Here is a 144,179-nt window from a genome sequence, read left to right as displayed (position 1 = left end):
ATTCGTCGCTAATCTGTCCCTCAATAGTTCATAGCTAACATAATTTTTTTAAAATCAATCTCTAATACATCGTTAAATAGGATAAGCAAATAATTTTATCTTTTTTAGCTATAGTTGTCTGTCGTTAATTTTTTTTTATCTGCTTATTAACTTAAAATCTTGGATCTCACCTTTTCTCTAACATGAATGTGTTTTTACAGAGATGGGATCGATGCAAATTGCAGAGGCAAGAACTTGCTAGTCCCCGAGTCGCCTATACAAGGGGGAATGTTTGAGCGAGAACTGCCTCGTCGTCTGTGAGACAGAAGGATTTACCGATGGCGACTGTCGTGGACTCCACCAACATTTGCATCTGCACTAAGCCATGTTAATTAAGAGTATTATTATTCATATATGTAAAAAAGAAGTTTCTGAGAAACTCTTGAATAAGATGGTTCAAAGTTTGTGCTAGTTTTTTTTCTAAAGTTAGTCGTGATCTTTGATTGTATGCAATTATGGTGCAATAGACTCGTAATTCATGTGGTGTATTTCTTGTTTCTGCAACATTATGGATATTTTTTCTGTCCTCTAATTTGTGTGTACTGTCAAATGTATGTGCATGGGGGGTGCGGTGGTCTTGATTCTTGTTTTGTTAAATAAAACAGTTGAAGTAAATATATTATTTTTAAGACCAAGAAAGTGATTAATCGAAAGGGAGGGGGTGGGGGTACTAACCTCTGGAAGTTTTTGAAATTGAATTATCATGTATGTAATATTTTACATACTTTAGTAGGTGTTTTCTTCAAAAATCTTTTGAAAAAGAGCTCAACATGTTAGAATATGAGCTGGTTGCTTGAATAGTAATTCAATTTTATTTTTAACTTAATAAATTTGAGTTAAGATAGTATTTGAGTAGAAGCAAATGTGTTCAGACGGATAGGGTTATGGGTTACAATTTGCGCATTGGTTTGCCCAAATGAATTGGATCCTTTAAATTAATATCAAGCTCTGGACGTGTCTATTTTAAGGTTGACAAGATTCTTTAACGGATGACAGACACCTTTGGACAAAAGTATAGTACTAGAAGTATTTATATTCGAATAGTGAAAATGAGAGTAGAAATTAACGATACTTTTGGGGAGGGGGAGATGGGGGGATAAATATGATCCTTTTCCTAATAATGTTTAGGAGTAGGAGTAAAGCAGTTTTGTCCAAAATGAAATCTGAACAGCAAAATTAGATTTTTCTTCTCTACTTTTGAACTAGTTCTCAAGGGTTTCTTCACGATTGTGCCACATCAATACCTTTTTTGATTTAAACAAGTGTTCTATTTTTGAAAATAATTTGACCATGAGATTATATAAAATGGAAAAAGAATTTCTGTTGTCTGTTAATAACTTATGAAACAATTAATGATTTGTAGCTTCTTGCTTATGGGGTTGTTAAAGCTTATAAATTAAAAGGCATGCAATGCATTTTTTGTTGTAAATATTTTCTTTCATTGAAACTATTTCAAGATAAACATTGAAATGAATTGTGATGTAAGAGTTCATATTTAAAATAGACTATCGTTAAATATATCCGAATAAGTTTAGCGGGTTTATACCGCGAGATGAATGCATAAGACCAAATCAATACCACTAAACAAGCTCATGTTTTTTTAATTGATTCAATTTGTAGTAAAGGCAAATTATAGTATAATTATTACCACCACTTTTGTTCCACCTTTAAACTCGTGAAGTGAGTGAAGTTTAGTTTAGTTTGTTTTTGTAACGATATCCACAATATGTTATTTTCACTTCATTATATGTCATCCTTTCACTTATCTAATGACATTATAATCAAAATTGTTTCTGCATGAACGAACTGATGATCCTATATACTTCTTCCGCTTAATCATTTGATGTCCAGAATTTATTATCTCAGAGTGGAGCCATAATTTGTAACTTCATGGGATCTAAGTTTTAGGAAGGCAATGCAGATGGTTGTAACTGTCGGTTTAACATTTAATTAATATTTTAATACAAAATTTTGACTAAACTTATTGGGTTTAGTTGAGTCCAGACTAACTTTCTTGCTCCGCCACTATACATTAATCATGCCGTAGAAAATATATCTTTTTTTCGTGCGGATTTCTCTTCTTTTGGGCTAGTCTTTAATTTTTGTTCTTCGCCTAATACCCCGAGGTTCTGGGTTCGAATGTTAGCTCAGTAAAAATAAAATAAAATTGCAAGACAGATGTTTGAATACAAAACTCTACCTTAAGGTAGAGTAAGGAAAAAAATAAATCCTGCCTTAAGGCATAGTTTGAAACTCTACTTGAAGCAGACAAAACTCTACCTTTGCATGCAAAACTCTGCCTTGTGATTTTTTTTAATTTTTTACTGAGCGGGGGTTCGAACCCGAAACCAAGGGATTTTTAGCGAAGGTAAAAAAATTAAAGACCACCAATTTGAGGGATAAAAATTAAAGACCACCCCAGTGAAGGACAATCTTGCAAATTGCCCAAAATCTATTATGGGCCGATTGTTTGTCTGACCTTTCTCTTTTCTGGCCCAAATCTTATTAAACAGGGCCCAACCCCCTCATCAATGTAGCGGTCTAGTGGATTACCGTAATCTTCATGTATTTACTTTCATCTCATCAAAATTTATTTTATGATCTTAGTGAAATTGGAAGTATATGTAAAATGGAAAAAAGGAGTAATTATTTAGGTTCCTTATATTAGTTGATTCTCTGTATATGATATTTTTATTTTATTTCCGTTTAGTTATGACTTATGGTTTCCTACTTTAAGCTAATCACCGTATCTATTTATTGATTCCAATTGGAGAAGGAATATACAAACCAAAATTATTTTTTGGATATCATTATTTGACTTTCTCATTTATATCAAAATTGTTTCTGTCTCAAATATTTGGCTGTGAAATGGCACACTCCATGCGTTACTTTGCTACTGTGGTACTTCTAGCAATGCTTGTCATGGCTACTGGTTTGACTTCTTCTTCCTTATCAATACTTTAATTTAAGCATTCTATATTTGAAATTAATTAGCCCGATTCTTTCGATATCACGTTGATAAAGGTTATTCAGGGATAAAACACTTCCTACCAAGAGATTCATCATCCAAATGGCCTAAATCTGAGACCTTTGTTAAAGAGTATTGATAGAAAAGATTTTGACCATTTCACTATATTGGGGGCTCCGTGTTAAAGCAGTCACTATTGTCATATCATAATATATTTTTTTAGCAGGGGCGCATATCTAAATACTCCCTCCGTTTCATTTTTGTGTCTTTGATTGGATTCAACATTTAAGAATGTAAGGAAAATTTTTGAATCTTGGAAATTTTAATTAATTAAAATGTGTGTAATATAGTAAAAATACCGTTTGAAAACTTATATTGTTACACATGTTATGTCTAATTAAGAAGTGGTTTTGTTAAGGGTAATGGGAGAATGTTGAAATTATGAACCAACAAAATATAATATTGGTATTCTTCCCCAAACAAACTAAAAATAAGAGGAAGACACATAAATTGCAATGGAGGAAGTAAACATTTATACTTTGTGAGATATTAATGTACACTATACATTTGGCATCCACTACTTTAAAATAAAAACATGAATAGCTAATTTATTAGCCGCTAATTAGTTTGTCATTAAATAGCTCATAACTAACATAATTTTGAGAATCAATCTCTAATAATCGTTAAACAGGATTAGCAAACAAATTTTTTGTTATTTAGCTATAAAAGTTGTCTGTCGTTAATATTTTTTTTTTACCGATGTATTAACTTAAAATCTTGAATCTCACTTTTTCTCTAACATGAATGTGTTTTTATAGAGATGGGATCGATGCAAATTGCAGAGGCAAGAGCTTGCCAGTCCCCGAGCCGCCATTTCAAGGGGGAATGTTTGAGCGAGAACTGCCTCGACGTCTGTGAGGCAGAAGGATTTACCGATGGCGAATGTCTTGGACCCCACTTCCGTTGCATATGCTCTAAGCCATGTTAATTAAAAGTATTATTATTCACATATGTAAAAAAGATGTTTGTGAGAAATTCTTGGATAAGATGGTTCAAAGTTTGTGCTATTTCTTGTTTCTGCAACATTATGGATAATTTGTTTTCTGTCCTCTAATTTGTGTGTAGTGTCTAGTGTATGTGTATGTGTATGTGGGGTGGGGAGGTCTTGATTCTTGTTTTGTTAAATAAAAGAAGGAAAGTAAAAACATTATTTTTATTAGCAAGAAAGTAATTATTCGAAAGGGGGTGCGTGGGGGGTGGGGATTAGGTGTTTTCTTCAAAAATCCTTTGAAAAAGAGCTCAACATGTCAGAATATGAGCTGGTTGCTTGAATGGTCATTCAATTTTATTAATTTTTAACTTAATAAATTTGAGTTAAGATAGTATTTGAGTAGAGGCAAATGTGTTTAGATGAGTCGGTTTATGGGTCGCAGTTTGCGCATTGGTTTGCTTAAATAAATTGGATCCTCTATATTAATCTCACGCTCTCGACATGTCTATTTTAAGGTTTGGCACAAGATCCTTTAACGGATGACAAGCATATTTGCGCAAAAGTATAACACGAGAGGTATTTATATTTGAATAGTGAAAAGGAGGTAGAAATGAATGATATTGTGGGGTGGGGGGTGGGTGGTGTTTAAATATGATCTTTTCTGAATGATGTTTTGGAGTAAAGCAATTTCGGACCCTCGAATAAAAAATTTAATTAGTATATGACTTGCGCATTGCGCTGATAGTGTTCGAGAAAGCATCGTTTTATGCTGCTCCCTCCATTCCATATTAAGTGATCTTTTAGGCTTTTTATTTTATTTCAAAATAAGTGACACTTTAGGATTTCAAGAAGAAATTAATCCTATTCTTCCAAACTTACCCTTATTTATAATCAAGAATCATTAAATAACTTTTCTTTTTCTAAGCATTAATTAGGGGTAAGTTATTAAAAATACTCACAATTTTCTAGAAGTAATTTTTTAAAGGGTGTGCATGAGCTAAAAGAGTCACTTATTATGGAATGAAGGCAGTAAAAGGGAACTTCCCACAAAATGGCTCCTAAGAATCTGCCTCAATTTCATTGAGGGAACATTTAATGACTGAGGAGTCATTTAGTTATGAATAAATTTGAATATTATTTTAAATAAGTACTCCTTCAGTCTCAAATTATTTGTTCTTTTTTTGTCTTACATGCCCCTTAAGAAATATTAATTAGCATGAGTATTTGACCTACTTTATCCTTATTTATGTCTATATTATAATCTCTCTCCATTAAATGTTTATTTTATTTATATATCATCCCCATTAATGAAAAAATTCTACTAAGGGTAAAATGGTGAAAAAATAATTACTTATGCCTTGAACTTTTAAAACGACAAATAATTTGAGATAACTATTTTTAATAACCATGAAAAATAATTTGAGACGGAGAGAGTACTTCTTTATCATTTTTTTTTAAAAGTTTCAATAAAGTCCTGTGCAAGCTGGCTTACATGAATTAATTAGGTAGTAAAAGATTTAACGACTAATGTAATTAATTGGTTCTAGCAAAGTACCTAATATAATTCTATAGAAAAATTGTTAATCTACGTAACAAATTTACCGATAAAAAAATATTATTATGCGAGATGAAAAAAGTGAAAATTGATACTCCAATTGAGTAGATAAGTTGACGACTTTCTATAATGAAATAATTGAGCTTTATAGATATATTTAATTCACATACTGCAAAAAAATAATTAATAAAATTTAGGTATTTTATAACAAATTCGTAAGGATTCTCTCTTTATATTATAAATAAATTTAAATTGTAATTTAGAAAATATTTCATTAATGACAATTATAACAAAAGAATGTTTTGTCAATATAATTAACAAAATGAATATTGTCCGAGACTCTTGAGGTCCCTTTCAAGTGTCAAAACACAATTTTTCAATAATCACAATATTTACCCGCTTTGTTTTTTTTCTTTTTACTTCTTTAAAATCATGATATATATTTTTAATATATGTAGTAAATTTACCTATAGAAAAATATATATTAGTTCTAGTGGTAAATGTATCTTCGATAAGGTATACCTTATAGAACGTAATTAATTTATATTGTATTTTGGTACTGACATTATTATATAGAACGACATTAACAGTTATTCACACCAAAAGAATTGTATTTTGACACTTGAAAGGGACCTCAAACCCTTGGAGAATATTCATTCCGTTATTTATATTGACAAAATATCTTTTTGCTTATTTATATTGACAAAACATCTTTTTGCTATAATTGTCATTAATGGAAAATTTTCTAAATTATAATTTTTTTTATATATAATATAAATAGAAAAATCTTGTAGGAATTTGTTGTAAAATACCTAAATAAATCTTGTAGCGGTATTTGACATACTTTATCCTTAATAGAATTTTGTCATTAATAGAGATGACACATAAATAAAGTAAATATTTAATGGAGAGAGATTATAACTTAGACATAAACAAGGATAAAGTGGGTCAAATACCCATGCTAATTAACATTTCTTTAGAGGCATGTAAAAACAAAAGGGACAAATAATTTGAGACAGAGAGAGTACTTATCTAAAATACTATTCAAATTTTATTCATAACTAAATGACTCCTCAGTGCTAATAAATGTTCCCTAAATAAATTTTATCTAAATAAATGTTCCCTCAATGAAATTGAGGCAGACTCTTAGGAGACATTTTGTTGGAAGTGTTATAAAATAAAAACTATAAAGTAAATACATGGAAGAAATATGTAGAGAGATATAAGATTGTATTGCTCCTCTTTCAATTCTACATATGGCCACTATTTATAAGGAAAAATATATGCTTAATGGCTAAGCCATTTAAGATGACAACTAAGGGGTCATGTACTCTTGGTGGCTAAGTAACTTAATGGACAAGCATACTCATAACACTCCCCCTTGGATGTCCATTAATTAGATGATGTGCCTCGTTAAAACCTTATTAGAAAAAACCCTATGGGAAAAAGCCTCAATGAAGGAAAAAGAGTACACATATCTAGTAATACGCTTTGAGAGCTGCCTCATTAAAAACCTTACCAAGAAAACCCAATGGGACAAAACTTGGTTAAGGAAAAAAAAGTACAACGTGTATTTCACTCCCCCTGACGAAGACCAAGATTCAAATGTCGGAGCCTTCACATTCCAATCTTGAATATCATCTTCTCAAGAGTTGAAGTTGGCAAAGATTTGGTGAACAAATCTGCAGGATTGTCACTTGAACGGATTTGTTGCACATCAATATCACCATTCTTCTGGAGATCATGTGTGAAAAATAACTTTGGTGAAATGTGCTTCGTTCTATCTCCTTTTATGAAACCTCCTTTCAATTGAGCTATGCATGCAGCATTATCTTCATATAATACTGTGGGTATTTTTGTATCACACTTCAAGCCACATCTTTCTCTGATGAAATGTATCACTGATCTCAACCACACACATTCTCTACTTGCTTCATGAATAGCGATTATCTCAGCATGATTTGAAGAAGTAGCAACAATGGACTGCTTTGTCGATCGCCATGATATAACAGTACCTCCGCATGTAAACACATAGCCCGTTTGAGATCGAGCTTTATGTGGATCAGATAAATAACCTGCATCGGCATAACCAACTAGATCTGTACTACTATTGTTAGCATAAAACAGACCCATATCGCTAGTTCCTTTCAGATATCGCAATATATGCTTAATCTCGTTCCAATGCCTCTGTGTAGGAGAAGAGCTATATCTTGCTAGCAAATTAACAGAAAATGCTATGTCAGGTCTTGTAGCATTAGCAAGATAAATAAGTGCACCTATTGCATTAAGATATGGTACTTCAGGACCAAGTAGCTCTTCGTTTTCTTCCTGAGGTCGGAACGGATCTTTGCTCACTTCAAGTGAGCGAACGACCATAGGAGTACTTAAAGGATGCGCATTGTCCATGTAAAACCGTTTTAAAACTTTTTCAGTATAGGCAGATTGATGGATAAAGATCCCTTTTGTGAAATGTTCAATTTGCAGACCAAGACAGAGTTTTGTCTTTCCGAGATCTTTCATCTCAAATTGTTCCTTCAAATATTCAATCGCCTTTTGGAGCTCTTCTGGAGTTCCAATGAGATTTATGTCATTAACATAAACAGCAAGTATAATGAACCCTGATTTTGTTTTCTTAATAAAAACACATGGACAAATGGCATCATTTATATATCCTTCATTTATCAAGTACTCACTTAGGCGATTATACTACATGCGCCCTGATTGTTTTAAACCATATAATGATCTTTGTAATCTGATTGAATACATTTCCCGAGACTTTAAACCAAATGCTTTAGGCATTTTATATCCTTCAGGAATTTTCATATAAATTTCATTATCAAGTGAGCCATAAAGATAAGCTGTAACCACATCCATCAAATGTATTTCAAGGGTTTCATAGACAGCTAAACCGATGAGGTATCGAAATGTTATATCATCCATAACTGGTGAATACGTTTCTTCATAGTCGACGCCGGGTCTTTGAGAAAATCCTTGTGCAACAAGGCGTGCTTTGTATCGCACAATTTCATTTCTCTCATTTCTTTTCCGTATAAAGACCCATTTGTGGCCAACTGGTTTTACACCATTAGGCGTTTGGACTACAGGTCCAAAAACCTCACGTTTAGCAAGTGAATTCAATTCTGATTGAATTGCTTCTTGCCATTTTGGCCAATCATATCTTCGTCGGTATTCTTCGACAGATTAAGGCTCCTGATCCTCACTACCTTTCATAATATTTAGTGCAACATTATATGCAAAAACACTATTCACCACAATTTTCGAACGATTCAAGTTGCCCTCATCACCAGTAAAACTTAATGATAGTTCTTTACTCACTGGAGTCTCGGGTTTGCTGATTTCTTCAGGAATATCAGGATTAATCAGATCTTGAATCTCTTCATGAGATCCTTTCATAGTGTCATTCTGATCATTGTTTGTATTTCTTTTTCTAGGATTTTTATCCTTGGAGCCCAATGGCCTACCACGCTTCAGGCGTGGATGAGATTCAGAGGACACTAGTAGATTGTCCATTTGGAACATCAATTCGAATAGGCACATTCTCTGCAGGGATATGCGACTTAGTTATTCTTTTCAAATCAGTAAATCTGTCTGGCATTTGATTTGCTATTTTTTGCAAGTGGATGATATTCTGGATCTCCTGCTCACATATAGGGGCACGTGGATCAAAATGAGATAGTGATGGAACTCTCCACGCAATTTCTCTTTTGATTTATTTTCTCTCTCCCTCTAATTGTGGAAAATTTGTTTCATCAAATCGACAATCTGCAAATCGGGCAGTGAATAAATCTCCCGTCAATGGCTCAAGATAGCGAATAATGGAGGGTGATTCAAACCCAACATATATTCCTAAACTTCTTTGGGGGCCCATCTTAGTGCGCTGTGGTGGTGCTACAGGCACATATACAGCACAACCAAAGATTCGGAGATGAGCAATATTTGGTTCATGACCAAATACTAATTGTGACGGGGAGTATTTATTATAATGAGTCGGTCTGAGACGAATAAGAGATGCTGCATGTAAGATATCATGACCCCAGACGGTTGTAGGCAACCGTGTTTTCATAAGTAATGGTCTTGCGATCAATTGCACACGCTTAATAAATGACTCAACAAGGCCATTTTGGGTATGAACATGTGTTACAGGATGTTCAACCTTTATCCCAACTGATAAACAATAATCATCAAAAGCTTGGGATGTAAATTCTGCATCATTATCAAGACATATAGCTTTTATAGGATAATCTGGGAACTGTGCCCATAAGCGTATTATTTGTGCCAATAATTTCGCAAACGCCAGGTTGCGAGACGATATGAGGCACACATGAGACCATCTCGAAGACGCATCTATTAGAATCATAAAATATCTGAATGACCCACAAGATGGGTGAATAGGTCCACATATATCCCCATGTATACGCTCTAGAAAAATAAAAGATTCAACGTCAACTGTCATTGGTGATGGCCTGGTTATCAATTTGCCCTGATGACAAGCGACACATGAAAATTCACTACTTTCAAGAATCTTCAGGTTCTTAAGTGGATGCCCATTTGAATTTTCAATAATTCGTCTCATTATTATTGATCCAGGATGACCCATTCGGTCATGCCAAAGCACAAAAGTTCCTGAATCGTTAAACTTCTGGTTTACGATTGAGTGCGCTTCAATTGTACTAATTTCTGCATAGTACAGGCCAGAAGACAAAGTTGGTAATTTCTCCAAAACACATTTCTGGCCGGAGACATTCTTTGTAATAATAAGATATTCATCATTTGTTTCATTTAATGTCTCGACGTGATATCCATTACGGCGGATATCTTTGAAACTCAACAAGTTTCTTGGGGATCTAGAAGAGAATAACACATCTTCTATAACAAGTTTCGTCCCCTTAAGTAGAAATATAGTAGCTCTTCCGGAGCCTTCAATTAATTTCGAATTTCTAGAAATTGTATTAATATTTTCCCTTTTTCTACGCAAGTGAGAAAAGTATTTCTCATCTTTGAATATAGCATGCGTTGTTCCACTATCAATCGCACAAATATCTTCATGATTGGTCATTGATCCAAATAATATTTGAGGATTTTCCATATATTTTTCAAAACGAAAGAATAGACAAAATAAACATCGAAGTAGATACTATGATTAGACAAAGTATTACACACACTTTATTACATATATTACTATTAAACAAAGCATTACACACACTTTATTTACATAACTATGGAAACATAACCACATTAGCTAATACAAACGACATGTATGAAATATCTAAGTTATTACAGATCCATCACCGATCAGATGATCTATTTTCCCTTCAGGGAGTTCAAAGAAATCTGTCACATCTAGATGCATGGGCTCAACATTATCTTCAGAAATAAAATTTGCTTCGGCATCCTTTTCTGCCTTTTTGAGTGAGGCTTGATACAACTCAACTAGGTGCTTTGGCGTACGACAGGTACGTGACCAGTGCCCTTTTCCTCCACATCGGAAGCATTTATTTTCTGAATTTTTCTTTTGCACAACTTCATGCTTTTCATCCTTCCTTTTACACTGCTGGTGGTGAAGGGTATTATTTGGTGCAAGACGAGAATCATGATTAAAATTCCTTCCTCGACCACGACTGGGGCCACGACCTCTTCCATGCCTAGAATGGCGAAAATTTGCCTCATTCACTTCAGGGAATGGGGCAGTACCAGTGGGTCGGCTTTCATGATTTTTCATTAATAATTCATTATGTTGTTCAGCCACTAGAAGATGTGAGATTAGATCAGAATATTTCTTGAACTTCATCTCTCGGTATTGCTGCTGCAGGAGCATACTCAAGGCAGGAAAAGTGGAGAATGGTTTCTCCAGCATATCATGATCAGTGATATTTTCAACACATAATTTCAACTGAGAAATAATTTTAAACATTTCATAATTATATGCCTTAACAGATTTAAAATCTTGTAGCCTTAAATGGAGTCAATCAAAACGTGCTTGTGGAAGTATGACCATCTTCAGGTGATCATATCTATCTCTCAGATCATTCCACAGCGTAAGAGGATCTTTAACCGTGAGATATTCCATTTTCAAATTCTCATCAAGATGATGGCGGAGGAATATCATTGCCTTGGCACGGTCTTGGTTTGATGCCTCATTTTTATCTTTGATGGTGTCTGCCAAACCCATCGCATTAAGGTGAATCTCGACATCAAGAATCCAAGACATATAGCTATTGCCGGATATATCTAAGGCAACAAATTCACGTTTAGAAAGATTTGCCATTAGTAAAGGAAAAAAAGAAATCAATACCTTCGAGGCTTTTAAAGTATTTGCTCGAGATAACAAAGTCTCGTGCTGATAACGTGTTATAAAATAAAAACTATAAAGTAAATACACTGAAGAAATATGTAGAGAGATATAAGATTGTATTGCTCCTCTTTCAATTCTACATATGACCACTATTTATAAGGAAAAATATATGCTTAATGGCTAAGCTATTTAAGATGACAACTAAGGGGTCATGTACTCTTGGTGGCTAGGTAACTTAATGGACAAGCATGCTCATAATAGGAAGATCCCTTTTTGCATAATATAGTGCTTTGTTGGTGTGTAACGAAGTTAAATCTTTAACGCATAAAATTTATGCGTTAAAGGTCAAATACAGTTTTTTTTTTCATGCATTACTTTGGTCTATTTGGTTTTTTTCGGGGTCATTTAGGTTCCGGACTCGAGGGGGATGAGGGGTGGGAGTTTGGGGGGGGGGGGGGTTGTTGGGGGTCGGGGGTGGGAACAGTTGCGGATCCAGAATTTTCATACAGGGTGTTCGGAAACTGCTGAGCTAGCCTTTTTCATATTGTTGAGGGTGTTCAAAACATATATATCTACATAAACTCAAAAAATTTACCCTATATATACAGTGAAATGTTTTACCGAGGGTGTTCGGGTGAACACCCTGGCCGACCTTTAAATCCGCCCTTGGGTGGGAAGTCAATCAACATAGAATGTCACTTATGGACTTGTTTTGCTTCACTTTTACTAGAGAAGTTATTTTCATGATCTTAAGGTACTTATTTTTGGATAAAATATTTTTTATAACATTGACCAATCAAACATGAAAAAAGAAGTAAAAATATTTTTTGGAGGAAAATATTTTCTTTCCATTTCAAACACCCCCAGTCTAATGGCATTAAAATTGCTTTTGCATGAACTAACACAAACTTTGTACTTTGTTAATCAATCGATATCCCTACCTACAACCCACTAATTTGGGTCGGAAAAGGGTCAAATATACCCCTATACTATTAGAAAAGGGTTAAATATATCCCTCGTTATACTTTGGGTCCAAATATACCCTTCTCGTTATACTTTGAGTCCAAATATACTTCTCTGTTATACTTTGAGTTCAAATATACCCCTCCTCCGTTAAAATTGTCCAAGGTGGACATGAGATCTGACACATGGCGCTGACAACTCGGCGAGGTGGATACTACATGGCATGACACCTCGCCACCCTAACCCATTTATCCCTCTCTTCCCCTTCTTCTTCCATCACTACCATCTCCTCCCCCTTCAGAAAAAACAAAAAACATCAAAATATGATTCCTACCTCATAAACACAAATTAGTGGGTTCAAATTAGTCATTTGAATTTGCAGAAATTTGATTATCACTTCGTAAACACAAACTAATGGGTTCAAATTAGTCTTTCAGATTAACAGAAATATGATTCTTACTTAATAAACACAAATTAGCAGGTGCACATTAGTCATTTAGATTTGGATAAATCTGATTACTTCATAACCAAAAATTAATGGGCTCAAATTAGTCATTTAAATTAGCATAAAATTGATACTTTCTTCTTATTCACAAATTAGTAGATCAGCTTTCAATTTTACAACTTATATACAAGCACTCATTGATTAACATTCACAGGTATTCGTTGGGACATAGTGCAAAAAGATAGTGCAAAAAGAACAACATGTTAAAATGATAACAAGCAAATATACCAAAGTTGAGATTGTACTGATTTGATAATAACACGCATTATAATGGGTTCGTATTGGTCATTTAGATTTTTAGAAAATTGATTCTTACATCATAAAAACAAATTAATGGGTTCAAAATTACTCTGCCTTGCAAAATTACTTTTTGTTTTAATTGAGCTGGAGTTCAATCCAAGAACCTCGGGGTATTTTTAGGCGACGGAAAAAAAAAAATCAAAAACCCAGGAATTTGAGGAACAAAAATTAAAGACCAGTGCCTTTGAAAGACAATCCGGGCAAAAAAAATGATTAAACTCAGGACCCCAAATCTCAAGGCCCAATCCCTCAGTAGTATAGTGGATTATCCTAAGCTGGTCGAGTTAATTGAGTTGGGCTTTTGAGATCTAAAATTCGCCTCAGATGCAGGACCTGATGCTTAATTCATTCATCTCACTAACAAAAATTCCTTTAGAAGATACTAAAAAGATGGAACGTTTGAATAAAGTTTTTTTCTCCTTGTGTTGTTTTTCATGGGCAATGCAGGTACAATTTCTTTCCTACTAGACTATCCAAAATAATAAAAAATTGAAAAGAGAAAAAAAAAATCTTTTGTTAAAAAATGTCACAAGTTCAAATTCAGTGAGCTTCTACACACTAGGTTCTATTAGGTTTATAATTTTATATCTCAATCAGTAATCAACTAGTTAAAAAATGTCACAAGTTCAAATGCAGTGAGCTTCTACACACTATGTTCATTTAGGTTTATAATTTTATTTTTCAATCAGTAATCAACTATGTATCGATTCAGAACTAGTTGAGATGGGTTATGAATCTTCAATATCCATTCTGGTCTTGTCGATTCCATGCACTACTTAGATAATTCTTCGTATTTACCTAATCGTCAATTTACTTCTACTTCCTTTTTTTATCCGTATTTTTTCTAGCTATATGAATTTCACATTAAACGAACCTTTAAAGTGTATTTCCTTCTTTCTGCTTTATTCACTTTATCTTATTGTAGTTTTATTTTTTATAACAGAGGCAGATCAAGAATGTTATGAAAGGAGCAAAACATCCATGCAAAAATGAAGGTTTCACCAAGGGAAGGTGCACAGTAATTAACGGAACCACAGGTTGCTTCTGCACAAAGCCATGTCATTTCAATGATCATCTCCCATAGTCAATATTTTCATTTCTTATTTTAAAAAAAATTATGTTTGTATGAGCTTAAGTAAAAAGACCTAGTTAATTAGTCTCTAAGCCAATGTATCTTTTGATGATGTGTTATGAAGTACCCACATTGGAGCTTTGATACTACATTCTACCTCTTTATGTCTTGGATAATCTTTGTTTAAAAGAAGTAATGATGTCATTGCCGGCCTCAATCCTTCAATTTTTGAATTTGAATAATGAGTTCTATGTTCGTGTCGGAACATTACCTGGTGACAATTTATTCAAGATTTTAGCTTTATAAGAACTTGTTCGAAAACTAATATGAGGCACCTTAGGCAACTGAATGGAGTCATGGCAGGGGCGGAGCTAGGTAGGCTCCAAGGGGTTCATCCGAACTCTCTCGATGAAAAATTACAGTGTATATATAAGATTAAAATTATTTTCTTATGTATACATAGTAGATGTTGAACCCCCTTGACTTCTTCGTGTATTTACTTCTTCATATTATTGAACCCCCTAGGTGAAAATCCTGGCTCCGCCACTGAGTCATGGTACCGACCTTCCCTCGATTCCTCTGCTTGCGTCCTTCATAATGAAATGGACATATTGGATGATCCCCTTTTTGCGACCAATAAGATCTGGACGAGGAGCACTGTGTGTACAAAAAATATCTACTAGTACTACAGTAGCAAGTCATACACAATAACACCGAATAATATCACATAAAAGGGGACCATTTCACTCATGTTAGTTAAGTTACTCAAGAGATCATGACAAGGTAACAAATTCAACTCAAGCCCATTTGACCGTTAAATCTACCTAGATTTTAATGGTTGGAGAAGATATATTAATGATGCGCTAAATTTAGGTTCAATCCAACTAAACCCGTTTATTTTTAGTAGCCCAAATCAGCTCGTAGTTTTCGTCCAAAATGAAATCTGAACAGCCAAATTAGATTTTTCTTCTCTACTTTAATTTGAACTAGTTCTCAACCGTTTCTTCACGATTGTGACGCATCCAAACCTTTTTGTGATTTAAACAAGTGTTCTATTTTTGAAAATAATTTGACCAAGAGATTATATAAAATGGAAAAAGAATATCTATTGTATGTTAATAAGTTATGAAATAATTAATGATTTGTTGCTTCTTGCTTCTGGGGTTGTTAAAGCTTATGGATTAGAAGACATGCAATCCATTTTTTATTGTAAATATTTTCTTTCATTGAAACTATTTCAAGATAAATATTGAAATGAATTGTGATGTAACAATTCATATTTAAAATCGACTATCATTAAAAATGTATCCGAATAAGTTTAACGGCTTTATACCGATGAATGCATAAGACCAAATCAATACAACTAAACAAGCTCATGTTTTTTTAATTGATTCAATTTGTCGTAAAGGCAAATTATAGTATAATTGTTACCACCACTTTTGTTCAACCTTTAAACTCGCAGTGAGTGAAGTTTTGTTTAGTTTATTTTTGTAATGATATCCACAATCTTGTTATTTTCACTTCATTATTATATGTCATCCTTTCACTTATCTAATTGACATTATAATCAAAATTGTTTCTGCATGAACGAACTGATCCTATATACAGGGGCGGGTAAACAAATATGGTGGCCTCAAGCTAAACTGCATTATGAGGCCTTAATTTATTTTGTGTCATTTATTCCAATGACAAATGTAGATGACTCAAAAAGATCTATATTCAGAGGTAATGTGAAGATCTAAATGAGTTTTGTTTTTCAACAAATCAATCATAATTTCCAAAAAATAAAAATAAAAATTTATACTCGTTCCATCCCAACATACTTTTCATATTCCGTTTTTAAAGAGTCAAATCATATACATTTTGATCAACATTTTAAAGATAATTTTTCATTATATTGATATGAGAAAAATTGCAACTTACGTACTTTTCGTGTAGTTTTTGAATATCTAACTTTTAACATATTGAATTAATCAAATCTAATTTAGCTTCGAATATTAATCAAATTGTCCCTCGAGAAGTAAAAGATACTAATTATTTTGGAATGGAGGGAGTAAATATTTCATAGTTTCTACACTATATTTTTAATAATTTTTTTTAAAAAAATAACAAATACACATACTATAATTAGAAAATGGGGTCCCCAAAATTTGGGGGCCTAAGGCAATGGCCTTAGAGGCCTTACCCTCTAGCCGGCCCCGCCTATATAGTTTTTCCACCTAATCATTTGATGTTCAGAATTTATTATCTCAGAGTGGAGTCAGAATTTGTAATTTTATTGAATTTTAGGATAGCAATACAGATGTTTATCACTGTCGATTTTCAATTTAATTTATGTACATATTTAATTACTCCATTCAGTTCAAAATAAGTGAATTTCAGGGTGTGGCAAATCTCCTAAGAAAGTTAAAACAATATTATTCATTTGCCTTCCTCAAAATTGTCTTAAATGTAGAAATGGTTAGCGTTGCAATTTGAAAAATAGTTGAAATTAGAGAGAAGAATAACTTTGGAAAAAATTAATTAATACTTCTTTAGACTTTGAACAATTAATTTGTTTTGGACTAAACAAAAGTGGCAGAAATTTACTTACTTTGGACTAGAAGGAGTAATTTCTTAATACAAATACCTAGTTTTGACTAAGAGTTAGTTTGGATGGGCTTATAAGTTATGAATTATAATCATAAATTATGACTTTTGGCTTACTTTTGTTATTTTGGCTTAAAAAAAAGTGCTTGACAACATTTTTATTTTATTTTATCCAAACACTATAAAAGTGCTTAAAAACTATTTTAGCTTAAAAATACCTAAAATAAGTCAATCCAAACAGGCTCTAAAGCTATGGGTCATTGGCACTTTTGTCCATATTTTATGCTGGTCTTTAATTTTTTCCCCCTTATAACAAACAACTTTTTCGCTTGCATAAGTTTATATTTTCGAATTATAATATTTTACAAGTTATGTCTTGCGTCCTTAAAGAACTTATGTCCCTCTAAACATAAGTTCGATTTTGAATGACAAAAAGAAAAAAAGACAAGCCCATTTAAAGCGCAAAAGTATAATTTTGAGTTTGGTTGAGTCCATGAGCTGATTGTTTGGTTGGCCTTTTTCTTTCTAGACCATATATATATATATATATATATATATAAAAGGAGAGTAATCTAGCTTAATATTAAGCCAAGTGGCGTAATATGAACAAGCCACTTGGCAACAAATTCTATTTGCATTAATTATTAAAGAAGTTATTAATTGTAGTTCAAAATATTACCTAATTTAATAATCTACTGTTACTAATAATCTATATATATATATATAAAAGGAGAGTAGTTTAGCTTAATATTAAGCCAAGTGGCGTAATATGAACAAGCCACTTGACAACAAATTCTATTTGCATTAATTATTAAAGAAGTTATTAATTGTAGTTCAAAATATTACCTAATTTAATAATCTACTACTACTATCTATATCTACCTATATATAATAGGAGAGACAAAAGCATGATAGGATGACGAGTGTCATCACCACAAAATTTCTATATTAAAATATTAAAAATGCAATTTTGTAAATAAATAATAATATAATAATAACAAGAAGAAAAATCCACGTTTGCAGTTTTTTTAAAGAAACAAATAATCTGGAAATAAGTAAATGAAAAAACTAAAAACTGCCACTGATACTAAAATTGTCAAGTAGAAACCACCAATTATACTCCCACTTCCCCAATTCTCTGAACTGCACTAGACACATCTTATATTCACGGATAAAGGACGTTTTTTGCATCTTAAGAACACAAACAATGAACCAGAAGTGGAAGCATTGTACAAGTTCTTTAAGAAGCATCTTACAAAATGATGGTTTGATATATAAGGTGGGTTGTTCTTTTTTTTTTTAATTTCTTCTTTTGTGCTTTGGTTATTATTGGTTTATTACTTAAATTAATAATCCCTCTGTCCCGATTGTTTTAATTTTATCTGTTTGTGGTATTGTTCTAAGTTGAGTATAGAATATTTGTGTAAAAGATGACAGGAAAAATTCATGTCACCATTGGGATGAATGTTATCAAGATGCAGTGAATACTCATACAGTAATTTTTTGCTTAAAATAGCGTTTACAGGATGAAAAGGTATGGTAAAGTTCTTCACGTATGTATGTGCATATTTATTATCTCTAACCTTTGTTTACTCATCTCTCCACTGACACATATAATTATCTATCACTCCAGGAACATATTTTTTCCATACTCATTAGATTGAAATATGTCAAGCCATGTTTTGATGTTTGTGATAAAGTTTATACTCCGATGCTTTTTTAATTTATATTCGGGATATTTTTTATCTTTGCATATGTTCTTTTTTCTACTTTGTTTAACCGAAGGATTATCAGTTATTGTGGGGATTAAAAGATTCATAATTTACTCTTACGTAGGTAAGAAAATATGAAGAGCATAAAACTTGAAGAGTGGTGCTACATTGATCTACTTTAATCTATTTACGTGTGATGTACATTTTTCAGTTAATAAAGAGAATTGTCTTTCCTAGAGGTTACAATTTTCAATCCTTTTGTGCTTAGAAGGATCTGTTTATATAAATATCCATGACTTGCATTGTTAATTCAAAGTTCTTAGTTTTGTTCATGCGATAGTTGTATCATCTCAGTATATTTTGACGAGACTCTGTTTAAGCATTAAAGGTGTGGGTGGTGTTAGATATCTCACAAGATTACATGCATGCTCTTAACATTTGATTCTTTTTGTAATATGAACATTTCATTGCTAATTGCTAATATAATTAAATTACACTTTATTTTTTTTATTGCTCGTAATATACAATAATAATTATTACAACTATCATAGCTTCTCTATTTATAACTTTGGATGAATTCAAAATTACAATTTAGCTTTAACTACGACATTTGGTTGATTATAGGTACAATGCTAATGTAAGAAAACGAATTATAATTTCACAGAAGAATATAACGTACAAAAATTGAGATAATGCTAAAGTGTTGATATTTACATTTTAAGTAATTTTAAAAATAATATAAAATAAATAAAAATATACAGAAGTATTATTCATAAATTTAAACAACTGAGGAATGTGAATAAAAAAATAAGATTCTAAAATTTTAAAAAAATATATATTTTAAGGTAAGAATTTTTTTTTTTAAAAAAAAATAGTAATTGACAAAGATATTATTCATAAATTTAGATAACTGAGGAATGTGAATAAAAGAATAAGATTCTAAATAAAAATAAAAAGTAATTCAAGGGTAAAAAATATATTGTAAAATGTGAGTTACTAACAAGGATATTAAACCAATTGACAAGCTAATAAAAATATTTTATGGTTCGTTTCTTATAATTTCATAAAAATTTTGGTATTGCATACATTGAAATGAGAAACAAATAACATTGTAATATATTTAAGAATGAAATTAAATATCCAAACGTTGCTACAGCATTAGCAAAAGTATCAAAATTTGTAGTAATGAATAACATACTTAACCCAATACTAATAGACACTTGCAAGTTAGTGTTGCTTGAAGTTGGTAATGCAGATATTAGCGCACATAGAATAAAGGAAATGAGGGTGGTTGCTGACAATTTAACAAACATGGCTGTTGCAATTTGAATCTTTTCGATAACTTCATATTATATTTTAATTCACCATCTTATATTCCATATCTTTTTCCAATGATTGTAAAGGTAATATATTTCCTATAAAGACCAAGCTATATAAAGAAGTACATTATTATAATTTTCAATTCTACTATATAAAAAAATACTAAAAAAAAAAAAAAAAAACGTCAGTTGATATCCCAACAAAGTAATATGAAACATGCTTAAACAATTGGATTTAATATCCTCCGCGCATCGCGCAGGTTCCGATACTAGTCTTATTAAACTCAAAGGCGAACCCCCTCACCAATGTAGCGGATTACTCTCTCTAATCTTCATGTATTTACTTTTATCTCATCTCTATTTACTTTATGATATAATGAAATAAACTGTATATGTAAAATGGAAAAAAGGAGTAATTATTGTACACATAAAAAGGCGAAATGGGATAAATTGCTTAATGTTGTGTATGTTGTGTCTTTTTCTTTTCTTTGTAATTGTCTTTTCCCAAAATATCTGATGAAGGGATAAAATCCTCATTAAATAATACGGATATATTAATCTATATAAGAGTGCCTTTTGCTTCCTTCATTCATCCATCTCATTATCAAAAATCCATTTAGAAGATTAACAAAAAAAAGATGGAACTCTCTTTGCATTTGTTTAAAGTTCTATTTCTCCTGGTGTTGTTTTTCATGGGCAATGCAGGTACAATTTCTTTTCCACTAGACTTCTCATAATAATCAAGATTGAAAAGAGAAAAAAAAAGATATTTTATTAAGAAATGTCACGAGTTCGAATTCAGTGACCTTCTAGACACTATGTTCATTTAGGTTTACAATTTTTTGGCTGAAGTGATGAAAACACCCCTAAACTTGGTAAAGTTTCATAGTTCAGTCCCTGAACTATTGCCACACTTAAAAACACCCCTGATCTTGACTAAATGGATTTTAATTCACCCCCGCGTAGACATGCCACGGCAAGTGGAATGCACTTGCCGTCCACTTAGCATTTTCGTCCTATGTGTCCTCCACATAGATAATTTTAAAAAAATAAATGTAAAGCTGATTCTTTTTTATTAAAAAATGGTAAAACAGATTTATTTTCTTTTTATAAAAAAAAATCTGGAACAATGGAATATTTATTTTAAATTTGGAAATATTTGATTTAAAAAAATGAAAAAATAGAGTTTTAATTAAAATATCTGTAAAAAATGATTTTTTAAAAAAAAATGAAAACTTGATATTTTTTTTAAAAGTGTCCTAAAAATCCAAAGTTTCATGATTCTTTTAAGACATTTCTTTAAAAAAAAAACTGAAAACAGTGGATTAAAACTGGACTTTTATACAAATATGGAAAAACAGATTTTTTAAAAAAATGTGGAAAACCTGTTTTTTTTTTTTTAAAATAATCCCGGAAAATTAGATTATTTTTTAAATCTAGATTTTAATCAAAAATCCAATTTTCTAGATTCTTGTTTAGAAAAATGGGTTTATTTAGTTTTCCAGGTTTTAAAAAACTCCAGGGTTTTAATAAAAAAAATCAACTTTCCAGATTTTTTTTTAAATAACGGGTTTCGTACATTTTTTTTTTTAAATTCAGTTTTCAATATAAAATTTCCAGATTTTTTAATAAAAATCCAGTCCAGATTTATTTTTAAAAAATGGGTTTTCCACATTTTTAAAAACATTAGTTTTTTCTGATTTTTAAAAAATATATTTTTTAATGGAGGAAGGGGATGATTTAGATGTTGGAATAGGATTTTTTTTTTAAAGAAATGTAAAAAAAATTGATTTAAAAAAAAAAACTGATATGGAGCCTCCCATGTGCCTGAAAGTGTGCTGTTCCGTGAGGCAACGCGGGGGTGAATTAAAATCTAGATAACCAAGATCAAGGGTGTTTTTAAGTGTAGCAATAGTTCAGGGACTGAACTACGAAATCGTGCCAAGTTTAGAGGTGTTTTCATCACTTCAGCCTAATTTTTTTCTCTCTTCAGTCGATCAACGAATCAACTACATCTCGATTCAAAAGCAGTTAATAGCAATTATGAGTCCTTTATATCTATTCTGCTCTAATCGGTTCCACGCGCTACTTAGATGATTCTTCATGCTACGACCTTATTTACCAAGCCATCAATTTATTGCTACTTCAATTCCTTTCTTTATTCGTATTTTTGTCAGCTAAATGAATTTCACGTATATTTGCCAGCTATATGAATTTCACATTAATCAAAGTCTTAAAAAGTAAAAGAAACTAAAGGAAGCATGTGTGTGTGTTTTTTTTTTTTTTTTTGCTTTGGTGTTATTTACTTTATTTTATTTTGTATAACAGAGTCAAAGGATTGTTCTAAATGGAGCAAAACATACAAGGGGCCATGTTTTGATGGGGAAAAGTGTGCTTGGGCATGCAAAAATGAGGGTTTCACAGACGGAAAATGTACTTTTATTAGAAGATATCGACGATGCGCTTGTAAAAAGCCATGTCCTTTATATAATCATCTCCCATAATCAATTTCTTAAAATTATGCGTTTAAGAGGCTTAACTAAAAAGACATATATAGTTAATCAGCCTCTAACTCAATGTATCCTTTGATGATATATTATGGAATATCATTTTGGATCTTTTGAAACCACATTCCACCTCTTTATATCTTGGATGATTTTTTTTTGTTTGTTAAAAGTGTATGTCAATGACTGCCTCAATCCTTCGATCTCCGAATTTGAATAAGGAGTTCCATGTCGTTTGTAGAAGAATATTACTCGGTAACAATTTATTTATGATTTTTGAAGTGTAAAACTTATTTAAATTAAAACCAAGGCAAGCAACCTTTGGTAATCAATTCGGATCATGGCACCAACCTTCCCACTATTCCCCTGCTCGCGTTCTTCATAACACAAAGGACATGTACTGGATGATACCTTTTGGAAACTAATAAGATCTGGATAAGGAGTAATGTATGTATACACGTATATACTAGTGCCAAAGTATCGAGTTATATACAATAACGCTGAATAATAATCACATAAGAAGAGGTAAAATTTCATACATGTTCGTTTGGTTACTTAAGAGATCATGCCAAGGTGTCAGACTAGGGGTGCCAAATTCTGCTTAAGCTCATTGAACATTAAATCAATCCAGGTTTTAATGGGTTGGACATGAAATACACTAGTGATGGGCTAAATTTGGATACAACCCAACTAAACCCTTTCATTTTCGGTAGTCCAAATCATCTCAAATTTTTCGCCCAAAATGACCTGTGAATAGCCAAATTAGATCTTCGTTCGCGACTTTTGAATGAGTTCTCAAGGGTTTCTTCATGACTGTGTCTCAATTGCTTCATAGGGTAAGAATTTTTTTTCCGTTCTATTTGAGCAATCCGAGTTGCCTCAAGCACATTTCCAGAACCTTACTAAGAATTCCAAGTGTGGCTGATTACATGGGAGGATAAAGTGGAGAAAGAGGAGCATCAAGGCCAAAAGAGTGAAGAGGATGGCTACGTGTACAAAGAGGGTCGATTACTTAAATGCAAAGCCATCATTTCACAAAGGAAGACCAACCAAACAAGTTCCTTATCTCATTAAGGGTATAATTGTAATCGCTAGGTGTCTTTCTTATTTTCCTAGTATAAGTAGTAGGCTAAACATTTCCTTAGACTTGGACTATTTTGATGAATGATATTTTGATACTCTTTTTGAGAGTTTTGAGAGTTTGAGGGCTTGTGGAAGCCATTGATTGAATCTTTTTGGTTGTTGAGAGGATTGGTTGCTTGGGAATAGATTTTCTTGAGGTCATCCTAAGAGATTAGATGCTTAGTAGTGTGTAATTAGGAGGTCTTAGCTATTTGAAGAGCTTTGGTTGCCTAATTGTGTCTACTTTTGTGTCAATCTATTTATCCCTTTACTTTTCTTCTTAATTTCTTGTTTCCGCATTTCCGTATCAATTCTCAAATCTCTACACTATAATGCTCTTTATAAATATCGGGAAGTTTTATGAAGTTACTTAAAAACCTTTTTGTGAATTGAACTGTTGGTGATAATACAATAAAAATAAAATTACAATTGAAAAATAATATGAAGAAAATAAACTATCTTCAGGCTGAGGCGCGGATATCTCGCTCTCTTTAAGGAGGTTCAAGTCCACTGCAGCAAATCTACCGGTCCAGCAGTAATCTTTCTGACTTGTCCCCTTCAGGATACAACAGCCCGATCACGTCGTATAACTCAACAAACTCTGGACAAGATGTTGAGTCCAAAGCTCCGCAAAAAAGAACACCTTCTTTCAACTAGAAAAACTCTCTTTTTAATTTCCTCACTTTTTCAAGAACTCTTCAATGTATTTTCTACCCCCCACAAGTAATGGATGAATAACTATTTATAGCTAAGAAAATTATCCTTGAATTGAATAGGAAATGAATGGGGTAGTAAAGTGAGTACATAATGGAGAATTATTCTTTGAAAGTTACAAGACTAAAGAGGAAGAATATAGGTGATTAATGAAAAGAGGTTGCAAAGAAAGTAATGGTCATTCCCATCCAAAGAGCACTAACGTATGAAGAGGAGATGGGCAATATAAATGACACATTAATATGATTAAAGAGATGGTGGCTGAATGAGTTTCAAAGGGAAACCAAATGGTCCCTATTCTGCCACCAAACGAAATGGTTATTGAGGCACTTTAATAAGACATATTTTGTTAATATTAAAATGCTTAGAATAACCATCATGAACAAGTATTCTATTTTTTTTGTAAATAATTTGACCAAGAGATTACATAAAATGGAGAAAGAATTTTCTATTGTATGTTAATAAGCTGTGAAATAATTAATGATCTGATGCTTCTTGCTTATACGCAGTTAAAGCTTATAAATTAAATTAAAAGGCATGCAATGCACTTTTCTTTGTAAAAAATTCATTTGAAGTTATTTCAAAATAAATACTGAAATGAATTACGACTTAACCGTTCATATTTAAAAGTGACTATTCCTAAATGTATCACAATAAGTGTAACCCTGTTTAAGCCGACGAATACATAAGACAAAATTAATACAACTAAACAAGCGTATGTCTTTCTTAATTGATCCAATTTGTAGTGAAGTGAGTTAAGTTTTGTTTATTTTATCTAAAATTGTATCCACAATCTTGTCACTTCCACTTTCATTGTTTGTCATCCTTCCACTTAGTCTAAAGGCATCATAATCAAACTTGTTTTTGCATGAACTAACTGACCCTTTATACTTTTTAAGCTTAATTATCTGATTTCTTATACAAATAAGATTTTGACTAAAGCTACTAGTTTTTTTTTTCTTTTTTCGGTCCATCTCATTATCATGATATCCCAATTGTAGATAACCAAAAAACAAAAAAATACTTGGAACACTCTTTTCCTTTGTTTAATGTTTTGTCTACTGGTGTTGTTTTACATAGGCTATGCAAGTACCATATCTTTTGTTAGAAACAGAGAAAGAGAAACACGAGAGAGTTCGGAGAATAAATGTTTCTAACCATTCCAAAATACAAGAGATCGACCGCATCCCTTGTAATGACCCGTTAGGTCGTTTTGATAATTTTACCCCTGTTGACCCTTTCCTTAGCTTCGTTTGAGTATGTTTGATTAGCGGGATTGGTCGGTACGGTTTCCTGAGGTAGTTGGAATACGTTTGGGTTGAGGAAATGAGATTTTTGAAAACTCTTAAGTGTTTGGTTGACTAAAGTCAACATCGGGGGTAAACGTGTCTTTTTGAGAATTCCGTGGATTCCATTAGCTCCGGAATGTCAATTTAGGCTGGTGGTGTATTCGGTTCGGTTCCCGAGGTTTTCGGGAGTGTTTTGGTCATTTGGTTAGAAAGTGAGTTTTTGGCCGTTCGGGGTTGACTTGTTCAATGAGACCTCGTTTGGGAATTCTGAGAGCACGAGTGAGTTCGTAGCGCATTTTTACATGTGTCTGCATATTTGGTTTGTCTCGGGGAGGTTCCGGGAGAGACTCGGGATTTCGGGTTGAGAGAGAGTCAAAATCAGTTTTTACCTGTTCGGGTGTACGCGCGGGTGCATATGGGATCTCGCCCCTGCGGATGCGCTCCGGCAGGTGGAGGCCCGCAGGTGGACTTGGTCCAGGCCCGCCCCTGCTAAGGACTTTCCGCAGGAGAGTGTGCGTAGTCACGAGCCAAGCTCCGCCGCTGCGAGGCTTTAGATATTTGTGAGAGTTTAGCTGGTGCGAAGCGTTTTCCGCCGATGCGGATGCGCATATGCAAGTGGTCTAAATACATATTTTGAGTGTCTTCTTCCACAAGTCATTCCAATTCTAAAACCCCAAGACTAAGGGCGATTGTGGAGCAAAAGTGAAGGGTTTCGAGAGGAAATCGGTGGGTAAGTTCTCTAATTCATGTTTTATGATTATTTCGTTGATTAGGATCATTAAGCCATGCTTAGAAAGTGGAATTTAAGAGGTTAAGTGAAGGGTTTTGAACCCAAATTGGAAAATAAGGAAATTGATAATTAAGCATGAATTTGTAGTTGTTTTTGGATGATTTTTGTACATGAGTAATGTTAAGCATGAGAAACATGATTCTAGGCCCAATTTACTGTTTTCCCCTTTTGGGTCTGGAAATCCTAATTTTGGGTTTTATTTCGAAATTGGATTTATATATAGCATTATGGGTATTAATAGACTCGTGTTCTAACGTATAACCCATATTTGATCAGTTTCAGACCGTTCGAATGATTTAAAGAAGGAAGGAGGCTGCAAGGAGATTGTTGAGCTTCGGGCTTCTACTTTTCAAGCATGTTGAGACGTTGTACTCTTTTTAGAATGTTGTGTTTAGTTAAAATGAATCTAATAAGAGGGATTTGGGTTAATTAAGAGGGGTTCCGATACTCGTGAGGTGAGAGCCCCAGTATTAGATACTGGTCATCATGTTATGGACATTTGTGCAATTTCAATTGTATAGTTGGTCTGAATGCCATGCTTTGGTCACTAGCTGATAGAATAGTACGATCCTTTGTATCTGTGATTGGGGTCTGATGCTCGTACTGTATGTCTCTCATTATTATTGCTTGTCTTGTCTGGTTGTATGCATATCACTCATATATCATCGTTAAAGTAAAAAGGTGAAGCCTTTATGATGTGGTAAACATGAGGATGGATTCCATGCTTATATGCTTGTTCTTGACTTGATGTATGTCATATTCATACGTTATATGTATTCATGCATACGATTTGAGAATATGATTGTGAGTCCGATGGGATCTTGTTCTGGACGAGGGATGATGCTTTAGCGCGTTCTATTGACAAATGGGTCCGATCAGCTAAGTGACAGGTACTTGAGACATGGTATGTGGAAACCGTGATCCGAGGTTGCTACCAGAGCGGTCCGTGATCCGATGATTTTTCGGAGCGGTGATATATGGGCCTCATGAGCCCCCCATGGGTTACGATTTGTTAATATTCGAACATGTGTATATTGGGAAGTGGAAACAAAGGCCTTGCCTTGCATTGCATTACATACATTATTCATTGTTTGATTTATGTTGATGACTGGTATTGATTGCTGATTTGAATGTTGTTGATTATTTACCTCTTATGATAATTTTCATGTTCATCACTTATACATGTATTTCATTATATATTTTTCGTGACATCGTGATATGGTTCCAATGGAAAGATTGATGAAAATTTGAGGTCTTTGCCGGATTTGTGATTATCTTGATGGTAAGATTAATGGAAAGATTGATGGAAATCCCAGGTCTTTGCCGGATTTGTGATTATCTTAATGGAAATATTAATGATAAAGACTGCGGACACGTATGATAAGGAAGTGAACGAAAGAAGTTAGCTCTGACTATGTGCGAAGTGGCTAATAATGCATATCATATCATACCATTGATTCTTTGATTGTGATTTACTTGAGTTTTTGTCTGATTTACGCTTAAGTGCAAATTTATGTTATATGACGGATTGACGAGCTATATGCTCATAGGCTAACTGAGGCACTTGTGGATTAGAAGCTCACACATAGACTTATAACTTGAGGTTAAGATGATTTATTCGATTCATATTACTGTGGACTAATGGTGGTTAAATGTGGTGATGGCAATTCATAGACTAGTCCTCGTCTCCGTTCTGGATCGGGTCGGTCGACGATGCATACTGAGTACCCGTTGATTTTGTACTCACGCTACACTTGCTGCACCTTTTTTGTGAGGTTCGGTATCCGTGCTAACGGCCTTTGAGGATGCTCAACCGGTCGAGGCGGAGACTGTTTCGGAGAGTCCACAGAAGCTGCACGCAGATCTGTAGCACCGAATTCTCTTCTATTTTTATTTCTGTCTTTTTTATTCGGACACTGTATTTTGTATTACTTTAGACTTGTATCAAAACTTAGAAGTTCTTGTACTAGTGACACCAGGTTTTGGGAATTATATTACTTAATTCACTTTTTTCATGATTATAAAGGCTTAAATTCATATAAATCGATTCGTATGCTTATTTCCACGCTGAATACTTATTTACATGCTTTAAATGGGGTTGTGGATGGCTTATTGACTCAGGGGAGTTAGTGCCTTCACGACTTGTAAATTGGGTCGTGACATCCCTATTCATTCAAAAGAAAGTAAGAAGCAAAAGGAAATAAAATACCTACAATTAGGGTAGATCCTCTAGAATATTCCGCAATTAATGTTTAAATATATTCTATCATATTTAGAATATATCTCTATAATATTTACTATATCTTAACACATCCCCTCAAACTCAAGATGATTTAGAAGAAACAGATTGAGTTTGGCCACCAGAACTTGGAAACGTCTAGGAAGATGAGGCTTGGTGAAAATGTTAGCTGGTTGATCTGAAGACCCAATAGAAGCCAATCGAATGGCACGAAGATCAATGTGTTGACGAGTAAAATGACAATTAATCTCAAATATGCTTCGTACGCTCATGAAATACATTATTATGAGCAATCTGCATGCCACTGCGCTTATCACAATAAAGAATAGCGACAGAAGATTGAGTAACATTCATGTCGTTCAATAACCAACGAAGTCATCTCAACAGTATTGTCAGCAAGTGATGATATTCTGATTCAGTGCCTATAAGCTATTAGGTTTGGTTGAGCCTCTAAGTAACTTTCTTGCTCCGCCCTTATACAGTAGGGATAAGGACACAAATAACCATCCGGGTGAAACTATTGACACCCGGTGGCCCAACAATCTTAGAGGTCATTTTTTAGCCTTTTCAAAATAATTTCATTTTCTAGCCATTTTTCAACTAATTCCAGCATATGTATATAGACTGTATCATTTTTGTATAGACTATGTATCACACGTATAGAAACTGTATCATTATTGTATAGAATATGGTATCACTGCTGTATATGTATAGAAAAATGCATCACACATATAGAAACTGTATCATAATCGTATAGAATATGTATACCAAAAGTATATGTATAGAAAATATATCATTGTTGTATAATAAATGTATAATCAACGTATAATTTCTGTTTGATAAATACATAATTAATGTATACTTACTAATTATACATATATTATACATTTTTCTATACATATACAGTAGTGATACACATTCTAGACAGCGATGATACAATTTTGACGACTCAATTTTTTTGTTGATCTTTAGTGAATAGTCCCTTTTTTTGGGAGCTAACCTTTTAATGACTAATTTTCGATCATTTGCGACGACAAAAAGTCCTTTTATTTTTGTAATGAATGGGTTGGGCGGCTACTGGGATTAGTTTGGGCCAAAGGGCCACCTCGCGGTATTAAGCCCAAATTGAGGCCTTTTTGGGCCTTTTTTTTTTTTTGGCTGGTGGCCTCTCAATATCCTTTTCCCTATACATTAATCACTCTGTAGAAAGTCTACTATGGGTTAATTGTTTGGCTGGCCTTTCTTTTTTCTGGCCCATATCTTATTAAACTTAAGGTCCCAATTCTTATGGCCGAACACCCTCACCAATACTGTGGATTACCCTAATCTTCATGTAGTTACTTTCATCTCATCTCTATTTAGAGCCTGTTTGGATGAGCTTATAAGCTGCTTTAAATAAGCTAAGTCAAATGGGCCCAATTATTTTTTTGAGTTTATTTTAAGCACAAAATGACTTTAAGCTGGCCAGCCAAACACTCAAAAAAGATGAAAATAACTTATAAGCAACTTATAAGCCAATCCAAACGGGCTCTTACTTTATGATCCAAATGAAATTGGCAGTATATGTAAAATAGAAAAAAGGAGTAATTGTTGTACACATAAAAAGGCAAAATGGAATAAATTGCTTAATGTTGTGTATTTTTTCTTTTCTTTTTTACTTTTTAATTGTCTTTTCCCAAACTATCAAATGAAGGGGATAAAATCTTCTTTAAATAATACTAGATATATTAGTATATATAAGAGAACTTGTTGATTCCTTCATTCATTTATCTCATTATCAAAAATCCCATCAGAAGATTAACAAAAAAAGATGATGGAACACTCTTTGCATTCGTTTAAAGTTCTTTTTCTCCTGGTGTTGTTTTCCATGGGCAATGCAGGTATAGTATTTTTCCTACTAAACTTCTCAGGATAATCAAAATTGAAAAGAGAAAAAAAACTTTTTGTTAAAAAATGTCATGACGAGTTCGAATTCAGTGACCTTCTACACACTATCTTCATTTAGTTTATAATTTCTTTGTCTCTCTCTAGTCGATCAATGAATCAACTACATCTCGATTCAAAAATAGTGGATAGCAATTATGAGCCCTCTATATCTATTCTGCTCTAATCGGTTCCATGCGCTACATAGATGATTCTTCATGCTAAGACCTTATTTACCGAGCCATCAATTTATTGCTACTATCTATCTTTATTCGTATCTTCGTCAGATATATGAATTTACGTATTTTTGTCAGCTATATGAATTTCACATTAAGCAAAGTTTTACAAAGAAAAAGAAATAAACGGAAGTATGTCTCATCTTTGTTTTGATGTTATTTACTTTATTTTATTTTTTATAACAGAGGCAAAGGATTGTTATGAATGGAGCAAAACATGCAAGGGGATGTGTATTTATGACGAAAAGTGTGCTTCGGCCTGCAAAAATGAGGGTTTCACAGACGGAAAGTGCACTTATACTCAACATTATCGACTATGCAAATGCTCAAAGCCATGTCCTTTCAATGATCATCTCCCATAATCAATATTTTTATTTCTTATTTTTCTTAAAAAAGTTATGTGTTTAAGAGGCTTAACTTAAAAAAATAGTTAATTAGTCATTACTCCTATGTATCCTTTGATAGAGTACTACATTCTACCTTTTTAATCTCTTGGATAATTTTTCTTTTAAGAAAAAAATGTATGTTAATGACGGCCTCAATCCTTCGATCTCCGGATTTGAATAAGGAGTTTCATGACGTTTATACAAGAATATTACTCGGTAACAATTTAGTCATGCTTTTAAAGTACGTTATAGAACTTATTTGAAAACTAAGGCGAGTCAACTTTGACAATCAATTCGGATCATGGTACCGACCTTCCCACTCTTCCATGCTCGCATTCTTCTCAACACCGAAGGACATATATATTGTATGATACCTTTTGGCAACCAATAATATCTGGATGAGGAGTAATAATGTGTGTATCCACGTGTATATTAGTGTAGAAAACAAATTTCGAGTCGAGAAAAATAATAATCAAGACAGGAAAATTGAGCAACAAAATGTAGTATTTGATTTCAAATATGTTGAGTGTTACAGTCTCTATATAATCCTCTGATTCTCCAACAATAATAAAAACTATATTGAACTTGAACTTGAACTTGATTTAGATTCAAGGGCCTTAGTAGCTTGATCTTGAATCTTTGTCATTGAATTTGAATTTCGATTATTTGCCACGAACAAGTAACTTGATCTTGAACGCCTTGAGATTTGTCTTCATTCTTAATCTTCAACTTGAACTTGAACTTGATTGCTTGAACTTGTAGCTTCTAGAGAAATATGTAGTATTTGATCCACGAGCCCTCTTCTTGCTTCTTGTTCTTAATTCCTGCTCCATTGTGAGTTATGAGGGCCCCTATTTATACTTTTAGGGACGGAGTAGCTCTGTGATTTGATTGGTCGGTTTGAACTGACCAATCACATTCATTCGGTGACAAGCTCCAATTTGATTGCCAGAGCATATCATCCGTACACTTGGGATGATTTCGTTGGCTCATTAATTTGACTTGAATTGCCACCTCATTTGAACTTTGCATGGGCCTGGATTTTGAGATGGATTTGGACTTTGGGCTATTAAAGTGGGCTCATTATTTAGAGCTCAATTAAATGGATTAGCCCAGTTGTTACACCCCTTTTTGGGCCCCGCGCGATAAACACACACAGGTTTTTATTGTTTAAAGGGTTTTTCCATTTGAAGTGACTGTTTTGAATAGAGATTATTTATTTACAGAGTCGCCACTTGGGATTGAGTTTTGGTGTTCCAAGTCACCTTATTGATTCCCTAATCAAAAGGAAATGACTCTTTATTTTTTGGTCTACGAAAACAAAAGACGGGGTAAGGAATTCTGTTGACCGGGGAGAAGGTGTTAGGCATTCTGCGAATCCCGTGGTTCTAGCACAGTCGCTTTTATCGGCTTATACTTGGTTATAATTAATTCTTGGATAAAACGTGTTTTAATTGTTTAAACTTTGGAGCGTGTATGCACATAAAGTCTTTCATTAATTATATTATTAGAGTGTCAAGGAGCGGGATGACCCACATGAATTTTCTTTAATTATATGCATTTAACCAAGGAACGGGCCTGTCTACATGGCCAACACAATTATTATTAGAGTGTCAAGGAACGAGATGACCCACGTGACATTTCTTTAATTATATGCGTTTAACCAAGGAACGAGTCTATCCACAGGGTCAACACAATTATTATTAGAGTGTCAAGGAACGGGATGACCCACATGACTTTTCTTTAATTATATGCGTCTAACCAAGGAACGGGTCTGTCCACAGGGTCAACACAGTTATTATTAGAGTGTCAAAGAACGGGATGACCCACATGACTTTTCTTTAATTATATGCGTTTAACCAAGGAACGGGTCTGTCCACAGGGTCAACACAATTATTATTAGAGTGTCAAGGAACGGGATGGCCCACATGACTTTTTTTTAATTATATGCATTTAACCAAGGAACGGGTCTGTTCACATGGTCAACACAATTATTATTAAATGAGCCTAAAGAGTCTACCGTTAGAAGATCATTTGTCTCTAAAATTCGAGACTTATTATTATCAGTTTTTAGTCATTTTTCACTCTTTGACAACGGGTTTTGAATAAATTCGCAACCCATCTTGCTCCCTTACAATTGGTTTTTCCGTTCTTTTCGTTTATACTTGACTACGGGGTTTGAAAAAGATTCACACCCCATCTCGCTCTTTCTCACACATTCAATTAATTAATTAAAAAGGCATTTAACGTTTGTCAGGCCCAAAACATTTTCGCACGTTATCAAGGCTTGTCAAAACTTCAATTCTAATTCCACGTTAACACATCCGAACAACATCCCATATATCTAAAAGATGAATTTAAAAGCAAACAATTTCACCTCAACTAATAAACATTAAAACATGGATCTAATTACACCAAAGATAACAGAATCTAGGTGGTCATAAATACCGAAAATCGAAAAATCGGACCGAATCGAATCGAACTTCAATGAACCGAACCGAACAGAACCGAACTAGTTTGGTTCGGTGTTTGGTGTCCACCTTCAAAAAACCGAAACCGAAATTGCCGAACCGAAATGTGATAAAACCGAATCGAAGAACCGAACGCCCACCGAAATTTAATACATTACCCAAAACAATTAAAATAGTCCAAGCCACTAAGTTTAAGCCCAAAAAAAATCAATTGTAACAAACCTTCTTTTGCTTTTGTATCCCTAATTTTCCACTTCAGTTGAGAAAATCAAATATCCTTAACAAAGAAAAGTGATTAGAATGTGTCTTTAGGATTAATGTATGTCCTTTATGTGGTTTCTTAATTATTCTTACGGTATGTATATAACACCTAGTAATCCTATATCATGGTTATGGTTTTTTATTCTTGTGTATCCTGTTTGTTTGATTTTGATTTCAATTTATCAGTTTTATGTTTTATTGCTTTTGAGAATATGAATTAGTGTAAATGAAATCGTTTCTAATATCATATCAAAAAAACCGAATTGAAAATACTGAAACCGAACCGAACTTCAAAAAACAGAAACTGAAAGAACTGAACTGAACTAGTTTGGTTCGGTGTTCGGTAGGGCTGGGCGTTCGGTATTCGGTTCGGTATTTTCAAAGTTCGGGTTCGGTAATTCGGTAATCGGTAATTCAAAGCATATACCAAATACCGAACTTTCAAACTTCGGTTCGGTAATTCGGGAATCGGTAAATTAAACTTCGGTTCGGTACGGTATTCGGTAATACCATATTGAAGTCGAAGTCCACTGTATTAGAATGTAAGTATACTATGCAGTAACAACAACAACATATTCTTAAAATAAATTGGGCAGAAATTGTATACCAAACTGGACAAAAGTTCCAGAATTGAAGACATTCTAATTAGATCTTTAAAAATCCTCAAGTTATTTCAATAACAAACGACAACCCCAAAAAGTAGCTACTTATAAATTCTTAGTCCAAGATCTCATAAGTCATAATACAGCAGCTTCCAATAACAAAAGACTAACAGTGATCAACAAGATTTAGAGAAAATACATTTCAAGAATAATTACACTTTCACATGATTTAGAGAAAACCCATTTCAAATTACACTTTTACGTGATTTAGAGAAAACCCATTTCAAAAAACTCAGACCCATATAAAAAAAATTGATTCTAACCGGAAATTAACAGAGACATTACAATATCAGATCAGGTTAATATTAATGAAGAGAACTAATAGAGCAGATTGAGAGAGAGGGATATAATGGTGAACCTGATTGTAATTGGAAGCTTAAGTAATTTGAATAGTAATGAAGAGAGTTAAGATGCCAATGGAGATACGGACTCTAATCTTTGGTCTATTTAAGGGCTTGTGATGTTGTTGAGAGCTTTGATCTATGTGAAGGTCACGAGGAATAATATTGGTCGTTGATGAGATTTGCGACGGTGGAGGCTGAGGTGATACCGTTTTTAGAGGCTGAGATGATAGATGTCGGTTAGGGATGAAGGTGAAGTGAAGTAGTGAAGTGTTAGGGATTTAGGTCCAAAGTTCACTGAACTGAGTGATGATCGATGAGACGATGAATTGAAGATGAAGTACTGAAGTGTTAGGGATTTAGGGTCTTAGGGATTTTTAATTTTTTATGGATTTGGGCATCTGTGACTATTGGATTCATTTTCGGATTTGGGCTGGTCCTTTGGACTTAAAATGTTTTAAAATGGGCCTTTAGCCCCTTACTCCCTTAAGGTGTACAGACTGTACAATACATTTAATTTCGGTATTCGGTATTTACTGAATTACCGAACGGTATAATTGTAAATACCGAAACCGAATTACCAAATTTTATCTTTCAGTACCGAATACCGAACCGAAAATCGAATTACCGAATACCGAAATACCGAAATAGCCGGTTCGGTTCGGTAATTCGGTTTTCGGTATTTTATGCCCAGCCCTAGTGTTCGGTGTCCACCTTCAAAAAACCGAAACCGAAATAGCCGAATCGAAGTTTGATAGAACCGAACTGAAGAACCGAACGCCCACCCCTAACCATCAATTAGATTCCACACACACTCAATTAACTTATCAAAATTAGTACCTCTGTTTATTAAACCCAACGTGAAATCAAACAGTTATTGAGAGGGATCAAAATACTATATTTGCCTAACTTAAATGAAACAATGACTGTTAACTCATTTTTAAACTACAATATCTTAACCAATCATGAACTTCAACTAACAATCCGACAAGTAACAGTGATAAAATCAAACAAAATAAAAATACTTATCAGGAAAAAAACAAACAAAAATTTGATGCAATAATAATTGAAATAGAGAAAGATTGGACCTTTAATTGCTGAAAATTTCCATCAATACACCAAGACAAAAGAAAACCCAAGCTCACGTACAAAAATGGACTGCGGCAGGAAACTCGACGCCGACGAGAGCTTTCATCGATGGACCTCAACCTCGACCAAAAATAAACCCAAACAGAGATGAAAATATGGCTGAAAATGGTGTTTAAAGGCTGAACCATAATGGTGTTTAAAGGCTGAATTTTTCAAGTTGTTATTTCACTGATGGAGCTGAAACGGGTGGTGTTTTCATGGCTGTTTGGTTGAAGGCTGATGGCTGTTTTTTGGCTGTTTCATAATGAGATTAATAGCTAAACTAGCAATAAAATGGTGAGATGATTCACTTTTTACATGGTGAAAGATTATGAAAGGATCATGCTAGCTTCAATGAAAAAAAAAAAAAGGACGGAGGAGGTAAGAAAAATGTCAATAAAAGAAGGCTACAGCTACTTTTCTTTTGGTTCCTCTTAAATCTATTAGATCTTAGTTGCTAAGTCTATTTTTCCCTTTGCGAGCTGCGGCTGATTGATTTTGTGTGTATGTTTCTCTTTTAGTCTCTATATTTAGCTTTGTATTGGTGTCTAGTCTAGGATTTTGAGTGTGTTATTTTTTTTTTCTTTTTTTCAAAATGCCCATATAAATAAAAATATCTTAAAGGATGAAAGAAATATTTCCTTCCCAAAATGAATCGTGCTTTTTTTTTGTGTGGATGGGGTGGAATTTTGCCAAGTGACGGGCTATCATTGGTTCCATTTTTTTTTTCTTTTGATTAAATAAAAAAAATAAGAAAAACCATTACACTGAGGAAAAATTTAAAAGCTAATTAACTAAAAAAACTAGATTAACAGAAAACTATTTTTTGTTATTTTTCTTTCGTTAAAACAAAAAACTTGTACTCTAGAAATAGTAAATATTTTTGTCCCTCTTCTTATTTTCGGAAATAAACCTACTAAATAAAAGTAGAATAAAATCGACACTTCAAAACTAAAATTTAAAGAAATATTTAGACACTAAAAGGGGAAACACCCCAGGGAGGGTAAAAAATCCTGTGTCTACGCCAGTGCGTTTAAAACTGAATGATTAATCCAGTCATATTAACCACAATATTCGAACTATTTTTTTGAATTTAATATAGTCCAATTACTTTATGAATAATCCAATAAAATGTAAATGTTTACGATTAGTACCAAAGTAGCGAGTCATACACAATAACGCCGAGTAATAATCACATAAGAAGAGATAAAATTTCACACATGTTCGTTAGGTTACTCAAGAGATCATGCCAAGGTGTCACACTAAGGATGTCAAATTCAGCTCAAGCTCATTTGAACAATAAATCAGCTCAGGTTTTAATGGGCTGGACATGAAATACACTATGGGCTCAATTTAGATACAACCCAACTAAACCCGTTCATTTTCAATAGTCCAAATCCCAATCCTCACCAATGTAGTGGATTACCCATATCTTCATGTATTGAAATTGGTAGTATATGTAAAATGGAAAAGAAGAGTAATTATTGTACACATAAAAAGGTAAAATGGAGGATATCTTTTTCCTTTTCTTTTCTTTCTAACTTCTTTCTTCACAATATCTAAATAAAGGGGTAAAATCTTCATTAAATAATAAATATGAATCTATATATAACAGACCCCAGTACTCTGTATATCCATCTCATTATCAGAAATTTCTATACAAGATTAAAAAAGAAGATGAAACATTTGTTTAAAGCTCTGCTTCTAGAGAGTTTGACGTGCATTTGTTAGGATAAACTAGCCCACAAATATTATTGTGTAGTTTAATTCTGTCTGTTCTAGATATATGTTTGTATGATTTTTTCCAAAGATCTTACACTATTAAAAGCGTCTCTATAATTTATAAGTAACAGCTTTTTCTTATTAACTTTCGATATAGAATTTTGTTCGAAAACCTGCCAATTTCCTTCTTAAACTAAATATCATAGGGTCCGTTACCAAGATTCATGAACACGGTAAAATACGAATAAGATGTTTTAGAGTGATGGGTCAGTATGACTATGAAACTCCTTATTTTAATTCAGGAGTCGAATAATTAGGACTAAGAGAGACATACACACACCTTTTTTTCGTTCGTGCACTTCAAAAGATTCTTCATACTGCAACTTACATTTTTCATAAATCACATTTGAAACGCTTCATGAAGTCCACATAAACAAAGTTTATAAAAAATAAAAAATAAAAAGGAAGTAGGAATTCTTTTTTCTTTTGAGTTAATTATTTTGTTTTATTTATTTCTTGGGTATGTAAGATGCAGGGAATTCTGTATAACCAATAAGGATTGTGGTAGAGTGGTATGTACTCCTTCATTCTTAACTAGATGTTTCGAGTTCGAGCCACAGGTATGAAGACGCCTTTGTTAGAGAGCGTTTCACCCCACAGATGAGATTTTCCCGTGCGAATTTGAGTTTTTTTGGACCTCAATACAATGACCGGGTACTAATTAAATGAAAAACGGAAAAAATTTCTGTATAAATAGGGAAAAGTATTTGTATCATCTCCCACATAATTAATCATATTATCTTAAATCCCAAGAGGGATGTTGTTGAATAGACAGATTCTTGACCTTCGGCTTGTTCAGAGGGGGGGAGATCGAAGAACAATCTAATGTTTGTCTTTCTAAAGAATGATTTTTCTCGTCGTAGTTCATATTCATATTTAGACCAAAAAAAAAAAAAAAAAACTTCTTTTTCTTCTTATAGTGGAAAGAGGGGAAGGCAAAGGTCTGTAGAAAGACAACTTCTTCTTTTTTCGTTTTTGTTTCTTACAATATTATTATCTTCATGAGGTTTTACCTAAATATATCGATCTAAAGCTTCGAAACTTATGTGTTCTTTGATGGTCAGTTATAGAATACTTATTTGACATTTTTGATACTATATTCTAAAAACACCATTAATCAAGACTAATAACTTAGTGGTATGGTATCAATAGGACTCTTCTCCATCACATGTGGGCTCGCCTCTTATGATTAATATCTATCTTTCGCTTTCGGGTAATTAAGGTTCATATTCATTCGGGGGGAATTGACACGCTATACCCACTTCCACAAACAATTGGCATTTCTTTGACCCATTTTTTATTTAGCTAAAGCAAGCCTGATAATATTGGCATTAGGTAGCCAAATATGTATTAACCTAGCGCAAGAATAGGCATTCAAATAGTTTTTTTTTCCTTTTTCTTGTTTCGTACAATAATGTATTTTCCTTGTTTACCTCCGGGAGTTACATGCAAACTTTGATTTTTTCTTCCATTTAATAAGCAAAGTTTCATGATAGAGTTTTATATTACTTTACGTTTTTCTTATTAAGTAAAACTTATAACTTCTAAGCAGCCGTAAATGAGTTGTTATTAAAGAGTATTCAAATAAAAATAATTTGAAAACATTTATTCACAAAATATTTTTCTTCCACGTTGAATTTTGGAATATATACTTGATGGTTATAGTTTTGCAAATTTAATGCATAGTTGATATTTTTATCCTTTTTTATACATAATAAATATACACATTGTCTAATAGTATAATAATTAGAATGTATACATGGTATTTCACACTATATATAAGAATGTATACATGATACTTCACAATATATACCAGAATGTATACATGGTACTCTTCTTCTCTATCGAATTCACAAAATGTACCCGTGATACTCTTCTTCTCTATTGAATTCCTAGAATGTATGCATGGTACTCTTCTTCTCTATCGGATTCTCGTAATGTATACATGGTACTTGATCTTCTTCTATATCGAATTTCCAAAATATATGCATGGTAATGAATACATGGTACTTTACAATATACATCAAAATGTATACATGTTACTTCACAATATATACCAAAATGTATACACAATACTCTTCTTCTATATCGAAATCCCAGAATGTATATATGGTAATGTATACATGGTACTCGATCTTCTTCTATACTAATAAAACAAATGTATATTCCAATTTATTAGATGAATAGAGACCGATGTATACAAATACATTAGATGAATACAAACCAATGTATACAATTTATTATTCTAGTTATACATCAGACCCGTATGTATACTAATAATATGTATACATATTATCCCAGCCATACATACTAGTATTATCTCATATTTTTTTTTAAAACTACGTATACTAATTATTGCAAAATATGAAATGTATTTTGATAGAATATCTGTTTTAATTAGAAATATATTAAAACAGAGAGAAACATGGCTACCAATCGATGAAGAACTCGAAAAACATTTATGAAAAAAAGCAAATAGAAAATAAGAAATCCTAGTGGAGGCATCACAAAAATGTCTATTCTAAAAACTATTGAAGAAAATAGAAAAGAAGACGTGTTCTTTTTTTCCCACAAAAAGTTGAGTTAAAAAATTAAATATATAGAGTAGATAGGGAAGAACAAGGAGAGAGAATAAATGTATTGAAAAGTATGGAGAAGATTACGAAACAATTTTAGGAGAATATATAATGAAAGAGGGGGAAAATGGTAGGAGAGAGAATTGTATGTTTAGCTATTTTCAAGGGTTGATTTATGGATAATGGAATACAAATTATAATGACCCAAAACGTGTGAAAATGGCTATTCATTACCAACTTCTTAAACCACGGCTATTTTATGCCAAATATTTGTGGAAGTGGGTATGCCGTGTCAATTCCCCTTCATTCGGCCATCTACGTTATCATATATGGCTCAATTACTCCTTTATTACCATTTAGTCAGATTTTTGTAAATCCTTAGTTCCAGGCTATATTCCCTTCTATTTTATTCTCAATTGTTGTTGTCGGTGCAGACTATCAATCACTTCACCATCATTTGCCGCCTTATCTCTGCTGGCTGGAAATTGCCGCCACTAGCCAGCAACCTCTGTTCACCTTCAAGTTACACCAATCTAATCGTCTCCTTTTCTTCTACCAAGATCCATAACCCAAAACCTTCAAAATTCACTGTACCTCCACAAATTTCAAAATATCATACCTTTGTTTTCCCGTCTTTAGTCACAAATATAACATAAAGATAAAATAGAACTCTAGAAATCTTGCTAAAAGATTCCACATTGCGGAAGCTAAAAGTAGCCTGAAACAAACTCAATAATTAGACCAGCTCAAATCAAACCCAAATAAGAGATAGATATATTTCATTAACTTGTAAATTGGAGTTGCAAAAATAACGAACATAGGAAGGGAAAAAACACATAGAAGAATAGGATGAGAAGCAGAACTCAAAAAAAGGGATGACGGAACTTAGACACTTCATAACAATTAGCACAAACCTCTTCTCTTTAACCCCTAGTCCTTTTAAACAATTTTCTCATTGAACACAAATTTCAAATAAAACTATCCAACATTTTAGTCGACCCAATAATTTCAACTGTCACAGTGAAGTGCACATATATCTGATTTTTGGGCTGCCATTTAAATTGTACCTGAAGTTTGTTCTTTGAAATGGAACCACTTCAGACATACGAGACTAAAATTGTAAAAATTAGTGTCTAAAGTTGGGCAAACTTAGGATATTTTTTGCCTGAAGTATGGCCTTATCAAACATCAGACTTGTTTGCTTGCCTGAAGTTTGGCTTGGCTTGCCAGGGCCAACTTCAATTTTTTTTCCCTCTAAGGTTATGCCTTTGGCAAAACCTAACTTCATACATAAAATGAGTTGCCAAGGCCAACTTTATACATTTATTGACTAAAGTTGTGGCCTAGGCAAGCCCTAACTTTAGATATTTTTTAATGAAGTTGTGTCATTCACACGACAAACTTTAGACATTTTGGCTTGAGGTCAGCTATATATATATATATGGTTGCATCCAGATATTTCAGCATGAAGTTCATGCTAATAATTTTTTGCATAGAACGAGCAACTCATTCTTCGAATTTCAATAATTTAATACACGAGTTTACACCCAAATCTACCTCAAATGAGCTCAAATTTGAAACATATATAAGTTCCATAATATCATAAAGAACAAACTTCAATAATCAATTTGCAAAACAACATATCTAATTAACAAACCCATTTTCCAATAATGGTGATTTATCATAATTTTCAAGCTTTTTCAACAACGCGCATTAATTTTAAATTTTCTATTAATATAGGAAATTCAAAATCAATTCTTCAAAATATTATACTTCAATTGCTATAAATTTGAAAAATAATGTTGTATTAACAACTAAGGAGGAGAAGGAGGAGGAAGAAGAAAAGTAGAGCAGAAACAATTTAGTCTAAAGTTTCCTGTAACATGGGTACCGTACCAGTTAAACTTTTTGAAAAAATGATCAATACATATTTAACGAGAGTGGTCAAATAAACTACCCAGTGAAATTCTTACCTCATTCACCACTTCCACATATCTTTACATAATCAGCTTGGTTCACAACACAACCATCCTACAAATATCTTGGGCAAGAAGTGCAAATGTCGTTCTTATTTTGAGGGAAGAAAATTGTGCTTTGGCAAAATGAGTGTTAATTTTATGCACTGACAATCTTATCAAGGTAGATTAACCTACAACAAAAAATAACTATTGGGAATAAATTCTTATAAAAAATATGATAAACGGGCAATAATTAATTAATTACACTGACAACTCAACTAATAACTATTCGGAATAAATTCTTATAAAAAAGATGAATAACCGGCTATAATTAATTAAATTACATTGATAACTTGAAAATTCTTTAATTGCGGCCAATGTTATACGATGGGCAACTATATACATTACCAGATTGATCCATACTTTAATTAAGTTAAGAGGCTGGACAATTATACATTCCTAACTCCAGAATTGGGCAAGACAACGCAAAGCTTTTACATGGACCTTGACTTATAACAATTTTTACAACTTTATAAAGGAAAAAGGAGTCCTCTCAATTCTTCTTTTTGTTAGGCATGACATGTGTAATAGAGTGTGACAGAGGAGTCACCTCTCCTTATTCTCACGCTCTAAAAACATATCACTCTCCAGCATTATTCATGGCTGCCATCATATTTGGAATTTGATTGAGAAATTAATCAAATATTTGGTGTCCTTAGATTATGAATAATCAGCAAAATATTATTGATTACTAAATTTGCGCGGCCCATTGAATGTGGTAAAATATAATTAACTAGAACTTGAGGTATGCTAAAGACTGTGACGTCTAGAAAATGAAAAGGAATTTTAAAAAGTATTTTCCTATTTCCATGGTGCCAAATCAGCATGTATATAAGCTCAAAATGTGTCCAAATATGACATGGCAGAGAGTTAGCTTCTAAGGGGTCGTTTGGTACGAGGACTAAATTATCCCGGGATTATAATCCTGGGACTAATTTATCCCATATGAGAGGTCGGATAAAATAATCCCAATGTTAATGGGATAGGGTGGGATATCCACCACTAAGTTTGAACTTCATTTTATACTATGTTTGGTAGAAGGTACAAATTTATCCCGGGATAAGTTTATACCTTCTATCAAAAAAAGTACAAAATTAATCTCAAACTTAGTGCTGGGATATCCCACCTTATTTCGCGTATATAGTCACCCATTTTTTTAACGCCCAGGGTATATTTGATCCCATTTGCAAACAGAGGGCATAATTGCTTCATTTTCATAGTTAAGGGGCAAGTTTGACCCTTTCCCCAAACAAATAAGCATGCTAGCAAGTTAAAAAGTACAATATTATTTCGAGGGTGACTATTTGGATTTGTCTCACAGATTAGTAGTAGGTAGAGGTGTCAACCGGTTCCAACCGGAACCGGACCGGGAACCGGTTAGGAAACCGGCCGGTTCCGGTTCCAAAATCGGAACCGCCTAACCAATTCCGGTTAACCGGTTTTAAAGTCCAAACCGGAACCGGTCCGGTTTGGACTTGTTTAAATATATTTTTTTTATTTTTTGTATATATATATATATATATATATATATATATATATATATATTATAGTATTTATTTGTATATTGTAGGTATATTTACATATGTTATACAACTTTATAATTAAAGTTTAAATATTTACTGACTAACAGCCTAACAGCAAGTCAGCAATACAGAATATATATACTATATATACAATATATACTTAATATATATACTATATATACAATATATACTTAATATATATACTATATATATGTATAACTTAATATATATACCATATATATGAATAACTTAATATATATACTAAATATATGCAAAACTTAATATATATAATATATATATATGTATATATATGTACTATATACTATATATAGGTATAGCTTAATATATATATATATATATAGGTATAACTTAATATATATACTATATATACATATCTACTATATATACAATATATACTTAATATATATACTATATATACAATATATACTTAATATATATACTATATATATATGTATAACTTAATATATATACTAAATATATGTATAACTTAATATATATACTAAATATATGCATAACTTAATATATATACTAAATATATGCATAACTTAATATATATACTATATATATGTATATATATGTACTATATACTATATATAGGTATAGCTTAATATATATATATATATATATATAGGTATAACTTAATATATATACTATATATACAATATATACTTAATATATATACTATATATATAGTATGTATGTACTATATATACTTGTATACTATATATACATATACTATATATACTTGTATAGTATATACTTACCTATATACTATATATACTTACTTATGTATATATGTACTATATACTATATATACTTACTTATATACTATATATACTTATATTCCTAACTTAATAAAAGTAAAAATATGAACACAAGTAAATAAAAGAAAGCTCAATGAGCCATATATTTTATTCATTCTTGGATAACATTTATTTGCAAGTTGTATTTTTTTTAACTTGCAAATAATACATGAGTTATACAAAAATAGTAGAATAATAAAATCACCAATTTTGAACCATTTCGTTAATTTCCCCCACATCATATTCGGTCATGGAAATATCTTCAAAGTCTTCCATTTGGTCCGGTCCACTAGCTATCAAATCTTCAATTTCTTCCTCTTCGCCTTGCTCCACTTCTGAGTTTTGGTTGCGTCACTCCGATCTAATCCAATCTCGAATGTACACTAGTACTTGCAAGCTAAAGCCAGATAATGAGTGTCTATGGTCTCCAATTTGTTGTCTTCCTTGGCTAAATGCGCTCTCCGAAGCCACGATTGATACTTGAACCGTAAGGATATCTCGAGCCATTCTTGAAAGTACCGGATAGCTTGCCTTGTACTTCTTCCACCATGCTAAGACGTCCAAGTCATCCTTGATATCCACATTTGGCTGCATCAAATAAAAGTTAAATTCATCAAAGTTTGCAGTAGAAGAAGAAGTTGGCTGTGAATGTAAAACTTTTAAACCCGACAAGCCCTTTTTGCTACTCTGAGAAGTAGTAGGGCGTGGAGCAACGGGTGTAGCACGTTCTTCCAAACTAGAATAATGAGTAAAATTTTTTCTAAACTCATCATCAATAGCGAGATCGGCTTCAGCTAAAGATGGTTGAACTCCCTCTTCAATTTCTAAAAATGTATAAATTTGACTAACCAAATTTTTAGTATAAGACACTTTTAAACAAGGATTTAAAAGGGAACCCAATATAAATAAAGTTGGGATGGGAAAAAAATACTTCTTAAATTTGATTATCATTTCAAAAATAGCCACTTGATAATCGGGTTTATATTTATACTCTTGTAAAACTCTAGCTATTTCCGCTAAGTAGGCTAAAATTCCGGTTACCGTGGGATAGAATTGTCTAGAAAAAGCAAGAGTTGCATTATAAAATTTTTCAAAGAGTTCAATACATTCTTTAACATCTTCCCAATGCCTAAAAGTTAACCAATCCTCACTATCAATATTATATTTGTTGTGAACTTGTTGTATGGGAATCCTATACTCATATGCTTGTTGTAGCATAATGTAAGTGTAGTTTCACCTAGTCTCAATTTCTACTTGAATTTTCCTAGGTCTAAGGTTATTTTCCACACAAGCATTCTTAAAATCTCTAATTCTTCCCCTATTAGCATTACAAAAAAGAAACGCAACAGCATTTCTAACTTTTTGAACAGAATCATCAAAATGCATAAGACCATCTTTAACAATTAAATTTAAAATGTGACAACTACATCTTACATGAAAAATATTTCTTAGAGGAGGGTTTATTTCTCTTTTTAAAAGACCAATTGCCTTTGTATTATTAGAAGCATTATCTAAAGCAATACAAAGTGTTTTTCTATAAATGTTAAAAAATCTCATTATAGTAGACATTGAATCGGCTAAAATTTTTCCATCGTGACGACCTTTTCCTTCGTCGTATAAGAAAGCTATAATTCTTTTTTGCATAACTCAGTTGTCATCAACCCAATGACATGTAATAGCAAAAAAATCTAAATGGTTAATACTAAGACCCAAATCAGCGGTAAGACAAACATTACAATTTAAAGAATTAAATACATGGCGCAAATAAAATCTATATTTTTTAAACAAATCTATAACATCGGCTCTACAAGTACTTCTAGGAATACCCTCAAATAACGGGTTATAACAACGTTGAATGTAAGTAACAAACCCCAAACCCGAGGGAAAGGAAAATGGTAAACAATCATAAGCTACCATTTTAGCTATTTCTACGCGTTCTTTTTTCTTGTCATACTTAAAATTTCTACCGGTTCATGGGTCTATCGTCATTTGAATCCCCCCACATTTGAACCCGTATGCTCTCCCCAAACATCCATATGTTTGGTTCTCATATGAGCATTTAGTGTACCCGTTCCACCATCCTTACCAGTTCCTTGCTTAAAACTAAATACTTGTCCACATAGGGTACATGTAACTGATTGATTTTCCCTATCCTTAGTCATAAATTTCCAAACTTTAGCTGTTGGCTTACGAGTTCTAGACGGTTTGTCTTGTGTATGTGATTGTGCAGGACCTGTATCTCCTATGGGATTTTCGGGGGGTTGTGTTTCATCATCATCATCATCATCTAAGTCTTCATTAATAGTGTCGGTAAAATGTTGTTGCATTGCCTCATGACCTAAAAGTGGATTATTTCCACCAACATCAATACCTAAATTAGGTGTTTCTTCCACAAATGTTTCCTCATTAAGCGCACCCCTAACAGTACGACTACTACTACCGGCACCACGTCTTAATCTCTTTGACATTATTAAATAGAAATAATTTAAATCACAATCAAATAAATCATAAGAAAATAAATTACAACAAATTAAATTGCTAGAATTAAATTGCGTAAATTAAATTGCGTAAATTAAATTTCGAAAAATAAATTGCTAGAATTAAATTGCGAAAATTAAAGATAGAGTTGGAACGAAGGTACCAAATTGCCGGATTAATTTCCAACAAAGCGAAGACGGCTAGAATTGCAAATCCACCAAAGCTACTTCGGATTGTTGCAAAATCTCCAACTCCACCAACAATATTATAATTGCAAAATTAATAATTGAAAGTTGAAACTATAATAAGACTTTGTGGCTAATTATTGCAAAGTAACTATAATTGAGAGATTGAGATTTGAGAGAAAGATGAAGAAGAGTGAATTGAAATGAAAATGAAGAAGGGTTTATATAGGGGTGGGGGAGGGGTTAAAGTGTTAAAAAAAAAAATTGGGGGCCAAAAAATAAGAAAATGACCGTTTGGCAACGGCCATTTTTGCAAATGGACCGTTGCCAACGGTCCATTACCGAGGCCCAACGGCTATTTCGTTTTTTTTTTTTTTTTTAATTTTAACTGGTTTAACCGGTCCGGTTCCGGTTAAAAAAAAATTGGAACCGGACCGGTAAATTAATATCCGGTTAACCGGAACCGGTTAACCGGTTCCGGTTTAACCGGACCGGTTACCGGTTAAAACCGGTTAAGGCAAACCGGTTGACACCTTTAGTAGTAGGCCTATAGTTTTTGGGCTCAAAAGTGTAAAATAGAAATTCACCAAACTTGTGAGAAGAAAAGAAGCCTCATCCATCTGAAATTAATTGTATAAGTCACAAAATAAATTTTGCCTATAAACTTAAATCATTTTGTGACATCTACTTAGGTGTGAAACTCTTCTGTTTACACTAGTATAGTAAATCAGCATCTATAAAAGTCCCCTTGCCTACTGCTATCTTCAACCCATACTCTACTGCTAACTTTTCAAATTGCTCTCTCTCTCTCTCTCAAGATGGGAAGCTCCATGCGTTTGTTTGCAACTTTCTTCCTTGTAGCAATGCTGGTTTTGGCCACTGGTTCGTCTTCTTCCTTTATTAATTTTTATTACTATATAGTTTTCTAACAGCTCAATTATATTATTGTTGAAGCATATTCTCTTTAATTTTGTTGCAAGACGAAGACGCACTAAATATAAAAGCCGGTTGAGTTGAATTTTTATGTGTTAATATAAAAGAATTTACAATATTAGATATCTAAAAAATATTATACTATCAGGTTATCCAAAAGATATTTACAAGTAAGCTTCCTTAAAATGTGAGGTTTGTAATTCAAGAGTTTGTAATTTATGTATACAGTCAGTATAAGAAAAGTTTTGCACTATCGGATGAAGTTTTGCACTATCGGATGATCCAAAGAATATCTCTCCTTAAGATGTTGGATTTATACGATAGTTTACCTGATACAACAATTAAAACTGACTGCGTATAGGAATTTGTTGTACTGACAATATATATGATGACTTGACTCAATATTGAAAATAAAACAAATTAATCAGTGTTTATTATTGGTTTGTCTATGTAATTCTTGATTTCTGATGTTTGCCCCATTGATAGTGATGGGACCAATGAGCAGGGCAGAGGCTAGGACATGCGAGTCACAGAGCCACCGTTTCAAGGGGACATGTCTTAGCGATACCAATTGCGCCTCCGTCTGCAAGACCGAAGGCTTCATTGGCGGCGACTGCCATGGCCTTCGCCGCCGCTGTTTCTGCACTAAAAACTGTTAAGAAAATGAAGAAGAAATTTTCTATATATTGAAACATATCTAGAGAAATGATCTTTTCGTTGTCTCTGTAATTGTTTCCTTGTTAAACTATTCATGATAAATAATGTTGCTTATCAATAAAAAGACTAGCTAGCCTCACAGTATATAAGTGGTGCTTTAGTCCTGGCCTACTTCATCTATTGTCCTACTTCATGCAGTTCTCTTTTCTTTTCAAAATATTTGATACTCTGACATTTATCGATTTCATTAATTTAGATTCATATATATGTTATGATTTAATTTGCCTAAGCCGCGATAACACCTAATTTCGACTGGTAAGACAACCCCGTTAATATGCGAAGTTCATTTAACTATGAAACACCAGTAATAAGCTAGAAGAGTAGATATTAAATCAAAAGCGAAGTTATAAAGTTAATTGCGCAAAAATATCATAAAGAACCTTCAAGAAATGGCGACACAAGTCATGAGCGATTAAAAGAGTAAATACAATTCTTAAAATGTGTTACTGGCTTGAAAATGGAAACAGTAGCAAAGTAACACAAAGAGAAGAAAATTTCAAGGCACTGTGAAGCAACAACTCTCCAGCGTAGTCTCCAAATCATGCACTCCACTAGAACAGGAACTGGTACCTGCACAAAATGTGTAGCAAGTATAGCATGAGTACAATAAATTAAATCACGTGTATTCAGTAAGTATCATTGGTCGTTCGCAATAATGTAGTGCGAGAGTTGGATCGAAATACTGAGTCAACCTTTATAGTTATCATATGATCATGACAGATAAGACGTAATCAACAAGAAATAAGATGTACAGGTACAACATAATTTGTATACACAACTCTAGCTTAAACTATGACATGCATATAAGATTAGTCAGAATCAAATGCATATGATAAAGATTCTACATTTACTCGTAATAGGTACTCCAAGCACATTTGCCCCCACACTGTCCCGGGTGCCCAGGAAAGTATAGACTCTAGAGGGACGGATTCATTTTCACACAACACGAACAATTCACTTATCATAATCCGCACGGATATCTCACGTGTTTCAACCATATCTATTTGTGAAATATAATAGGCAAGCTAAAGTCAGACCTCTCTATAACACGGCATCCTCATCTAACACCTCTCTACAACAATCAAGTTTTCTCGGAATCGATTTTTTAGGTTATACTTTACCTTTCTATAACAACTTTTTACCTATAACAACAACAACTATTTTTATAACATTACGCTATTCGTAAAATTACCCCTCCGTAACAGTATCTTCTTTTTTTGGTGCTGTAATGATTAATCGTCTTTATAGAAATAGAATCTCTAAGATTATTAATAATAGGTCTATAGATTTTCGCCAAATATTTTGATACTTTAATACACTATTTATGACAAAGAATATTACATGAATATATGTATTTCCATCATTAAAAGATTTTACTTCGTTATAAAAGGTGTGAAATTAGATTTTATGCATCTTTTTTGCCTATAACAATAAAATATTATTTAAATGACAATGTTATTATAGATGTATAAAAGTCATTCGCTATAACAACCAAAATATTTCGGACACAACAATAATGTTATAAAAAGGTTTGAGTGTATATGCATATGAACAGTGTATGACAACACCTAAATATGTAATTTACATGTGCACAGCGCATACGCGAAGATGGTGTTGAGATTTTATTTAAATATAACTTAATATTTAAGTGTTTTATAAGAAAAGATGTCTTTTAAATGAAAGGGTGTGTCCTTTCATTCTTGGGTTACCATCAATTCTATTTAAACCCAACTACTTTTAATCCAACGTAACTTTTTTCTTTCTTCTCAGACAAAACCTTTTTCTTCTACAATAAAATCTTGCACTTCAAAATCCGAAGAGTTCTTCCTTTCCTAAGACGGATTTTTTCATTGTTTGCTCAGTGCAGATTTCCAAAAGGCTTGTCATATCTACTAAAATTATTTGCGTATAATCCCATAGTAATCTCGCAGAGGAGAGGGAGCAAATATCGTTTTTAAGAAAGCGTTTTGCACGTGTTTTAAGCTTCCAATCCTATGCTCGTTATTCATATATGTTGTCAAACTTCATCTTTGTGTTCTTCTTCATATAATTTTTGTGTTTTTGGTATAATATTTTCCAACAGATGGGACGCTCCATGCGTTTGTTTGCAACTTTCTTTCTTGAGCAATGCTGGTTTTGGCCACTGGTTTGTTTTCTTCCTCTATTATTCATGTTTTGTTATATATTTCTCTAACAGCCCGCATTATTGGTGAAACATATTCTCTTTTAACTTTGTTGCAAGACGAAGATGCAATAAATATAGTTGCTGATTGAATTTAATTTTTGTGTATCGATCATGTGAAAGAATTTTACAATTGATATCTAAAAAATAACTATACTATCAGCTCATCCAGAAAATATCTACAAATAAACTTCCTTAAAATGTGAAATATTTAATTTAAAGAGTTTTTTTAATTAAATATATATCATCAATGTAAGAGATGTTCTGCACTACCAAATCATCCAAAGAATATCCCTCCTTAAAATATTGGATTTGCACAAGATAACTTACCTGACACAACCAGTAAAACTGCCTACTCGTATAAAATAATTATATTAACAAGGTACATAACTTGAATTTATCTTGAAAATAAAAAAAGTTAATTACAACTATAATAAAAGCAACTGACTTGATAGTATAAAAATATTTTATACTTGATAGTACAAAAATATTTTATACTAGCGATGTATAATCTGAATGGATTTTAGTGTTTATTATTGGTAGTATGGTATTTTTTATTTTTGATGTTTGCCTACAATTGACAGAAATAGATAACTTATCTGACACAACCAGTAAAACTGCCTACTCGTATAAAAAAATTATATTCACATGGTACATAACTTGAATTTATCTTGAAAATAAAATAAGTTAATTACAACTATAATAAAAGCAACTGACTTGATAGTATAAAAATATTTTATACTTGATAGTACAAAAATATTTTATACTAGCGATGTATAATCTGAATGAATTTTAGTGTTTATTATTGGTAGTATGGTATTTTTTATTTTTGATGTTTGCCTACAATTGACAGAAATAGGACCACTGAGGGTACATATGCAAGGACCTGCGAGTCACAGAGCCACGAGTAAACAAGCTCATGTTTTTCTTAATTAATTCTGTTTATATAGTACAATTATTACCACAGGTTTTTGTTCGTAAATTCAAATTTTGTTAGTATAATGTAGGCCTGTCAACCGGTTCCAACCGGAACCGGACCGGGAATCGGTTAGGAAACCGGCCGGTTCCAGTTCCAAAACCGGAACCGCCTAACCGGTTCCGGTTAACCGGTTTTAAAGTCCAAACCGGAACCGGTCCGGTTTGGATTGGTTAAAATATTTTTTTGTTTTTTGTATTATATATATATATATATATATATATATATATATATATATATATATATATATATATATTATAGTATTTATTTGTATATTGTAGGTATATTTACATATGTTATACAACTTTATAATTAAAGTTTAAATATTTACTGACTAACAGCCTAACAGCAAGTCAGCAATACAGAATAGTATTTTTCGTACACATATAACTTAATATATATACGTATATATATGTACTATATACTATATATAGGTATAGCTTAATATATATATATATATATATATATATATATATATATATATATATATATATATATATATATAGGTATAACTTAATATATATACTATATATACATATCTACTATATATACAATATATACTTAATATATATACTATATATATTTATATACTATATATACTTATATATATGTACTATATACTATATATACTTACTTATATACTATATACACTTACTTATATACTATATATACTTGTATACTATATATACTTACTTATATACTATATATACTTACTTATATACTATATACACTTACTTATATACTATATATACTTGTATACTATATATACTTACTTATATACTATATATACTATATATACTTATATTCCTAACTTAATAAAAGTAAAAATATGAACACAAGTAAATAGAAGAAAGCTCAATGAGCCATATATTTTATTCATTCTTGGATAACATTTATTTGCAAGTTGTATTTTTTTTTAACTTGCAAATAATACATGAGTTATACAAAAATAGTAGAATAATAAAATCACCAATTTTGAACCATTTCGTTAATTTCCCCCACATCATATTCGGTCATGGAAATATCTTCAAAGTCTTCCATTTGGTCCGGTCCACTAGCTATCAAATCTTCAATTTCTTCCTCTTCGCCTTGCTCCGCTTCTGAGTTTTGGTTGCGTCGCTCCGATCTAATCCAATCTCGAATGCACACTAGTACTTGCAAGCTAAAGCCAGATAATGAATGTCTATGGTCTCCAATTTGTTGTCTTCCTTGGCTAAATGCGCTCTCCGAAGCCACGGTTGATACTTGAACCGTAAGGATATCTCGAGCCATTCTTGAAAGTACCGGATAGCTTGCCTTGTACTTCTTCCACCATGCTAAGACGTCCAAGTCATCCTTGATATCCACATTTGGCTCCATCAAATAAAAGTTAAATTCATCAAAGTTTGCAGTAGAAGAAGAAGTTGGCTGTGAATGTAAAACTTTTAAACCCGACAAGCCCTTTTTGCTACTCTGAGAAGTAGTAGGGCGTGGAGCAACGGGTGTAGCACGTTCTTCCAAACTAGAATAATGAGTAAAATTTTTTCTAAACTCATCATCAATAGCGAGATCGGCTTCAGCTAAAGATGGTTGAACTCCCTCTTCAATTTCTAAAAATGTATAAATTTGACTAACCAAATTTTTAGTATAAGACACTTTTAAACAAGGATTTAAAAGGGAACCCAATATAAATAAAGTTGGGATGGGAAAAAAATACTTCTTAAATTTGATTATCATTTCAAAAATAGCCACTTGATAATCGGGTTTATATTTATACTCTTGTAAAACTCTAGCTATTTCCGCTAAGTAGGCTAAAATTCCGGTTACCGTGGGATAGAATTGTCTAGAAAAAGCAAGAGTTGCATTATAAAAATTTTCTAAGAGTTCAATACATTCTTTAACATCTTCCCAATGCCTAAAAGTTAACCAATCCTCACTATCAATATTATATTTGTTGTGAACTTGTTGTATGGGAATCCTATACTCATATGTTTGTTGTAGCATAATGTAAGTGTAGTTTCACCTAGTCTCAATTTCTACTTGAATTTTCCTAGGTCTAAGGTTATTTTCCACACAAGCATTCTTAAAATCTCTAATTCTTCCCCTATTAGCATTACAAAAAAGAAACGCAACAGCATTTCTAACTTTTTGAACAGAATCATCAAAATGCATAAGACCATCTTTAACAATTAAATTTAAAATGTGACAACTACATCTTACATGAAAAATATTTCTTAGAGGAGGGTTTATTTCACTTTTTAAAAGACCAATTGCCTTGGTATTATTAGAAGCATTATATAAAGCAATACAAAGTGTTTTTCTATAAATGTTAAAAAATCTCATTATAGTAGACATTGAATCGGCTAAAAATTTTCCATCGTGACGACCTTTTCCTTCGTCGTATAAAAAAGCTATAATTCTTTTTTGCATAACTCAGTTGTCATCAACCCAATGACATGTAATAGCAAAAAAATCTAAATGGTTAATACTAAGACCCAAATCAGCGGTAAGACAAACATTACAATTTAAAGAATTAAATACATGGCGCAAATAAAATCTATATTTTTTAAACAAATCTATAACATCGGCTCTATAAGTACTTCTAGGAATACCCTCAAATAACGGGTTATAACAACGTTGAATGTAAGTAACAAACCCCAAACCCGAGGGAAAGGAAAATGGTAAACAATCATAAGCTACCATTTTAGCTATTTCTACGCGTTCTTTTTTCTTGTCATACTTAAAATATCTACCGGTTCGTGGGTCTATCGTCATTTGAATCCCCCCCACATTTGAACCCGTTTGCTCTCCCCAAACATTCATATGTTTGGTTCTCATATGAGCATTTAGTGTACCCGTTCCACCATCCTTACTAGTTTCTTGCTTAAAACTAAATACTTGTCCACATAGGGTACATGTAACTGATTGGTTTTTCCCTATCCTTAGTCATAAATTTCCAAACTTTAGCTGTTGGCTTACGAGTTCTAGGCGGTTTGTCTTGTGTATGTGATTGTGCAGGACCTGTATCTCCTATGGGATTTTCGGGGGGTTGTGTTTCATCATCATCATCATCTAAGTCTTCATTAAAAGTGTCGGTAAAATGTTGTTGCATTGCCTCATGACCTAAAAGTGGATTATTTCCACCAACATCAATACCTAAATTAGGTGTTTCTTCCACAAATGTTTCCTCATTAAGCGCACCCCTAACAGTACGACTACTACTACCGGCACCACTTCTTAATCTCTTTGACATTATTAAATAGAAATAATTTAAATCACAATCAAATAAATCACAAGAAAATAAATTACAACAAATTAAATTGCTAGAATTAAATTGCGTAAATTAAATTTTGAAAAATAAATTGCTAGAATCAAATTGCGTAAATTAAATTTCGAAAAATAAATTGCTAGAATTAAATTGCGAAAATTAAAGATAGAGTTGGAACGAAGGTACCAAATTGCCGGATTAATTTCCAACAAAGCGAAGGCGGCTAGAATTGCAAATCCACCAAAGCTACTTCGGATTGTTGCAAAATCACCAACTCCATCAACAATATTATAATTGCAAAATTAATAATTGAAAGTTGAAACTATAATAAGACTTTGTGGCTAATTATTGCAAAGTAACTATAATTGAGAGATTGAGATTTGAGAGAAAGATGAAGAAGAGTGAATTGAAATGAAAATGAAGAAGGGTTTATATAGGGGTGGGGGAGGGGTTAAAGTGTTAAAAAAAAAAAATTGGGGGCCAAAAATTAAGAAAATGACCGTTTGGAAACGACCATTTTTGCAAATGGACCGTTGGCAACGGTCCATTACTGAGGCCCAACGGCTCTTTCCTTTTTTTTTTTTTTTTTTTTTTTTTTAATTTTAACCTGTTTAACCGGTCCGGTTCCGGTTTAACCGGTTAAAAACAATTTGGAACCGGACCGGTAAACTAATATCCGGTTAACCGGAACCGGTTAACCGGTTATACCGATTCCGGTTCCGGTTCCGGTTTAACCGGTCCGGTTACCGGTTAAAACCGGTTACCATGAACCGGTTGACACCTTTAGTATAATGATATCCACAATCTCGTCATTTTCACTTCATTGTCTGTCATCCTCTTACATATGAGACATTTTCACTTTTACCCTATTTTGTGCTGGTTTTTAAATTTTGCTCCTCAAGGCAAAAACTTTTAAGTTTATATTTTTGTATCATAACAGCTCACAAGTTATGCCTTCTCTTTAAAGAACTTATGCCCCATTAGGCAGGAGCAATTTTAGGTACTACAACTAGGGCACGTGAATACATGATCTCTCCGCAAAACTAGATATGTTATGTATATATTTTCTAAAATTAGTATAATACTATCTGCTGGAACCCACACTACAAAAAGGTTAAATGATGCATTTGGTTGAAGGTTGAGTTATTTACTTAGGCTAGAGGACTACGGATCAAGTCTCACTTAATACATTTTTTCCTTCTTTTTTTTAGTGGTAAACCCATGTTCCAAAAATCCTAGATTCGCCTTAGCCACTAGGCATAGTTTCGATTTTGTAGGACAAAAATTAAAAACTAGCCCCATTTTAAAGGGAAAAAATTAGGCAAAATACATCAAATCACCCTTAAATATACCCAAAATGTCGATATCACACCTAAATTATACGGGCGACCTATTACACACCTGAACATTTAAAAACTGAATTTATTTGCACCTTATAAGCTGACGTGGCAAAAAGAATAATAATGATAATTAATAAATAGGCGAGTGAAGTAGTAAAAATAATTTTTAATTTAATAAAAACTGATTTTTTTTTCAACTCTTCTTCTCCATTTTTACCACTACCACTCCCACCACCCAAACCCGTCTCTCCTCCATTTCATCACCACCACCACCACATCCCCCTCTTTTTCTTCACGCCCCACCCTCCATTCTTTCTGTTCCTTTTCTTATTGCATAACCACCATTGTTTCCAATGAGCTTTAATATTTTCCGGTGAACTTCAATATTTTATGGTGAGCTTTCATTTTTTCCGATCTTCTTCATTTTTCGGTCATCAAATTTGCATCTACTCTACCTATAAAATAATAATAAGCTTCAATATTTTCCGATGAGTTTCATTATTTTCCTGTGAGCTTTCATTTTTTCCGATCTTCTTCATTTCCGATCTTCACTGCCTTCAAATGGCAGTGAAGAAATTGCACAGACTGCCTTCAAATGGCAGTGAAGAAATTGCACACACTGCCCTTCAAATGGCAGTGAAGAAACTTTCACCACCACCAATTCGAGTTAGCAAAATTGGCATGCACCAACTAATATTCACATTTCAATACCACTCCATTTCTTCTTCATTCCCATCCTCCAAATTCATATTTTTTTAATCTCATCCCCACCCCCACTGCTACCTTTCCCCCGCCCTTTCTCCCCCTGCTCCCCTATCTTCACGCCCCTGCCCCTTTCCTCCATTTTCTCATCACATTGCTTAATCGGGCAATTAATTGTTACTTTCTAATTTCATTATTAAAAAAAAAAACCACTATCCAATAGAGTTTGCAGAGATTGAGTAGTAACCTAGGTTTCATGGCTACAAAATTCCAAATTTTAATGGCTCCAAAATCTGAACTTTTTTCTTATAGTATTTTGATTTTGTTTTTCAAGAAAGGAAGAGAAATGGGTGAAATTGATGGTGGTGGTGGCTATGGTGTTTTCTGGTGAGATGTGGTGGCGAGATAATTTGTGACGAATAGAGCTCCATCAATGGTGGGGAGGTGGAGGAGAAGGGGGTGGGTGGGGTTGGGGGTGGCGGAAATGTGAAGGATAAGGGGGGGGGGGGGGGGGGGTTGGGAGGATGGTAATAAAGAAGAAGAAGTTGCAAAAAAAAAAAAAAAGACAGTAAATTTATTTTATTTCCACGTGGCGCTGACGTGGATGCGCATGTGGAACACCACACACTGCAAAAGTGGTATAATGCCTTGCAGGGTGCGAATAATTTCAGTTTTTAGATGTTCAGGTGTGTAATTGGTCGCTCGTATAATTTAGGTGTGATATCGACATTTTAGGTATAATTTAAGTTTGATTTGATGTATTTTGCCAAAAAATTAAAGACCAGTCCATTTGAAGGAAAACCGTGCAATTTCTTCTTCATCTATCTAATGACATAATAATAAAAATTATTTGCATGAAATCTGTTATTTTTTTGCTAAATCATTCGATGTTCGGAATTTATTATTTCAGAGCGGAGCCATAATTTTATGGATTCTAAATTTAGAATAGGAATACAGGTGCTAGTAACTATCGGTTTTAAATTTAATTTCTATACATATTTAATTAATTTTTAATATAAATACATAATTTTGACTAAAGCTATAGAATTTGGTTGAGCCCATAGGTAACTTTTTAGCTCCGCCCCTATAATGTCTTACTAATCTGGATTAATTGTGTTGTCCTAATCATTATTAACTTTTTGCGCGGATCGCCTTCATACGGGCTGGTCTTTAATTTTTGTCCCTCAAATCACCGGTCTTTAATTTTTGCTCATGCTTCTCATTTAATGAAAATTTGTGGCCCAAAGTCCCTTTTCGCTGACTACAAAACCAGAGATTTTGGGTTCAATCCCCAGTAGAGTTAGGAAAAATATTAGCAAGGCAAAACTTTGCCTTGTCTGGCATAAATTCTGTAGAAATAAAGTTATCCGTCATAAGTTGTGTAGTAATTAATTTGCTCGGCGTAATATTAAAGAAACTTTGCCTTGTCCGACATAAATTATGTAGAAATGAAGTTGTACCGGACAACTTAACTCCTGAAACTTTGCCTTCCGAAATTAGGTATAAATAAGGGTAGGCCGAATTTCTTTTTTTTGTTTTTACGATGTCAGGGATACATAAGTTTTGCAGAAATGAAGTTGTACCGGACAACTTAACTACTGAAACTTTGCCTTCCGAAATTAGGTCATAAATAAGGGTAGGCGGATACTTTCGGCCACTTTTTCGTTACTTAAAATGCTGAAGGGAAAATATTAAAGACCAAGAGGGTCAAAAATTAATGACCATCCCAAGATAGGGTCATTCGTGCGAATTGGCCGATCTGAATTAATCGCACTGTAGAAAGATCACTTGGATGGCCTTTCTCTTTCCTGGCCCATATCTAATCGAACTCAAGGCCCCATCCCCCTCAGTCCTCACCAAATGTAGTGGATTATCCTAATCTTTGTGTATTTACTTTCATCTCATCTCCATTTACTTTATGATCTGAATGAAATTGGTAGCGTATCTAAAACGAAAAAAAGGAGTAATTATTGTACACATAAAAAGGCAAAATGCAATAAATAGCTTAATGTTGCGTCCTTGTCTTTTCTTTCTAATTGTCTTTGTCCAAATTATCTAGATAAAGGGAAAAGATCTCAATAAATAATACGGGATGTATTAATCTACTATATAAGAGAGCCTATTGCTTCCTTCATTCATCCATCTCATTGTCAAAAATCCCTTCAGAAGATTAATTAAAAAACAGATGGAACACTCTTTGCATTTGTTTAAAGGTCTCTTTCTCCTTGTGTTGTTTTCCATGGGCAATGCAGGTACAATTTCTTTCCTATTATACTTTTTAAAATAATCAAAAATTGAAAAGAAAAAAAAAACTTTTGTTAAAAAATGTCACAAGTTCAAAGTCAGTAACCTTCTACACACTACGCTCATTTAGATTTATAATTTTGTTTCTCAATCAATTATGTCTCGATTCATAACTAGTTAAGATCAGTTATGAATCCTCTATATTCATTGTGCTCTTCTCGATTTCATGCACTACTTAGATGATGGTTATTTATTTAGTCTTCAATTTACTTCTACTCCCTTTTTTTATCCGTATTTTTTCCTGCTATATGAATTACACATCAAACAAAGTTTTAAGAAGAAAAAAATAAAGAAAGTATATTTTCTTCTTTCTATGTTATTTACTTTATTTTCTTCTTGCTTTTATTTTTTATAACAGAGGCAAAGGATTGTTATGAAAGGAGCAAAAAATTCCCTGTCATCATGTGTCTTGATTGGCCACAAAGGTGTCCCGGAGCTTGCAGACGTGAAGGTTTCACTAATGGAAAGTGCGCTACAATTAACGATGTCATAGCTTGCTACTGCACAAAGCCTTGTCCTTTCAATGATCATCTCCCATAATCAATATTTTCTTTTCTAATTATTATTTTAATATTATGTCTTTATGGGGCTTAAGTAAAAAGAGCTAATTAACTAGCTTCTAACCCAATGTATCCTTTGATGATATATGATGAAATTTCATTATGGATAAATCTCGTACTAAAAATAGTTAGTATAGGCAAATAAATCCATAACAAATCCTAACGTTTAAAATATACAAAGACATATGACATTAATCTAAGGGTGTATTGAATATTACTTAAGCCAAAAATAAAGGAGCAGGGCCGCTCCCTTCAAAGAATTATCTATCCTAAAAATGTTAGATTTTTATAAAATAGTTTACCTAATACCACAGTTAAAATTGACTAACGGCATAAAAATTTCTTACACTAATAATAAAAATTACTTTGATTCATCTTGTAAATAAAATAAATTGATTAGTGTTTATTATTGGTAGTATATATAATTCTTGATTTTTGGTGTTTGCCTACAATTGATAGAAATGGGACCAATGACACATGCAGAGGCAAGGACCTGCGAGCCGCAGAGCCACATTTTTTTTTTTTTTTTTTTTTTTTTTGAGATTTTCCATCAGTGTCCGATATTGCATTACGGCCCGACTAAATTCGGATTCGTGTCAGATAGTTCCACAGTAAGGGCAAATCACTCCCTAAAAATGATGATTCTGTATCCAAGGGGGCTTGAACTCGAGACCTCTTGGTTAAGGATGGAATAATACCGGTCATTACACCACAACCCTCGTTGGTGCGGAGCCACTGTTTCAAATGAACATGCACTAGAAATGATCTTCTCACTGTCTCTGTAAATGTTTCCTTGTTAAAGTATCCATGATAAATAATGCTGCTTTGTCAATAAAAAGACTAGATAGTCTCGGTATGTATAGCACTTTAGTCCTTGTCTAATTCATGCATTTCTGTATTTTTTTTTAAAATGTTTGGAAATTGAAATTTATTGGCTTGGTTTATTTAAATTTATATCTGGTACGATTTAATTTGTCAAAAATTGTAATGACACCTAATTCCCATCCCTTGGGCAAATTCGTTAACTATGTAATTCTATCTTTAATTATAAAAACACAATAATAAGCATTAAGAGTAGATATTAACCCAAAAGAGAAGTTATGAAGTCAACTATGCGAAAATATCATTAAAAAATCCCAAGAAATGACGATCCGAGTCACGAGTGTCTAAAAGAATAAATAAAAAATTTCTCAAAATAAATTATTGTTTGGAAAACAAAAGTAGTAGCAAAGTAATAAAAAGAGAAGGAAACTCCAAGGCACTATGAAATACCAGCTTACCACGACAGTCTTCAAATCGGCTTTTAGGGCTGGCTACACACATTCTAGTAGTACAGAGACTTGCACAAAAGTACTTTTGAGAAAAAATTACTTTTTAAAACTTTTTAAAATAACCTTTGCTATATTGCACAAACGACTATCTTCTCCTAAAAATTTGGTCAAACACCTCATTTTGTTAAATAAGTATTCTTTAGAGAAAAAATAAACAATTTTGACCTCCTAAAAACTTAGCCTAATTAGGGTATTGTAAAACATCTCAAAAGTGTTTTTCCTTAATTATCAAATCATGTGATGACAACTAAAGTAATATTGAACTAAATAAGGATAACAAGTCAACAACACATGGCACTTTGTAAAGAAAACTAACACTAGTAAATTAACAAAAGTAACTCGGTGAGGACTACAAAAACTTCTTATTCTTGCGTTAGTAATATGTTACTCCCTCCAGATCAAAAAGAGTATCCACTTAGTTATTTGCATACTCTTAAGAAAATACTAACTCCTAGACAAAAATAGATAATTTGACTAAACTGCCCCTAATTAACTAGGTATTGAGATTTGATCACATATCACTTAAATAGGAGTAAATCTGGGAAAATAAAGTTAATTCTTTCTTGATTTGATAAGTGAACACTCTTTTTACTCAAGAAAAAAAAGGCTAAGTGGACACTCTTTTTTTATCCAGAGGGAGGATAATGCTAAAACAGTTAGAGTGCACAATCTTCTATATCTATATATAATATAAAGCTAGGCATAGACAATGTGATGTGGTACCTCTCTGTGGCCAAAGATTCTATATTTTTTTTGGTGAAATAGATACTACTGATATATTAATATTTACAGAAAATTACATAGTTGTAATGACATTTCAGCCATCAGATTTTTCTTTTTTCTCCCTTTTTTGATTTTTTTTCTTCCTTATTCGTTTACATAAAAATGCCTAAATATTAATTTCCCATGAACTTTAAGTTACAAATCCTTCATTATAAGCTTTAAATAACACTAAATTCTATACACATAATGACTTGAGTCTCTTGAGTTTTTCTAGCTTTGTTATAATCTTAAAGTCCAATTAAACTTTCATGCGTGATGCTATTTATTCATTCCCAAAGTTCATTTGGAAGCATGGACAGATCAAATAGGTACAACGTCTCTCATTTAGGAAGAGCAAGTTGATTGCTGTTTATATATAGAATAGTGAACCTATCCGCGCTTCGCGCAGATTAGACATCCGAATATTAATTTTGTAAATTTATTATTTTTAAATTCAAATATTTCAAATTTTAACCAATTATATTGTTAAATCTTAGTTTATATATTACTATGATTTTTCATTACGTGAGAGTTTTTTTGTCTTCAATAAATACTTGTACAATCTCCGTGAGTGAAACAATATTTTCATCTTTCTTAATGGGGTGTAAAGACGGTGTTTCAATAAATATTTATATAATCTATGTGCGTAAATTAATATTTCATTTTTCTTAAAGGAATATAAAGACAAAATTTCAAGAGAAATCGATCTCTTTCTGTGCATATGTAACCTTCTCCTTCCCCCCTTTAACCCTTTTATCTTTAACTTTTTTCTTTTTTCTTTTTTCCTTTCTTACTTGCTTTCACTTCCTAATAATAAAGATAAAGTAATAAGAATATAAGGTTCTCAAATCTCAACATAAAATATAGAATAATATATCAAAATAATGCATAACATATTATAGGATATGAGTAACATAGATATTATTTACACATTAATTATAGTTTAATTAGATAATACGAAAAGTACCAATATAGTAAGGAACAGTAAAAAACAAACTATCTTAATTGGAGCACAAAATTATTAGGAGTCAAAAAGAACTGATAAAACATTATAAATATATTATTTTAATTTTTTTATCGTTAAATATTTTAATTTAACAAATTTGATTAAAATCCTAAAATTGATATGGAGCATGATTCGGTAGCCATTTCCTTCTTTCTCAATTTTTGTTTTACCATATTTTTTTGGTCATTTTAATTATTATGCATATCCCCATGTTGAAGGTGGCAGCTAGTTTTTAATATTTGAAAATCATTTAAAAAAAAAAAGCATCAATATATGTCACAAGACTATAGAGCATAGGTAGAGATATGCCTAACCAGATTTAAAAATTCATGAATTCAGAGAGTGAATATAGCTATTTTGAAAGAAATATATTCAATGTTGAGATGAATATCACCGAGTGTCTAGGCTTTTCGATGCAAATGGCATAGGACGGATTATCAAAATTCAACAAATACTGAGTAAGAAGTAATTCTTGAATTCAAAAGGGTAAACTTTTCAATCAAAACATTAGCATATACCTTTACTTGTAAAGAAATTGATTCGTTGAGTGTCCAGGCTCCATCATGCAGATGGCATGACACACATTACCAAATTTCAATAAATAATGGGTAATAAGTAATTATTGAATTCAAAAGAGTACACTTCTCAGTGAAAACATTTGCATATATCTTTACCTGTAAAGAAATTGATCTATTTGAATATGCTTGGAAGATGACACATGCAGATAAATTCTAGCAAGATATTAAATATTCACTCACACATAAATTTCACAAGATAAGTTGTGACCATGCAAAGTAAAATTAAAAGCTAAAAAGGCAGTTTACCTCTTTCGGAAGAATTCCCAAATGCAATGTTGAAGACTTCTTCTTTCATAGGTAACGATTGTTGAAGCTAAAATAGATGGAAGATATAGCCAACATAAGGCTTAGGTTCATGCTTGTCTTTTAACCTCCCCTCAAATATATTAATACACATTAAATAAAATTAATTTAAGAGAAGGGTACAAGAATCATAACGTTTAGAGCACTAATTAATAGAGATTTTTAGGCTTTTCAGTATTAGCTAAACTAATAAAATGGAGGAGAAAAAAGCCAAAATAAAAGAGAAACAAAAGATGATTAGTATTCTTGTGTTGCAAGATGAATTCACCGTTAGTTATCAGTTAATACATATATTTATTGTCTTTACAATTTATTCATATCTTAAGTAACGTTGCTATGCTATGCCTCTTCATTTTTTTTTAAATTTATTACTACAATTCTTTATTCTTTATGGTCTTTATATATGGGTCTTTAAATGTAGTTAAAGGAAAAATGAAGGGAAAAATATCAAAAAGATGAGATAAAAGATAAATACATTTGGTGGCCATAGAGAGATGCCACATAGAATTAGCTATTCCTAGCTTTCTAATTTCATAAAGCTAGGCATCTCTTCGAAACGGTTTAGAGAAATTGAAAAAGGTGAATTTAAGAGAATTAAGAGGTGTAGTTAAAAAATTAATCTATGTAATTATAGAAATAAAAGTGATTTTTTGTTTTTTTAATATATACATATTAATTCTAGCCATGGTAATTATATATGGGTTTTTTGTTTTTTTTTACGAGTTTCTTCCTGCTTACCTCTATTATAATTATTTGGTTCCAAAAATATAGCATGTTCTCCAAGCAAGTTAAATTATGTCCTCATGTATGTATGACTTAGCAAAAATTATCGCTATAAATTTACCTTTGATGCGGGAGATATATACTCTCTTCTAATCTTTTCAACTCTTTTAATCATTTTTAAGCTGAGGTAAATCCTTCTGATTGGCATTTGTTGGAAGAGAAAATATAAAAGGCACGTTAAAAACATCGATCAATGATAAAAGATGAGTTTTACTTGGAAATTAACTATATAAATACATTGAAATTCCCAAAAAACCACGTGATTTCTACAACGATATTCCAAATTAAATTTAACTATCAATTTGATTTAAACATAAAAAAAAAAAAAAAGCATCAAGATAAAAAAGTAGAATTACTTGGCAAACTAACTGTATATACATTCGAGGATGCCAAATAAATGCGATGTGCTTGGCAACTAATTGTAGAACACACGAAAATGCTAACACCCACGAAAATGTCAACAAAATTTGATCTGTCCATCCTTCCAAATGAACTTTGGGAATGAATAAATAGCATCACGCATGAAAGTTTAATTGGACTTTAAGATTATAACAAAGCTAGAAAAACTCAAGAGACTCAAGTCATTATGTGTATAGAATTTAGTGTTATTTAAAGCTTATAATGAAGGATTTGTAACTTAAAGTTCATGGGAAATTAATATTTAGGCATTTTTATGTAGACGAATAAGGAAGAAAAAAAATCAAAAAAGGGAGAAAAAAGAAAAATCTGATGGCTGAAATGTCATTACAACTATGTAATTTTCTGTAAATATTAATATATCAGTAGTATCTATTTCACCAAAAAAAATATAGAATCTTTGGCCACAGAGAGGTACCACATCACATTGTCTATGCCTAGCTTTATATTATATATAGATATAGAAGATTGTGCACTCTAACTGTTTTAGCATTATCCTCCCTCTGGATAAAAAAAGAGTGTCCACTTAGCCTTTTTTTTCTTGAGTAAAAAGAGTGTTCACTTATCAAATCAAGAAAGAATTAACTTTATTTTCCCAGATTTACTCCTATTTAAGTGATATGTGATCAAATCTCAATACCTAGTTAATTAGGGGCAGTTTAGTCAAATTATCTATTTTTGTCTAGGAGTTAGTATTTTCTTAAGAGTATGCAAATAACTAAGTGGATACTCTTTTTGATCTGGAGGGAGTAACATATTACTAACGCAAGAATAAGAAGTTTTTGTAGTCCTCACCGAGTTACTTTTGTTAATTTACTAGTGTTAGTTTTCTTTACAAAGTGCCATGTGTTGTTGACTTGTTATCCTTATTTAGTTCAATATTACTTTAGTTGTCATCACATGATTTGATAATTAAGGAAAAACACTTTTGAGATGTTTTACAATACCCTAATTAGGCTAAGTTTTTAGGAGGTCAAAATTGTTTATTTTTTCTCTAAAGAATACTTATTTAACAAAATGAGGTGTTTGACCAAATTTTTAGGAGAAGATAGTCGTTTGTGCAATATAGCAAAGGTTATTTTAAAAAGTTTTAAAAAGTAATTTTTTCTCAAAAGTACTTTTGTGCAAGTCTCTGTACTACTAGAATGTGTGTAGCCAGCCCTAAAAGCCGATTTGAAGACTGTCGTGGTAAGCTGGTATTTCATAGTGCCTTGGAGTTTCCTTCTCTTTTTATTACTTTGCTACTACTTTTGTTTTCCAAACAATAATTTATTTTGAGAAATTTTTTATTTATTCTTTTAGACACTCGTGACTCGGATCGTCATTTCTTGGGATTTTTTAATGATATTTTCGCATAGTTGACTTCATAACTTCTCTTTTGGGTTAATATCTACTCTTAATGCTTATTATTGTGTTTTTATAATTAAAGATAGAATTACATAGTTAACGAATTTGCCCAAGGGATGGGAATTAGGTGTCATTACAATTTTTGACAAATTAAATCGTACCAGATATAAATTTAAATAAACCAAGCCAATAAATTTCAATTTCCAAACATTTTAAAAAAAAATACAGAAATGCATGAATTAGACAAGGACTAAAGTGCTATACATACCGAGACTATCTAGTCTTTTTATTGACAAAGCAGCATTATTTATCATGGATACTTTAACAAGGAAACATTTACAGAGACAGTGAGAAGATCATTTCTAGTGCATGTTCATTTGAAACAGTGGCTCCGCACCAACGAGGGTTGTGGTGTAATGACCGGTATTATTCCATCCTTAACCAAGAGGTCTCGAGTTCAAGCCCCCTTGGATACAGAATCATCATTTTTAGGGAGTGATTTGCCCTTACTGTGGAACTATCTGACACGAATCCGAATTTAGTCGGGCCGTAATGCAATATCGGACACTGATGGAAAATCTCAAAAAAAAAAAAAAAAAAAAAAAAATGTGGCTCTGCGGCTCGCAGGTCCTTGCCTCTGCATGTGTCATTGGTCCCATTTCTATCAATTGTAGGCAAACACCAAAAATCAAGAATTATATATACTACCAATAATAAACACTAATCAATTTATTTTATTTACAAGATGAATCAAAGTAATTTTTATTATTAGTGTAAGAAATTTTTATGCCGTTAGTCAATTTTAACTGTGGTATTAGGTAAACTATTTTATAAAAATCTAACATTTTTAGGATAGATAATTCTTTGAAGGGAGCGGCCCTGCTCCTTTATTTTTGGCTTAAGTAATATTCAATACACCCTTAGATTAATGCCATATGTCTTTGTATATTTTAAACGTTAGGATTTGTTATGGATTTATTTGCCTATACTAACTATTTTTAGTACGAGATTTATCCATAATGAAATTTCATCATATATCATCAAAGGATACATTGGGTTAGAAGCTAGTTAATTAGCTCTTTTTACTTAAGCCCCATAAAGACATAATATTAAAATAATAATTAGAAAAGAAAATATTGATTATGGGAGATGATCATTGAAAGGACAAGGCTTTGTGCAGTAGCAAGCTATGACATCGTTAATTGTAGCGCACTTTCCATTAGTGAAACCTTCACGTCTGCAAGCTCCGGGACACCTTTGTGGCCAATCAAGACACATGATGACAGGGAATTTTTTGCTCCTCTCATAACAATCCTTTGCCTCTGTTATAAAAAATAAAAGCAAGAAGAAAATAAAGTAAATAACATAGAAAGAAGAAAATATACTTTCTTTATTTTTTTCTTCTTAAAACTTTGTTTGATGTGTAATTCATATAGCAGGAAAAAATACGGATAAAAAAAGGGAGTAGAAGTAAATTGAAGACTAAATAAATAACCATCATCTAAGTAGTGCATGAAATCGAGAAGAGCACAATGAATATAGAGGATTCATAACTGATCTTAACTAGTTATGAATCGAGACATAATTGATTGAGAAACAAAATTATAAATCTAAATGAGCGTAGTGTGTAGAAGGTTACTGACTTTGAACTTGTGACATTTTTTAACAAAAGTTTTTTTTTTCTTTTCAATTTTTGATTATTTTAAAAAGTATAATAGGAAAGAAATTGTACCTGCATTGCCCATGGAAAACAACACAAGGAGAAAGAGACCTTTAAACAAATGCAAAGAGTGTTCCATCTGTTTTTTAATTAATCTTCTGAAGGGATTTTTGACAATGAGATGGATGAATGAAGGAAGCAATAGGCTCTCTTATATAGTAGATTAATACATCCCGTATTATTTATTGAGATCTTTTCCCTTTATCTAGATAATTTGGACAAAGACAATTAGAAAGAAAAGACAAGGACGCAACATTAAGCTATTTATTGCATTTTGCCTTTTTATGTGTACAATAATTACTCCTTTTTTTCGTTTTAGATACGCTACCAATTTCATTCAGATCATAAAGTAAATGGAGATGAGATGAAAGTAAATACACAAAGATTAGGATAATCCACTACATTTGGTGAGGACTGAGGGGGATGGGGCCTTGAGTTCGATTAGATATGGGCCAGGAAAGAGAAAGGCCATCCAAATAATCCCATAGTAGACTTTCTACAGTGCGGGAATTAATTGGGCAATTTGCACGATTGTCCTTATTCGGGGGTGGTCTTTAATTTCTTTTCTTTGCTAGTCAAAAGTTAAAAAAAAAAATCGTAATGTAGAGTTTGGATTTGCAAGACAGAGTTTGAAACTCTACCTTAAGGTAGAGTTTTGCCTTCAAGCATAAGCTTTCTATCTCACGGAAGAGTTTTGCCTTATGCCTGAAGGCAAAAGGTTTTTTTTTCCATATATATGTATGAGAAACGGTAAAGGTTTTAGCAAATGAAAAGATTTAGAATATGATAATAACAATAAAAAGTGTTTTGGGCTGATTCAACCAAAAACGTTACCTGGGCATTGATTGAATCATAAAGATCATCATTTACTACTACTACATGGGTTTATTGCCACATTTACTTGGAAGCCATTTTTTTAATTCATTAGTTAGTAGAAAAAACTCATAAAAATCTAAAAAAGGAGAAAAAAGATAAATGTCAATGAAGGCCATAGAGAGGTGCCATATAGGATTTTCTATGCCTAGCTTTATATAATATTTTTTTAATTCATTAGTTAGTAGAAAAAACTCATAAAAATCTAAAAAGGAAGAAAAAAGATAAATGTCAATGGAGGCCATAGAGAGGTGCCACATATGATTGTCTATACCTAGCATTATATTATATAGATTTGCCTATATTCAAGTTTTATAATAATAGGAGCCTGCCATAATTAATTCTATTATACGGTTGACAATATTACCTAGCTATGAAATCATGAGCTACAATGAAATTACTGGCTAGCTAACCAAGTTATAATATAATTCTTATCAAAGTTCGAATTTTTTTTTTGTGAAAATTTTCATCACTAAATCCATGTATAGAAGTATTATTTCTAAATTTGCTAATTAATATCTTTCATAACCGCGCGAAGCGCAAATGCATTCACTAGTCGTATTTAATTGCAGGGTTATGTTAATTGTTAAGAGCTGAATTAATGGCTTAATTGATCATCTCAAAATAAAGTTCAATACATTGATGGCTTAATTGACCATCTCAAAATAGAGTTAAATACTCCCTCCGTTCACTTTTATTTGTCCACTTTAGAATTTTCACGCTGTTTAAGAAATAATAAATGGAGTACATAATTTACCAATGTACCCATATTAATTGATGCATATTTTTATTGGATTTGAAAAATAATTTGAAGTGAGTAATTAATACTATGGGTAAAACAGTAAAAAAAATATTGTCTTATCTTAATATGTGAAAAATGACGAGAAAAAATAAAAATTCATTTTAAAAATAGTGGACAAGTAAAAGTGAACGGAAAGAGTCCATTGATGGCTAATTGACCATCTCAGAATAGAGTAATATACTTTAATGGCATAATTGAGCATCTCAAAATAGATTTAAATACATTAATGGCTAATTGGCCATCTCAGAATAGAGCAAAATACTTTAATAGCATAATTGACTATCATAGAGTAGAGTTGAATCACATTAAGACACTTGAAGACTTTTGTGGGGCATGATTACCTCTTTTATTGAGCTAACTAACTAAATAAGATTAACATACATCGTATTTTAGGATTTTAAAAGCATCTATAAAGCCGCTCCTAGTCTCAACCAGTACTCAACTTCTCTAATCACATTCCCTCTCTCTCTCTAGTTATATCTCTCTCTGTGTGAAGATGGGACACTCCAAGCGTTTGTTGGCGACTTGCTTCCTTGTAGCAATGCTGCTTTTGGCCACTGGTTTGTCTTCTTTCTTCATAAATTTTTATTATATAGTTTTCTAACAGCCTCATTATTGTTGTATAATTAGCCGATGTAATTTCTATGTGTTGGTAATGTGAAAGAATTTTACAATATTAGATATCTACAAGATAATTACGATACTATCAGGTCATCTAAATAATATTTACAAAGTGAAATTGATAATTTTAAAAGAGTTTTTAAGCTAGCGCTTGGCCATAAATTTTTGTGCAGGAAAAAAAAAATGGTTGCAGTTGTGTTAATTTTTTTTTTTTTTAGAACTTGAGTTATGGTGTTTGGACAAGCATTTCACTTGAAAAAAATAATTTGAAGTATTGTGAGCGCAAAAAAATTTTTACCCAAACTTGACTAGCTTTTGAAACTTGAATTTTTTTTTAAAAAAAAACTGATCAAATTTCATGGACAAACAATTAATGTTTTCAATTTTGTTTTCTTTTTATAGAGAAAAAGCTTCCAAAAATCTATGGCTAAACAGGATTTAAATTTATATGCGATTGACTATCTGATTAAGAAATACTATATACTATCAAATCATTCAAAGAATATTCTCTTTAAAATGTATTCGCATAAGATGGTTTACCTAATTATACAACAGGTAAAACTGACTGATGGAATAAAAACCTCTTACGCTGACAACGTATATAACTTGATTTCTATCTTGACAATGTTTATAATTGATGATGATTGATGTTTGCCTACAATTGATAGAGATGGGACCAATGAGTAGTGTAGAGGCAAGGACTTGCGAGTCACAGAGCAAACGTTTCAAGGGGCTGTGTGTTAGCGACACCAATTGCGCCACCGTTTGCCTGACCGAAGGCTTCACCGGCGGACACTGCCGTGGCCTCCGCCACCGCTGTTTCTGCACCAGAGACTGTTAAAAAATAAAAGAGAAATGATCTTTTCATTGTCTCTATAATTGTTGCTTGTTAAAGTATCCATGATAATAGTGTTGTTTATCAATAAAAAGATTAGATAGCCTCTTCAAAGTTATATATCTGGTGCTTTAGTCCTTGCCTGGTTCATCTATTGTTCTACTTCATGCACTTCTGTTTTCTTTTTAAAAATTTGGTAATCCGAATATTATCAATTTGATTAACTTAGGTTCATATTTAATTTGTTATGATTCAATTTGTCTAAGTCGTGATGGCACCTAAATTAATCTGTTGGAGAACCCTTTAATACGCATAGTCCATGCATTTTAATTATGAAAACACAATAGTAATAAACTTTAGATATTAAATCAAAAGAGAAGTCAACTGTGCGGAGATATCATAAATAACCCCCAAGAAATGACGATAAGAGTCATGAGCGGCAAAAAAATATAAATACAATTTTTCTCAAAATAAATTATTGTTCGGAAAATAAAGGCAGCTGCAAAGTAATAAAAACAGAAGGAAACTCCAAAGCGCTATGAAACAACAGCTTACCATGCTAGTCCCCAAATCACCTTTAAAGCCGGGCTACACACTCTATTAATACATGGATCGATACCAAGACAAAACGTGCGGTAAGTGTAGCATGAGTACAATAAACCACATGCACCCAGTAAATATCACAGGTTGTCCCCAACAAAGTAGTGGCGAGGGTTGGCTCAAAATACTTGCTTAGCCAAATTGTACAATTATCGTATGATCTTGACAGATAAGGCATAATCAACACGAAATAATATGCGTGCACCGATATAATATGATCTGTATGCACAAATATTGAATTAGTTTGTAATATTGGAGGTTTTAAATTGAACAGACAAATCTATTCGTGAAAGAGCATGACTATTCTAAAAATTCATCCCTCATGTTTTACAAATATAAGGACTCTCCTGAAGTAGCGTAAGAAAAACTATAGTATACTAGGGCTTTGTTGGATCCTGAAAAGAATACCCAACAATATATCTTTAAGGACATTGGTTCTTTTATAGCGATTTCTTATTTTTTTTCTAACAATCTTAAAAAGATATTATTGCATTGTGAAGTAGATATGACTGCCATTGAAAAAAGAAAAAAAGGATATAGCAACAAAAATTAAATGATGTCGTACTTTATTGCGTTGTTTGCTGTTGTGAATCTAATACCACAATTTGCTTGAAGTAACGAGGGGATATTGACAATAGCGACCTTCCTAACCCAATAATCTGTTTGGCCGTTTGGTTCCAATTGATTCATTTTTGAATTGCAATTTTATCTCATGACTTTATTGATCCAAATGATTGAAGTGAAATTCTCTTCTGCTTATTAGTGTTGTGTAATCACTTGCCCCATATGGCTAACGCACGAGAAAAAAAGGGACTCTTATTCATAATTGTGTGAAAAGGTACAAACGAAAAGCGATTTCATCAAATTAAATGGATCAAGAAAAGGTGATAAAAATCGGGTTATAATCTCTTTCTCTATTTATTATTTGGTTATGAATTTCTACCCTTTGCATGATTTGTGTGAAATCTATCTTCATAAATATTAGGGAAGATGATCTATTTGAGATGCTCTTGAAATGCATGCTATCAATATTTGAGATGCTTATTAATTTGTTGTTCCATGCTAAAGAAAATTATGATGGCATAAATATATTACATAAAGATCATGTACATTTAGTTTCGAGTATATGAATCACTTTATTTGAATGGATAGCATCAATACTTGAAAATAACTGTGATAATATATATTTAATCATTTTGATGTTCTCTAGTGAAAAGATGACATATTAATGTTGTAATTGCGCATTATACTTGACAATAATAATTAAAAAAAAAATGAGTATTTGGAATTATCTAAAAAATATACTTAAAAATATTTAAAGTGAGGGTGTTTGATTTACGATTAAAAGTCAAATATTGACCTTACTAACAATAACATATCCAGTGTAGTCTCATAAATGGTGTCTGGAAGGGTAGAATGACACAGACCTTACCCCTACCTTTATGTGGTAGAGAGGTTGTCTTGACCGACTCAAAAAAGGAGACATCAAAATAGCAAGATACAAAATAAATGCAGCAAATGATAGGCATACACATCAAATCATAGGAGACTACGCGATAATTGAATATTACTACTAAAAGGAAAAGATGAGACAACACACAACTACCTACTAGCCTTCTATCCTAATCCCTGACCTCTATACTTTTCTATCTAAGGTCATGTCCTCAGTCAGTTGGAGTGTTATACCCTATTTTAACCGGAGTCAAAATAGTTTATAACATTCCGGTAATTCCGGGGTTAATTAAAGTTGAGGAGTCGCTACCTAATTATTTATGGTGAATTAGGACACCTAAAATTCATTAAAGTTATTTTTAAAGTTAACTCCGTTTTAATGTCTACGAAACCAAATGATTCTAGGTACGAGTTCAATTAATCTAAAGGGAAGGTATTAGGCATCCTTTAGAATCCATTAAAAATGGTTAACCGACCGGACTTATTTATAAGGCTAAGTATAAGATAAAACATAATCATTTTTAAAGTCCAAGTGTTGAGAGGAAAATAGTTAACTGATGCTAAATATGGGCGGAAGTTATAAGGCTTATACATGGATGATAAAAATACTAAAATCAAAAAGTGCAATAGTTGAGAAGAATTAAACTTGCTAGAAAATAGTTATATATCTCAAAAGGAAGTGACTGTCTTTGATTTAAAGGATTAGGAAAATTTGATAATAGTTCATTAGATTTCAACGACTTTGGACTCTAATGAAATCCGAATATTAAGACGACCTGAAATCACCCCTTTTCTTTTGAAAACTCGGCCGGTTTAAAATGTGTCCTAACTCGTGAGACTCCCAATTGTTAAACTGATTTTTAAAGTTGAAACTTACTTGAAATAAAAGACATTTTTTACTAAAAGTATTTGCTCAATTACGACTAATAATATCATTAACACATCTTGGTTATTGCTTCCTAAAATTAATCACTCGAGACTAACTCTTATAGGGTCAAGCTCTAGGTAAAATAATCTCACCACAAGGTCTAACATCATAGTCAAACAATCATCCAAATAGACAAAGAAAACCACATAAACAATGTATAAAAGTAAAAATAGTGAAAACTATAATCAGGATGTCCACTGTTTTGCTTCACCCCTCTCATTCGTTTTCTGTCTGGTTGTAGTTCGAGAGGAGTATATGAGGGAAATGAGGAGGAGATGTTATCAGATTTAGCGGCGGCATAGTCTCCAAATGAGACTGCTCGGGCAGTGGGAGTCTTTATGAAGACTCCATTTTGCTCCGGAGTGTACATGCAAAAGAAAGGGAGAATAATGATTATATGGTATTCATGCTTAGCAAATTCAATCAAGAAAAGACCTTAACATAGGAATGATCAATTTACACATGACTTAAGAAATAATTCATGATGACAAACAAGCTGTTAAGGCCTGAAAAAATGTACATGCGACCCAACAGGCCCAGCACCTTCAATCATAAATAAGAAATAATAGCTCGTATCTAGCCTAACAACTCGCATGAAGGCAGTGGAAGAAAAAGGGAAAAACGTGACCTGTTCATACATACTAAATCATCCCGATATATACTAAGTATCGCTTGATATACAGAAGATATACCCTTCTATACTTATACAAGGTATGTATATACCTTTGCTTTCACAACATATACCTAATACATATAGTTCTCGTTCAACCATTTACTAAACATTGACAAAGAAGTACATGCAAGGAAAACATTTCATTTCTATATATAGAGATTCCCCAACATGTATTTATCACCCTTAGTTTACAGTACAATAATCATAGCTAGGTTTTGTTTATGCAATTCCAAAGGCAAAGTAAGGTAAGCAGTTTATATTAATCCCAAAGATATAGTCCAAAGGAAATGGGTGAGATGGTTCACACTCAAACATCACACAAAGGACAAGTACAAAGAAATGATTGATCTGCAAAGGGGAAATCTAACTTCAAAACAGAAGAACACCATATACATGTTCAACACTTATACATTAGCATAGTCCTATGACTGATCAAGTAAACTGGAACACAGGAAGGTATGATGTCAAAAGTTCAAACCCATTCTTATGTATCAAGTACAGATAACACAAAACACCTTAAGAGGAAAGGGAATAAGGAGGACCATGGTGCAAACAGCCATTTCTCATCTGCCCTTAAACTATATTGACACTTTCAACATTCAGTTTTATAATCCATACAGAGAGGGGGTGTGTTTAGAGGCATTTTGAAACTGTATGCTTAATCTTACTTAACAGCATAATAAAGGCTTGATTAATTGGAAATACAACAAGAATGTATCTGAACAGGATACAAGATTAGCAACAGACCAAACAGGCATTAAACGAAGCACAATGCTGACCATTCATTCTAACAAATGATCCTAATTCAAACAAGGACCTGCACCACATACAAGTAGAAATTGAGTATTGATCGGAATAATTAGACTTAATACCTAAGAATAAACTAAACCAGATTAACGATTAGCCCATACTAACCTAACTTAAACTAACAATATTGTGACTAACACACGGTTTTAATCAATAAATACCAAATATACCGTATTAAACACTGTTAGCAAATACTTACTACTTATGCTAAGCAAGTAATCAACCAGAATCATTTAAGACATGAACAAATCATACTTCTTCTAACCAAGCAAACTGCTAAAGCAAAACAGATGTTGAAAAAGCTTAAAGAAAGAAAGATTACCCCTTTCGGGTTGCAGTGAAATGGGACGTCGAGGCCTCGAATCTACACTCGATTATTAACAACTTCGAATTTTGAATGTACTCAGATCCGAAACATTTCGAATAGACACAGAGAGAGATTGGGACTAAGGAGGGTTAGACACTTTCCAAAGGAAAACAATGACGGCTCTAGAAGAAGATCCCCTAAACTGGTCTTACGCATTTGTATTTATAGTATCAAGATAGGGTTTTCAGATTCAAGTTTTAGGCGGGATTCCAATCCCTAGGGTTTTTCAAAACGAATCAAATGGATCCGTTGAAATCCAAACAGGTCTTCACGTGATTTGCTGCAGAGTTTTGCCCGAAGTGGACCAAATTCCTCTGGTCTTCGAGGATCTGTTGTGTTTGAAACGGGAAAAGGAATCCTCTGCCATTTCAACGACAGAACAAAGACGTGAGGGAAATTTTTTCTTGGAAATGGAAAGACAGGACTGTGCTCGGTTGAAGGAGATTAGGTTTTTTTTAGAAATGGAGGAAGGAGAGAGAGAGGGAGGAGAGAGAGAGGGCTGAGGTGCGACGTGCATTGAAAGGGATTAGGTTTTCCTTTTCTTTTCGTTGTAAATGACGCACAGGGCCGGGTCGGTTTCGGGTAGAAATAGTGCGCTAGTCGGGTGAATTGGGTAGTGTGGGATGTTCCGTCTGGGCTATAAAAATGGGCTTCAAATAGCTGAATTTGTGGTAATTAATTAATTCCTAAGTGATATAACTTGTATAATATGTATCATGTGATTAGTGATTAATATGTAGAAAATAAAGACTTAATTTAACGAGTCCAAATCCGAAAATAAAATGATGATGAAACCAGTGTTTTAAAAGGCGTTTTCGGGGCGAGCCCCGGGGCGAGCCTCGATGCGAGGCGTACCTAAATTGCCCCGAGGCTATGGTGGGAGGCGAAAGTATCGAAAGGCGTACGCCCAGCAATTCGGGGCGTACGCCTGGGCGTTTGGGGCGTACGCCCGGGCGTTTGGGGCGTACGCCCGGGCGTTTAGGGCGTAAGCCCAGAATTTTTTTTCAAACTAAAACGAAATTTGTTAAATAAGTCCTTAGTATAATGCCCAAATTCTCAAAAGTCAACATGTAATTACTCAAATGTTTTAAAAAGGAACTGAAATATTAAATTTAAAAGTCAAGACTTTTTTTTATTGCTAGAATGCCTAATATATGTTCTTTTCCAACTATTTATCTTGTCTTCTACTATCTCAAAAAAGTAACGAGCAGTCACTTGTACTTGTAAGTAGCGTATAATAGATTGTTCTAATTAGTTTTTTTTGTGGGGGTAGAGCATATATATATATATATATATATATATATATATATAGACGTATAATATATTGTTCTAATTTTTTTTTTTTTTGTGGTGGAGCATATATATATATCTCTTGAGTTCAGCCGGTGCTCTTTGGGCCCCATCGTCACGTGAACTTTTATATATATATATATATATATATATATATATATATATATATATATATATATATATATATATATATATATCACTTATTTATAGTTTTCTTCATTTTTTACGCTATTTCACCTATTTAAAAGTATTGATTATAATTATATTATTTTATAAAATATTAAAAATTAAAACCCCATGGGGCTTACGCCCCGTGCCTCGGGGCTTACGCCTCACTGAGGCAGACGTAAAACGCCCCACCTTACGCCTTCGCCTTTTAAAACACTGGATGAAACAACGTACTGCTAGTAATGGTGAAAATAAAAGTGACAATATTAATAGTAGTAAAAAATAAAAATAGTAGTGAAAATAAAATATTTAGCTCGTTAATAATTTAGAAGCCCAAGGGAATAAATAGGAATAAAGGAGGGACGAAATTGGGTGTCAACATGGAGTATTGCCATGTCTTGTATAATCACCTCCCCCAGTACTTCTTTGGCCTACCTGTACCTCTCCTACCCCCTGTAACGACCAACTTCTCGGACCTCCACGTTGGCCTATCCTCACATCTCCTCTTCATATGCCTGAACCATCTTCCCACATCTTGTCCTCCTCTGATGCCACTCCCACCTTATTCTGTATAATTTTGCTCCTAATCATATATTTTCGGGTATGCTCACACATCTATCTAAGCATCTTCATCTATGCTACATTCATCGTCTGAAGGTGAGCATTCTTGTTACACCTCGGAAAATTCCCCATTTACATACATCGAATAGACTAATGAAGAATACGAGAATATGATATCTTAATAAGAAAGGAATGATGTTTGATGACCCTAATCGGGATTTCAAAGACATTTAAGGTAAGAGAAGGAAGTTGTTAAGGAAAACAAGTTATATGTTATGTGTCGGGCAAGGATTTCGAGTATCGAAATAATGAGGGTTTAAAGACGACTTAGAGAAGAGTTATAACGACCCTTAGATTGTTAATGAAGTACTAAACAAGTGTTAAGAAGGTTCCATACGGATCAAAGATCAAAAGAGGTGATGAAAATAAGATTCAGTGAACTGATGAGTTATACGGTCGATTATACGGACAATATAATGCTATACGGCCCGTAAAGTGAACCATAGGAGTGTCACAGAATGAAGTTGCTGAAGGGTTAATTTCACGGTCGATTATACGGACCGTATAAAATTATATGGCCCGTATAATATGCCGTCAAATTGACACATATTGGGAAGGTCACTGGAGGATTTTTACTGTCAATTATACGGACCGTATAATTGTCCGTAGAATCTCGTCGAGACAGATCTTGATTTTTTAAATAAGTGACCCAATCACATTTATTTCATTTCATTCCTTTTCTACACAACTCAAGACTTCTCTAGAACCTTCCACACACTCAATATACACGAATTCATGAGAAATTAATGATCCACTTCACCCAATCAACGAAAATCAAGTGTGGGAAGCACATTAAAGTTCATCTAAGCCAAGAAATTTCAAGAGAAGTGAACTAGGGTTTTGGTGCAAGAGGAGTAATAGCACTCAAGTCTTGTCCCTTCAATATCTAAGGTAAGTTTATGGTATTTACATGTTATCTAAGGTATGATGAAGTTGAAACACTTGGATTATAAAAAGGTATAGGAAATGGGTCATGAAAGTGTGAATTGTGACATTGTTGAGTAAAGGTTGGGATTGAGTCATGATTAGTGATGTATTGTGATTGTAAAAATGTTATGAATGACCTTTAGAACATGGAATAAGTATTATATAAGAGAAAATGCAATAATGAAGTATGACACTGACTATGGAGAAATTGAAGAGGAATTGTGAAATGCGGATAATGTAGGTGAATGATGATCGTTGTCTATCATATTGTGAATGCTGTTACGAACGTTTGAGAGTTGATATAGAACATGGGAAAAGTTGTATAAACGAAGGAATTGCTGCCCAATTTTCCTTAGCTTTAGTAAGCACGTTTGAGTAATCAATTAGCTAATGTTCATGCGACTTCCCTTGAAGGTAGAAACGTGGGCATCAAAGGAGAACAAGCAAGCGATAGAATAGTTAAACGGAAAAGGTATGTGAGGCTAGTCCTTTCTTTCTACGGCATGAATCCGATGGTATGATTCTCCTTCCTTTCCATGAATTCTCTACATCCCGGAAAGTCAAGAGTCTATGATCATGAATAGCTATATAAGTTAAGAGATATATCATGAGTTCAATAATGATGATGATGAGTTTAAGTCTAAAGATTCTAGATGTTCATGATACGATGTTCCTATATAGTTAATGGTGTTGTTTGTTGTATATACTCACCTTATGTATTATTTCCTTCAAGGTGAGGTAGAGTACCATAAGTCGATGATGTTATGTATTACCCACTCACCTTATATGCTATTTCCTTCAAGGTGAGGCAGGATACCATTGAGCTAATGGTATTGTCATTATGTACACTTACCTTATATATGTATTTCCTTCAAGGTGAGGCAGGACACTATTAAGTTAACGATGTCATTTATTGCATACACTCACCATACATACTATTTTCTTCAAGGTGAGGCAGGATACTTATAAATGATTCATAATGAAATTGGGGGATCACAACCTTACGTCACCCCGATAAAGTATAGTTGTCCTTGAGTCTTCATGCATGTATTGTGATGAGCATATAATGATGATATTACACCGTACCTATATGGTCGGGCAGATATACACACCACTATAGTGGGCAGCTTATACCCCGGACGCGGGAGGCTTGGACGCAGGTTACTTGTTATTACACCGTACCTACATGGACGAGCAGCTTATACTTATACATTTATGCATATATGATATGATGATGAGTAAGAGTAAGACAGCATGATTATTTCTTTTATGATTCATAGTCAGTTACAGATTGCTCCTCATTTGATGTGTTACACCTCAGAAAAATCTTCCGTTGGTACGCAAGTGAATGACCGAGTGATGAGCACGAGTGTATGATGTTTCCACGAGTAAGAAATGACGTTTGATGACCTTAGGCGAGATTTCAAAGGCATCCGATGTAAGACGAGAAAGTTGGCTAAGATAAGGCAAGGTATGAGATGAGCAATGTATGTAAATGGATGTGGGTGATTAGAATGAAAAGTCTAGAAATGTGAAAAGTTGCAGGTTTGCAATCTGGCCAGTGGGTCGTAAAGTGAAATACGGACCGTAAAATGGCATACAGTCCGTAAACTGGCCTGTCGTATTTTGGCATTCGAGATTTCAACTTTCTGCCAAATGATCAAATGGTAAAATATGACCTGGAATATGGACCGTAAAGTGATTTACGGCCAGTAAACCATGGTCGTAAATCACCATGTTGCAGCCTGAGTTTATGATTCTGCTATGGTTAAATACGACCATGAAGGACGGTCCGTAAACTGGAAGACGGGTCGTAAACCATGTTTACGACCACTGTGCACTTCAACTCAGATTTTTAAGTCATTAAATAAGGGGACCAAGGCTTATTTCATTGCACTTCTACATCACACCCCTCCTCTCTAAAAAATCTCTCTAGATTTATTATACAAGTTTTCAAGGATTATTAGTCATCAACAACATAAAACAAGTAAATCAAGAGTAAGAAAACCATCAAAGATCATCCAAGGTCAAGAAATCCAAATGGAGATAAACTAGGGTTTTGCTCAAAGTGGAGTATTATCAACTAATGCTTGTTCCTACATCATCTAAGGTAAGATTCATGATGTTTATATGTTGTTTAAGGTATTTGAGAGTTGAAATGCTTGGTCATTAAAAGAATATGGTAAAGTGGGCCATGAATGATGAATAGTGACGTTTTGAGAAATAGTTTGAATTGAATCATGATTGTTGTTGTGTTGTGACATGAATGGGTTATAAATGACGCTAAGATCATGAAATAGGCATTGCATGTGAATGGACGAAATTGTGTGTTATGGTCTTGAATATGGAAAATTGGAAGTGAATTGAGAATATGGATGATGTGGATGACTAAAGGCTATTGTTATGATATTATAAATGTATTGATGACGTTTCGGAGTTGAATTACGATATGGAGGAATGTTGTATAAATAAAGGAGATGCTGTTCGATTTTCTCTAGCTTTAGCCATTTATGCTAGTAGTCGATTCTAACGATAGTATGACCTTGATGAAGGTATAAACACAAGCGTCAAAAGGGAACGTGCAAGTGTTATATAGTCGAACGAAAAGGTATGTAAGGCTAACCCTTCTTTCATAAGGCATGTTTCTTTGGCCAAACGTCTAAATCTCCTATAAGACTATGATTCTCTTCAAACGATTTGATTCTCCGAGCTAGTAAGCTCCCGATGCTCGATGTGCTACGATTGTACTAAGTTCCTCGTATGACGAGTAAGCCAATAGGGTAGATGTAATGATAATGACAATGATAGTAATGATGAAAAGAATAAAATGATACTAAAGATGCTTATGAGTTATTATATGTATGTGTGCCTATGAAGGGCTATAATAAGACCCCGAGCTTATGACGCCGGGTAAGAATATATGTATATGAATATGTATAGAGTATGTATATTATTATGAAACGCGCGCGCACTTCTGCAGAAGGTACGGATAACCCTGATGCCTTGGTAGGGCCAGGTATGTATGACCTTGAGCCTTGGTTGGCCAAGTATGTATGAAACACCGAACCTTTATGGTCGGGCACACTATAGCTATATTTATATATATGTGTGTATATGACATCAATATGAGTACGAATATGTTAAAAAAATGAATGTGAAGGTAAATAAATACGGATATGGATGTATGTACATGGGTACGCAATAGAAATGGAATGTCCTTGTGGAAAGCAAGTGAGTGCTATGATGACGATATTATTATCTCCCATGTTATGCTATTTCATATGTTGACTCTTAATCTTTCTTATTGATATTGATAATGTTTTACATACTCAGTACATTCTTCGTACTGACGTCCTTTTGTTTGTGGACGCTGCGTCATGCCCGCAGGTGCACATGGAGACAGGCTTGATCCATAGCTATATTTTCAGGGACTACATAGCGGAGCTCCATTTCATTCGGAGCTATAGCTTTTGGGTACTTATTCTTTTGTGTACATAATTATGGGCATAGCGGGGTCCTGTCCCGCTCATGTGATATGTCATAACCTTCTTAGAGGCTCGTAGACATGTGTATGTGGTTAGATGTGTTTGGCCTTGTCGGCCTATATTTTTGTATGTCATTTTGTTGGCCTTATCAGCCCATGTACATTGATGTGGCATAGATGCCTATGATGATATAAGAAATGTTGTCGTCCAATTAGGACTAGTATGATTGATGGCTAGAATGCATGATTTGATTTATGGCTCACCTAGACGTTATGTGAAAGTATGTTAAAGGGGTGCCCGGGTGGGGTAGCGCCGGGTGCTCGTCGCGGCCCTATTCGGGTCGTGACATGATGCCTCCCCATTTCATTGATGTTTCATTATTGTTTGTGCCTTTCATACTCAGTATAATGTTCGTACTGACGTCCGTTTCCTTTGGACGCTGTGTTCATGCCCACAGGTAGACAGGGAGGTGAGCTTGATCTGGACTCGTAGGAGCTAGTAGCTGATTAGAGAGCACTCCATTGTTCCGGATGTGCTTATAATTATTCTTTTGTGTATATTCATGTATATGTATTTTGGGCATGACGGGGTCTTGTCCCGTCCTTATGTCTAGCATTCCATTAGAGGCTCGTCGATGCGCAGTGTGGGTTATATGGTCTTACGATGTCACTACTATATATATATATGTATATATGATTTTGATGACCGAAAGACTTATGTGTATAAAAGTATTGATGTTATCAAAAGAGAAATAATTTTCTTATGCTTTGAGTATGAATTTGATAAAAGAATGCTTAATAAGTATGATGAGTAGTAGAACGAGTGGTGCTCAGTGGTTAGCCCCGGGTACCCATCACGGCCCCTAGTCGGGTCGTGACAAAAGTCGTATCAGAGTAGTTCAGTCCTAGGAAGTTTCTACGAGCTGCGTCTAGTAGAGTTTTGTTTGTGGTGTGTTGCGCGCCACGCTAATAAACAAGAGGCTATAGGGCATTTAGGAAAAATGACCATCTTTCTTCTTATGAGATCGTGCGATAGAGCCGTGTATAAGATTTTATCCCCCCTAATAGTGTGTTGTGATTTCAGAATGTCGCCAAAGGGAAAAGCTACAGCCACCCAGAAGGGCAAGACTACGACAAAAAGTCGGGTAGAGAGAGAGCTGCCCATGAATATAGAAGAGGGCGAGTCACATAATGAGGCCTTATCTAATACTTCCTCCACCCCGCCTAATGTAGAAGAACAAGGAGGAGCTTCAACTCCAATTCCTCCACCGGGTGCTTTGGGTCAACAAGTGACCGAGGCCATCCATTTATTGACACAGTTGGTTGCCGCCCAGGCACAATGGCAAAATGCGAGCCCAAGTGATCGGTCAGCTAGTACTAGAGCCCGTGACTTCATAAGTTTTAATCCTTCGGAGTTTTTTGGGTCAAAGACTGATGGAGACCCGCAAGGTTTCATTGATGAGATGTTGAGGACATTTAGGATTGTCCATGCCTCCGAGACTGAATCCGTGGATTTGGCATATTATAGACTCAGAGATGTGACAGTATTATGGTATAATAATTGGACAACATCAAGAAAAGAAAATGAGCTTCCTCCCGTGTGGCAAGAATTCGTAGATGCTTTCATTCTTCACTATTTGCCACCCGAGGTCCGCCGAGCTAGAGCGGAAAGATTTCTAAATTTGAAGCAAGGAAATATGAGTGCCCGGGAGTATAGCATGTAATTTAATTCTTTGGCTAGATATACACACCACTATAGTGGGCAGCTTATACCCCGGACGCGGGAGGCCTGGACACAGGTTACTTGTTATTACACCGTACCTACATGGACGGGCAGCTTATACTTATACATTTATGCATATATGATATGATGATGAGTAAGAGTAAGACAGCATGATTATTTCTTTTATGATTCACAGTCAGTTACAGATTGCTCCCCATTTGATGCCTCCCCATTTCATTGATATTTCATTATTGTTTATGCCTCTCATACTCATTAAAATGTTCGTACTGACGTCCGTTTCCTTTGGACGTTGTGTTCATGCCCACAGGTAGACAGGGAGGTGAGCTTGATCCGGACTCGTAGGAGCCAGTAGCTGATTAGAGAGCACTCCGTTGTTCCGGATGTGCTTATGATTATTCTTTTGTGTATATTCATGTATATGTATTTTGGGCATGACGAGGTCTTGTCCCGTCCTTATGTCTAGCATTCCAGTAGAGGCTCGTAGATGCGCAGTGTGGGTTATATGGTCTCACGATGTCACTACTATATATATATATGTATATATGATTTTGATGACCGAAAGACTTATGTGTATAAAAGTATTGATGTTCTCAAAAGAGAAATAATTTTCTTATGCTTTGAGTATGAATTTGATAAAAGAATGTTTAATAAGTATGATGAGTAGTAGAACGAGTGGTGCTCGGTGATTAGCCCCGGGTACCCGTCACGGCCCCTAGTCGGGTCGTGATAATTCTTGACTGGCCAGCACTCTGCCTCATATATTAATGCTAGTCTAACCACTACTTTATAGAACTTACCTATAAGCCTAGGTGACACATTCTTATCGCACATTACCCTGAAGGTGAGCCTCCAATTCACCCATCCCACTCCGATACAATGTGTGACATCATCGTCAATCTCCCCATCTTCTTAGATGATGGACTCAAGATACTTGAAGCTTTCTTTCTTAGGTATGACTAGTTCCCCGATCTATACTCCCACCTCTGCCTCCTACATTACATCACAGAACTTGCACTCAATGTACCCTATTTTAGTCTAGCTTAACCTGAAACCTTTAGACTCAAGGGTCTCTCACCAAAATTCCAGCCTATTATTAACTCCACTACGTTTCTCTTCAATCAATACTATTTCATCCGCAAATAACATACACCATGATACCTCACTTTGCATATGCCGTGTCAGTTCATCCTCACCAAGGCAAATAAGAAAGAGCTAAGGACTGATCCCTGGTGCAACCCCATCATGATCGAAAAATGGTCTGAGTTCCCTCCAGTGTCCAAAGTTGGGTCTTGGCTTCATCACGCATGTCCTTAAAGCCCTAATGTACGCCATAGGTACACCCCTAGATGAATGAATTTTGTAGTCGATCGCCCCAGTATGAATCCGAATTGGTTCTCAGAGATAAAGACACTCCTCCTCATCTCGACTATCATCTTCCAAACGTTCATAGTGTGACTCAGTAGCTTGATATCCTATAGTTATTGCAGTTTTGGATATCATCCTTGTTCTTGTACAACGAATCATTACACTGCACCTCCATTCCTCTAGCATTCTAGCCGTTCTAAATATAACATTAAACAGCCCAGTCAGCCACTTCCTACCTTTCTCATCTCAGGTTTTCCAAAAATCCACTGAGATGTTGTATGTCCCGGTCGCTCTAACCCTCCTCATCTTTCGATTGACCCCTTTCAACCGCAACCTTAATGCACCTGCAATATCCAAAGTTATGATGACTCTCGGAATGTTCTAACTCCTTCAAAGCAATATTCTTGTCCCCTCCTTTATTCACGAGCTTATGAAAATACGTTTGTCATCTCCGTCTAATATGTGCTTCTTCTACCAACCCTTCGCCGATCTCGTCCTTGATGCATTTCATTTGATACAATTCACGGGCCATCCTCTCTCTCGCCTTGGCGATTATATACAACTTTCTATCCCTTTCTTTGCACTCGAGCTCTTCATACAAGTGCGCAAAAGATGTCGTGATCGCAAGCTTCGCTGTCTTCTTCTTCATATTATACCTCTCCTAATTCCTCCTTTTATCCTTCTCATCTAAGCTTTCCACTAACGTTGTATACACCACCTTCTTAGCTTCCACTTTTTCTTGGACCCATCCATTCCACCACCAATTCTCGTTATGTCCATATGGGTTACCTCTCGTAACCCCTAACATCTTTTGTAGTTGCCTTTCTGATGCAGTCCGCTGTCCTAGCCTATCTACTCTCAGCGTCTCCACTACTCCCCCAAGCTCTCACAACCACTAACTTCTCCCAATCTTTTGAGCTTTAGCCTTAGTCAGGCCTCCCCATCTTATCCTCAGCTGGACATATGCCACCCTCTTCTTCTTCCTCTTGATGACTAAGACCATAATCACAACTTATGTTGGGTTGTAAGATTCTCGCTCGGGATCACCTTGCAGTCCTTAAATAAACCTCTAATACAATTTTGAAGAGTACGAAAGATAAAATTAATTCGAATTGTACATCTTCAACTCCTACAGAAATCCATTGCGAATATTAATATGGTAATTAGTAACGTCATAACTTGTTCGGTTTTGGTGACAACTAGGTGATGAAACTACTAATTTAATGGTTGGTCACGTGTCTTTTTAAAAAGGTTGTTTCCTTTCATGAAATTATGTCACTTTAAACTTTATGATCTTTCATGAAGAACTGCCACTTGAAAGTTTGTGACTTTTCATGAAAAAAGTTTTTATTGAAAGATAACCCTATGTAAAGACATGGTTGTTCATGTGTATGTTCCTTCATGATTTATGATGCGATGAACCAACTGATGATAATGTTTAAAAAAATCATAGAAATAAAATTTGTAACATGAATTAATGAAGGTGCTATAGTTGGGCACTGAAATAGACTTGTATTTCGTAAAGGAATAAGAATATGTAGCATGAAAATGCTAGAAAAGTAGTTGAATAGTTGAGAAATATAATGTTAAGTTATTGTGTCCACACAATCATTCTAAGCTATTGCTATTTACATAGTAATACTATATTAAGAGTAGACAATAATTAGATATGCAATGAAAAGTCTAGGCATGTGTTTGTGACATGCCTACATAAGAGACTTGTTTCAATATGTCACGAAAATATTTTGTGTTGATTATGCAAGATTTATTTAGAAGAAATGTAGTACCAGTAAATTGTGAGATTATAAGGCTAAAACCCTGAAATTAAACACAAGTAATAGGAACCCAACATTGAGTTAGTATAAACTCTAACAACACAAGCTCAAGGGGTAATAACATGTTACTTTGTATTGCTAAAGCATGAGTCTCCTTTTTTAAAGTCTTGATTCTAATATATTGCATATTGTTATACGAGGAGTTAAGAAGTTGTTAAATGCCTAAACTAGTAGGGGCATAGTGATAAACTCCATATTGTAAACTGTCACGAGAAGGGTTGAATTTGTTCTTAATGGAATTAGTAAATGTCACATCTATGTGGCAGAGGCGGAGCAAAAAATTTGAAGCTTATGCATTCTGGATTTCTTTTTAGTTGAGTTACTGAATTTTAAATTAATAATATTTACTCCCTCACTTCCAATTTATGTGATACTTTTTGTTTTTCGAGAGTCAATTTTACTAAACTTTGAAACTAAATTGGATTAGATTAACTCAATAATTTATAATTAAAATTTATATATTTGAAACTACATGAAAAATTACTATAAGTTGCAATGTTTCTCATATCAATTTGGTGAAAAAATACCTTTGATGTTTGTCAAACTTCATGTAGTTTGAATCTCGAGAAGCGAAAAGTATCACATAAATTGGGACAGAGGGAGTACATATTTAATGGTTTTAAGACAAATACGAATTTAAACAAACATTCAGTTGAACCTGTAACCAACACTCTCACTCCACCGATGGCGTATGAAATCCAATATGCAAGCTATAAATGGAAAAAGTCAAATATGTGTTTACATATACATGCATAGGTTTACTCTGAGAGAGAGAAGCTCTACCTTCTCTCTACTCCCTAATTCCTAAATATTTTAACTCCACCGCTTGTCTAGAGAGAGAGGCTCTGCCTGTTGACACCCAATTTTGTCCCTCCTTTATTTAATTTTATTCACTCGGGCGTCTAGATTTACTAACGAGCTAAATACTTTATTTTCACTAATATTATTTGCGCTACTTTTATTTTCAACATTACAAGTACTACTTTACCACAAATTTTAAATGATTCGTCATCATTTCATTTTTTTCGGGTTTGGACTCGTTAAATTAATTACAAGACAACACTTTGCAAAATATTTATTTTTTTACATATTTATTATCTTTACATAATATATATTATACCAGTTATTAAATTAGAAGCCCAAAAAAAAAAAAAAAAATAGCGGAGGAAGGAACAACAATTTTCAGCCAAATTAATGGCCCAAAATACCAATACAATATTATTTCCCTACCTAAACAAACAACCTACATTTTAATACCCAACCCACATTTTCAACCCAACTAAAATACCAAACGGACCAGCCCATTTTCTACCCTAACGGACCAGCCCAACCGAAATACCCGACCCGGTCCGGTCCACTTATCCTTTTCCTAAACCCTACCTCTCTTCCTCTTTCATTTTCTCCTCTCCTTTTCCTCTTCCACTCTCAGCTGCCTCCCCCTTTCCCTTCTCCCTTCCACTCACCTCTCTCTCTCCTCACGTTTCTCCCCACCACGCCTCTGCCATCCTCTCTGTCTCCTCCATCCCATGTCCCCCATGCGTCTGTCGCCTTTGTTCCCCACGCTGATAGTCTCTCTCCCACGCTCCTCCCTTTACTTTAGTACAAATTAAACTTTATAAATGAAACGGAGGTTGAATCGTAGGGAGGGGGAATTTTCAGGGTTTGGGAGGATACACAAGTTTCCTACCCTCGAGTCTTAAGCTTGATTTCTACTCCAGTCTGAATTTTCTTTTAAAATCAGAAAAAACCCTCTGTTGAAAACCCAAGAATCTGGAACTGCAAAATTCCCTACAAAACACATGTTTAATCATCAAAGATAGCCTTGCTCGAAAAGAACAGCCAACAATCACTGTATTTTGGTTGGAAACCTTTTTACCTTAATCGGGTTCTTCGAGTTCGAGTATAGATTCGACACCTCGACGCCCCACTTCACTGCACCCACAAAAGGTCAGTATTTTTTCTTATATCGTCGAATCTAAAGTTTCTGATATGTTTGTATGTGTTCTGTCGACTGTTTAGTATTTCCAATTGGTTTTCTTGATCCTGCATTTCTGTGCTATTTAGAGTTCAACACGGTTTAATCGATTTTATAAGCGTCGTAGCTTTACTCTATTTTGGTCTGTGAATTATGAGGCATGTTTTATTCTGATTATTGAGAAGTTGGAGTGGTTTTACATGCAATATTATGAGACTTATTGTTTCAGTCGTTAGTTTCTATTTTAGTTCGAAATCTTAGCTCATTTCTGCAATTTTGTGTTGGTTGTGTAGTCTCTTTGTTTTCCTGCTGTTCGTTTGATGTTTGGGAGCTGTTAGGATAGAACATTAGTTGCTAAATGAACTTGGAAGATGCATGCTGTAATTTGGGTGTTAGACTGAATTTCCAGGATTTAGAATCTATTTTAAGTTGAATATACATAGGATATACAGTGGTTATCAAGGTAAGAAGGAGATATACATTCGATATACATCTGATATACACACTGTGGTGGGTATATCTTAGGTATATTATGTATGTGACTAAGACAGATCAACACTGAATCATCTTCATAATTGTCTTTCATCTGTAAGTTTAAGTTTCCTGTTCGGTTGGCTTGATGTTATGCCTAGTGCCACTTTACTGACCTCAGATAGATTAGTCTATTAATAGACCCTTTAGCTGATTGGTTTGGCCTGGTTTAGCTGCTACCTCAACCTCACCTGAGTTAAGATAAATTTACCTAATTATTAGCATTCCTATAAATTCTGTTTAAAGTGGACATTATCTAATTATGTATCCATTAGAAGTTGTTTAGTCCATATGCCTTAATAACTCTGCAATTGATTCATGTTTATGTTCTAGCCTGTTGATTCAAAGTAAGATATTTGCTTGGTTACGTTGACTATCTCTAATACGTATTTAATTACGAGAAGGTTCATGTGCTAGTGGTTTGTTATATTATTTAACTTTATCCTATGTTGAAGTGTTGTTTGGTTGTGTTAGTCACAGGTGTCATTTTTATTTAATATAGATAGGTGAGATTAGACATTAGCATGTTTGTATCTCTTTGCTCAGTATAGCCCCCATGATATGAAGGGTAATCTTGTTTGGTTTTCAATTTGAATCTTATACATGTCCACATGCTGTTTGGTCTTAGTCCTCGCATTGCCCTTCATGATGTGTAATCTTTTAAGGCCAATAGTTGTTTCTTTTCAAAATTTGTAATTGATTGGTTTAGAGTAGAGTATGATCCTTTCTTTCTACTCCATAGCCTAAAAGCATTCTCAGATACACTCTCGCTGTATTTCTAATTATTCAATCCTCCACTATGTTGTTAAATAAGACTAAGCGTAGAACTGCCTCAAACACAAATGATTAACCAATAACTGTGCACATATCTGATTTTTGGTGGTTTGTGATATATCAATAATGGTCCTGGCTGCATCTGTGAACTGCCCTGTAATTGCTAGTGCTACAACCTGCTTGTGAAACAGAACCAAAGTAGAATGAAGTCGACCAATCTCATAATCGAGTTCAAACTAGTGTGTTAAAATCATTGAAATCAAGTATCTTCTAATGATACTCTAAGTCAATACTTCTCCTTCCAAACTCACGCCCGGGGAATCGCCACGTCTTTAGATTTTTGTGGCCTATCCTTAAGTCAATATGAGAATACAAATGATTTAAGTAGTTTGGCTCCTTTATAGCCCTTCGATAAATATGAATCAAATCCTTTCCTTGTTCGACCTTTCGCGAAGTGTGCTTAGTTGTTTTAAGTTGGCAGTTTCAAGGGTATTCAAATATGCTTGAGCATCTCATATCCCTCCTAGTATGTAAACCATGCTGCTGGATGTTTGGTTGTGACTGAATGTTACTGTTTCTCATGGATTCGCACTGTAGTTCCTAGTTCCCTTTCATCTCCATAGAATGCATATATCACAGTTGCTCCCTGCCATTTTCGTTCCTTGCTTATGAAAAGAGCATGAATAAGTCGATTTTTCCTTCAACTATAGTATATGTATGGCTGTAGTTATACAGCTGCTTGTTTGAGTTATAACAGCTAGGATAACGCCATGTTCAAAGCATGGAGATGGGATAGTTTAATTTTATGTTAGCCTCTATTTCTAGCACAACCTCATTATTTTGAAATCTTTGAGATAATTAGCTGCCTTTAGTTGTATTCGAATATATTTCAGCCTTTAGAGCATGAGTATCCAGTAAATATATTAGTACTATAATTCTTGCTTATTGACATGCGTTAAACACAATGTCAAGTGCTTGGGTTTTTGGACCAGCACAGAGTAAAAGCTTAATCGAACAGAGAGATTGACAAATTTTTCATCGTCCAAAGAAGCTAAAATGTCTGCCTTTAGTTTCTCGTATTGTTTTAGCATCAAAACTTTAAAAACAATTGAATTTCAGCCTCTTTCTTCAAAGAATGGAACCTTGGACTTGGGTTATTTTCAAGTAGTTAGCTGCCCTTTCTTTGTTGTTGTTTTGATGATTTTTCTTTTCAGACAATCCTGCAACTATGAACTCTGCTGATCATGCTTCTTTTTTTTTTCTAAGAATTCACCTTCGTCTATTTATTTTCCTTATTTAATCTGCTTATTTCCTAATCCTTTTCCTTTGTTTTTATGCATGACTATCGCATACGAGTCCCTCAGACTCATCTCCTTCCGCACTTGGCGTTGGGCCGAAAGCCCAACATAATTTCTCTCAAGTCAGTCCATCAGTCCATCCGCAGCGATCTGCTTAACAATCTCGCTAGGCCGAGGCCCATAGCAGTGGCAGCGAACAGCAGCAATCCTAAAATGGGCTGAGCCCATTTAAATCATTTTATTTCTTTATTTTATTTTCTTTGTGCATTTACTTTGTAATTACATGACTAATACTTTTCCTATTTTATCTTTCCTTAGCTAGAATGAACCTTAGTGACATTAAGGGGTTTAGTTTAGTAATGGGTAGTTAATTCCATAAATTACATTCACTTCTATTTTTTTAAAACTATTTATAGTATCGATAGCATGTATTTGAGTAATAGATTTTTCAAGATAACATGACTACATCATTTGGGTTAAAAGAATCATTTCTCATTATTACCACCTTAGGAATTTCAAAATATTACTAACACACAAAATATGAATCCAATTGTATGTTACAAGCATTTTCAAGATTTACTCAATTATACATATTTTTAGCCGAAATTAATTAAATAAAGAGTAATAAAAAATAGAAAGAAACTTATGGACCTTTCATCTTATTTAAGAGTATAAGTCTAGATCACATTTGACAAATCATTTTTTTTAAAGGCTATTAAACATAAGCAAATTACTCTATTTTCTTACGAATCTTATTTTTGGAATAATATTACTATATTTTCATTTTAGGCTTTAGCGGTATCTTAAGTCTCATTTAACATTTAGAATCTTCTATTACACAAATTATTATGTTTTCTACGAGTATTATTTTAAACAACATTATTATACTTTCGTTTAAAATTTTAACAACATTTATAAGTCGTATTTCAAAATAGCATTAAAAGTACTCTTTTATACAAATTATTATTATTTTACAAGTTCTATTTTAAATAGCATTCTTACATATTTATCTATAACTTTAGCCATACTTACAAAATCACTTTCCTTTTCTATAATACTATATTTACATTTAGCCTAATTAATTTTAAGTCCGGTCGGTTAACCATTGTTAATGAGTCTTAAAGGGTGCCTAATACCTTCCCTTTAGACTAATTGAACCCTTACCTAGAATCTTAAGTTTCGCAGATCTTAAACAGAGTTAACTTTAAATATAACCTTAATAAACTTTAGGTGTCCTAATTCACCATAAATAATTAGGTGGCGACTCCTTGAAATAAACAAAAAACAGGAATCTCCAATATGTCGTACTTCTACTTTTAACCCGGTTAAAATGGGGTATGACACTGCCTTCTCTCTAGATTCTTCTACAAACCACCTCTCTCCACCAACCCAACTTCAGATTTTGACCGGTATGACCGATCTCCATATCCCTCAGACAGACCCCCCCCCCTCCCTCCAAATTTCCCCAAAGCCACCAGATCCATATCACTCCGACATGGAAAAAGAAACTCTACCTTCTCCAAAGCCCAAACCCCTCTTCTATAAGAGTGTTATGCTAGATCGAGATGAGGAACTAGAAACCTTCTACATCCATGAATCAAAACAACTGTACAGCTTAGATATGGAGGATAACTTCGAACCCCCATTAGATCTGGATACTATAACTCTCACTTCCGAGGAACAAGAAAGATTGTACCAACCATGGCGATTTTCCGTCATAGTTAAAGTTTTTGGCAAGAAATTAAGTCACCAGTGTTTGAAAGGTAAACTCGATGACCTCTGGAATATTGACGAGCCTCTAACACTAATAGATTTAGGCTCCGATTTTTATGTAGAAAAATTCAAAGAAGAGTCTAGTCTTGCCACTGTTTTGTACGAAGGCCCATGGTTTGTAGCGGGTCAATTTCTTTCAGTTTGACAATGGGAACCAAATATTATTCCGGCCAAAAAAAAAAAAAATACTACGGCAATTTGGGTACGCCTACCTCAGTTACCAACGAAATTTTATGATAGGCGAATACTTGAAAAAGTGGGGAGGAAAATTGGGCAACTTGTTAAAATTGATGCATGCACATCGGCTACCCTTAGAGGCTGATATGCAAGGATTTGTGTAGAAGTAAGTCTAGATGTTCCAATCAGGACCTCTATCACAATTGGAAATCATAAGTAAACCCTAGTTTATGAGGGGGAGGGTATTATGTGTGTGGGATGTGGAAGGACATACGGTTGAATCTTGCAACCACAAACCACCCCCTATCCTAGCAAGAAATCCAGTTGATGGAGCAGATACGCCGGACAAACCGATAGAATCGAAGTGAAAGACAGTGACCTTTGGTAAGGAGGAAAAGCCCTCAAATAAAGTCTGAATCAAAAGATGGGATGGTAAGTCAACAACATAGAGGTAAAAAGATACAGGTAAACTCTTACGATGGTGCCTCTGGTAAGCTTCGAAATCCCCATTCTTTTCATTACAAAGACCGGTCAAATTGCGGCAAAGGCAAAGGGTCGGCGGCTAACCCTAAGACCAGGTTCATCTTCACAAATGAGACTGGGCCAATGATGCAGAATCCAATTGGAATTTGGCCACTTAACATGGCCCAACATAACAATGAGTCCAAAATATCAGGGCATGTGTTTACTAACTCTATTTTTAATTTTGGACAGGTGATGGAAGCTGAACAAGCCTAATCCTCGAGCAAGACAAAAATGGGCCTAAGAAGCCAAACAAGAAGTTTTAAGAAGAAAGAGGAAATCCAGGGTTCTCAAAGCCCAATAACGGTTTTACCAAAAATCACTTTCCAGATCAATGATGGGCCACAATAGAAAAAGCGGAACCTGGATAATTCATTTAAGTCAACTGGTTCTTCCACCTAATCAGAACAAAACCTCAGCATTAACGAGGTGCTTAATGAGAAGGCTGGGTCATCCGGAGCTAAGGCATAGCTTCAGGGAGCAGAACAAGGTGGCAGACTTGCTAGCCAAAGAAGGACTTTTGTATGATGAAGTGAAGTTATTGGAAGCTCCTCCTATTTTTGTTAGAAATGTATATTTTGATGACCAATGTGGTACTCTCTTTAACCGAGTTGTAAATTTTGGTACCACCCATGGGGGTGATGATTTTGGACAACTAAATGGCCCTGAGGCCGTTAACTCTACCGTAACTAAGATGTAGATATATGTTGCTATGAATATATATCAGCAGTATCTGTTTAACCAAAAAAAAAAATGTTTACTCTAGCATGAATACGACACACTAAAAAATAGTCATGCACACAAGTAGAATATGGAAATAGGCATGATATAACATAATACACCACATGTACCCCCGATATCCGCATATATATTCGCACCTCCCTCATGTTAGTCAAAATTGTGCTCGTAGCAGTAAATTTGAAAAGTAGAAGAAACAGAAAAATATTTTGAGCCCATAATTTTTTTCTGTATCCTTAAGGAATTTAATCCTCTTACTGTTGCACAAGGTTTCGGGTTAATTCCTTTGAGGATAGAACGGAATAAGCTATTCTGCAATAGCGGCAATTCAAATAACAAAACTTCAATGAACTCAACAAAAGGAGCAAATCATACTACTCTATGATAATTTAATTTTGAAAACAAATGCGGAGAACAATTTAGAGGGAAGAAAAATTCAGATTTTATTGTACTGTTAGCATAAAAACATTTAACTGCGCCAGTGTTGTAAGATGGCCAATTACATTACCAGATACGTTCAAACTTATATTTTCAAGAAAGAAGACATGTCAAAGATGTTAAGAGGGACCGTTCATGGCTGGACAGTAATACATGCCTAACCTCAGAATTGGGCAAGACAACGCAAAGCTTATACATGAACTTCGACTTAATAACAAATTTTTACAACTTTATAAGGGATATAACTACTCTCAATTATTCTTCATTTTTGGTAGGCATAACATGTGTAATAGAGTGTGGCAGAGGAGTCCCCTTTCCTTATTCTCACGCTGTAAAAACATATCACCTTCCAACATTACATGCTCATTACATTTGGAATTTGATTGAGAAAATTAACATACATTTAGTGTCCTTAGATTATGAATAATTAGAAAATATAATTGCTCACAAAATCGACCGGTCCGTTGAATGTGGTAAAGTAGTTTTGGAGTATTTAGTTAGCTAGAACTTGAGGTATGTTGAGATTGTGACCTGTTTTTTCTAAGAAAAATAGGCATAATACATAGATAGACACCTTAAGTTGATCTCAACTGGCAACTAAAAACTCTAACTTTGAGAATGCACGTCTACACACCTAAATTCGTACTCATTGTGTCTCGTGGACATATAAATTTGGAGATGTCTAGATGATCATTTTGTGAAATTAGAGTGCCCAACTGACACAGTGGAGATGAGTTGAGGTGTCAAGATAATCATTTTGTAAGTTGGAGTGGTCAACTGACAGTAGAGGTCAAGTTTAAGTGTCTATCTATGTATTATGTCAAAAAAAGTATGCTAACTAAAGCTTGTCATCTCAAAAGTGTAAAATGTAATTTCACTAACTTGTGAGACGAAAAGAAGCCCCACAAACCCACCTGACATTACTTGTATAAGTCACAAATAACTTTTTTCTATAAACTTAGATCATTTTGTGACAGCTACTTAGGTGAGGAACTCTTCTTTTTTACACTAGTATAGTAAATCAGCATCTATAAAAGTCCCCTTGCTACTGTTAGTCTCAACCAGTACTCAATTAATTCCCAAATTGCATTCCCTTTTTCTCTCTATCTCTAGTTCTCTCTTTCTCTCTCTGAAGATGGGAGATTTCATGCGTTTGTTTGCAACTTTCTTTCTTGTAACAATGCTGGTTTTGGCCACTGGTTCGTCTTCTTCCTTTACTAATTTTTATTACTATACAGCTTTCTAACAGCTCCATTATATTATTGTTGAAACATATTCTCTTTGATTTTGTAGCAAGACGAAGATGCACTAAATATAACAGCGAATTGAGTTTAATTTTTATCTGTTGATAATGTAAAAAAAAATACAATATTAAATATCTAAAAAAGTTATTATACTATCAGGTTATCCAAAAGATATCTATAAGTAAGCTTCCTCAAAATGTGAGGTTTAATTCAAAGAGCTTGTAATTTATGTACACCATTAGTCACTATCAGGTCATCCAAAGAATATCCCTCCTTAAGATGTTGGATTTACAAGATAGTTTACTTGATACTACAACACGTAAAATTGACTGGGTATTAGAACTTCTTACACTGACGATATATATGATGCACTGTTAAAAAAATTATTATTTCCCTACTGGATTTCCTACTGAAAAATGTTCATAACTGAGTGTTAGTGGAAAAAATCTAAATAAGTGTTTTTGCATGTACAAATTAGGAAGTTTCCAGCGTTTCAGTGAAAACTTGTTTCCCATCATGCGTTTTCCTAGTGAGTTGGTTCAGTAGGAATGAAGTGAAAAAATCATGGCACAAAGTTTTCACTGAATGCCGGTGGGAAAAACCTCTAACTGTAGTAGTGTTTGAAAATAAATTAAATTTATCAGTGTGTATTATTGGTTGTATATGCAATTCTTGATTTCTGATGTTTGCCCAATTGACAGATATGGCACCAATGAGCAGTGCAGAGGCAAGGACCTGCGAGTCACAGAGCCACCATTTCAAGGGGACATGTCTTAGTGATACCAACTGCGCCTCCATCTGCAAGAATGAAGGCTTCATTGGCGGCGACTGCCATGGCCTTCGCCGCCGTTGTTTCTGCACTAGAAACTGTTAAAAAATTAAAGAAGAATATTTCTAAGTGTCTGTGAGAAATGATATTTTCATTGTCTTTGTGATTGTTTCCTTGTTAAAACATCCATGATAACTAAAGTTGTTTATCAATAAAAAGACATAGATAGTCTTGGTACGTTCTGTGCTTGAGTCCTTGTCTGCTTCATTTATTGTTCTACATGCATTTTTTTTTCCAAATGTTTGGTACTTGAAATTTATTGGCTTGGATTATTTAATTTTACATTTGGTATGATTAAATTTTTCAAAAACTGTGATGAAACCTAATTCCCATCCGTTACGCGAATTCATTAATATGCAAGTCTATATATTTTTAATTATAAAAACACAATAATAAGCATAAAGAGTAGATATTAAACCAAAAGAGAAATTATAATGAAGTCAACTATGCTAGAATATCGTAAACAATCCCAAGAAATGACGATCCGAGTCATGAGCAACTAAAAAAATAAATAAATTTTTTGTCAAAATAAATTATTGTTTGGAATATAAAAGTAGTAGCAAAGTAATAAAAAGAAAGGAAACTCCTAGGCGCTATGAAATAAGACCTTACCCCGAGAGTCTCCAAATCAGCAGCCTACACACACTACTAGTACAGGGATCTACAAAAGTATTTTTAATAAAAAAGTTATTTTTTTAGCTTTTCAAAAATAGTCTCTGCTACTTCTATGAACACTTATTTTTTTAAAAAAATTTGATCAAATACCTCATTTTTTATTTTAAAAAATAAGCACTTTTAACCTCCAAAAACTTAGTCTAATTAGGATCGTATAAAACATCTCAAAAGTGCTTTCTCTTAATTACAAAATTAAGTGATGACAACTAAAGTAATATTGAACTAAATTAAAGGCAACATAAAAGAGGGACAACAAGCCAACTATGCACGACACTTCTTAAGAAAAAATTAGCTCTAGTAAATTGACAAAAATGACCTTGTGAGGACCACAAAAGTTCCTCATTCATGCTTATATATGATGCAACATCTCAAAGGTGCTTTTTCTTAATCACAAAATTATGTGATGGCAACTAAAGTGATATTGAACTAAATTAGGGGCAACATAAAAGAGAGATAACAAGTCAACAATACACGTCACTTCTTAAAAAAAAAAATCTCTACTAAATTGACAAAAATGGCCCTGTGAGAACTACAAAAATTCTTCATTCATGCTTATATATACAGTCAGACCTCTCTATAACAGCATCCTTATATAACAACACCTCTCTATAATAGCTAGGTATTTTTCGAAACTGATTTTTTATGTTATAGTTTACCTCTCTATAACAGTTTTTTTTACCCACAACAACAATAGCCATCTTTAAAACAGTACGTTCTTTGTAAAATTATCTCTCTATAACATCTATCTTCTTTTTCGATAATAAACTTATTAATCATCTTTCTAGAAAATAGAATCTTCAAAATTACCAATAACATGTCTAGAGATTTTGACCAAATATTTTGATATTTTAAATACAGTATTTATGGCAAAGAATATTATATGAATACAAATTTCCATCATTAAAAGATTTTCCGTCGTCATACAAAGTGTGATTAAACTTATGATTTGACAATTAAAAATGAAATATTAGATAGTATGCATCTTTTTGCCTAACAGTGCAATATTATTTAAATGTCAATGTTGTTACCGGTGCATAACAACCATTCACTATAGCAACCAAAAAACTTCGGACTCAATGATGTTGTTATAGAGAGGTTTGACTAAAGTAGTAATATGCTCCTCCCTCTGTACCATATTACTTGTCCACATTACTAAAAATATATATCCCAAATTACTTGTCAATTTACAAATCAAGATAAAATTAATTAAATCTTTCCCATCTTACATTTAATATTAAGTTTTCTTAAAAATAATAAATATTGATTAGAGTCAATTTATTGGAGAGAGACAAGGGTAGATAGTAAAAATATACTCCCTCCGGATAAAAAAAAGAGTCCACTTAGCCTTTTTTTCTTGGATAAAAAAAAGAGTCCACTCAGCAAATTAAGAAAGAATTAACCTTATTTTTTCATATTTGCCCCTATTAAGTGTTATATGATCAAATCTCAATGCCTATTTAATTAGGGGTAGTTTAGTCAAATTACCTATTTTTGTCTAGAAGTTAATATTTTTTTAAGAGGTGTGTAAATGACTAAGTGGACTATTTTTTTGATCCGGAGGGAATACCTTTTATTTATGATATTTTAAGAGGTGTGTAAAGGAAAAAGTCTATAAGTAATATCGAACGGAGGAAGTATAATGCTAAAACAGTTAAAGGATATGTAATCATATTTAAATGCACGGTTATGTTAAGAGTTGAATTGATGGCTTAATTGACCATCTCAAAGTCGAGTTAAATACATTTATGTCTTAGTTGACCATCTCAGAATAGAGTTAAATACTTTAATGGCATGATTGACTATCATAGAGTAGAGTTCAATCACAATAAGACACGTAAGGACCTTTGTGGGGCATGATTACTTCTTTTATTGAGCTAACTATATCGGATTAACATTCATAATTTACATATTTTTGTCTTTAATTTGGGACCAAAGAAGTAAATAATAAGCATCTATAAAAGCCCCCTTCCACTCCTAGTCTCAACCAGCATTCAACTTCTCAAATCACGTTCATCTCTCTAGTTCTCTCTTGGTGTGTAGATGGGACACTCCATGCGTTTGTTTGCAACTCTCTTCCTTGTAGCAATGCTGCTTTTGGTCATTGGTTTGTTTTCTTCCTTCATAAAATTTTATTACTCCTTTCTAATAGCCCCATTATTGTTAAAATTATTTTCTCTTTAATTTCGTTGCAAGAAAAAGATGCTGAAAATATAATAGCCGATTGATTTAAACTATTGTGTGCTGATAACAGTAAAATAGTTTTTACAACGTTAGATATCTAAAAAATAACTATATTATCAAGTCATCCAAAGATTCCCTAAAATGTGAGATTTATAATTCAAAGAGTTTTTAATTTATATATACCGTCAACAACAATAACATCCCCATTGTAATCTCACAAGTAGGGTCTGGAAATAGTAGTGTGTACGCGGATCTTATCCTTATCTTAGAAGATAGAGAGACATTTTTCGATAAACTCTTGGCTCAAAAAAGCATAATTTATATATTCTGTCAGTGTAAGAAATGTTTTCCACTATCATATCATTCAAAGAATATCCCTCCTTAAATTGTTGGATTTGTATAAGATAGCCTATCTGATACAACAGGTAAAATTGGCTGATGGTATAAAAGTTTCTTACACTTACAATACATATAACTCGAATTCATCTGAAAAATAAAATAAATTATTTAATTTTTATTAATGGCAGTATATATAATTCTTGATTTTTGATGTTTTGACTACAATTGATAGAAATGGGACCAATGAGCAGTGCAGAGGCGGCAAAGACCTGCCAGTTTCAGAGCCGCTATTTCAAGGGGCCATGTCTTAGCGATGCCAAATGCGCCTCCGTCTGCAAGATCGATTACAAATTCTCCACCGGCGGACACTGCCTTGGCCTTCGCCCCACCTGTATCTGCACCAGAGACTGTTAAAAAATAAAGAGAGGAGAAATGATCTTTTAATTGTCTCTGTAATTGTTTCTTTTTAAAGTATCCATGAGAAATAGTGTTGTTTAATAAAAAGACTAGCTAGCATCATAAATATTGGTGCTTAAATTAGTCCTTGCCTGGTTCATCTATTGTTCTATTTCATGCACTTCTGTTTTCATTTGATAAATTTAGATTCATATTTTAATTTGTCACGATCCAATTTATCTAAATTGTGATGGAACATAACTCAATCCGTTTGGTGAATCCATTAATATGAAAAGTGCATTTTAATTATGAAAGGACAATAAAGAACCTTAAAAGTAGATATTAAACCAAAAGAGAAGTTGTAGAGTCAACGATGCAGAGATATCATAACCCACAACATCCCCCCTTCCCCCGGCCACCCCCGACTCCCAGAAAAATGACGATACGAATGATAAGCGGCTAAAAGAGTAAATACAAATGGTCTCAAATAAATTACCATTCAAAAATAAAAAGAGTAGCAAAGTAATAAAACGAGAAGGAAACTCCAAGACGTTATGAAGCAACAATTCACCACGACAGTCTTCAAATCAACTTCTAAGGTTGTTCACACACTCCACTAGTACCCTCAATACCCGCACAAAATGTGCAGCATGAGTACAATAAATCATGTGTACCCAATGAGTATCACTTGGCGTCCCTAAAGTGGTGAGGATTTGCTCGAAATACTTACTTAATGAACATGTACAATTATCATATGATCTTGACTGATAAGGCATGATCGGCACGACATAAGATGCACAGATACAACATAATTTGTATGCACGAATTTAGCATATAATATGATATGCATGTAACATGAGTCAGAATCAAATACACGTGATAAAGACTCTTACCTTTTCGTACCTGGTGCTCCCAGCACATTTGTGTGCATATTATCTGGTTTCCCAGGAAAGTACAACGGCTCTAGAGGGACGGATCCATATCCACACATCAGACAGACAACTCACGCGTCATAATTCGCACGGACAACTCACTTGGCTCAACCAAATCTTATTGAAGAAAAGGATGTTGATTCTGCATCAACATCTACCATGGCTATGTCGATTAAAGCAAGGAAGAAAGAGAAGAAAGAGGCAATAAAAATAAAGAAGCAGATGACCAAGAAAGAGGCAAAGTAAAAGTGTTTAGTTCAGACAAATCTACTTTGACTGAAAATGACAACAATCAACACAGATACGTGGAAGCATCTTGACCCTCCAACTCAATATTGATGGATGAAATATCAAACGTTGGATTAATGCTATAGCTGTTTATTTTGGACAGTTTCTGGACAGCTTTACACAAATGATGAGCATAAATGGAATATTAGTTGGTTACACATTTTGATAGGTTGGATAAATAGAAATAGGACAAGTGTACATAGTACATACATTTTTCCATTTGTTTCTTTATTTTATTTGGATGTACAACTTTGTATAAAATAGGGGCAATGCCAAATGAATAGGACACAGAAAATTTCATCAATTTTTTCAAGTTCTTTCATGGTATCAGAGCATAAATATTTCATCCATCAATAAGGAAGTGTTCCAATCTTGCCTAATCTCATTTTAAAAAATGTTCTTCATGTTGCTTCTTTTAAGTATAATCTGCTTTCTGTCAACAAATCAATTGCAACCTTTTATTCACTCCTAGTGCATGTATTTTGCAGGACCTTTTTCTGAGGAGAATAGAAGCTTTTGGTGATGTCAAAGAAGGATTGTATTTACTGCATCCTTCAATTTCTAAGTCAAATATTTGCTCTAAAGAAAATGTAGTTTCAGTTTCAAAAGGAAGTGATTCTTAGTTTGTTTCCAATTCAGTTTCCTTTCCTGTTCTTGCTAATGTTATTTCAGATGTAAGCCTTTGGCACATCAGATTTGGGCATTTGCCACTATCATCAATGAAATATTTGAGTTTTATTAAGTCTTCCTCTTTCACTGATTGCGTATGTGATGTATGTCCTAAAGCTAGACAAACTAGGACACCTTTTCCTATTAGTACAATCAAAACTAAAGGATTATTTGATCTCATTCACATTGATACTTGGGGACCTTACAAACAAGCTACTTATAATGGATATAAGTATTTCCTCACTATTGTAGATGACTTTAGTAGGTGCACTTGGACATTCTTACTTAGCACTAAGTGCAATGCTTTTCCAGTTTTGAAAAGTTATCTTGCCATGATAGAAAGGCAGTTCAACAGGAAAGTGAAATGCATTAGATCAGACAATGCACTAGAGTTGGGATCAGGTTCACAAGAGGCAGCATATCTAACTGAACAGGGTATCCTACACCAAAGAAGTTGTGTTGCTACCCCACAACAGAATGGGGTTGTGGAAAGGAAGCATAGACATCTTTTGGAAATTGCTAGGGCATTATTTTTTCAATCAAAAGTCCCTATATCCACTGGGGGAGAGTGTATACTTACAACTTGCTGCCTTCAAGAGTTTTGAAAGGAAAAACCCCACATGAAATGCTGTTTAACAGAAAGCCTTCTTATCAATCTCTAAGAATTTTTGGTTGCTTGTGTTATGCTTCCACACTATCTCAAGGAAGAGGAAAGTTTGAACCTAGAGCAATAGAGTGTGTATTTTTGGGCTATCCTCAAAATCAAAAGGGGTACAAGGTTTTGGACTTAAAAACTAAGAGAGTTTTTGTTTCTAGGGATGTTCATTTTCATGAGGATAGATTTCCCTTTGCTTCTTCCACTTCTCATTCTTCCACCACTAATCTGTTTTCTTCATCTTCTCCACATTTAGAAGATTCTTTCAACACTCCACACAACACTGTTTCCTCAAATCTTCCACCATCCAAATCATCTCCTTTACCTACACCTAATTCACCCTCACCTCCTAGTTCACCCTCACCATTTCCTACACCTAATTCACCAAGTTTGAGTCTTCATGATATTCCCAATTCATCTATTTTACACCCAACTAACCATCCCAATCCCAGTTCTACCACAAAATCGGGAAGAATTGTACATAGGCCTAGCTATTTGGATGATTTTGTTTGCAACAATGTGTTTTTCACTAATCTTACCACTTCTTGTTTTTCTTCTCCTCCTCTTCTTCCTAGTCACTCACTCTCCACCTTAACTGTCTCTAACCAACAGTTTCTAAACTCCTTATCTTCATTATCTGAGCCTAAAAATTTGGAAGCTGCTGCTCATCCTGGATGGAAAGCAGCCATGGACAAGGAAATTGAAGCTCTTCAACTAAACCACACTTGGGATGTAGTTGATTTGCCATCAGGAAAGAAGGCATTACCATGCAAATGGGTTTACAAAGTGAAGCAAAATTCAGATGGTTCTGTTGAAAGGCTTAAAGCACGATTAATGGTCAGGGGGGACATTCAAAAACATGGTGTTGATTACAACGAAACATTTTCCACAATCCGATGTTTGTTGGCAGTTGCTATTAAAAAAGGATGGCATGTTTCACAATTGGATGTGAATAATGCCTTTTTACATGGGAACTTAGAAGAAGAGGTCTTTATGAAGTTTTCATCAGGTCTCATTCCACCCACACCTAACCATGTTTGCCTTCTAAGAAGGTCATTATATGGTTTAAAGCAAGCTTCCCGGCAATGGTATGCTCGACTTGCTGGGGCTTTGAGTTACAAAGGATATTCTGCCTCTTTAAACGACTACTCTTTATTTTTTAAGAAGAATGGTGCTCAAATCTCAATATTAGCAGTCTATGTCGACGACATTCTACTCACAGGTGATGACATTCAAGAAATTGCTACTATTACAAGTTTTCTTCATTCAGAATTCAAAATCAAAAATCTTGGTGGCATGCTACTTCCTAGGTATGGAAATTATTAGAGAAAACAAAGGTTTTATCATGAGTCAAAGGAAATTCACCTTAGACTTGCTGACCGAATTTGACTGCACCCATCTCCCAAAGGTGTCGTCTCCTCTTGATCCTAGCATCAAATTACAAGCAGATAGTGATTTACCCATGGACGATCCTATGATTTATCGACATCTCATTGGAAAATTAAATTACCTCACTCATACACGTCCAGATCTAGCTTTTCCAGTGCTCAAACTTAGCCAATTTTTGCAAAGGCCTTGCATTTCTCATTTTTCTGCTGCCCTTCGAGTTCTTCGGTATCTTCAACTTGACCCCGGGCAAGGTATCTTGCTCTCTTCTAACCCCTCTCTATCTCTACTCGCTTTTTGTGATGCCGATTGGGCGTCTTGCCCAGATTCTCGGTGATCCGTAACTGGTTTTTATATCACCCTTGGCGGATCTCCTATCTCTTGGAAATCGAAGAAGCAAGCTTCGATTTCGCTTTCCTCCGCCGAGGCGGAATATCGCTCCATGCGCAAGGTCACCGCAAAACTTACTTGGCTTGTGCGACTGCTCACAGAACTCTCCATTTCGCTATTTTTATCGGTACCAGTTTACTTCGACAGTCAAGCCGCGATTCATATCGTACGCAACCCCGTCTTTCATGAAAGGAAGAAGCATGTGGAGCTTGACTGCCACTTTGTAAGGCAACAATACCTTTCTGGTTTAATTTCTTTGTCATTTGTTCCATCGGACAAACAGATCGCAGATCTCTTTACAAAACCCCTAACTGGGATTTCTCATCGGAATATTTTATCCAAGTTGGGGGTTCTTTCTCTCCCCTCCAACTTGAGGGGGGATATTGAAGAAAAGGATGTTGATTCTGCATCAACATCTACCATGGCTATGTCGATTAAAGCAAGGAAGAAAGAGAAGAAAGAGGCAATAAAAATAAAGAAGCAGATGACCAAGAAAGAGGCAAAGTAAAAGTGTTTAGTTCAGACAAATCTACTTTGACTGAAAATGACAACAATCAACACAGATACGTGGAAGCATCTTGACCCTCCAACTCAATATTGATGGATGAAATATCAAACGTTGGATTAATGCTATAGCTGTTTATTTTGGACAGTTTCTGGACAGCTTTACACAAATGATGAGCATAAATGGAATATTAGTTGGTTACACATTTTGATAGGTTGGATAAATAGAAATAGGACAAGTGTACATAGTACATACATTTTTCCATTTGTTTCTTTATTTTATTTGGATGTACAACTTTGTATAAAATAGGGGCAATGCCAAATGAATAGGACACAGAAAATTTCATCAATTTTTTCAAGTTCTTTCAAATCTATGTAAATCTAATATGCAAGCTATATGCATATGAACAGTGCATGACAACATTTAAGTAACTACATATATGCGCATAGCTTATAATGTTACTCTAGCATGATCTAGCGTGAAAAAGTGCTCAACTAGTCATGCAAACAAGTCACAAGACAGAAAAATAGGCATGATATAACATTATATCCCAATATACCCCTGTTATCTGCATATGCGTTTGTCACCTCGCACATATGTTACACCCACATACATAGTATAACCAAATCAAGTCAGTTTTCAATTTTTTTTTTCTCATTGAGGTCAAAGCCTTACCTTAGTTCAAAGTGACTCTAGCCTTCTTGAACCATTTTTCTTTACCCTGAGTTGATCATACGAGCTCAATCTATGTGATTAAACAAGTTCAAAGATACTCATATTGCAATTTGAGACTAAGCTAAAGTTAATATCTAACAAAAAGTCAAATTCAAATTCTGGATCAAGATTCAAAATTGGTTACGTTTCTGCAATACCCATAATCCTATGAGTCCAAATCTATTACTTAATTTTCAAATTTGATAACAAATCGATGATAAAAATCCCTAATTTCCCCATCTTAATTCTAGGGCAAAAGTCCCCAAATTTCTACTTCAAATTCATAATTTAGGGGTTATATCTAGCATAAATTCATGAACAATTACTAAGATAGGTGTAAATAAAAATTATTTCTTCATTGGTGTGAAATCGTTCCCTTGGTGATATATGTTGAACCCAAGTCAAAACTCTCCTCAACCCGTGACTTAGCTCATCCAAATATGTAGTTAAAATGCCAAAATCTCGAATTATCCTTTTTTATATATGCACTATAGGGATCCATAGTAATTGCACACTTGGGTCGCAAAAGCGGTTCTGCAATTGCAACACACCCATTGCCAAAACAGACCTTCACCCCATCTTGATCTGTTGCAAAAGCGACCATTTTTAGTCGTAAATGCAATCAGCCCTCTGCAACTACAATAGTTGAAATGTGATTTTTTGTCCAAAACCACCGAGCCCGAAGGGTCCTAACCCAAATTCCTCAAACAAGTTTCGAATGGTTATATTAACTTGTTCATAGTCTCAAATTCTGAAATTTAGCGTTAAAACTTGGAATTAAGGTCCAGGTAGTTACAACATTCCATTGAATTTATTTATGGTAGAAAAATTATGGAGAACAGAAATTAACTAGAGACATATCAAGTTATTGTCCTTAAGAATATTGCGCTCATACAATATAGAATAAGATATACTTATATTCTCCAAGATTTATTAAGCTCTTTCATAATTAGGAGCAAAAATATTAGTCAGAAGAGAAACAATCTAGCAGAAGAGATAGAAGCATGTTTTGAAAAAATATGTTTAGCTCTCCAAAAAAAACATGTTAATATAGGTATTAGACAAACGGATAATTAATGAATAGTGTATTAAGAATTAATAACAACAAGTTTTAAGAAATTAATAACCATAATAATCCTCTAATTAAATTTGTACTGACTAGTCAAAAGAATTAAATGTATACCGGCTAAAAGATACTATAACGATATAATTGATCATCATAGAGTGGAGTTAAATCACAAGTTACTTGAAGACTTCTGCTGAGCATGATTACTTACATTTATTTAGCTAACTAAAAAAATCTGGTCAACATATTTTATTTTAAAAAAGTATATTTTAAACATTTTCGTTTATAATTAAAAACATTATGTGATTAAAATATGCCAATATATCCAGAGGCGGATCCAAGATTTTGAGGTTCCGGGTGCCACACTATTTTACACTTCGAATTAATTTATTTTGAGCTTTGATTCGGGTTATTCATGTTTTCAGTATATATAGACAAACCGATTACCACACCAGTGCTTTGACTTGATTTTTTTTTCTTTTTAGCTTCAGCTCGGGTTATTGGTATTTTCGATTTATATAGACAAGTCGACTAAACGAAATAAGTTACTCCCTCCGTCACAATTTATACGAGGGTGTTCGACTGGACACGAAGTTTAAGATAGAACGAAAGACTTTTGAATCTTGTTGTCTAAAACAAGCCAAAGAACTTTTTATGTGGCTAGAAATCATTTCATTAAGAGTAATATGAGAATTTTAGAGTTAAATTGTTGTCAAATATAGAAAAATATCATACTTTTTGGTACTGACTAAAAAAGAAAGAGTGTCATATAAATTGAAGCCATCGTCTGACTCACATTAGAGCTAGAATAATTGTAGATGCTTATTTAAATACTCAAAACAAAAACTTAGTAAAAACTATTAACTATAAAAACAGAAGCAAGAATTAATTAAATTTAAAAAGTCATAGTTGCTCAAAAAAAAAAAAAAGAGTCAGCAAATATAAAAAAAAAAAAAAGAAAGAAACGAAGAAACAAAAGAAGAAGTAAAATAGAAAGGTAAAGAAGAAAAAAAGGAGAGAAAATTAGGGCCTTTGCCAGTGGCACTAGGCAATCATTTATTTATTCGGGTGCCAATTTGTGTATTTATACGATTTCCTATATATATATATATATATATATATAAACATATATATACACAACATTTCGATCGAGGTGTGCGGGTGGCGTGACACTCCCTCTACTTAGTAGATCTGCCCCTGAATATAACGTAAGAATTATATACCATCACCGGGATGTGGTGCAGTTACTAAGGTTGTTCCTCCCTTAATTAGAGGTTCCGGATTCAAGCTCTGAGTATGAAAAATTCTTGGTAGGAAGCGCTTTTCCCAAATAAGCCCTACACAGCGCGAACCTAGTTATAGTCGGACTCCAATGCGAATACGGTCAACGGATCGAAAACCAAAAAAAAGGTAGATCACACCTGATGTTTAGATTAAACCATTTATTTTTATTTTAATTAAGTAAATTAATCAGGTGAAAATGTATGTGAGTTAATCATGATTAATTAAGTACTACTCGCTGTGTTTTATTTTATGTGAACCTATTTCTTTATTAATCCGTGCCTAGAGGTGTTCACAGTTTGGTTAAAAACCGAACTAAACCGATTAAATAAACTGATATTTACTTGAATTGGGTTTGGCTTGGTTTTAAATTTTTAAAAACCGATAATATATGGTTTGGTTTTGGTTTTACTAAAAGCAAACCGAAGAAAAAACCAAACCGAACTGATAAATTTTATACATAATAGTTATAATTATAATTATAATTATATAATTATATATATATATATATATATAATATTAAATTTTATAAATACTTTTAAATAATTTGTATACTTTTTAAGTAAGATTTTATTTATCTCTAATAGACTAATGAACTTTATACCTAAGCCCATCTTTAAAAACAAATCCATGAATTCAAACTTATTAATTCAAAGAAACAATTATGAGATTTACCTAAATTTTTTTTTTGTATTTCTTATAAACTTTATTCACTTAATTAAACTTAAAAATTCTAAGACATTTTCTCCATATTCCAAGAAAACTATAGCCACCGCAATAAAAGGGAAATAGCGAAATATAAGTTGGAAAAGGATAGAAAATTCTCTCCTAATTGTAGGGAAAATAACATGAAAGAGAGAAATATCGTTAGTTTTCTTATAAACCGAAAAACCGTCCCAAACCGAACCAAACCAACTACAACCAAATCGATGGATATGCATTATATTTGGTATGGTTTGATTTTAATAAATTTAAAAACCGAGTAGATTCGTTTGGTTTTAGTTTTATCCCAAAACCGACCCAAGCCCACCCATGAACACCCCTATCCGTGCTAAAAAGAATGACTCCTTTTAATATTTGAAAATAATTTACTTTTATACAGTGATATATAGCCAAATAAAATAGTGACTCATTTAACACCACAAATTTAAAAATCTTTTTTTTTTTTAATTTTGTGCCCAATCAAATAAGTTTTACATAAATTGCAACGGAGAGAGTAAAATTTTATGTACAAATACATACAATGTACTTATTCATTAACTTAATATAAATATAGAGTGCGGGTAAACATTTCCTTCTATAAAAACCCCCTTGCTATTGCTTGTCTCAACCAGCACTCAACTTCTCAATTGCATTCTCTCTCTAGTTTTTTTTTTCTCTCTCTCTCTCTCTCAAGATGGGAAGCGCCCTGCGTTTCTTTGCAACTTTCTTCCTTGTAACAATGCTGCTTTTGGCCAATGGTTTGTCTCCATCCTTTATATAATAGAGCACATATAGATTTTCAAACACATCATTTATATTGTTTGAAACATCTTCTCATTAATTTTTGTTGCAAGATGAAGATGCACTAAATATAATGGCCGATTGAGTTTAAATTTTTATACGTTGTAATATAAAAGAAATTTTGTAACATTAGATTACCCAAAAGAATAACTGCAAATATAATTACGGTAAAAAGTATTTTATATACTATCAGGTCATCATTCAAAAGGTATCTGCAATTTTAAAAGAGTATTAAGTTATATGCGTTACAATATCAATTCATCCCAAAGCCTCCTTAAAATGTCGTATGCATTAGTACTATAAGATATCAGATATCAGATACAACAGGTAAACCTAATCTGATGTTATAATTTTTTGTCACTGATGTTATATTATATATCTTAAATTAATCTAGAAAATAAGATAAATTATCTGTTATAATTGATAAAAATGACGTGATAATATAATTTTATATTTTAACGGTGTATAAATTTCCAGACCCCGATAGTATTTCAAAAACTGTCTCTCTAACGAGTAAGGTCTTCATAAACTCTACTCTTTCCAAATCCCACTTATAAAATACCCTGCATGTACTATTTTTGTTATATAAATTTAAATGGAGATTTAATGTTATTACTGATATTAAATTATTTTATTTTACAGAAATGGGACCAATGAGGAGTGTAGAGGCAAGGCTTTGTGAGTCAAAGAGCCACCGTTTCAAAGGGAAATGTCTTAGCGATACCAATTGCGGTTCTGTTTGCCAGACTGAAGGCTTCACAGGTGGCAACTGCCGTGGCTTCCGCCAACGTTGTTTCTGCACCAGAAATTGTTAAAAATAATAAAGGAGAAATGATATTGTCACTGTATCTGTAATAGTGTCCTTGTTATAAGTATCTTATGATAAATAATGTTGTTTTTATTAATAAAAAGACTAGATAGTCTATATATATTTGGTGCTTAATATAGTTATGGCATGCTTCATCTGTTGTTCTACTTCATGCGGTTCCGATTTCTTTTTAGTGATCATTTGGTACTTTGTAATTCACCAATTTGATTAATGTAGATTTAGTTGGTGAAATAATATTTTTTTGTTAAGGGTGTTTCAAAATATGTGAGTAGATAGTAATTTTTTATTTTTCGTCCTAATTATGTGATATTTTTTATTCGATAATTACATATTTTTTGAAGCTAAACTGAGTTAGGTTAATAATATTTTAAAATTAAATTAGTTATCTCAAGCTATACGGAAAAAATGCTTTTCATGAAATATGATGAAAATACATTTAAAATATTAGATAAAGCTAATTTAATTATTCGAAAAGCGAAAAAAAATATAACATTAATTGAGACAAAAATATTTATATAATTAATATAATATTTTGTATATACGATGATATTTTTTGATGAAAAATATTCTAACCATCCTCTTTTCATGTAAGGAAGAGTGATCTCTACTAAGAACTCTTCACTACTACTTTACGTTCATCACTATAATCTCTCCTCGATTTATTAGAAGAAGAGTGGATTTGCAGAAAACATAATTCTTGCTTATTTTTAAAAAAGGTGACAAGTATTACTTTTAGTAAAGACGAGCAAAACGGATACAGGAATTATTAATTGTGCATGCATTCTATCCCCTCGCCAAATGTTGACTGTGTCCAACATTTTTAACACCTGTAGTCAAGACAAACACTTGTTAATTCTCGAAAGATCCTAGAGTTTATAATAATTTTAAAATTTATTTCTAATATACTGAATAATAAAAATAATTGAGAAATTGTTATTATTTAAACCAATCAAACACGAAAAGAAGATAAAATTCATATAAACTTCTAGGAACGTATATATATGTCACGACCCAAATCATGGATTATGCGGGCACCCACACTAACCCTCCCTGGTGGGCGAACCCTTCAGGTAACTACCTTAATTTGATACAACATGCGAAAATAAATACTTTTATTATAAGAAATTCCCAAAACCTGGTCTAGACTCATACAAGAGCTTCTAAGAAGTTTACAATTTGAAGTAGATAACAGACTCAAATTGGATACGACTTCTGTTTAAGGATAGAGAACAACAAAAATCTAAGGAGAGACTCTGGGTTGCAAGATCTCAAATAGCTCACCCAAACGCCTTTGACGAATGCCTCGAAACGGTCGTGAGACTCCGAACATCACCTGAAAATAACTCTACACTCCACAAGGAGTGTAGCAAGAGTAGTATGAGCACAACACAAGGCTCGTAGGTATCGTAGGCCGACAATGGTTAGTTCACGCATATAAACAAGAAGCAACTAACAGGTAAGCAGATAAGCAATCAAACACAGTCACAACTGTAGCACATATGAAAGTCTTGCAATAACGATAGTCACAAGGGATTTCAATAACTCAGGTTATAAGCCTAGGAAGAAATCTACAAACCTCGAGTCCATCAAGCATCTAAAATAAATACTCACAACAACAACTCAATAATTCACAAGTCAAGAATGAATCAGAGAATGTACCATGCAATGACATGAATGGCAATTCAAATGGAGTGCTATGCAATGCAATGTCGTGCTATGTAAATGTTATGCAATGCAGTAGTCACCTCTCACGCTTCACTCTCGTACACACATGCTATGGCAATGCCTCATAGTCATGACCCATGGGGGACCCGCGAAGTCCATGTACCACTCGTGCTCTCCGGCAGCAACCTCGGAGGCTATCAATTACTCTCAATCTCCGGCAAAGACCTCGGAGTTTCTCTGTCACTCTCAATCTCCGGCAAAAACCTCGGAGTCTCTCTGTCACTCTCAATCTCCGGCAAAGACCTCGGAGTCTCTCAATCACTCTCCTCACCATTAGGACAACATAAAAGTAATATGGAAGCATGTCATGCATGATATCAGTCTCAACTATATCATCAATATGCAATAAACAAGTACGAGTCATATTATTGTCCATAGCTCAATAATCAATATTACCCTTCCCTTTCATAAGGTGAGTGAGATAGTATGTGATAAAGATACAACTAGGTGATAATTACATCAAATAGCACATAGAATATGGGATGCATGCCTCGCATGAAATCAACCTCAATAATCACCGCAGTCATAGGTTCCATAGATTCATACTAGGAAGTGCAATTCAATATTCAGTTTCTCAGTAATAACCTTCCTCTTCCATATGACCAGTGAGATAACAAGAGAGAGGAAATTATATCAAGTATATGAAATCACAATACAGTGACAAGCTCACATAACAATATCGCAATAATGGCGACGAGCCCACATAATAGTATCACAATAATGGCGACAAGCCCACGTAACAGCTGACAATATCAACCTAGATGGAATTTACCTCCACACCATGCCTGAAGACCTATCATGCTTTTCCCGTCAATCACTACTATCTACATACGTTTTGCTAACCGGAGTCTAGACATAAAGTAAGTCGTAACCTACCTCAATGCCGAACTGGTGTCACGAACTTCCACGCCAAAGTTTTTTCCTTCTAAAATGCTTCCGAACGGACAAGTCTCAATTTAATTAGGACAGATCCTATAATCACTTGCACCAATTACACCGCTTCTTCTTCCTTAATTCAATTTCCTTATGTTATTGCCTCCTTGCACACGTGAAGCACCCTTAGATTTGCAAACCATGTTGCTAATATAGAAACTCAAAGTTGTGTTCTTGCTATGTAAATGGAAGCACGTTAATGCCCCTCCAAAAATTAGAAATGTACAATAGCTAATGGGGTTGTATGTTTCTGCCCTCCTTTCCATTAAAAGATATATATTATTATGACTTTAATAAGTAGGTTTCCTGACCATAGTGAATTGTGGGTGCACTTTATAATTATTACTTTCTATCTTGGAATTCTGTGGAAATGAAATGGTTTGATGCTATATATTTAATATTTCTTTCCATATGTAACTTTACATGGAATATTAATAAGGTTCAATGATGAATGTCCCTTTGTTCCCACGTGGACAATGTCCACTCACGTATATATATATTCTAAAATTTACTCGTCAATTAAATAACTGAATCACCCGTTATCGCAAGCTATAGACACCAAAATTAGACCACAAAAAGGGTGTTTTAGGGATATTAGGCCTAAAAGTACTAAACGACCAAATGGATCGTTACAATATATGAGTACAAACTCATTCTCATATACAAATTATAAAAATATATTAAAGATCGCAAAGACGTTTGAAAATGTACATCCATTTTTATCTTGGGAAATTTAACCCTCCAAATCTAAATTTCGAACCTAGATTAATTCGAAATTTCGAATTCACTTCAATTTCATAACAGCACACTCTTGGTTTTGTCGAGTAATCAACACGTGGAAGAAGATTCATGCGTAGTCAAAACCATCTCAGCTTTAGACGTTTGAGCCAAGAATTCTATATAACCAAAAATAGTTTTAAAATGCAAGAATAATTTAAAAATTGGAACTTGCAACCTAAAGCTTTTTTAGTCACTTTTGATGATATTGTAGAAATATATCTTATGTTATTAAAGAAAATTTAACTATATGTATAAATTATTTTTATTTACACATTAGTTTTGATGATCCAGAAGAACCCGTTAGAACCTCTCTTTTTAAAGATGTATCATCCAGTGGTCATCTCTTGACCCCGTCTTTGAAAAATAATCACGGGATGTTTAAATTTCATAAGTGAGACTCCTTGTTAATGTCCTCGAGTTTTACACGTGCATTTTGAAATTTCATGACATTTCAGAATTAGAATTTTAAAATTTTATAATAGTAATTATTTTTCAATTTTAAAAACTGAAAAACAATTATAGTATTTGTTAATCTACCCGTTTTCTCTGCATTTCATCTTTTTTACCCATGCTAACACTTGTCAGGTAGCTATCATGTCTCTCACCTGCAAGCTTCTTACTTGAAGTCTCATGTGATGTAAACTCATGGGAATTGTGAGGCATGCATTTTCCAGCTGTTTGTGTGGTGGATGTATTGAACCGAATACCTTGCATGTAAGAAGAGGTTGCACGAAAATCATACTAGACCACAAACTCTGAGTACTGCCAATAAATCTTCTTGGATAGTACGTCAAGTTAGTGATTGCTTCATTTCCCATCAATTTATCTATTCTATAAAGGAGCAAATTAATGCATGGATAAGGTCATATTTTACTCCTCCTTTTTCATATTGAGTGGTGTTTTAATTTTGATACATCAATGACAATAGCATATACATCCAGTGTAATACCACAAGTAAGGTTTGAGAAAATTACGTAGAGTGTACGTAGATCTTACCCTACCTAGAGGTAGAGAAGTTGTTTCTGGTAAACCCTTTGATAAGTTGTGTTACATCCTATGTTTTGATGATTTGTCAAACGGCTGAAAAATGGAGAGGGACCCGGTCTATTATATGTTCTCTGTGTACACCGTACAGTGCACAACAACAGCTGTAAAGCTGCACACAAGTACAGCAGAGCTGCTGCGATTTGGCTTTAAGTCAAACGTGAGGAGTGGTCTCTATTCTAACCATATGTTCCCGAATATATATACAACTTGCTCCAACATATTGGGTATCACTTGGAAAACCTAGAATCACTTAAAAGTGCAGCCGTCACGAGATTCTCCAAAGTGTTCAACACAAAGCTGACCACAGACTGAAGGACCAGATCCCAACAACTGAAGATGTAAATGTCCCTTAGTTTGTTTTGAGCTTTGTTTATGTTCTCTATTTTGTAAACCTACTCTTCTCCAAAGAAGCTGCTGTAGGTATTCTGAATTCTCAGTAGTTGTACATTTGTTTGTAAGCTATTGAGTGGTACCCTTGGCTAGAGTTAGTTAATGTCACGACCTAATTTGGCTAAGTCGTGCGGGCACTTACCTTTCCCACCTCGGTAAGCGAACCCTCAACCCAACGATAATAAAGGCATAAATAAGTAAATCATTTAAGCGGAAGAGAATAAATCAATTAAGTCTTACGATAATAATATAGAAGAAAGTGCAGAAATAAGAATACACCCAGGGTCTCAGAATGAAAAAGTGAGACATAAATAAGAGGAGTCTTCAAGGTAGCAAACATCTCGTGCTCACCCTAGAAACTCGAAGCTGTACTGATAGCGACTATCAGCCACGGGAGACGGAGGCTGATCCAACCTGGGACTCTGTATTCATAAAAGAATGCATCAAGTGCAGGTCAGTACAAAACTACAATACTAGCAGGTATCATCGGCCGACTAAGTATAGCTAACATAATTCAGACGATAAAGCAGGATAGGCAGATAAATCAACAAGTATAAGTCAAACACAAAACAGAACCAAGTATCTGTCATCATCACCTAGGTTGAAGCATCTAAACCCAAGTGTACCAAGTCTCAATATATCCTATCCGAAATCAACAAACACAAGTGAATCACCAGATCATCACAATATAAGCCAAAATGCAATGCAATGCAATGTTGTGTACACATGTACTCCGAACGGAAGTATCGACGTCCCGGTAGCACAACCCATGGGGTACTCGCGAAGTCCATGTACTCACTCATCCATAATTCCGGGACAATCATCGGACATCGGACTCTCACATCACACAATCCGTGATTTCGAGACAATTATCGGACATCAGACTACTCATATCACTCGCACACAATCCACGATTCCGGGACAACCATCGAATATCGGACTACTCACATCACTCTCATGCAAACTGAGCTCAGCTCATCATAGTGTTTCATCAAGTATCAACAATATATCATGAGAGATGTGAATGCGTGCGATGTATGAGTCAACATGAATAATCAGATTAATATCACAAGTACCAAACATGGGTACACTAACAATATCATGAAAGACTACACAAGTCATACAAAGACACTATCACGAAATAAATGCCAACAAGTGGGGCACCACAATATCATGAACAAGATATCACAATAGTCTCCAATATCCACTATCACTATGCGACATCAAGCCCACAACAATAGGACAACTCAATCACAACACAATGGGGTGGCTAGCCCCAATCACACAACAGGGCCCAACCTAATACAATATCCAACCCAATTTCATACCCGAAGGTTTACATACTTTCTTCGACAATATAATCTAAATATATGCTTCGCTACACGAAGTCTCACCAAGGGTAAGCCATAACCTACTTAAATGGCCGAACATCAATAACACCAACAATCACACCTTAGCCTTTCCTTTCCTTGAGCCTCGAGATCAAGAAAGTCTATTCATATTTGAAATCTAGATTAGAAATCATAAAGATCAATACCCATAGTGCTATCATTCAAATTGGTCACAAACCAACCCTAGAATTTGGGAAAACGGGACCACAAGGGCAAAACGGGAAATTCGGAGGTAAATTATCCAATTAAACACTAGGTGATCAAAACCCATCAACTAATTGATAAAACTTAAGAATTCATCCAATTTCGAAATCCAAGCAAAACCCCCAATTTTGGGTATAAACCCTAACTCTTGAATTCAAGAATTCAACACTAATAATGGAAGGTATATGATTAACAACCTTAGATACATCATAACCTAGCATAAACCCAATCAATTCCATCATTTAAAAGCCTAGATAGAATATCCATTAAACCTACTTTTATCTTCATCACTTAATGAGTTAATAAGGGAAAGAAATTCTATGATGATTAGGAATAATGAGTTAGCAAGGAGATCAGAAGGACTTACCACCAAGAATCTCCTCTAAGAATCCTCTAGAATTGCTCCCAATATGAACCACTTTCGGAATAACAATGAATGAAAAGACATGGGGTTTTATATCATTTAAATACCATAGTCACTGCCCGGTCACCGCTTCTGCTGTCACTCAGACCGCTTCAGCGGTGCTGCCCCAACGGTCATGCCTAAAGGGCACAGCCGCTTCAGCAGCAGGGTGACTGCCATAGCAATACCGCTGCTGCGGTGCTGGTGCCACCAAAGTGGGCACCAGACACCAGAAAACCATTCTAATTTCCATAACTCAACCCGAATTTCTGACTAACTCCAGAGGCCATTTGCTCATAACCCATATGCATAGACACATATAAAAACATGCTATGAATGCACTCGTGGCCTCGTAATTCCCAACGAAGGTCTCGTTGATCAAGTCAACACCCGATACCTCAATTCCAATTTCCCAACCCAAGTCCCAAAATGCATTCGAGTGCATTGGAAACCAAACCAGATATGCACACAAGTTCTAATTGACTATCCGGACCTCTCAGAATTGACGGATTTTCAAAAAAGGACTGTTTACCCAAAAGTCAACTATGAGTCAACTCTTTTTCTCTTTAAGCCCAAATTTCACAAAAAGTCGCCCGAATCAACTCTAGACACCTGGAAAGCATGTCAAAGGTCCCCTCGGGTCAAAAGTGAGCTAACCAAGTTGGGGAAAGGGTCAAAAAGGGCCAAAAATTCAATAACGACCAAACGGGTCATTACAGTTAAGGTGTATTAGCTGGGTTTGACTCTAGTCAAATGTGGTTGAGTGTGTGGCTAGAGTTAGTCATAACGTGTAGCTTACAATAGGGTTATTGTAAGGATGAGGAATTATGAAAATGTGTACTATTTAAATGGTCTGAATTATAGCCTGCTAAGTGTGTCCCAAATTTGTGACAAAGGGAATGAAGTAAAGTTCCTATCATGCTCCTGCAATGTCACAAATCTCACAACTGGTGAAGTGATGCTGATGGCTAAAAGATTCAAGAATGTATATGTTGCAGATTTTGGTCCTCAAAGTGAAAATGATCTCACCTGTCTAAGTGCAATGAAGGATGACCCTGAGCTCTGGCACAGAAGACTGGGGCATGAAAGCTATTCGTTACTAAACAAAATTGCTGTGGAGGACCTGGTTTGTGGACTACCAAAAGCAAAATTTAAAGATCACAAGACTTGTGATTCTTGTATAAAAGGGAAACAAGTAAGATCCTTTTTCAAACAAAAGAGGGAAGTAAGTACCTCAAGACCACTTGAACTTCTTCACATGGATCTATGTGGACCGATGAGAATTCCAAGCAGAGGAGGAAAGAAATACATTTTTGTGATTGTGGATGACTATTCCAAATTTACCTAGACTCTGTTTTTGAAAAGTAAGGATGAAACATTCCCTGTATTTTATGCCTTTGTAAAATAGATCCAAGTAAATCTTGATGTGTATATTGTGAGCATTAGATCTGATCACGGTACTGAATTCGAAAATGCAAAGTTTGACGAGTTCTGTGCTGAAAATGGTATCAGTCACAACTTTTCTGCCCCCAGAACACCTCAACAAAATGGATTTGTGGAGTGAAAAAATAGAACTCTTGAAGATATGGACAGAACGATATTGATATCGAGTGATGTGTCTAAAATTTTATGGGCTGAAGCTATCAACATAGCCTGTCATATAATAAACAGATGTATGATCAGGTCTCTGCTTGAAAAGACTCCCTATGAGATGTTAAATGGAAGAAAGCCCAAGCTGACATACTTACGAGCCTTTGGCTGCAAATGTTTTGTCTTAAACAACGGTAGAGAAGCCCTGGGAAAGTTTGATGCTAAAAGTGATGAAGGGATCTTTCTAGGTTACTCATCCCATAGCAATGCATACAAGGTCTACAACAAAAGGATGCAATGTGTAGAGTAAAGTGTGCACGTGATCTTTGACGAGTCAAACTCCCAAGGAAATGACAAGGCTCCTAATGATGAGGATGAAGATAGACCTTTTCCAAAGGTGCCAAATGAAGCAATTGAGATATCAAATGGTAAGACAGAGTTGATGAATCAAATCAAACAAGTTGATGAAGCAGATGCTGATAGCCCCTCAAAAAGTGCGAAGGAACCTGATTCTCAGATTACTACACTTGAAGCAGAACATAGGGTGGTAGATGCGGTCTCAGGCACTCCTAAAGCTAATCAAGGACCACGTACCAATCAATGCAAATGATGGATCCAACACTGAGGAAACTGGTCCGTCCACTTCGATGGTTCAAGCCTCTAAATAGAAGCACAGAGGATCTCATCTTCTTCAAAACGCGATTACTCAATTGGACTTAGGTATTCAAACCAGATCTAAGGCAAGAAATATGTTCACATTCTCTGTTTTCCTATCCCAAATTGAGCCTAAAAACGTCAAATAAGCCTTGAAGGATGCTGACTGGATAGGTGTTATGCAAGAAGAGCTTCACCAATTTGAAAGAAATAAAGTGTGGCACCTGGTCCCCAAACCATCATATAGAACAGTGATAGGGACCAGATGGGTCTTTCGCAACAAACTTGATAAATTGGGCAACACTACCAGAAACAAGGCTAGGCTGGTAGTTCAAGGATACAATTAAGAAGAAGGAATAGATTACGATGAAACATTTGCTCCTGTAGTTAGAATGGAGGCAATCAGGATTCTCATAGCCTTTGCATCTCATATGTAATTCAAATTGTTCCAAATGGTAGTCAAAAGTACTTTTTTAAATGTGTATCCTAAGGATGAAGTCTTTGTCAAGCAACTCTCTGGCTTTGAAAATCATGAACATCTAGAGCATGTGTTCAAGCTTGACAAGCATTATATGGTCTAAATCAAGCTCCTCGAGCATGGTATGAAAGATTGTTAAATTTCTTCTTGAAAATGGATTTACTAGAGGAAAGATCGACAACACCCTATTTCTGAAGAAAAGAGGAAGAAACTTGTTAATTGTACAAGTCTATGTAGATGATATCATTTTTGGTGCTACAAATAATTCATTGTGTGAAGAATTTGCAAAGCTCATGGGAAGTGAGTTCGAGATGAGCATGATGAGAGAATTAAACTTCTTTCTCGGTCTGCAAGTAAAACAAACCTCAAAGGGGACTATGATCAGTCAATAGAAGTACATCAAGGAGCTACTCAAGGGATATGACATGGAAAATCCTAAGCCTGTTGATACTCCTAAGGCTACTTCCACTCGGCTTGACATGGACGAACCTGGTGCTCCTGTAAATGAGACGATATATAGGGGCATCATAGGATCTCTGTTATACTTAATGGCTAGTAGGCCTGGTATAGTGTTTAGTGTAGGGTTGTGTGCGAGATTTCAATCCTGTCCCAAAGAATCTCATCTGAAGACTCAAAAAAGAATCTTGAGATATCTCAAGGGAACTCCAGACTTAGTCATTTATTATCCATCAGGAGACAGCTTTGAATTGTTTAGGTATGCTGATGCTGACTATGCTGGTTATTTGGTAGATGGGAAAAACACATCTGGCATGGCACATTTTCTGAGATCATGTTTGATATCTTGGGGAACAAAGAAACAAAACTCAAGGGCTCTCTCCACTGCCGAAGCTGAATATGTTGCCGCTGTATCCTACTGCGCTCAATTGTTGTGGATCAAGCAACAACTCGAAGACTTCGGTGTTCTCACCGATTGTATGCCTCTGCTATGTGATAATACAAGTGCACTAAACATGGCAAAAAATCCTGTACATCACAAATGAACCAAGCACATTGATGTCAGACACCATTTCCTGAGAGATGTTGAAAAAGGTCTAATATGCATAGAGTTTTGCCAGACAGAAGACTAGGTTGCTGATATCTTCACTAAGGCCTTGAGCAGGGAGCATTTTCAAAAAAACCTTCTTGAGTTGGGCTTCATCAAGTCTAACTGATTTTCCTTATTTTTGGTTATAATAGGAGAAGAGTTACACTAAAATAAAGTGTTTTTCGATGGCATCTAACTCACTCTTATACTGTTTCAGGTATACACGCATGACAGTCTCAAAACCAACGCAAGCTTATGTGACAGTGCACACCCAAGAGTCTCTCTTAAATCTGTCATAAACCAGTCAAGAGACCTGCTCCTTATGATTCAGCTTAGTAATACTTTCAATGTGTGTATAAATTTTGCAACTGTTATAGTGCCATGTCATCTCTAAATCGATCCACTCAATTCCACTCAACTACCTTCTCTCTCCTCACTCAAGTCCACAAACCTACTTTACTCCTCCTTCTCCATCGTTCTGGATGCACCTTCAATATTGTTTTCTCCTTAACTAATTTATCATCAAGTATTGGTATTATCATTTTTTCAGTATGTCCACCTTAGCTAAAACTGTTTCTACTTTCTCCCCCCCCCCCCCCCTCAAATTCGCATCCCTTGCTTTTGCAACCAAATCTCCAAGCTCCTAAGATAACAATCTACCATCCTTCCTAAGATCCAAAATTTCTGGCCTCTCTCGGACTCGCAAGAATCTATCTCCTAGAAAATTTGTAGCATTCCTGCCCTATTCTGACCAAGCTGAACAACTTAACCTAACCAAAGGGACTGAAATACAAGGTCAGGAAACTACAAATAAAGCCATTGCCAATACGCCAGAAGGTAAGTCAATGAGAATTGAAATGAATAAACCAGTGAACAAAGATAGGTTTGTCCTTCCTGCACCCAAAAGAAATTTACCTTCCTCTGAAAGAAACAAGGGAATAGCTGAATCGTCCATAAAGCTAGATGGGTGCACTACAACAAGGGAAAAAAGTGGATCCAATATCCCTCACAGTGACGCTGTAATGTTAACTGTTCTTACAAAAACCTTGCAAGCCATGAAAAATGGTGAGGGTGTTATTGGTAATTTGTCGTCTGGGTCTGCAAAGCTAACAAGGGACTCCAAAGAGGACCTGCTCTCTCGGTCCAAGGGGAATCTGGGTTTTCTGTGCTCTATGCCAAAAAATATAGGTATACGCATGACTTACCCAAGGACAGGGATATAGTGCTAAAAGAAGATGTTATGATTTCTGATGGTATGAAAAGTGTGATCCAAAGGGGAAAGTCACAGAAAATAAAACCCTCCGGGCCACAAATCATCAAGTCACGAGTCACCAGACCTCGTTCCGCCCTAAAGAGCATAAGTAGAAGTCGAAGGGAATCCAGTTTCTCCTTACACGAGTAGAGTAGTAGAAGTGCTCCTCAACTCGGAAGAGAACGCACAGAAAATTCGAAGGGAACTAAGAGGTATGTGTCCAAGACAGAAGGTGTCGGCGAAGTCTCTGACATCTCCACGCTTCTTATAGCTTAGAAGGTTGCAAATGCTGATATTCATAGGGTTACTGCTGACAATAATCTTTTCGAAGCTGAGCTATCTGGAACAGCACCGGAGTCTGGCTCCTCTTGTGCCTTGGAGACTGCCAGTGCTGAAATCGTGCGTCTACAGGTCGTAAACGAACGACTTAAGCAAAGGGTCGCTGTCCTTCGCGACCAGATGCTGCAAGATTAGCGCACCAGTAATGCTCTTTTTTATAAACTTCTGACGGCCCTTCTCCCTTAGTTATCATCTCTCTCTCCCTCATCGATTCTTCCTCCAGCTTAAGTCAATATGTATGTTTTTTTCTTTCTCTTCGCTATATGATTTGGCATTATGACAGGTAACTTCTTATACACTATTGATCTGATTGTTATCTCCTGCTTGCCATCTCTGCTATTTTGGGAGTCCCTCTGTCTTATGCACTGTTACTCGCTTGCTCGTTCATAAACTGTTCATGCCGTGTTGCTCCAGTGGCTCTGAGTTAATGCTATTGAACTTCTTTGTGCTTGATTAACTTTGTCTTTTTTCGATGATGCCAAAAGGGGGAAAATATTAGATGCATGTTCGAAGATGGAGGGAAGAAAGAAGAAAATAGTGTTGACACCTAATTTTTGACCTCCCATAATTTACTTTAATTATCCAGAGTCCTTGAAATATTAGACAGAGGCAAATATGTTTTTTAGAAAGTCAAAATAATTTTCTAAAATTTCTTAAGGCTATATTTTTGCCAATTTTGTTTGATAGGATAATTTCTATAATATTTTGAATTAATTTAAGTATTTTTACAATTACTACACTCTTGTTAAAGTTAGCCAAGAAGAAGTGATAATTTTCCATGATTACTTCATTTAATTGTCTAAGTTGTTAAATCAGCAATTTGCAAAATATTTACTCCGTTTAAATTCAAGTAAAATTGATTGATTAAGTAAATTGACCATTTTACCCCTTATCTTTCATTTAATCAAATTTGGCTTTTTATCATAATTAATTGAGTTTTAAGCATAATTAATTTTGAAATTGCCATTAAGCGGCTATAATTAAAATAATTAATTATTAGCCAATTAAGGCAACTGGCCAAATTTAATTATGCTCTTGTGATAAAAAGAAAAAGAAAAAGAAAAATTAGGTACTTTTATTATTATTATTATTATTATTATTATTATTATTATTATTATTATTATTATTATCTCTTTTAAAATCTTAGTTACCTTTTATTATTATTATTATTATCTATTTTAAAATTTGAGTTACATTTTATTATTATCTCTTAATTACTTTTATTATGTGGATTAATTTATTATTATATCTTTTAAAATCTGGCTAATTAGTTTTAAATGGTGTTTTTATTATTTAATGGACATCTTTTTAAAATGAGGCTATTTATTAAAAATCTTGCATACCCATCCATATATATATGATATATACACAATACACACGTATATGCATATATATCATGTATATATACACCGAAATTGGCCCCTTTTATGGTTTAAAAAAAATCAGCCGAGTCCAGCTCAATGAAGGGCCAGACCCGGCCCACCACGCCCATACTTAGGGCCAACACTTCAGGAAAACACACCCCAAAGGAGTCGTTTGTTTTTTCTCTTAAGGGTTTCAAGAGAAACCTTAGCGCCGCTGCTTGGTTCCTTTCTCTCTCCTACGTTAGCCACGCCGTATTTAGCAAAATCGCAGGTGTACAACACCTTTTCAGGCCTTGCATGGCTAGATCGAGCAAGCAATTAGTGCTTCGTCTCCGAAACTCGCCAAACACGACCTTAAAAGGTAATTCCTTTTATTTTCTCTTCACTTTTCTGCATTTTCTCAATGTTAAGCTTTAATTGGTTTTGTTTTGTTGTGATTTGAGTTGGGGAATTTCTATTGGCTTATAAGGAGCCAAAGAGATTGACCCATTCTGGGTCAAATCTGACCCTCTATGTGTTGAGCTTTGAATCTTGACCTTTGATTTGAATTTTAGAAAGCAATCCTTTGAAAGTTTGCAAAATCCCACATCAAGTGTGAGATTGGGATTTTTTCAGATTTAGGTTCTATATAAGACGTTCATTTCACAAAAAATAAAGAGGAGGATTTTTAGAAAAAAAAAAAAGACATTTTCTAAAAAGGCAATTTGAAAACTTATATCATTTTGCAAAAAAGTCGAATAATCTAGGGTTTTCAACAGTTTGCTTGGAAACCTTCATTTTCGACTTAGTTAATTTTTTTAAAGTATTTGTGCTTGTGGTGTGGCTGAGGGAGGAGGATAATTTTCCTCAAGTTTGTTCTTGGCTAGGCTGCGCATCAAAGAGGTGACCCTTCTTTGCCTTTAGTAATTTTCTTTCATTTATATACTTTGCTACATATGTGGTTTGATGATTGTTTTGTTCATAATGTTTTGGCTTTATGATATTAGTTAGTTTTTGTTTAGTCTTGCTATGTAGTAGGTTGGTTCTGTGTGTGCTTAGGAGAATAATTATGTCGACTTCTTGTTGTCATTTAACAGATCATGGATTAGTCTAGATAAATAACCCATTGAACAAGTATTTGGTTTTCTCTATGATTAATGGTTTGAGTTTTTCCTTTGTTAAGCTAGTTTCTAATAGTTCTTGATGGTCTTTGTGAAGGTGATTTATGTGTCATGAGTCTTTTACATGTCTGTCTGTCTAATTCTGTTTAGTCCCATGTTGATAACCTAGAGTCTGCTTAACCTTGTTCCTATTTGCTTGGTTGCCTACTCACATGTTGTTGCAAGTTCACTAAGTTGTATGTGTTTAGGTATTAACTATGCTAGTTTATAGGCATAATAATGGCCAGGCTTATCACTTGTTTGTCCTCCTATTGGAATGAGTCTGTTTTGAATGGAGTTTGTGATACTTGATCAATTTGAGTTATTTGTTTTTTTCAAAAGAAAGGTGGCAAAACATGTTTGATATGTTAGTGTTCCAGTTTGTGGACTTTGTTACCCTTATATAACTGCTACGTGTGAAGAATTTGTGGTGTTGAGTCCTAGTTGCTTGTCAGTCGATAAGCTTGAAAAGTATGACAGTCTGAGTTTAAAGGAACCTAAGAGGTATCATCAATCCCTCTTTAGCCTATCATGTTTTTTTGTGTGTGTGTGTGTGTGATTAAGTGGTATGGTGGATAGTTTGTGGCTGAGGAGTGCATTTGGTTGCAAGTTATTCATTTTTTTTTAAAAAAAATTGATATTACCACATAGTATTTAACAAAAAAAAAGGGGAAGAAGACTCATTTGCCTAAGTGTTCAAGTCACAATATGTTTGGAAAGATTACCATGTTGTCTCAACACTTATTTAGTTTAATGATGTGTTTGGAGTCTCTGATGTGGTGAGAATTGGTCTGTTGGTTGTTTTGTGTGTTTAAGAACAATACACTCAAGTTTAAATTGTTTGGCCAATTTACGTTGTTATGATCCTGTGCCTGTTTGCACTTTCCTTTTTAAAAGGTTAAACATTTTTACTAGGAGGTTATCTGTTAGGGCTCTAAAGTTGTTCTTAAGTCCTGATTTGTCCCTTGTGTTGAGAATCTATGTTGGTCAAAGTGTGTAACTTATATTTGACATATTGGATTTTTATCTTGAGATATCTTAAATCATTTGAAAACTGTTAAACCTTTTTTTATAGGCAAATTCATCTACTATATTGGTTTTAGGACAGGTTAACTTTTGGTGATTAATAACTTCTTCTGTGTTTTGCTTAACTACTTTGTTTGGCCTAAAGCGATCTCACCTATTCATTAAGGCAAGGAAACTGGTGTTTATCTTTCCTGAAGCACTGGTCCTAAAACCGTGTTGTTGCTGAGTTCACTATAAGGATAACTAAATGGCCATCTGGGCAGTCCACTTGAGTACATTAAAATCTGCTAAGTGAATGAAATTGTCTTAATATTTTCTCATGTTAACAAGTAAAATTGATTTTAAGAATTGGGTGTATTTAGGGGAACTTGTTCTGGGAACTACTATTTGTTTGATCACTTGTGTGTGACACTTCATGGCCATTAGTTATTTCTCTTTGGGGGTTAATCATTCATCATTTAAAATCCATTTGTTTGTTTTGTGGTACCTGTTTGGAGAATGTCTCCTTGAATTACTTAAGTGTTGATTCTGTATTGTAGTTTCTTTTTTGTTTTTGTCATGACTATGTTATAGGGAAATTTAAACTTGTCCCTAGTCTTGTCTGAACTAGATAGGACACCAATAATGAGTAATAATATAGCTAAGTCTGTTATGATACATGCCTAGCCATATGGATTTCGAAGCTGTTTGATTGATGCCATTCATATGCACTTCATCTCCCATAGTACTGTGAGCCCACATATAAGTGGAGAGGCAAGACCAACACTTGGGAATAAAGCTCCAACCTTCCCTGGTGTCTACCATGCTCGGGGTTTCTAGAAACCCCTTGGATCTTGTGTGGCATTAGGACCAAGAAGGCAAAAGCTTCTTCTTTTGAGCTGTTTTAATCTCTCCATGGGTGTGTAAAATCATGGTATGTTGGTTGGTAATGGTGTAAGATCATTAGTTTAGTATTGTCCATTTAGTTTTGCTTCATGAACTTATCTGTTCGCCTTTTGTTTCTGGACTTTGATTTTGTCACTGATTGGTTCACATGGGTTAAAAAGAGTCTTTAAGAATTTACTTTCCCTCATCTCTTCTCAATGCATTAATTTTCTTCTATGAATACTGGGTAATATGCCAAAGTATACAGAGCATATTCATTATGTACCTTCACAGGTATATAGGGATGGATATATTTATGTATACTTAAAGTATATCACTTGCATAAAATTTTAACGTTGGCTGTTGCAAGTTTATTTGATTTTGGGCCTGTCCTCTCTCTGTTCGTTGTTAGGCCCCCTTTTTCGTGTTAAGTGTAAATATGTACTTGGCCCAATGTGCTTTGATTTCGTTGAGATGGCCCATTCGGGCCTCGGGTTTTTCTTCCTTTATTTTTCTGAGTTTGGGCCTGGAATAGTTGGCTCCCCCTTATTTCTATTTCCCTAGTTATATATACCTGTTTGTTTTTTGTGCTTTTAATGTATTTAAACGTAAATTATCTATACTCTAATTCCGAAAATATTTAGACATTTACTAAACTTTATCCCTTTTATGTGCTACGTGATTTCAACTTGGGCCATTCGGGCCGCTCTTGCATTAAACCTGTTGGGCCAGAGGCCCAACCACTTTTTCTTGATCGAGTTCGAAGGTGGAAGGGAAGCTAATATATTTGAAGGCCCAGCCAATGAGTGAAAATGGCATTGATGGGCCTTGGTAGGCCCATCATTTTGAAAAAATATATTCCTCCATCTCTTTACTTTATTTGTATATGTATACGTTGTATATCAAATATGTGAAATAGTGAAACCCATATGCATGTGTAGAATCTAGGATATCAAACGCTTAGTATTTTTAGAAGTCGCTCAAAAAATGTTTTAAAACTCGGTTAACCTTGATTTTTTTTACGTAACTAAAAATTGGTCTTTAAACTGATTTTGCTAAAGTTTGGTAATCAACTCATGTCTTGGGTAATTTAAAACCGTTCATTTTTTTTTTAAAAAAAGGGAATTGGCAAAGTTTTGAACTATTTGACAAAGAAAAATCTGAGAACAATTCATCTTTAAAAGGGCAAAAATATTTCGGGCCTTCAGCCCATTAGTTGAATTATTACTTAGTTTTTGTATCACTGAGAGTTGAATGGGAATGAAAAAATGTGGTTTATGATAGCAAAAGGACTTTGAGATTTGATATTGAGCACAAATCTGGAAAAGGTGGTTTGAAAAATTGGCAATCCGAGGCTGGTTAAAAATTGGAGGAAACAGAACATTTTAAACTCCAACGTTTTGGGCCAAAAGACTTATTGGATTGAAAATGTTTTGGATTAAATATAAGGATAACGGGACTTGGACTTAGGATTTTGTTGACCTATGGCTTCAAATAAATAATAAACTAAACTGATTTTTTTTTTATATATATATACATATATATCTATATATACTACAAAACGGAGAATATACTCCATATTTTCTTATATATAAAACCCATAAGGACTAAACCCATTTTATTAGGACTAGAATAGTAGCGATTCTACTCGGGAGAAATCTCAGGTGTGTCCTAGTCCGGTAATAAAGTGATTTGAAGACTTATGTGGATTTTTAAAACCCAAAAACCCCTTTTTCAAGGGGAGTTTTTGCCGAATTTTTTCTTGAAACTATGATATGAAATGAAATGACATTTTGCGGAAAATTAAACCTTTTAAACAAATAAGTACATTAATCACACATTGAAGCTCGTAGGTCAACCGTATTCTACAAATCTTTAATACTAGGGTGCGTAAAATCTTCCCTAGGGGATCACCAGAACCCTTACCTCGAACTTTGGTCCAAAAGATTTTTACTCATTTTTTGGAAAAAATCTTTAAACTCGGTTTTCCTAGTTTTCCATAATACATTAGGTGGCGACTCTAAAAAACACTAAAATCCATTTAGAGCACCAACAACCTCGTAGTAACTTTTATGCCTTAACCAGTGTAAAAGCGAACCGTAAAAAATAGCCTATGCTTCGGGAGGAACACGATAACATGCGTTTTGCTTTAAAATGAGTCTCCGGAGGAACATCAACTCGGCGTTTGTCATCATCAAAAAGGGGGAAATTGATAAGTTGTGTTACATCCTATGTTTTGATGATTTGTCAAATGACTGAAAAATGGAGAGGGACCTGGTCTATTATATGTTCTCTCTGTACACCATACAGTGCACAACAACAACTGTAAAGCTGCACACAAGTATAGCAGAGCTGCTGCGGTTCGACTTTAAATCAAACGTGAGGAGTGGTCTCTATTCTACCCATATGTTCCCTAATATATATATAACTTGCTCCAACATATTGGGTATCACTTGGAAAACCTAGAATCACTTAAAAGTGGAATCGTCAAGATATTCTCCAAGTGTTCAAAACAAAGCTGATCACAGACTGAAGGACCAGATCCCAATAACTGAAGATGCAAATGTCCCTTAGTTTGTTTTGAGCTTTGTTTATGTTCTCTATCTTGTAAACCTACTCTTCTCCAAATAAGTTGTTGTAGGTATTCTGAATTCTCAGTAGTTGTACACTTGTTTGTAAGCTATTGAGTGGTACCCTTGGCTAGAGTTAGTTAAGGTGTATTAGTTGGGTTTGGCTAGAGTTAGTCAAACGTGGTTGAGTGCATGGCTAGAGTTAGTCATAGCGTGTAGCTTACAATAGGGTTATTATAAGGGTGAGGGATTAAGGGTTTAATTCCTAGATTACAAGAGGGTGTAATCTGAAGTTGCTCGGTGTGGTGGAGTTGAAATCCTACGTGGTAGGTCGTGATTTTTAATCCCTTGAGCAAGGAGTTTTCCACGGTAAAATCCTGTCTTAATTATCTACTGCACTGCATAAGGGAACTGGTAGAAAACCAAGTCCCTTCATATTTCGTTTAGCGAACACATAGCCTACATCACCCTCATCTCGAGAAAAAGTATTCAAAAAAGATTGGACAAGAATTAATGGAAGTAATAACGAAGCCATGCATGACAAAATATTATAGAAACCATGACAAAGCATTATAAAGAAAAGAAATAGTAACTGTTATACCCCTTTTTAACCGGAGTTAAAGTAGAAGTACAACATATTGGTGATTCCTATTTGTTTTGTTTTAAGGAGTCGCCACCTAATTAATTTAACGGTGAATTAGGACACCTAGAGTTTAACTAAGGCAAAGTTAAAACTAAACCTCCGTTAATAGTCTGCTTAACCAATATGATTCTAGGTAAGGGTTCTATATCATCCTAAAGAGAAGGGGTTAGGCATCCTTTAGAATCCGTTGAATATGGTTATCCGGCCAAAACTTAGGTTGATTAATCAATATTGGATATAGTATTTAAATTTTAAGAAAACAGCTTGTGCAAATAAGACTTGTAAAAATATAACAATTTATGCAAAAGAGGATTTTAAATGTTATTTTAAGGAGGAAAAAAAAAGACTTCAAATAATAATACTGTTTTTAAAAAAAAACGAGACTAGTAATTTGTATAAGGGGGGATTTTAGAATGCTATTTGAAATAACAGTTTATGAATGTTGTTAGGGCTCCGAAATAAGATGCTAATAAAACGTATAGAAAAGAATATAATAATTTATATAAAAGGAGATTTCAAATGCCATGAGATTTATAAATATTGTTTAAAGTTTTAAATAAAGTGCTATTTAGAACGAAATTTGTAGAAGATATAATGATTCGCATAAAAGGAAACTTTAAATGTCGTTTAGAAATAAACTTATAAATGTTGCAAAGATTTTAAAATAATGATGCTATTAAAATAAGACACATAAGTAAAAGAAAAAGTAGGTTTGTGCAGTTTCCTTTAATAAATAAACTGAAATGCCGGGATATTGATTGATTTTAGGAGTAAAAAAGATACTGATGTGCCGGGATATTGATTGATATATAGTTGCGCCTTTGCAAATCTGTTATTCCGAATGAAATAATATTAGACATCATAATAATTTTAACATAAAAGAAGAGAAATAAACTCGTAGGATTTGATTATTAGTCTTCTTTAAGCTAACTACCCATTACTAAGCTATCTATACTAATCCTCAATAGTTCAACTAAGCTAAGGAAGAGCAGAAAATATGAAAGTGTTAGTCAAATAATACATACAAGTTAAAGGCACAAAATAAAGCAAAGGCATAAATAAAATTAAGTGGGCTCGACCCATTTTGAGATTGCTGTTTGCTATTGGGCTTCGGCCCAGCAGTCTCTTTGGATCTGGGCCACTGCTGGGCTTTGGCCCAGCAATTTTATTACTGGGGCTGCTGCTGTTGCTGTTGGAATTGGGCTTGGCCCAGAATATTGGTTTTTATTTTTTGCTGTAGTTGATGGGGCTGACTCGATAAAAGGATTTTGTTGGGCTTTTAGCCCAACATCGAACGCGGAAGGAGACGAGTCCCTCGGACTCGTAGGCGGTGGTCATGCATAAAAAGGAAAAAAAACATAGAGAGATTAGAGCATAATCTGATGAATATGATCAACACATAAAGCATGCATTCAAACAGATCACATGTATACAGTATGCGATTGAGTATAACTTATGTATACATATTATCAAATACAATATACTTGCAATATGAAGACACCAAGATCAAACAGGCAGGAACCTAACAGGCCTCACAGAGAAGACAAGGAGGAATAGAAGAAGTTGCGAAGAAGTTACACAAGCACTAGAGAAGTTAACGAAGCCGCCAAACCAAACAAAACAAATTTCATATTCAACGTTTCTGCCATAAGGGACTACCATATATATCTATAAAATTTACCTTATAAGAAAGGAATAAGGACTGCCACAAACAACTTAAGGAAATATAATTGGCATATTATAACGATTCAGTACAAAACTCAGCGAAATACAAAAGGCCCAGGAGATAATCAAAGGGTAGAAAATGAGTCTCATAAATGATAAGAGTAATTTTCCTCTACAACAGTAAAACAACTCCCAAAAAAAGGTGTAAATAGCCAAGATTTTGAAGTGATCACAACAACCAAGTAACAGCTAAAACATGCAGCAAACATCCTTAGCTAGGTGACCAGATTGTAGTAGTTTTTAACCGAGAAAAACCAGCAGCAATTAGGCTAAAAAAAATATATATAGATAGCAGTATTTAACCTTAAGAAATCAAAAAATACTGCAACAGTTGCTACTACATGCAACAAGAAACAATAGTAAAGTAAGGTCCAGTGTAGCAAGAAACTTCTCATGGCAATATCCAGTGCAGTATATATTTTTTGGTTTTAAAACAGCAGCTAATGTCATTGGGACTTTAGTTTTCTAAACTGATGAAAATATAGGCCTCATGTATTCTGCCAGTCTTTGTCGTATATACGATATACCTAGTATGTACACAACACGATGTGTATATCAGATGTATATCAAGTGTATACCCTCTTCTTATCTTCATAACCCATTCCATGTATATATATATATATATATATATATATATATATATATATATATATATATGAATATCAACACAGTGCCAGATTAAGGGTGACAGGAAACTTTGAAGCAGTATAGGTTAGGCCAGCATTAGGTTGTAGATTAACTCATATTTGGGATATTATGATTCCTATTTGAGGCCTATACATGCTATATCGACATTCAATACATCGAGTGTGCAGATTCTCGATTCTAAGTTAAGAAAAACATGGGACAAAATCTTTCAGCTACCACCAGGATGACTTCTTATATTAACCTCTCTAGTAGGAAAAAATAGTAAAAGCATGGATAGATGGAAGAGACCAAGAAAAGAGACTGTTAACACACTCAATGCCACATTGAGACAAATACCAAAGGAAAGGATTCATGCCAGAGCTATGAACATGTATTCCAACCCACATTTTCAATTGTTTACCAAGAAAACACATAGGCAGTGTACTCACATAAGTGGAGAAGAGGAAGGGATTGTATGAGTCCAAAATTCCAATTTTTGTACTTAAAATCCAGAGGGGAGGATTGCTTTTAACTGAACACTATAGTTAAACAAGATGGACCAAACTAAACCCAGAAAACAAGAGTTTAAGCAACTATAGACTAAGCATGATAGAGTTGATCTTATATGAGGTAAAGAAACCAAAATTCACATTAGGCATACTGAACAGAGGCAGTAAATCAAACATTTTTTTTCACTGAATAGGACAAAGCTGATCAAACAAGGAACATAAGATCAGATGTTATAAATACAGGATAGAATTAAATTAAACCAGGAAAGGAAAACAAAACATGATAGTAGCCAAGCTTAAACATGAAACAAGAAGTTAAATACCATAACTAACTTATTGAACTAAACAAGCATCACATACCACAACTAATAGGGTAAGACTAGCTAAACAAGGAAAGGAAATCAAACACTATGTTGATAGTATTAACTAAACAGGAAACAAGAATTTGAGTGCTATAACTAACAGTATACGACTATCTAGACAAGGAACAACACTTAAATACCATAACAAAACAATAGGAAAGCCAAACAATGCAGAAACAAAAAAAGCTACAAAAAATATACAGAAAAATAATAAAAGAGGACAGGGTATTACATACTAATATTGATACTATTTCAAAACAACTCAGAATACAACAAAGAGAGGAATCACCCTATTCCCAGATTTGAGACTAATTTTAAGCCATATTCAGTTACATTAAATAGGAAACCAAACCAGAAACAGACAATTAAACAACTAACATAAAACTCTAGGCTAACACTAACTAGCTACATTAAACATGGAACTAAATCACAAACAGGAATTGGAACACACACAAACAAAAATAAATAAAAGGGAATGAAGATTACCTTTTTTTGGAGGCAGCGAACAAAGTGCGAAGCCTCAGATCTACGCTCGGACACCGCCAAAATAGAACTCGCATGCACTCGGATCAAACAAAACCAAGAGAAGAGAACAAAAAAATATTTTTTTATTTTTTGGAGGGATTAAGAGAGATTAAACACTGCTAAATGGAACTCGTTTTTTTTTTAGGGATTTTTCGACTGAAAAGCTTCGATTTTTTTTTCAAGTGAAAGGGGTTTCTGAATCGACTGGAAATCAAACAAATCGATTTCGTTCTTCTTTTTTCAGAGGATTTTTGGTCCGTTTCTGTTTGTTTTCTCCTCCTGTCGTCCCCCTTTTTTTCAACTCTGATTCTCCTCCTTTTATAGGTTTTTGCTTGCTTTTGTTTTTTTCATTTTGTGCTTGAAAAAGGGCAGGAGGAGCGGGAGAGAGAGAAGAGTAGGGGACAATGGTGAGTGGGGAGGCGGAGAAGAAGGAGGAAAAGGGGGAAGTGGGAGCGCGGCGGAGGAGATGAGGGGAAAAGAGGGATGGAGGCGGCGATGTGGAGTGAAAGGAATGAAGGGGAAACCCTAAAAGGGGTTCCCCTTATTTGGCCGAAAATGGATCGGACCCGGTCCATTTGTGGACCGGGTCAAATTTTAGACTGGGTATTAAAAGGATGGACTAGTGAATTAAAATATGGACTGATCTAAAAATTGAGATAAAAAATATGGGCCAGCCCAAAAAATATTTAGGAGTTAATTGGACTTTGATTTGGGGTCCGGTAAGTGGAAATACGGACTGAGTGCAAGAAATAGTTTGACTTCTAAATTTGAATAAGAGACCCATTTTGATTAACGATGCACTAAAGGTGCCAAAATATCACCTAATACGGAAATATGTAACTATAAAAGATCCGGATAATAAAATTATATGATGTTGCAATGACCGTGCAATAATATTTAACAACAAACAAACGCTATCATTTAAATGTGCGAAATAAATGCGATGTGCATGCGGAAGTTGATAGAACGTTGAGAAATGCAAATTCCGATAATACTAAATAATAGCAGCAAGTAAATAGTGGTAGTAATACTGCTAATAATAATAATAATAATGACAATGGTAATAATGATAATGCTGATGATAATGGTGATGAAAAAATAATAATAGTAGATAACAAATATTGATAATTAATAACAAAAATAATAATAAGAACAATGATAATAATTGATAATAATAAAGATGATAATAATAATAATAATAAAAATAATAATAATAATAATAATAATAATAATAATAATAGTAATGATAATAATAATAGTTGTAACAGAATAATAAAATGCCGTTATTGATAAGAGACTAATAACTATAGTAAACATAATATATATTATTATTATTATTTTTTTTTTTTTTTTTTGAAATATTAGAAGCGCAAATATGTATTTCGGAGGAGAGGCGGGACAAAATTGGGTGTCAACAACTTGTCCCTCTTTGCCTGATAATGATGAAAGAATTTTCGGGCAAAGACGTTGACTTAGTAGCCTATTTTGTCTCGGCTAGAGGATTGTGGAGGACTAAGGGTAAAGAAAATTACGGCCGAAACTCTGGTCTCTGAATTGCCTACATATCTCGGGTTGCACGAGAATCAGGCCGTGTGTAGTTCTGGGATGACTACGATACCTATGACTGGCAACTCACGATTTGACGCGAATCTTCGCAAAATATTGTCCCAGTGTCGAGTTATGATGACACTGGGTATTGTGATAGAACCCTGAAAATTGAGTGTGTTGGAACGCGAGCGGGATATTTGGAATTGGAGCCGAGTGTTCGAGGTAGATCTTTGACCCTTGTCGGGAAGTCTGCTTATCCTTCCCGACGTATTGCCCCAGTTCGCTGCCGAAGAAATAGTTCCACGTTGCGCTAAAGCTCCTGCGAAACTTTAAACTAGACAAAAATAGTCAGTAAAAATAAATATTGAAGTAAAGCGATGCAAGTGCGGTGCAATGCGGCTACGAGCATACGCAGAGGCATTTGAAAATAAATAAGCGAGGCAGGTGGGGTGCGATGCCTTATGCGGAAATTTTCAAAGGGCGGTGCGAATTACAAAAGGCGGTGCATGGCCCATGTAACATATGAAAGGCGGTGCTCAGCCTTATGCAGAAATTTAAATGGGCGGTGCATGGCCCAAGCAATATATGAAAGCGATGCAAAGGGCGGTGCGCAGCCCATGCATCATATGAAAGGCGGTGCACAGCCTTATGCAGAAATTTAAAAAGGGCGGTGCATGGCCCAGGCAGTATATGAGAGCGATGCAAAGGGCGGTGCGCAGCCCATGCATCATGTGAAAGGCGGTGCACAGCCTTATGCAGAAATTTAACAGGGCGGTGCATGGCCCAAGCAATATATGGAAGCGATGCAAAGGGCGGTGCGCAGCCCATGCATCATGTGAAAGGCGGTGCACAGCCTTATGCAGAAATTTAAAAAGGGCGGTGCATGGCCCAGGCAATATATGAAAGCAATGCAAAGGGCGGTGCGCATCCCATGCATCATATGAAAGGCGGTGCACAACCTTATGCAGAAATTTAAAAGGGCGGTGCATGGCCCAGGCAATATATGAAAGCGATGCAAAGGGCGGTGCGCAGCCCATGCATCATGTGAAAGGCGGTGCACAACCTTATGCAGAAATTTAACAGGGCGGTGTATGGCCCATGCAACATGAAAGACGATGCTCAGCCTTACACAGAAATTTAAAAGGGGCGGTGCACAGCCCATGCAATATATAAAAGGCGGTGCTCAGCCTTATGCGGAAATTTAAATGGGCGGTGCGCAGCCCATGCAACATGAAAGGCGGTGCTCAGCCTTACGCAGAAATTTAAAAGGGGCGGTGCACAGCCCATGCAATATATAAAAGGCGGTGCTCAGCCTTATGCGGAAATTTAAATGGGCGGTGGGCAGCCCATGCAACATGAAAGGCGGTGCTCAGCCTTAAATATGCACGAATTTCAAAGGGGCGGTGCACAGCCCATGCAATATATAGAAGACGGTGCTCAGCCTTATGCAGAAATTTCAAAGGGGCGGTGCACAGCCCATGCAAAAAATCTCAAAGGGCGGTGCACAGCCCATACAACATATAAAAGGCGGTTGAGCCCGAAAATGTCCTATTAAAGGCGGACTAGCCTAAAATGTCCAATTAAAGGCGGACAAGCCTAATGTCATACTAAAGGCGGACAAGCCCAAATGTCCAATTAAAGGCGGACAAGCCCAAATGTCCAATTAAAGGCGGACGGGCCTAAATGTCCTATTAAAGGCGGACGGACCTAAATGTCCTATTAAAGGCGGACGAGCCTAAATGCGGTGCTTTTGCGAACAATGATGATGTGCCTTTGCAGGGCATTTGAAAGTAATAATGTAATGCAGGTGAGGTTGCTTTTGCAGTGCGGGGTATTTGAAAACAGTAGTGCAGTGCGGGACATTTAAAGCAATAGTGCATGCGCATTGTATTTGAAAGCATTTATGCAAGGCATTTGAAAGCAATAGGAAATGTTTGTGCGTCGACACGTTTGAAAAATCATTTGCAAGACTCAGGCATTAATTCGTTGCGAATCTCGTAAATTATTGATACTCGAGAGGCATAATTGTTATAAGCAAGATCAAACCGTTCGACGTGCAATCCTTGCAAGGCTGCGAACATTATATATTTTGGCTTCTGCAACTTGGAAACATGGTGATAAACAATTTCAGCCGAATTTGGAACTGTGACATATAACGAAACAAAACGAGCGTCCTTTCTCCAAAGTCTTCCCTTTGCCTGATGACTTTGTTGGCCATACACTCTTTCATGTTTCTCGATATCGCCCTTAAAATTTTGTCCCAGTTTCTGGCATAGGAGGACATTGAGTTTTACGATGACGCCCTTAAAATCTGCCCTAGTTTCCGACATAGCGGAAGGTTGAGCTTTTACGATGACACCCTTAAAATCTGCCCCAGTTTCTGGCATAGGGGAAGGTTGAGCTTTTACGAATGACGAAACCGAGCCTGACATAGGCTTATGCAGAACATCAAGAAGGCGGTGCTCAGCCCATGCAACATATAAAGGCGGTGCTCAGCCTTTTACGAAAATTACAAAGGGGCGGTGCACAACCCATGCAACATATAAAAGGCGGTCAAGCCCAAAATGTCCTATTAAAGGCGGACGAGCCCAAAATGTCCTATTAAAGGCGGACGAGCCTAAAATGTCCTATTAAAGGCGGACGAGCCAGAACAATGATAATAATTGATAATAATAAAGATGATAATAATAATAATAATAATAATAATAATAGTAATGATAATAATAATAGTTGTAACAGAATAATAAAACGCCGTTATTGATAAGAGACTAATAACTATAGTAAACATAATATATATTATTATTATTTTTTTATTTTTTTTTGAAATATTAGAAGCGCAAATATGTATTTCGGAGGAGAGGCGGGACAAAATTGGGTGTCAACAGTAACTACAACAAACTAATACGATAATCGAAGTACAAGAAATAACATATAGTAACAGAAATTGAAAGACAAGATACTACAAGGGTAATACTACGTCTACTAGTATGGAAGAATAAGCGAGACAACACTCTACTACCTATAACCTTCTACCCTAATCTGTGTCCTCCACAACCTCCTATCTAAGGTCATACGGTAAGATACAACTGCGTCATGTCCTGACTAATTACCTCTGCCTAACAATTCTTCGGCCCACCTCTACCTCTCCTAAACCCATCCATAGTCAACTTCTTACACTTCTGCACCGGGGCATCCGTGCATCTCCTTTGCACATGCCCGAATCATCTCAGTCTCGCTTTCGTTTTCACCGAGGCCATTCACCTTGTCCCGAACAATTTCATTTCTAATGCGATCTCTCCTAGCATGCGCACACATCCATTCTAATATTCTCATTTCTGCGGCCTTTATCTTCTGAACGTGAGATTTCTTCACTGGCCAAAATTCCGCCTCATATAACATATAGTTGGTCTTAAGAAATCTATTCACTCCTAAAAGTACGAAGTGTTTTTTACTAGCTTACCCCTAATTAAATAAGTAATACATATTTAATATATTTTCTAAGTTACATAAAAATCCACTTATTTGAAAGAAATTTTTTAATACTGTTTCTTGATTAGGTAAAACGCCACTTAGTTAGAATCAAAATGAACAAGTAAGAACAACACTTAATTAGTATGAACCAGAGGAAGTTCGTGCCTCACATAATTGATATTAGTTGTGTGAGATATCTTTTTGTTTCGCAAGTTTATTGACCCAAATTTTACGTGTTTGGGTTCACAAGTTAGGTCAACTAACTCATAAGACAAAAAGAATCTCATACAATTAATATCAATTGTGTAAGATACAAAAAAAGAAAAAGAAAAAAAAGAACATATTTATTTCCATTGATCTACTGATTCTTTTCCTTAATTGTTGTCTATTGTAGAGGCGAATTCAAGATTTAGATTTTGAATTTTGACTCAATTTTTTTTTTTTTAGCTTATTAGATTCTGAATAGATTACTTGCAGGCAGAATAAATATTTTATTCTTCCGAATCTTTAGACCAAATTCTGTGGCACATGCGCTGATCATGAACAATCTTTTACAAACTCAACATTATCGAAGTGTAACTAAAATACACCATTTATTATCAGGATCCAGTAAGTATAGTAAACCAACAGAAGCGCATGGAAGCTCCTGACTAAAATTAACGGTTTAAAGATAGATCTCAAAGGCTCTTTTTTATTTAATAAAAAGGGTCGAAACCATTTAGCCAAAATTTGACTAAATGGTTATTTGGTCATCTCTAATGAGTTTCTATTAATCATTCTTTTCGGCCACTTTTTTCTTCAAATTTATTTTAAAAATGGAAAAAATAGGTGTGCAAAGATTAAATTTGAATCTAGATAAATGGAAGACTAGGGTTTGAAATAGACGTCTCTCTAAATTAGACTGTTAATCTTAAACCCTTTCTTCTTCATTTGTTTTGAAAGGGTTCTATTGTAATTAATAATTTGAGAAAATTCTAATTTTTGGGGTTCTATTTTAGAATTCTCTAGGCGGATTGTGTTATATAATTGTAAAAGCGTTTTAGTCAAACGAGTGTTGCACAACAAAGTTTTTACTTAATCTAATCAAAAGTGATGTGTCTTAGCTACACTTTGAAAATGTTGTGTTTAAAAAGTTGTTTGTGCCAACAGGTATGTCAAATGAATTTGTTCTCAAGTTCCGAGAGTAAATTATGTATTTTTCCATTATTTATAAGCATCAACATTTATTTTTAACAACCATAAAGTTCAAATTAAAACTACTAAATTCTACGGAGCTGGTAACCACAATGATAAATTCATTGTTACATTCTCTTCGGTTTCAAATGTTAATTGCATTTAAAAAAAAAAAAATCATAAGGGGTTTGGGAGAAAGGAGAAAGGAATTGTAGATATCAAACCTACACCTACCGATCGATGTGACAGACGTCCAATGACACTACTGAATAATAAAGCTTAGTAGAATTCAAAAGTTAATCTTTCTACCAAACTAAATTTGCTTCAAAATATTCGATAGGTTAAAGAAACAAGAAGTCATTTACTATTTCTTTATCTATATATAAGTTAAAATTAAAACATACTAAAACAGCTAAGAGAATATATGCCACACCATTTCAAATACAAGACGAGGCATATCGACAAACTTGACTCATCCTGTTGCTTTTCATCGTCAATACAGCAACGTTATGACGTTATTGGGTTCAACCAACATAGTATAAATGATGTTCGTTTTAAATTAAATTCACACGATTTTTCCAAAAAACTCACCGATTATAAGGTAAAGGTTTATCCGCAGATGATGTTTACACAAAATTAATGAACGTAAGACATTTGTTTGTTATACACACATTTATATTGTGTACCATTTTCCGATCAAATGTATTAAATCTCCATTGGTTTGCTCATTATAGTTTTGCTTACTCTTTCTTGAATGTTTTAGCAATTTTAGTTCAAACGCAACTGTTGATAGACAGCAGGGAGTCTGTTTTGGCAAATTGGAACTGCTTTAATGTATGTATCTGCGAAAATGCATAATGCAACCTACACAATTCTTTAATATATAGCAGAAGCACTGTAAAGTTTTAACTATTCCCACAAAAATTAAGATAAGCATCTTGACAAACATATGGAACATTTCATCAGGATCTTATAATGGAAACACTAATATATTAGGGATGGTGTATGGGATTGGAAAGGGATGACGTGAAGCTTGTAACCCGTGACGGAGGGCGAGGCTGATGAGGACAAGCAGGCTTTTAGTCTTTCCAAGAAGGGTTGCATGTTATGCCTCAGGCGAATCCCACGTCAAAATGGGAGAGGAAAGTGAAAATTTTTATAAGACATAACACAAGTTCAAATAGTACACGTGTTTTTTGGCTCGATAATTGCATAGTCTGAGGGACAAATCCGTGAGATCTATTGAGCCAAAATGGACAATACATGAAATGGGCTTGGGCCGTGAAACAAAAAAACATTAGGGAAAACAACACCAAATACCCCTAAAATATAAAATATTTACCCGCCCCGCGCCCCTCCTAAAGTAATTTCGCTTCTACCCCAGCCGGCCGAAAATATTTAGCCGACATATCCCCTCGCCCAAACCCCTTCCTCCGTGATACCATTGCAGTATATTTATTTATCATGATGGTATCATGGAGGACTAAGAGAATGACTGAAGCAGTCCTCATGATACCATTTCAGTATATTCACCACGATGGTACCATGGTCCTGAGGAGTGTCTCATTGAAGGACTGAAGCAGTCCTCCATGATATCATTACAGTTTATGTATATAAGATGATGGTATCATAGAGGGTCTTTTCAAGAAAAGTGTGTCTTTTTTAATAAATGAACATGATCATCCATAATACCTTCTCAGTATATTTGTATACCATGATGGTATCACGGAGGACTAAGAGAAGGACTGAAGCAGTCTTCCATGATACCATCTCAGTATATTTATATACCATGTTGGTATCATAATTTGGGGCATCTTGGATGAATAGTTTTGATTTTTTTTGTGGATACGAAAGTAATGGAGGTATGGGCGGATAATTATTTTGGTTTGAGAGGACACGCGCGTTCTTTTCCCAAA

General features: G+C 34.2%; 4 protein-coding genes and 4 long non-coding RNA genes across 10 annotated transcripts; 7 read left to right on the top strand and 1 right to left on the bottom strand.

Annotated features, from left to right (window-relative positions):
- The first annotated feature begins 2,754 nt into the window (after positions 1-2,754).
- On the top strand, positions 2,755-4,074 carry LOC132602135 (defensin-like protein P322). The gene is made up of 2 exons (XM_060315133.1): positions 2,755-2,971; positions 3,826-4,074. The coding sequence occupies exons 1-2, from the start codon at positions 2,908-2,910 to the stop codon at positions 3,993-3,995; spliced, it is 234 nt and encodes a 77-aa protein (XP_060171116.1). The 5' UTR covers positions 2,755-2,907; the 3' UTR covers positions 3,996-4,074.
- A 16,733-nt stretch (positions 4,075-20,807) lies between these two features.
- LOC132602134 (uncharacterized) lies at positions 20,808-22,952 on the top strand. Its single transcript, XR_009567613.1, has 2 exons — positions 20,808-21,031; positions 22,655-22,952. It is a non-coding gene; the product is annotated as an uncharacterized LOC132602134 (long non-coding RNA).
- A 25,554-nt stretch (positions 22,953-48,506) lies between these two features.
- Positions 48,507-49,549, top strand: LOC132603121 (defensin-like protein). Its single transcript, XM_060316023.1, has 2 exons — positions 48,507-48,660; positions 49,198-49,549. Exons 1-2 carry the CDS (start codon positions 48,597-48,599, stop codon positions 49,368-49,370), a joined length of 237 nt encoding a protein of 78 aa, XP_060172006.1. The 5' UTR covers positions 48,507-48,596; the 3' UTR covers positions 49,371-49,549.
- Positions 49,550-59,935: 10,386 nt separating this feature from the next.
- On the top strand, positions 59,936-60,850 carry LOC132602133 (uncharacterized). The gene is made up of 2 exons (XR_009567612.1): positions 59,936-60,127; positions 60,538-60,850. It is a non-coding gene; the product is annotated as an uncharacterized LOC132602133 (long non-coding RNA).
- Positions 60,851-68,275: 7,425 nt separating this feature from the next.
- On the bottom strand, positions 68,276-69,178 carry LOC132602132 (uncharacterized). The gene is made up of 2 exons (XR_009567611.1): positions 68,999-69,178; positions 68,276-68,588 (listed from the first exon to the last, which is right to left on the bottom strand). It is a non-coding gene; the product is annotated as an uncharacterized LOC132602132 (long non-coding RNA).
- Positions 69,179-71,060: 1,882 nt separating this feature from the next.
- LOC132603120 (defensin-like protein) lies at positions 71,061-112,600 on the top strand. Of its 3 annotated transcripts, none has more exons than XM_060316021.1 (2): positions 71,061-71,221; positions 71,951-72,237. In XM_060316021.1, exons 1-2 carry the CDS (start codon positions 71,158-71,160, stop codon positions 72,121-72,123), a joined length of 237 nt encoding a protein of 78 aa, XP_060172004.1. In that variant the 5' UTR covers positions 71,061-71,157; the 3' UTR covers positions 72,124-72,237. The 3 variants fall into 3 exon arrangements, with proteins under 3 accessions (XP_060172004.1, XP_060172005.1, XP_060172003.1); XM_060316022.1 differs by lacking the exon at positions 71,951-72,237 and adding an exon at positions 112,300-112,600 and having other exon boundaries at positions 71,100-71,221; XM_060316020.1 differs by lacking the exons at positions 71,061-71,221; positions 71,951-72,237 and adding exons at positions 111,456-111,614; positions 112,300-112,600.
- LOC132602130 (defensin-like protein) lies at positions 97,644-98,868 on the top strand. The gene is made up of 2 exons (XM_060315132.1): positions 97,644-97,803; positions 98,550-98,868. The coding sequence occupies exons 1-2, from the start codon at positions 97,740-97,742 to the stop codon at positions 98,720-98,722; spliced, it is 237 nt and encodes a 78-aa protein (XP_060171115.1). The 5' UTR covers positions 97,644-97,739; the 3' UTR covers positions 98,723-98,868.
- Positions 101,281-102,426, top strand: LOC132602129 (uncharacterized). The gene is made up of 2 exons (XR_009567610.1): positions 101,281-101,456; positions 102,105-102,426. It is a non-coding gene; the product is annotated as an uncharacterized LOC132602129 (long non-coding RNA).
- Positions 112,601-144,179: the final 31,579 nt, after the last annotated feature.

Source organism: Lycium barbarum, chromosome 7 (genome assembly GCF_019175385.1).
Source record: "Lycium barbarum isolate Lr01 chromosome 7, ASM1917538v2, whole genome shotgun sequence".
Taxonomy (NCBI): Eukaryota; Viridiplantae; Streptophyta; class Magnoliopsida; order Solanales; family Solanaceae; genus Lycium; species Lycium barbarum.
Note: the sequence above shows the minus strand (reverse complement) of the source record. Positions and strands in the feature narration are given on the sequence as shown.

What these genes read in the sequence shown, in the direction of transcription:
- LOC132602135 (XM_060315133.1), top strand. Translation starts at nt 2,908, where the DNA reads ATGGCACACTCCATGCGTTACTTTGCTACTGTGGTACTTCTAGCAATG. An exon ending in AATGCTTGTCATGGCTACTG is followed by an intron (nt 2,972 to 3,825) that starts GTTTGACTTCTT and finishes GTGTTTTTATAG; the next exon opens with AGATGGGATCGATGCAAATT.
- LOC132603121 (XM_060316023.1), top strand. Translation starts at nt 48,597, where the DNA reads ATGGGAAGCTCCATGCGTTTGTTTGCAACTTTCTTCCTTGTAGCAATG. An exon ending in AATGCTGGTTTTGGCCACTG is followed by an intron (nt 48,661 to 49,197) that starts GTTCGTCTTCTT and finishes CCCCATTGATAG; the next exon opens with TGATGGGACCAATGAGCAGG.
- LOC132603120 (XM_060316022.1), top strand. Translation starts at nt 71,158, where the DNA reads ATGGGACACTCCAAGCGTTTGTTGGCGACTTGCTTCCTTGTAGCAATG. An exon ending in AATGCTGCTTTTGGCCACTG is followed by an intron (nt 71,222 to 112,299) that starts GTTTGTCTTCTT and finishes TTTATTTTACAG; the next exon opens with AAATGGGACCAATGAGGAGT.
- LOC132602130 (XM_060315132.1), top strand. Translation starts at nt 97,740, where the DNA reads ATGGGAGATTTCATGCGTTTGTTTGCAACTTTCTTTCTTGTAACAATG. An exon ending in AATGCTGGTTTTGGCCACTG is followed by an intron (nt 97,804 to 98,549) that starts GTTCGTCTTCTT and finishes CCCAATTGACAG; the next exon opens with ATATGGCACCAATGAGCAGT.